Source organism: Salvelinus namaycush, chromosome 35, assembly GCF_016432855.1.
Source record: "Salvelinus namaycush isolate Seneca chromosome 35, SaNama_1.0, whole genome shotgun sequence".
Classification (NCBI taxonomy): domain Eukaryota; kingdom Metazoa; phylum Chordata; class Actinopteri; order Salmoniformes; family Salmonidae; genus Salvelinus; species Salvelinus namaycush.
In genome coordinates, this window is record NC_052341.1 from 9,070,152 (window position 1) to 9,212,803 (window position 142,652).

Consider the following 142,652-nt stretch of genomic DNA (forward strand, 5'->3'; position numbering starts at 1 on the left):
GTTGTTGTAGTTACACTGCTATTTTGGGAGAATTTACACTGCTGTTCTTTGATGTTAATGACTGCTACAGTACATGGTAAGACCATGGCAAGAATTAACTCATTGAACAACGGGAGTCTTTGTTTGGGCCGAACAATAGACTTGTTTTGCATTGCACCATCCATGTAGGAGTCAAACCACAATGGATCATGACAAAAAGAGTATTGTTACACTCCAGCTTCTCATTCTGAAAGGAAGACTCACAAAACAAAAGGTAGATGAAAAATATCTGTTAAGCACTTCCAATTTAGAAAGTTTGTGTTCAGTTGATCAAAGTGTTATTCTTCTAGCTACCTCTACCAATGAACCACTGAGCCACCGGATGGTTTGGCAAGTGGTTATTGGTTTCCCCCCTGGCCACTAGAGTGAGATGCCCTTTTTACTCTCACCAGTAGGAGCTTAGATACAATGCCTGGAGTGACTAAACAGTGGGAGTGACAGTCTCTGCAGAGGCTCAGTCTGAAACCTCACTTCTCCTAACACCTGCAGCCCAACGCTAAATATAGTCTTCTTTTCACCTTGCGGAAATATTTCTTAAGTGTGAAAGGCCAAAGAGTCTAAATAACATAAAACCTAATATCTTAAAGGTTTTTGTAATTAAAATGTCAAAAAAATAAATAAATGCGCAGCCGGCCGCGACCGGGAGGTCCATGGGGCGATGCACAATTGGCCCAGCGTTGTCCGGGCTAGGGAGGGTTTGGCCGGTAGGGATATCCTTGTCTCATCGCACACTAGCGACTCCTGTGGCGGGCCAGGCGCAGTGCGCGCTGACCAGGTCGCTAGGTGTACGGTGTTTCCTATGACACATTGGTGCGGCTGGCTTCCGGGTTGGATGCGCGCTGTGTTAAGACGCAGTGCGGCTTGGTTGGGTTGTGTTTCGAAGAACGCATGGCTCTCGACCTTCGTCTCTCCCGAGCCCGTACGGGAGTTGTAGCGATGAGACAAGACAGTAACTACTAACAATTGGATACCATGAAATTGGGGAGAAAAAAGGGGTAAATAAAAAAATATATATAAAAAAAAAAAGTATTCTTAGAGAGCAATTTCTCAAGCAAGAATTTTGATATGACTGTCAGGGAGTAGTCTGAGTAGCCTCTGCTGAGTCCCCAACAACCAGATTTTCATGGGAAATAGAAAGAGAGCCTGCGACGTGACTCCTGCTTTTGGACGTTAACAAGGTGACACCATCTTAACTCCTCCTCCACATTTACTGGATTGGTTGAACAGTGCAGAAGAGAACTTCACCCTACAGTTTTTTTCTTCTCGTCAAGACCAGTATGTAGGGGATCTAGTTTCAGGCTTTTCTTTTACGCCTGCTACGTTAGGTTAGGTCTGAGTGGGGAAGGGAACACTAAAAATTAGCTGTTATTGGCAGAGAGGTTTGACATTCTCTTTATTTTGGTCTATTAACTCATTTAACGCATGGGGATGTCACCATGGAAGGCCAAACATCCATCCCACCAAGTCAGGCTGACATTTCAGGTGGTGTTTTCAAACAGTTCTTCTAATAACCGCTATTTTTCATGTTACATACATTATCCCTCCCATTAGGCTTGTCCAATAAGGCTCCTCTCGCGGACCACTTCCAGACATTCCTAGCAAAATTCTCACTTGAGAAATAGCTTTTTGCTGAGAAACTATTTTTGTTAGTAAAAAAAATCTATAATAATATTGAAAAAAAACAGTAAGGTGCTTAATTGTTACCCAGAAATGATTTTATGTTAAGATAAAAACGTCTGCATTTGACCTTTAATCTGTTAAGAAAATCCTGCTTCTGTTTTAGAATGTGCAACACTTTAGACCTTACTTGCCCAGTATGATATTTCATTTTGATATTCATTCTTTCACTATTCTTATATTGCCAATTATTACATTTCTCAAGCATTTATCTGACAGCTTTGTTTTGTGAATCTTTTTGATAAGTCAAGGCTCTGTGAAACCTCCTGTATTTGGCAAAATGAGAGGTAATTGCAACTCAAGAGGTGTACAGACCCAAGTACAAGCTGTACAACCACAAATGTATGTTCCAAGTTGGAAAGGGACCCTTTAGTTTAACTATTCTTCACCTGACTAACAAAGTGAGTTCCTGCAGTGCACTTCTCGTATCCCACCTGCCACAACAACTTGTTATTCACAGCTAGTATGCAGGATGCTCAAAACTGCTCTATAGCTGGAGTGTTTGAGGAGCAAGGTCGCATTCTCTGGGTTACTCCCGTTTAAAAAAAATCTTGTCTTCCACCTATGCTTTACACAATTGTTTTCAAGAAATGTGCAAGGGTTGAGCTGGATTTCTGCAAAGCTGTACATTAAATAAACTTGTAAAAGTGGTGCACCTGACTTAAATGTAACATTTACATTTCTTCAAAGAAAGCTGTCATAGGCATGTTTTTCCCCAACATATCTATTGCTATAGATTGTGTGCCTTTGTATAGGATTTAGATGTTATGTAATTACATTTTTTGAAGTGAAATGATCCTAAATCTGGAAATTATACTAAATCAAAATATATGTCAAATGCATTGGAAAATGTATTTAATGCCTTTCAAAATACATTCTGAAATACATTAACGAATGTATTTTAGAATATATTTTCACATGTATTTCTCTAAATATATGGTAAATACACTGCTCAAAAAAATAAAGGGAACACTTAAACAACACAATGTAACTCCAAGTCAATCACACTTCTGTGAAATCAAACTGTCCACTTAGGAAGCAACACTGATTGACAATAAATTTCACATGCTGTTGTGCAAATGGAATAGACAAAAGGTGGAAATTATAGGCAATTAGCAAGACACCCTCAAAAAAGGAGTGATTCTGCAGGTGGTGACCACAGACCACTTCTCAGTTCCTATGCTTCCTGGCTGATGTTTTGGTCACTTTTGAATGCTGGCGGTGCTCTCACTCTAGTGGTAGCATGAGACGGAGTCTACAACCCACACAAGTGGCTCAGGTAGTGCAGCTCATCCAGGATGGCACATCAATGCGAGCTGTGGCAAGAAGGTTTGCTGTGTCTGTCAGCGTAGTGTCCAGAGCATGGAGGCACTACCAGGAGACAGGCCAGTACATCAGGAGACGTGGAGGAGGCCGTAGGAGGGCAACAACCCAGCAGCAGGACCGCTACCTCCGCCTTTGTGCAAGGAGGTGCACTGCCAGCGCCCTGCAAAATGACCTCCAGCAGGCCACAAATGTGCATGTGTCAGCATATGGTCTCACAAGGGGTCTGAGGATCTCATCTCGGTACCTATTGGCAGTCAGGCTACCTCTGGCGAGCACATGGAGGGCTGTGCGGCCCCACAAAGAAATGCCACCCCACACCATGACTGACCCATCGCCAAACCGGTCATGCTGGAGGATGTTGCAGGCAGCAGAACGTTCTCCACGGCGTCTCCAGACTCTGTCACATGTGCTCATGTGCTCAGTGTGAACCTGCTTTCATCTGTGAAGAGCACAGGGCGCCAGTGGCGAATTTGCCAATCTTGGTGTTCTCTGGCAAATGCCAAACGTCCTGCACGGTGTTGGGCTGTAAGCACAACCCCCACCTGTGGACGTCGGGCCCTCATACCACCCTCATGGAGTCTGTTTCTGACCGTTTGAGCAGACACATGCACATTTGTGGCCTGCTGGAGGTCATTTTGTAGGGCGCTGGCAGTGCACCTCCTTGCACAAAGGCGGAGGTAGCGGTCCTGCTGCTGGGTTGTTGCCCTCCTACGGCCTCCTCCACGTCTCCTGATGTACTGGCCTGTCTCCTGGTAGCGCCTCCATGCTCTGGACACTACGCTGACAGACACAGCAAACCTTTTTGCCACAGCTCGCATTGATGTGCCATCCTGGATGAACTGCACTACCTGAGCCACTTGTGTGGGTTGTAGACTCCGTCTCATGCTACCACTAGAGTGAGAGCACCGCCAGCATTCAAAAGTGACCAAAACATCAGCCAGGAAGCATAGGAACTGAGAAGTGGTCTGTGGTCACCACCTGCAGAATCACTCCTTTTTTGGGGGTGTCTTGCTAATTGCCTATAATTTCCACCTTTTGTCTATTCCATTTGCACAACAGCATGTGAAATTTATTGTCAATCAGTGTTGCTTCCTAAGTGGACAGTTTGATTTCACAGAAGTGTGATTGACTTGGAGTTACATTGTGTTGTTTAAGTGTTCCCTTTATTTTTTTGAGCAGTGTATATTATAACATTTATTTGGAAATGTGTTGTATAATATATTCCAACATGCATTTAAATGTACGTCTTTGTAAGATTTTTTTTTTTTTTTTAAATATATGTCCAAAAAAAAAAGCAAAACAATATTGCAACGAAATGGTGACTGTCTTAACAATGACCATTTAGTAGATTCTTTGGTATCACATGCACTAATGTCAGTCTCATTAAGACTGCAGAACTGGAAGTGTACAAGCTTAACCTTTAATGACAGAACACAACATAACACAGTAACTGGCATGACAATCTGTCACACCCCTAACCAACCACGCCTCCAAGTCTTCTAATAGGCTGACGCCGATACAATATAAACTACCGGTCAAAAGTTTTAGAACACCTACTCATTCAAGGGTTTTTCTTTATTTTTACTATTTTCTACATAGTACAATGATAGTGAAGACATTGTACAATGATAGTGTATTTTGTCAAAAGGCATTTAAATTGTACTTGACACACAAAATGCATACCAAAAGCACTAACATGCATTTAAATGACTACAACAATGACTACAAACATGATCCATTATTGGTCATGTAGTGACTCCATGTCGTTGACGCGCATATGACAAATAAAGAGTTGAACTTGACGACAGCATTGCAACCAGCGTCCAACAAGCAGAACTTAACGTAGTGGTTCGTTCCACGAAAATGCATGCCTTTTGCATCCCTTGGATATGTTAAGTAGAAATGATTTACCAATATTGAATGTTAAAAGCCTGTTATATGAAATGAAGTGCCCTTTAATTAATATAGACCACACGGACCACATTCAATAAATCAGATTTTCAATCTAAATAAAGATTTGCTAAAGATTTTAACCCACTAACCCCCAAAATAGTCCAAGTTTTTGTAGTATAGTATTCTACAGTTTGCTACAGAATACTATACTATAAATTAAATAAAATTGTATTTGTCACATTTTTTTATTTAACTAGGCAAGTCAGTTAAGAAGATATTGTTATTTACAACGACCGCCTAACCCGGCCAAACCCTAACCTGGATGACGCTAGGCCAATTGTGCGCCGCTCTATGGGACGGCCGGTTGTGATACAGCCTGGAAACGAACCAGGGTCTATAGTAACGACTCTAGCACTGAGATGCAGTGCCTTAGACCGCTGCACCACTGGGAGGCCACATGCACCGAATTCAACAGGTGTAGACCTTACCGTGAAATGCTTACTTACAAGCCCTTAACCAACAATGCAGTTCAAGAAATAGAGTTAAGAAATGATTTACTAAATAAACTTAACGTCAAAGTTATTCCCTGGTGTTCCTTCTGGCAGAAGTGGGTTGTTGTGCATTCCAGCTATGCCATGGTGCAGAAAACATCCCACAGACACACACACAAGAAGACTTCAAGTCTTAGACAGCAATTACTGCTGCGCTGGGCTAATATTCGCTGACACCAACCTCTTTCTTTCTGATAAAGAGGGACAAAAACGTATCGCAAAAATACATTTTAAAACTAAATAATAGTAGATAACTGGTTCCAAGCCAATACGTTCCAGAAATGTAACCCCCCCCCCAGCTATTACATGCTTTCTATTCCACAAAAAAACCTTCCACGAGGAAATCAGTATATCAACAAATTTTCTGTCCCCTGTTCAATGCACCAATCAAATCCATGCATTCATCTCATTGCAACAATAACTGAGCCTGGTATAGGACCAACCTCAACAGCATTCTACAGATGCGTTTTTGTGAGGATGGCAACTCACTCTGACAGTGGTGCCAGTTCCTTTCCACTATTTCATCGTCTTCAAAGCCTCAACATCTATGATATCAATCAACTTCAAGGTTGTCTATTTGTATTCCAATTCCTTTTCCCTGTTTCTTTTCAATCTCTTTTCAAATTCAATACTCGGGTTCATCATTATTCTACTAGAACTGCCACAGATCTCCACACCAATGCCTCGTGAGCGGGCGCGCAGTAGCTCCTAGACTGCCACGCAGAAGAAATACTGTATCAGCCCACTGAAGAAGCACACGAGATTGATCTTAACTCAACTTTCTAGAGTTTTCCCCGTTAGTTAACACTACCAACATATTCCTTTACTGTGGGAATTGTGATCGAATCAACGCAATATTAGCCACTTTCAATGCAACATACCGAAACAAACAAACTATGTTGGAATGGTGCTGGAGAGGATGGCTGACGTTTTACGTGCTCCTAACCAACTGTGCTATTTTCTTATTTGTTTTTTGTAACTTATTTTTAAACTATTTTGTACATAATGTTGCTACTACTGTCTCTTATGACCGAAAATAACTTCTGGACATCAAAACAGCGATTACTCAACATGAACTGGAGGTCGGGCTGCCTTCTGAGAATTTGTGAGAATGAGAATTTAGAGTACCTTATGATAAGCTGTAGACCACATTATCTACCAAGAGAGTTCTCATCTATATTATTCGTAGCCGTCTATTTACCACCACAAACCAATGCCGGTACTAAGACCGCACTCAACCAACTGTATAAGGCCATAAGCAAACAAGAAAATACTCATCCAGAAGCGGCGCTCCTAGTGGCCGGGGACTTTAATGCAGGCAAACTTAAATTTGTTTTACCTCATTTCTACCAGCATGTCACATGTGCAACCAGAGGGAAAAAAACTCTAGACTATCTTTAATTCACACATATAGATGCATACAAAGCTCTCCCCCGCCCTCCATTTGGCAAGTCTGATCACAATTCTATCCTCCTAATTTCAAGTACCAGTGACTCGCTCAATACGGAATTGGTCAGGTGACGCGGATGCTAGACTGCAGGACTGTTTTGCTAGCACAGACTGGAATTTGTTCTGGGATTCATCCAATGGCATTGAGGACTATACTACCTTAGTCATCGGTTTCATCAATAAATTCATGAACGATGTCATCCCCACAGTGACCGTACGTACATATCCCAACCAGAAGCCATGGATTACAGGCAACATCCGCATCGAGCTAAAGGCTAGATCTGCCGCTTTCAAGGAGCGGAACAGTAATCTGTACGCTTATAAGAAATCCCGCTATGCCCTCCGACGTACAATCAAACAAGCAAAGCATCAATACAGGATTAAGATTGAATCCTACTACACTGGCTCTGACACTCGTCGGATGTGGAAGGGCTTAAAAACTATTACGGACTACAAAGGGAAACCCAGACGCAAGCTGCCCTGCGACGCGAGCATACCAGACAAGCTAAATGCCTTTTATGCTCGCTTCGAGGTAAGCAACACTGAAGCATGCATGAGAGCAGCTGTTCTGGACGACTGTGTGATAACGCTCTTGGTAGCCGATGTAAGCAAGACCTTTAAACAGGTCAACATTCACAAAGCCGTGGGGCCAGATGGATTACCAGGATGTGTACTCCGAGCATGCGCGGACCAACTGGTAAGTGTCTTCACTGACATTTTCAACCTTTCCCTGACCAAGTCTGTAATATCTACATTTTTCAAGCAGACCACCATAGTCCCTGTGCCCAAGGAAGCGAAGGTAACCTGCCTAAATTATTACCGCCCTGCAGCACTCACGTCTGTAGCCATGAAGTCCTTTGAAAGGCTGGTCATGGTTCACATCAACAGCATCCTCCCAAAAACCCTAGCCCACTGCAATTCACATACCGCCCCAACAAATCCACAGATGACGCAATCTCAATTGCACACCACACTGTCCTTTCTCACCTGAACAAAAGGAACACCTATGTGAGAATGCTGTTCATTGACTACAGCTCAGCGTTCAACACCATAGTGCCCACGAAGCTCATCACTAAGCTAAGGACCCTGGGACTAAACACCTCCTTCTGCAACTGGATCCTGGACTTTCTAATGGGCAGCCCCCAGGTGGTAAGGGTAGGCAACAACGTCTGCCAAGCTGATCCTCAACACTGGGGCCCCTCAGGGGTGTGTACTTAGTCCCCTCCTGTACTCCCTGTTCACCCACGACTGCGTGGCCAAACACGACTCCAACACCATCATTAAATTTGCTGACGACACAACAGTGGTAGGCCTGATCACCGACAACGATGAAACAGCCTATAGGGAGGAGGTCAGAGACCTGGCAGTGTGGTGCCAGGACAACAATCTCTCCATCAATGTGAGCAAGACAACGGCGCTGATCGTGGACTACAGGAAAAGGCGGGCCGAACAGGCCCCCATTTACATCGATGGGGCTGTAATAGAGCGGGTCGAGAGTTTAAAGTTCCTTGGTGTCCAAATCACCAACGAACTATCATGGTCTAACACACCAAGACAGTCGTGAAGAGGGCATGACAACACCTTTTCCCCCTCGGGAGACTGAAAAGATTTGGCATGGGTCCCCAGATCCTCAAAATGTTCTACAGCTGCACCATCAAGGGCATCCTGACCGGTTGCATCACCGCCTGGTATGGCAACTGCTCGACATCTGACCATAAGGCAAAACAGAGAGGTAGTGCATACGGCCCAGTATATCACTGGGGCCAAGATTCCTGACAACCAGGACCTACGTATATACTAGGCGGTGTCAGAGGAAAGCCCAAAAAATTGTTAGAGACTCCAGTCACCCAATTCATAGACTGCTTTCTCTGCTACCGCACGGCAAGCGGTATCGGAGCACCAATACTACGACCAAAAGGCTCCTTAACAGCTTCTACCCCCAAATCATAAGACTGCTGAACAATTAATCAAATGGCCACCAGACTATTTACATTGACCCCCCCATTTGTTTTGTACACTGCTGCTACTCACTGTTTATTATCTATGCATAGTCTATGCATAGTCACTCCACTTCACTCCTACCTCCATGTACAAATGACCTTGACTAACCTGTCAATAGTACCAGTACCCCCTGTATATAGCCTCGATATTGTTATTTTATTGTGTTACTTTTTATATATTTTTTTACTTTAGTTTGTTGGTAAATATTTTCCTAACTCTTTCTTGAACTGAACTGTTCGTTTAGGGCTTGTAAGTAAGCATTTCACGGTAAGGTCTGCACCTGTTGTATTCGATGCATGTGACAAAGTTTTATTTGATATGATTTCGTTGGAGGCAGAATGCAGGATTCTATTACATTGACACGAATGACTCAGCCGGTACCTTAAGACCAGTGCGGCATAACCAATCAGAGCTTCAGAATGCCTACAGTATATGCAAATAGACCATTGCCATGTGTCATTTGGTCTGATCTGGACAGTGTTTACAGCTGTGGTTGTGAGTAGATGTGCTTGTTTTGAGAACAAAGCAAGAGCTGCATGTAGCCACGTGTGCACATTTAGTTCATATCCTTTGCTAGTTAGTGAGTTATTAGCCCAGTCAAAGATCATTTGTAGTCAGCAATAGGGAAGGGACTGCTTCCTACAAGAGCACAAAATGTGTACATGTCTAGACATCTTTGAAAAGCGAGTAAGGTAAAGATCTTTTTTTATGTCTTAAAGAGGCAGTGTTGTATTTTGAGCCCGGCTCGAGGTGCTTTGCTGGTAACACTGTGAGTGATTTATTTAGAATTCAAGGCACACTTAACCAGCATTGTTACCACAGCATTCTGCAGCGACACACCATCCCATCTGGTTTGCGCTTAGTGGGACTATCATTTGTTTTTCAACAGGACAATGACCCAACACACCTCCAGGCTGTGTAAGGGCTATTTGACCAAGAAGTAGAGTGATGGAGTGCTGCATCAGATAACCTGGCCTCCACAATCACCTGACCTCAACCCTATTGAGACGGTTTGGGATGAGTTGGACCGCAGAGTGAAGGAAAAGCAGCCAACAAGTGCTCAGCATAATGTGGGAACTTCTTCAAGACTTGGAAAAGCATTCCAGGTGAATCTGGTTGAGAGAATGCCAAGAGTGTGCAAAGCTAACATCAAGGCAAAGGGTGGCTACATTGAAGAATCTAAAAGATAAAATATATTTTGATTTGTTAAACGTTTTTGGTTACTACATGATCTGTTATTTCATAGTTTTGATTACTTCACTATTATTCTACAATTAAGAAAAACCCTTGAATGAGTAGATGTGTCCAAACTTTTGACTGGTACTGTAAGTTTTCAGACCCTTTGCTATGAGACTCAGGTGCATCCTGTTTCCAGTGATCATCCTTGAGATCTTTCTACAACTTGATTGGAGTCCACCTGTGGTTAATTTAATTGATTCGACATGATTTGGAAAAGCACACATCTGTCTATATAAAGTCCCACAGTTGACAGTGCATGTCAGAGCAAAAACCAAGCCATGAGGTCAAAGGAATTGTCCAAGATAGGATTGTGTCAGGTGACTAAAAACCCAATGGTCACTCTGATAGAGCTCTAGAGTTTCTCTGTGGAGATGGGAGAACCTTCCAGAAGGACAACCATCTCTGCAGCACTCCACCAATCAGGCCTTTATGGTAGAGTGAACAGACAGAAGCCGCTCCTCAGTAAAAGGCACATGACAGCCTGCTTGAGGTTTGCCTAAAGGGACCTACAGACTGTCAGACCATGAGAAACAAGATTCTGATGAAACCAAGATTAAACTCTTTGGCCTGAATGCGTCATGTCTGGAGGAAACCTTGCACCATCCCTACGGTGAAGCATTGTTGTGGCAGCATCATGCTGTGGGGATGTTTTTCAGGGGCAGGGACTGGGAGACTATTCAGGATTGAGGCAAAGATGAACAGAGCAAAGTACAGAGAGATCCTTGATGAAAACCTGCTCCAGAGCGCTCAGGACCTCAGACTGGGGCGAAGGTTCACCTTCCCACAGGACAATGATCCTATGCACACAGCCACGACAACGCAGGAGTGGCTTCGGGACAAGTCTCTGAATGTACTTGAGTGGCCTAGCCAGAACCCGGACTTGAACCTGATCTGACATCTCTGGACAGACCTGAAAATAGCTGTGCAGCAATGCTCCCCATCCAACCTGACAGACCTTGAGAAGATCTGCAGAGACGAATGGGAGAAACTCCCCAAATACAGATGTGCCAAGCTTGTAGCGTCATACCCAAGACGACTCTATGCTGTCATCGCTACCAAAGGTGCTTCAACAAAGTACTGAGTGAAAGGTCTGAATAATTATGTAAATGTTATATTTCAGTTTTAATATTTAAGAAATTAGCAAACATTTCTCAAAACCAGTTTTTGCTTTTCATTTTGGGGTATTGTGTGTAGATTGAGGAGAAAAAAATGATTTAATCTATTTTAGAATAAGGCTGTAACGTAGCAAAATGTGGAAAAGGTCAAGGGGTCTGAATACTTTACGAAGGTACTGTACATTATGATAAAATAGCCACAGTAGCCTACTTCCCCACTGTTAAAACTGTAAGTTAAAGTGTTTACAGCCTCAGTGTTCACAGTAAACGCGCGCTGGAAGTTGCACAGAATTTTCACAACGTTCAAGTTTGCGCTCAGTAGACCTGAAATTTGCTCAGTGCCGTGAAAAGTTGGAGGGAACATTGCTCCATACACCACTTTTTCCCTCGTACAAGATTGGGCACATTTTTCATCACTTAGAGAGGTCTGTTTTTTTGGAACGTTCTCCCAGACGTTCTCCCAGACCACCTCAAGAACTGAATCAACGTCAACTCCTTCAAATACAAAATAAAACAAGTATCAACTGGACACTCATACAATGACTCGTCCCAATAATTGTCTGCCTACAGTATCTGTCACTGTTAATTAAGCGTTTGACCTAAATCTTTTATTTTGTATTTTTATTGGTGTAAATCGTGTGTTTTAATAATCAGGATATACATTTTCAGGATATAATTTTTCAATATTTTTTAATGTGCCTTTACAAGATGCTCTGTTTATTTATTTTTTCCTCTCCTGCACTTGTCTTTTAAACTGGCATTGTTTTGTCTTTTCTTGTGTGCAAATAATGAAAAAGAAGATGTCTGCATGTGGCTCAAGAGAAGAAAGCAACCAACAACTGGTTATCTGGAAACATCCTTCCTGGAGAGCGAGAGAGCATGTTTATAATACAGTATAGTTGTTTGTTTGTTCCCACTGGTTTTGTTGAGTACATGCAATTCTTTCTTTTTCCTAGCAGCATACACATGCCATTGTTTTCTAGCAGCATACACATGCCATTGTTTTCTAGCAGCATACACATGCCATTGTTTTCTAGCAGCATACACATGCCATTGTTTTCTTGCAGCATAAACATAAGTGTTTGACTGAATACAGGCAGGGTTTGACCCTGATACACATAGGAATACATTCAGGTAGGATTAGAAATGACCTCTGTCCAGTGAAATACATCAATCATATATCCATAAGCTGTAATATACACAATTATTGCCAAGAAGCCATTGATATATGGTACCTACCTACTCACTAATTAAATCACAAACTAGGAAACCCTTTCTTTTTATAATATGTTGACTACTTTAATTTCAGCAGCTCTTAAAAATAGATTAACTTAAAAAACATTTCCCTGAGCCCACAGGACCTTCAGCCAGACATGACAGTCATGAGGAATATAGGGCTGCAGCATATGTCACCAATTGAGGAATGTGGGCACGTGATATAGGAGAAAGATATGGTTAAGATTCAATGAATAAATCATGTCTAATTCTGCTTAAAGCAAGATATTTAAATCAGACCCTTTTGGCAACACTCAAGAGCAGATACAAGTTACTTAAATTACTTTTAACCAACTTTCTTGGATGAAAATAATTTCGTCTGCCTGTGTGTTATTCTGTCAGCATGTTCCCAAAAATGACCATTCTGTTGGGTTTAGGCAATACATTTGGTTGATCCAGTGCTATCCGGGTTCCTTGGGACATCCCTACCCTAAACCCTAACCTTAACCATAACCCTTACCTAACCCTAAACATTTTACATTTGAACTTCATTGGGGGGTAGGGACGTTCCAAGGATTCTGCGTAGCTAGGACCATTAAAATATGATTTCAAAGTGGCAATCAGCAGTTGAAACAATAACAAAGCATTTTCCCCGCCACTGTTTCGCTAAAAAGCTGAGGGATGGGCCTGGAGAAACCACTCTCAAATTCATAGACAGAGGACTGGCCATCCATGATATCACAATGATAGTTTTAATCATGTTTTGAGGCTATAAAGTGTTTATTTACTTTTATGTTGTTTACAAACATGGGAGTTAACAATCTTATATTTTGGGTTCTGATGGGGTACGACAGTTGAACTAATCTCATGAGGCATTTATAAGTTATATTCTTCAAGAATCAATGGGTACCTATCATTAATTCTATATGTCAGAAAATGGATGTAGCAACTGCAGATTTCCCCTTAAAGTGCTACTAAAAGAGTTCCTGAACATTTGACTCATTAGAGGGAGGCCTGTTCACTAGCTCTCTCGTTAGTCTTGTTTACAAAATCAAAAGGCAAGTTATGTTGTGATTCATTAAGCTTTGCTATGATTCATTAAGAGTTCATGTTGAGTCTCCTGGCTTACACATTGCTCACTTTGATCTTTAGGTGATTGTCTGGTGATTCCCGCCCCCCCCCCCCCTCTGCACCATGTATATTTGATGAAAGATCAAAATCCAACTGAAAGAAAAACACTGTGATTTTGAAGTGAAACACTATGTGTGGCATTAAACAGTGTCTGCAGATATCTGGCATTGCACATACTGTATAAACACAATTATTATGACATAAGTGGCAGGCCACCAGCTTCCTTGCTAGTTGTATTGCAGTCCCAGTCCCATACAGGGGGAGGCAGGGAGATGGTTGAGCAGAGATGGACAGGGACAGCTGTGATAAAGGAGAAATGTGGCACACTTAGGGGATTAGACTGACCTCCCAAGGTCTGCTTTCATTGGCTAGTCAGAAGTCAGACAGGCCGGTTGGGCAGGGGAGACAGGCATACTAGCAGGCAGACAGTAACCCAGACCGACAGGCAGACAAACAGTGAGACAGGCAGACAGACAGACACAGACAGACAGACAGACAGACAGACAGACAGACAGACAGACAGACAGACAGACAGACAGACAGACAGACAGACAGACAGACAGACAGACAGACAGACAGACAGACAGACAGACAGACAGACAGACAGACAGACATAGACAGGCAGGGGAGGACACATAGAGGCCCAACCTACTCCCAAACCGAGAAGGAACTTGCTATAAGAGGTCTAACACAGAGGCCTAACACATTCAGAATACTCAGTCAGGAGCACCAGTCTGCTGCTTCTATCTACTGTCAGGCTTCACGGCGATTTGGCTTACTTCATGGGTAGATAAATAGGCCTGCTATCTGCTTAAATCTGGAAGAGCAGAGTCAGACAGGTATTTTAAAATGGGGGGAAGTGGGACGTAAGGTAAGGCTTCTCCTCATACATACAGTCTGCAGCAATAGACCACAATAAATCACTCCCTTGTGCATGCATTATTTAGTCAATAATGTGTTGAATGAAAACCCCCTTGTTTATTAGTCATCCAACAAATGTACAGTGTGTTCGGAAAATAATTCAGACCCCTTGACTTTTTCCACGTTTTGTTACGTTACAGCCTTATTCTAAAATGGATGAAATTATATGCGCTCAGGACCTCAGAATGAAGCGAAGGTTCACCTACCAACAGGACAACGACCCTTAGCACACAAACAAGACAATGCAGCACTGGCTTTGGGACAAGTCTCTGAATGTCCTTGAGTGGCCCAGCCAGAGCCCAGACTTGAACCTGATCGAACATCTCTGGAGAGACCTGATAATAGCTGTGCAGCGATGCTCCCTCCAACCTGACAGAGCTTGAGAAGATCTGCAGAGAATAATGGGAGAAACTCCCCAAATACAGGTGTGCCAAGCTTGTAGTTTCATAGCCAAGAAGACTCAAGGCTGTAATTGCTGCCAAAGGTGCTTCAACAAAGTACAGGCAGGATGCAACTGGTAGCCAGCCAGCCTGACAAAGATATTACCTCAGCTTTCTAAGGTGCTCGCCTGAAGCACCATCAATCAGATCTGAATTACTAGCATTCCATTCCATTTAACTTGGTTATCTGCATGCTCAGACTATAACACAGTGGAAAGAAATGAATGCACCCTTCAACATACAGGACCAAGTGGATCATATAAGATTTCAGTGTGTGCAAATTGCACTGCAAAAGTGGCTACAGAAAGGTTGCTGTAGTAGCGACACCGCCATATTTGTCCATCAGCTTCAATGGTCCAGCCCTCAAAAGACGGCCAACAGGGGGAGATGTAGAGGAGCGTCAACTTCACACCATAGAAATAGAATGAATAGAATGGACGCCTCTGTTCAAGTCAATGATGGCATAAACGGTAGACTGGCAGCCATTTTGAGTGTACCAATGTCAGGAATGAAAATCAGGAAGTGTACCGTTTGATCTGTACTGTGATTTGTTGAGTCAACTCAACTGACATTACAAAAAATGTGTTTACCAGTCAAATTGCCAGGGTTAGAGATTACAATTCTATTCCTTCTATTTCTATGCTTCACACATCTTCGCCAGACAGATGTCAACCACAAGGAGAATATGCAAGGACCCCTCTTCACTGGCCAGACAACACAGAAAGAGAGGGGCCACTCACAGCAAGTTCCTAGCAGGAGTCGTCTTCCCCCTTATGCCTATTTCACACCTACCAGCATAGGATAATGTCCAGGACAATCAGCCTTATTGAACCAAACGGTAGTCAGACAGGAGACAAACACAGCAGGGTTCTTGATGAAGATGACTTCGGCTCAGCCAAGGAGATTCTCTATTGGAATCAATGGACTGCACACAAAGTGCCTCAAACAAAAAACAAATCCTCAGGCAAACAGTGTAAATGGACTGAAAATGACAGGGTTAAAAGTGTTGAGATATGTGTGTAATAAGACAGTTTTTTGGAATGTGTGTTGTGATGTTTTTCTGCCCTTAAAGAATTTATGAAAGTGTACAAAGTACTCTCGCATTCTTGTGAACATTTATGAACTCATACCCTATAGAATGACACAGAACAATGCAGGCGATGAATGGTAGAGGACTCAGCCCTTGGAACTTTTCCGTCACTTGAACCAATCGCAGCTCTCCTGACCGGAGACCTCACCTCTTCCTGTCCCAGGACTATAAACTGAACGTGTGAACACCAGTCCTTGCATGGAGAGTTCTCTGAAGACCATTGGTATACGCCGTCCAACGAAATACTTACTTGCAGGTTCCTTCTCAACAATGCGACAACAATAAGAAATAATACGATAACAATAAGATAACAATACGAACATAAAATAAATAGCGATTTGACTGCGATGTACCTGTTACTCTATTATTAGGCTATTTTTTATTTTTCTCTTAGAAATACCTGTCTTAGTTTTAGGACTTTCAAATAATCGTCCTGCTTTTATCCTTTTAATCAAAATGCTGTAGAATAGGCAAAACCTTTTAACCTTCATCCTAATCCCTTTCTATTCTGATTCTGTATCGTTTACACTACCATTTTGCCAACAAAATCTTCACTATTTATTCATCCTATAAGATTCATTGCTTTGTCCTGGTTATTTCTTAATAAATCTTTGTTTAATAAAGAATCTACTCTTCTCAGAGACTGCATCACCCTTTCATTTAAATAACTAAATTGCCTTTGAAATGATAATTGTAGTTATAATTGTAACTCTTTATAGTTTTTTGTTGACTAAGAATTAACAAGTAGTGCCCCAAATTAGACTTTATCACATTAAGACCATTCCTCTACACCCCTCAAACTCAACTCTGGACCTCAAAGTCAGTTCCACTGCATTGTTTTCATTGTTCCCCTCTAATCAGCGACTGATTTAGACCAGGGTCACCTGGCGTGTGCCATTAATTATCAGGTAAAACAGAAAACCTCGTAGGGTAAGAGTTGAGTACCCCTGCTCTACACTATTCTTTCTGCAATTGTCTATGACTGTTTTAATGGGAACAGACTTACTGTATATATAACTGTGTGGAAGTGGGTGAAACACTCGTCCTTGGTCATCATTGCACCTTCGGAGACCGCCGCTCCAGGGACCCCCCTCGGACAAATGTGAATTGAGATTAGAGCAAATACAATTGTTGCCATGCATTCCCAGGGGCACAGAGCACAGTTGCTAGCGATGGCATGATCATTATAGTTATTGGTGCCCTGCAGGCTGGATGCCGTCTGCAAGCTATTTGTGGCTTTGTGTGTCTATAAATGGAAGTCAGCGCTGCTTGGCACTTATTGCAGGGTAATACATATTAGGACTCTATATGGAAAAGTTGCCTTATCTGAATTATAGTGTGTAGCAGAATGGACCTCTGTAACCCTGAGAGCATTTCACCTTTACCTGGACATAAACAATGCCTAGATGTGGAGAAGAGTGACAGCTCAAATGAGAGCCAAGGAAAGGTAAGAAGGGAATCAATATTTTACTTCGGTAAAGATCAAAGGAAGTAGCAGCTTAGTCATATTGCAGAGGTTTTACATATTAAGGCTAGTATGTAACACCTAGTAGTGTGTAAGGTGTTTCCCTTACAAAAAAGACTGCAGTTTTGAAACAGCAGTAAAAGTGCAGTAACTGCAATCGACTGTGGTATTTTGGGCGCAGTAATTGCATCATACTGTAGTTATATTGCACTGTGACTGCAATCTTTTTTTCTTAAGGGTTGTGCTGCCAATGACCTTGGTTGAAAAAGCCCCCCCCCCCAAGCACTTTCATTTGCTCTCCCATTTGTGACACACAGCATACTGCTTTGTTTGGGGAAGACTTAAGTTCAAGTTCTATTGTCACATGCGAAGTACAGTGAAAGGCTTACCTTGAAAGCTCTAACCAACAGTGCAGTAATCAATATCAAAACAGTACAACTAATAAAAACAGAGTATGAGTATATATATATATATATATATATATATACACACACACAATACCAGTCAAAAGTTTGGACACACCTAATCATTCCAGTTTTTACATTTAAAAAAAACTATTTTCTACATTGTATAATAGTGAAGACATCAAAACTATGAAATAACACATATGGAATCATGTAGTAACCACAAAAGTGTTAAACAAATCAAATTATATTTTATATTCTTCAAAGTAGCCACCCTTTGCCTTGATGACACTCTTGGCATTCTCTCAACCAGCTTCATGAGGTAGTCACCTGGAATGCATTTCAATTAACAGGTGTTCCTAGTTAAAAGTCAATTTGTGGAATTTCTTAACTTCTTAATGTGTTTGAGTCAATCAGTTGTGTTGTGAAAAGGTAGGGGGGTATACAGAAGATAGCCCTATTTGGTAAAAGACCAAGTCCATATTATGGCAAGAACAGCTCAAATATGCAAAGAGAAACGACAGTCCATCATTACTTTAAGACATGAAGGTCAGTCAATACGGAAAATGTAAAGAACTTTGAACGTTTCTTCAAGTGCTGTCACAAAAACCATCAAGCGCTATGATGAAACCTCTGCTGCAGAGGATACGGTTGTTAGAGTTACCAGTCATAGAAATTGCAGCCCAAATAAATGCGTCATAGAGTTTAAGTAACAGACACATCTCAACATTAACTGTTCAAAGGAGCTTTCATGGTCGAATTGCTGCAAAGTAACCACTACTAAATAACACCAATAAGAAGAAGAGACTTGCTTGAGCCAAGAAACATGAGCAATGGGCATTAGACTGGTGGAAATCTGTCCTTTGGTCTGATAGGTCCAAATTTGAAATTTTTGGTTCCAACCGCTGTGTCTTTGTGAGACGCAGAGTAGGTGAACGGATGATCTCTGCATGTTTGGTTCCCACTGTGAAGCAAGGAGGAAGAGGTGTGATGGTGTGGGGGTGCTTTGCTAGTGACACTGTCTGATTTATTTAGATTTCAAGGCACACTTAACCAGCATGGCTACCACATCAATCTGCAGCGACACACCATCCCATCTGGTTTGCCCTTAGTGGGAATATCATTTGTTTTTCAACAGGACAATAACCCAACACACCTCCAGGCTGTGAAGGGCTATTTGACCAAGAAGTAAAGTGATGGAGTGCTGCATCAGATGACCTGGCCTTCACAATCACCTGACTTCAACCCAATTGAGATAGTTTGACATGAGTTGGACCGCAGAGCGAAGGAAAAGCAGCCAACAAGTGCTCAACATATGTGGGAACTCTTTCAAGACTATTGGAAAAGCATTCCAGGTGAAGCTGGTTGAGAGAATGCCAAGAGTGTGCAAAGCGGTCATCAAGGCAATGGGTGGCTCCTTTGAAGAATCTAAAATATATTTTGATTTGTTTAACACTTTTTTGGTTACTTCCATATGTGTTATTTCATAGTTTGTGTCTACACTATTATTCTACAATGTAGAAAATAGTAAAAAAAAAGAAAAACCCTTGAATGATTAGGTCTGTCCAAACTTGTGACTGGTACTGTATGTATATATATATATATATATATATATATATGTGTATATACAGTATATACACATACAGTTGAAGTCAGAAGTTTACATACACCTTAGCCAAATACATTTAAACTCAGTTTTTCACAATTCCTGACATTTAATCCAAGTACAAATTCCCTGTTTTAGGTCAGTTAGGATCACCACTTCATTTTAGAATGTGCAATGTCCGAATAAAAGCAGAGAGAATTATTTATTTCAGCTTTTCTTTCATCAATTTCTCAGTGGGTCAGAAGTTTACATTCACTCAATTAGTCTTTGGTAGCATTGCCTTTAAAATTGTTTAACTTGGGTCAAACGTTTCAGGTAGCCTTCCACAAGCTTCCCACAATAAGTTGGGTGAATTTTGGCCCATTCCTCCTGACAGAGTTGGTGTAACTGAGTCAGGTTTGTAGGCCTCCTTGCTCGCACACGCTTTTTCAGTTCTGCCTACAAATGTTCTATGGGATTGAGGTCAGGGCATTGTGATGGCCACTCCAATACCTTGACTTTGTTGTCCTTAAGCCATTTTGCCATCACTTTGGAAGTATGCTTTGGGTCATTGTCCATTTGGAAGACCCATTTGCGACCAAGCTTCAACTTCCTGACTGATGTCTTGAGATGTTGCTTCAATAGATCCACATCATTTGCTTTCCTGTTGCCATCTATTTTGTGAAGTGCACCAGTCCCTCCTGCAGCAAAGCACCCCCACAACATGATGCTGCCACCCCCGTGCTTCATGGTTGGGATGGTGTTCTTCGGCTTGCAAGCATCCCCCTTTTTCCTCCAAACATAATGGTCATTATGGCCAAACAGTTCTATTTTTGTGTCATCAGACCAGGGGACATTTCTCCAAAAAGTACCATCTTTGTCCCCATGTGCAGTTGCAAACCGTAGTCTGGCTTTTTTATGGCGGTTTTGGAGCAGTTGCTTCTTCCTTGCTGAGCGGCCTTTCAGGTTATGTCGATATAGGACTCATTGTACTGTGGATATAGATACTTTTGTACCGGTTTCCTCCAGCATCTTCACAAGGTCCTTTGCTATTTTTCTGGGATTGATCTGCACTTTTTGCACCAAAGTACGTTCATCTCTAGGAGACAGAACGCGTCTCCTTCCTGAGCGGTATGACGGCTGCGTGGTCCCATGGTGTTTATACTTGCTTCATATTTTTTGTACAGATGAATGTGGTACCTTAAGGTGTTTGGAAATTGCTCCCAAGGATGAACCAGACTTGTGGAGGTCAACAATTTTTTTTCTGAGGTCTTGGCCGATTTCTTTTGATTTTCCCATGATGTCAAGCAAAGTGATGTGATGTGGACAACGAGGAACTTGACGCTCTTGACCCTCTCCACTGATGTGGAGGGAGAGGTTGTTGTCCTGGCACAACACTGCCAGGTCTCTGATCTCATCCCTGTATTATGTCTCGCAGTTGGTGATCAGGCTTACCACCGTCGTGTTGTCAGCAAACTTGATTGAGTTGGAATCATGCGTGGCCACACAGTCCTGGGTGAACAGGGAGTACAGGCGGTGACTAAACACAGACCCCTGGGGGGCCCCCCGTGTTGAGGATCAGCGTGGCAGATGTGTTGTTACCTACTCTTACCACCTGGGGGCAGCCTGTCAGGAAGTCCAGGATCCAGTTGCAGAGGGAGGTGTTTAACTTGAGCTTTTTAGGGCAATATGGTGATGAACACTGAGTTGTAGTCAATGAACAGCATCATCACATCGGTAATCCTCTTTTCTAGGTGGAAGAGGCCAGAGTGGAGTGTGATTGAGATTGCATCCTCTGTGGATCTGTTGGGGTGGTATACGAATTAGAGTAAGTCTAGGGTGTCTGGAATGAAGATGATATGTGCCATGACCAGCCTTTCAAAGCAGGTCATTATTACAGATGTGAGTATTACAGTGCGGTAGTCATTGTGGCAGGATGCCATAGAGTTTTTGGGGACAGGAATGATGGTAGTCAGTTTGAAACATGTAGGGATTACAGCGGAGAGGTTGAAAATGTCAGTGCATTTGACAGCTCTAACACTGAGTGCACACAGGTTATTGCTGTGCAGTACATTTTATGATACACTTAATCTAGTCTTCACTATCTAGTCGCCGTATCACAACAAAAATAAACATGCTACACATTAGCAACTTCTTCAGTGGTTTACTACTGCTACCGCTAATCTTAACTACAAAACACAGAAACTGTCACGTTGGTATAAGGGATCGGGAGACAGGTGCAGGAATGCGTAAGTTTTTTTTATTTCTTTACCCAAATTACAGCGTGCCGTGTAAAGGCACAGGGACTAAGACCAAACAAACACGTATACAAAACACAGGGTTGAAACCCAAACAAAAGAGCGAGGAGTGCCTTGAGTAAATAACACAAGCGCACAATGATACCACACGGGACAAGACCCATAATCATCTGCGCAATACACACAGCACGAAATCCAAAACTACACAGCACAGGTACTCACACAACCAACGGACATTGGAACAATAATCGACAGGCAATGGGGAACAAAGGGCAGACTTATACAATTACTAATCAAATGGGAATAGGGACCAGGTGTGCGTAATTACAGTTCCGGAGGGATCCGTGACAGAAATGCGCCATTTTCAAATATGTTGATGTTGGGGTGATGCTGGAGATGATGTTAAGAGTGAGCATTTCATTGGGTGTCAGAAATTAAATACATTAATTACTTTTCTTTAATTGAATGGAATTCAATTGCTTGTGAATTTCATTAGCCTAACTGTTGTTCATTACTTTCCTTTAAATTAAAGTAATAGGTTCAGAATTCCTCTCTCAGCTGTGTACATTTGAGGCTACAGATCAGGAAGAATTGGTAGAACAATATTCGTACACCTGTCAGCATGTGTCTACAGTAAGAGATATTGATTCAAACCAGATGGAACAATTTGTGCTGTAAAGAACTATACTTAGTGAAGGCCTGTTCACTAGTAGATGCTGAATTGCGCTTTGAGAGAAACATGTCTCAAAAGTCCAAAAAGGTGATTGCCTTTACTTCTGCCTCACTTGAATATTGAATAGATCTTTATTGAGTTGTGCCTCCCATACCACAGTCTGCATGCCTGGGACAGACAGTTTCTACCTAGCAAAGATGCTGTATAGAAAATAATTTATCTTTATGTTGTGGTCAGCATCACGTGTTGGGAGCTCAGCATTCTAATGTGTTTGGTCCATGTAATGTCTTACTATGTCACATCATAACTTTATGGGACCCTAAATGGAATGTCAACCAACGGTCTCCGTGGCATTGAGAGGTAATCTAAATGTCTAGTGTGCTACCTTACACACCAGATCACAGAGACGTTTTCTCTAAAATAGGAAAGCTTATTCTTGCCGAAGAAAGTGATTGTCTAGAGTGCGTACAAACCCTATATCCACCATGTTATGACAGACAGACTGGTCTCAGCAGCGTATTTACAGAGCAGCTGGCAGATGGTTATATTTGTATATTTACTTTTGAAGGGTGGGCAGTGTTTGGATGTAATTAAACTCTTGACGAAGTGACACACCCACTTGTTTATGTTCTAGCCTCAATGGAGATGCCAAATCCCCTGAAACTAGAAATTGCTTAGCGGTCCATAATGTAGATCTACAATTCTGGGTTAAATAATCTCCAAGCAATTCCATGTAAGTACACTTTTCTCTGTGGTCTTGATCTTGAAATGTTTAGAGTAAAGTGAACATCCAGTCAATAGTGGGTGTATGTGTGACTGTATCTATAACGGGCACCAACAGGGGTGGTCTGTTTCTGGGAATGATCTATTACTGTTTCTTGTTGGTGTTTGGTATTGGTCAGGGTAAGTGCCATGAATTCTCTGGAGAAATACCTGTGTGAGCTCAGGTCCAGTGAAATGACTGGCAGTATTGCCCCATAGTGGGGGAAATATGATCTGCGAGGACGGTATGACCTTGGCAATACTCCCAGCAATTAAACCTTCAAGAGGAGCCCTAACTGGCAAGTAGGAAATGCCTGCCTTAACCTTTAAATCATTTATTTACCCGCTGTTGTGACTACAGAGGAAATACAGAGACAGGGGCTAACATGTGAGAACACACAGTTAAAATAAAATGAAAGGTTCCTAGGATCAAGCATATATGCTTTTTGGCTGAGACTACTGTTTACATATTATTTGATACGATGTGAAAAGACACAAACCCCGGAACATGCATACACACACGATAACATACACACTATAGACATTGATTTTGTGTTGTCGATATTTGGTAGTATAGTAGTGGCCTGAGGGCACACACTTAGTGTCTTGTGAAATCTGTTGTGAATGGTACAACTGCCTTAATTTTGCTGGACCACAGGAAGAGTAGCTGCTGCCTTGCTAATGGCGATCCATAATAAATACAAATACAATTCCACCTTTCTTCTTCTGGTAAAAATCCATATGCGACCTAAATGGTTGTGTTGAATCCAGACAGGAAAACGTATTTAGCCATTCTCCATATGGACCTCAATGATAAAAGTTGAGTGGATTTGATGAATGTGGTGGCAAATGTTATTGTAGTGATTCAAATTGATAAAAATGGTGGGAAATGTAACCGAACATTTAAAATGTACTTTAAATATTCCAAGGTCATGAGACAAAAGGAATCATTGAATGGTTCTTCTTTTATATGATTTACACTGTTTTAATTCATTTGGTGCTGAATTGATCAATTCAGTTGTCAATTAATCCTCCATTATCTATTTGATTCAATAATCATTTACACCCCTCACAGAACAGTTGGCCAACAACATAGGAAGAAACCCTTACCACAGAGCTAGAAATTAGATTAGGGGGCTAGACATTAGATTAGGGGGCTACACATTATATTAGGGGGCCTATACATTAGATTAGGGGGCTAGACATTAGATTAGGGGCCTAGACATTAGATTAAGGGCCTAGACATTAGATTAAGGGCCTAGACATTAGATTAAGGGCCTAGACATTAGATTAGGGGGCTAGATATTAGATTGGGGCAGTTACTAGCCATACAAATGTGTAATTAAAGTTAGCATTCAACGTGTCTTTTTTCAATAAAAGGTCTTTATTAGTATGACTTGCAGGCATTTGGCTGAAATGATAGGTGGCAGGAGTTCTGAGAAGCTTTGTTATTGTTTCTGCTGCTGATTGCTCCTTTAAGGTTTGGGATAGGGTTAAAACCAGTGAGGCTGCTGAAGGGAGGATGGCTCATAATAATGGCTGGACAGAGTGAATGGAATGGCAACAAACACATGGAAACCATATGTTTGATGTATTTGATACCATTCCACTTATTCCCCTCCAACCATTCCCACACACCCGTCCTCCCCAATTAAGGTGCCAACCTCCTGTGGAACAACTCAACGGTTAAATTTAGGCATTAATTCTGATTGGTTAAGTTAAAGGGTAAGGTTTAGGGTAAGGTTAAAATGATCCCTAGCACTGGGGATTAACCCCACGATCCTCGGAGCCTGCAGAGCCTTCTTGATGGTAGCCTACTTAATGGTGACAGCGCTCACCGTTGCCCCTAGTGGCAGGTATTGAAGGCATCTCTCGACGTCCTGGGGACCTGGATGAACGTTAAATATTGCATTGGATCTGGTTGAAATGGCTGATTGTGGCTTTAAACCCCTAATTTTCTCTCCCTTTCTGAAGGTGACTGAAGTGTAATCATCAAGTAATGGCCCCATTTAAGAGATGATAGCAACATGTCTTTTGACATCTGTATTTGCCACTCACACTCAGTTTTAAGTGCATTTGTGGAGCGAAGGCTTTTGATGGAGTAGCTGGCCTCTAGAATCTAGATTGCTGTAAGAAAAGTGAGGTAGAAAACCATGATCGTGAGCGCTACTATCAAGACCACGGCTTCTTTTCACAATCACAACCACTTTATCTTTGTTTTTAAAAGGGGAATGATTAGGCCTCCCGAGTGGCACAGCGGTCTAAGGCACTGCATCGCAGAGCTAGAGGCGTCACTACAGACCCGGGTTTGATCCTGGGCTGTATCACAACTGCCCGTGATCGGGAGTCCCATAGGGCAGCGCACAATTGGCCCAGCGTCATCCGGGCTAGGGGAGGGTTTGGCAGGGGGCTTTAATCAATCAATCAATCAAGTTTATTTTATATAGCCCTTCGTACATCAGCTAATATCTCGAAGTGCTGTACAGAAACCCAGCCTAAAACCCCAAACAGCAAGCAATGCAGGTGTAGAAGCACGGTGGCTAGGAAAAACTCCCTAGAAAGGCCAAAACCTAGGAAGAAACCTAGAGAGGAACCAGGCTATGAGGGGTGGCCAGTCCTCTTCTGGCTGTGCCGGGTGGAGATTATAACAGAACATGCCCAAGATGTTCAAAATGTTCATAAATGACAAGCATGGTCAAATAATAATCAGGAATAAATGTCAGTTGGCTTTTCATAGCCGATAATTAAGAGTTGAAAACAGCAGGTCTGGGACAGGTAGGGGTTCCATAACCGCAGGCAGAACAGTTGAAACTGGGACAGCAGCAAGGCCAGGTGGACTGGGGACAGCAAGGAGTCATCATGCCCGGTAGTCCTGACGTATGGTCCTAGGGCTCAGTTCCTCCGAGAGAGAAAGAAAGAGAGAAGGAGAGAATTAGAGAGAGCCAAGATGTTCAAAATGTTCATAAATGACAAGCATGGTCAAATAATAATCAGGAATAAATGTCAGTTGGATTTTCATAGCCGATCATTAAGAGTTGAAAACAGCAGGTCTGGGACAGGTAGGGGTTCCATAACTGCAGGCAGAACAGTTGAAACTGGAACAGCAGCAAGGCCAGGTGGACTGGGGACAGCAAGGAGTCATCATGCCCAGTAGTCCTGACGTATGGTCCTAGGGCTCAGGTCCTCTGAGAGAGAGAAAGAAGGAGAGAAGGAGAGAATTAGAGAGAGCATACTTAAATTCACACAGGACACTGGATAAGACAGGAGAAGTACTCCAGATATAACCAACTGGCCCTAGCCCCCCGACACAAACTACTGCAGCATAAACACTGGAGGCTGAGACAGGAGGGGTCAGGAGACACTGTGGCCCCATCCGATGATACCCCCAGACAGGGCCAAACAGGAAGGATATAACCCCACCCACTTTGCCAAAGCACAGCCCCTACACCACTAGAGGGATACCTTCAACCACCAACTTACAATCCTGAGACAAGGCCGAGTATAGCCCACAAAGATCTCCACCACAGCACAAACCAAGGGGGGGCGCCAACCCAGACAGGAAGATCACGTCAGTAACTCAACCCACTCAAGTGACGCACCCCTCCTAGGGACGGCATGAAAGAGCACCAGTAAGCCAGTGACTCAGCCCCTGTAATAGGGTTAGAGGTAGAGAATCCCAGTGGAGGGGAACCGGCCAGGCAGAGACAGCAAGGGCGGTTCGTTGCTCCAGAGCCTTTCCGTTCACCTTCACACTCCTGGGCCAGACTACACTCAATCATATGACCTACTGAAGAGATAAGTCTTCAGTAAAGACTTAAAGGTTGAGACCGAGTCTGCGTCTCTCACATGGGTAGGCAGACCATTCCATAAAAATTGAGATCTATAGGAGAAAGCCCTGCCTCCAGCTGTTTGCTTAGAAATTCTAGGGACAATTAGGAGGCCTGCGTCTTGTGACCGTAGCGTACGTATAGGTATGTACGGCAAGACCAACTCTGAAAGATAGGTAGGAGCAAGCCCATGTAACGCTTTATAGGTTAACAGTAAAACCTTGAAATCAGCCCTTGCCTTAACAGGAAGCCAGTGTAGGGAAGCTAGCACTGGAGTAATATGATCAAATTTCTTGGTTCTAGTCAGGATTCTAGCAGCCGTATTTAGCACTAACTGAAGTTTATTTAGTGCTTTATCCGGGTAGCCGGAAAGTAGAGCATTGCAGTAGTCTAACCTAGAAGTAACAAATGCATGGATTAATTTTTCTGCATCATTTTTGGACAGAAAGTTTCTGATTTTTGCAATGTTACGTAGATGGAAAAAAGCTGTCCTTGAAACAGTCTTGATATGTTCGTCAAAAGAGAGATCAGGGTCAAGAGTAACGCCGAGGTCCTTCACAGTTTTATTTGAGACGACTTTACAACCATCAAGATTAATTGTCAGATTTAACAGAAGATCTCTTTGTTTCTTGGGACCTAGAACAAGCATCTCTGTTTTGTCCGAGTTTAAAAGTAGAAAGTTTTCAGCCATCCACTTCCTTATGTCTGAAACACAGGCTTCTAGCGAGGGCAATTTTGGGGCTTCACCATGTTTCATTGAAATGTACAGCTGTGTGTCATCCGCATAGCAGTGAAAGTTAACATTATGTTTTCGAATAACATCCCCAAGAGGTCAAATATATAGTGAAAACAATAGTGGTCCTAAAACGGAACCTTGAGGAACACCGAAATGTACAGTTGATTTGTCAGAGGACAAACCATTCACAGAGACAAACTGATATCTTTCCGACAGATAAGATCTAAACCAGGCCAGAACTTGTCCGTGTAGACCAATTTGGGTTTCCAGTCTCTCCAAAAGAATGTGGTGATCGATGGTGTCAAAGGCAGCACTAAGATCTAGTAGCACGAGGACAGATGCAGAGCCTCGGTCTGACGCCATTAAAAGGTCATTTACCACCTTCACAAGTGCAGTCTCAGTGCTATGATGGGGTCTAAAACCAGACTGAAGCATTTCGTATACATTGTTTGTCTTCAGGAAGGCAGTGAGTTGCTGCGCAACAGCTTTTTCAATTTTTTTTGAGAGGAATGGAAGATTCGATATAGGCCGATAGTTTTTTATATTTTACGGGTCAAGGTTTGGCTTTTTCAAGAGAGGCTTTATTACTGCCACTTTTAGTGAGTTTGGTACACATCCGGTGGATAGAGAGCCGTTTATTATGTTCAACATAGGAGGGCCAAGCACAGGAAGCAGCTCTTTCAGTAGTTTAGTAGGAATAGGATCCAGTATGCAGCTTGAAGGTTTAGAGGCCATGATTATTTTCATCATTGTGTCAAGAGATATAGTACTAAAACACTTAAGTGTCTCTCCCGATCCCAGGCCCTGGCAGAGCTGTGCAGATCCAGGACAGCTAAGCCCTGGAGGAATACGCAGATTTAAAGAGGAGTCCGTAATTTGCTTTCTAATGATCATGATCTTTTCCTCAAAGAAGTTCATGAATTTATTACTGCTGAAGTGAAAGCCATCCTCTCTTGGGGAATGCTGCTTTTTAGTTAGCTTTGCAACAGTATCAAAAATAAATTTTGGATTGTTCTTATTTTCCTCAATTAAGTTGGAAAAGTAGGATGATCGAGCAGCAGTGAGGGCTCTTCGATACTGCACGGTACTGTCTTTCCAAGCTAGTCGGAAGACTTCCAGTTTGGTGTGGCGCCATTTCCGTTCCAATTTTCTGGAAGCTTGCTTCAGAGCTCGGGTATTTTCTGTATACCAGGGAGCTAGTTTCTTATGACAAATGTTTTTCGTTTTTAGGGGTGCAACTGCATCTAGGGTATTGCGCAAGGTTAAATTGAGTTCCTCAGTTAGGTGGTTAACTGATTTTTGTCCTCTGACGTCCTTGGGTAGACAGAAGGAGTCTGGAAGGGCATCAAGGAATTTTTGTGTTGTCTGAGAATTTATAGCACGACTTTTGATGCTCCTTGGTTGGAGTCTGAGCAGATTATTTGTTGCGATTTCAAACGTAATAAAATGGTGGTCCGATAGTCCAGGATTATGAGGAAAAACATTAAGATCTACAACATTTATTCCATGGGACAAAACTAGGTCCAGAGTATGACTGTGGCAGTGAGTAGGTCCAGAGACATGTTGGACAAAACCCACTGAGTCGATGATGGCTCCGAAAGCCTTTTGGAGTGGGTCTGTGGACTTTTCCATATGAATATTAAAATCACCAAAAATTAGAATATTATCTGCTATGACTACAAGGTCCGATAGGAATTCAGGGAACTCAGAGAGGAACGCTGTATATGGCCCAGGAGGCCTGTAAACAGTAGCTATAAAAAGTGATTGAGTAGGCTGCATAGATTTCATGACTAGAAGCTCAAAAGACGAAAACGTCATTTTCTTTTTTGTAAATTGAAATTTGCTATCGTAAATGTTAGCAACACCTCCGCCTTTGCGGGATGCACAGGGGATATGGTCACTAGTGTAACCAGGAGGTGAGGCCTCATTTAACACAGTAAATTCATCAGGCTTAAGCCATGTTTCAGTCAGGCCAATCACATCAAGATTGTGATCAGTGATTAGTTCATTGACTATAACTGCCTTTGAAGTGAGGGATCTAACATTAAGTAACCCTATTTTGAGATGTGAGGTATCACGATCTATTTCAATAATGGCAGGAATGGAGGAGGTCTTTATCCTAATGAGATTGCTAAGGCGAACACCGCCATGTTTAGTTTTGCCCAACCTAGGTCGAGGCACAGACACAGTCTCAATGGGCTGACTACACTGACTATGCTAGTGGCAGACTCCACTAAGCTGGCAGGTTGGCTAACAGCCTGCTGCCTGGCCTGCACCCTATTTCATTGTGGAGTTAGAGCCCTGTCTATGTTGGTAGATAAGATGAGAGCACCCCTCCAGCTAGGATGGAGTCCGTCACTCCTCAGCAGGTCAGGCTTGGTCCTGTTTGTGGGTGAGTCCCAGAAAGAGGGCCAATTATCTACAAATTCTATCTTTTGGGAGGGGCAGAAAACAGTTTTCAACCAGCGATTGAGTTGTGAGACTCTGCTGTAGAGCTCGTCACTCCCCCTAACTGGGAGGGGGCCAGAGACAATTACTCGATGCCGACACATCTTTCTAGCTGATTTACACGCTGAAGCTATGTTGCGCTTGGTGACCTCTGACTGTTTCATCCTAACATCGTTGGTGCCGACATGGATAACAATATCTCTATACTCTCTACACTCGCCAGTTTTAGCTTTAGCCAGCACCATCTTCAGATTAGCCTTAACGTCAGTAGCCCTGCCCCCTGGTAAACAGTGTATGATCGCTGGGTGATTCGTTTTAAGTCTAATACTGCGGGTAATGGAGTCGCCAATGACTAGGGTTTTCAATTTGTCAGAGCTAATGGTGGGAGCCTTCGGCGTCTCAGACCCCGTAACGGGAGGAGTAGAGACAAGAGAAAACTCGGCCTCAGACTCCGACTCGCTACTTAATGGGGAAAACCGGTTGAAAGTTTCTGTCGGCTGAATGAGCGACACCAGTTGAGCATTCCTACAGCATTTCCCTCCAGAAGCCATGAGAAAGTTGTCCGGCTGCGGGGACTGTGCGGGGGGATTTATACTAACGTTAGTATCTGTACTTACTGGTGGCACAGACGCTGTTTCTTCCTTTCCTACACTGAAATTACCCTTGCCTAACGATTGCGTCTGAAGCTGGGCTTGTAGCACAGCTATCCTCGCCGTAAGGCGATCGTTCTCCTGTATATTATGAGTACAGCGACTGCAATTAAAAGACATCATGTTAATGTTACTACTTAGTTTCGGCTGTTGAAAGTACTGACGAACCATGTCCAGATAAAGCGTCCGGAGTGAAAAAGTTGAATGAGGGAAAAAAGTTGTGATGGAAAAACTAAAAATATAAACGGTAATTAAAAAGTAAAAAGAAAAAAAACGTAAAGTTGTCAGCTAGCAAAGTAATGTTGGCAACAAAACGCACAGCAACAAAACGCACAGCAACACGTCTGCAAATTCAAGAGGAAGTGATACAAGATTGCTTTACTTGGCTCATTGCGCTCTTGCAACTCCTTGAGGCGGGCCGGGCGCCTGCAGGCTGACCTCAGTCATCAGTTGAGCAGTGTTTCCTCTGACACATTGGTGCGGGCGGGTGTTAAAAAGCGTGGTTTGGCGGGTCATGTTTTGGAAGATGCATGACTCAACCTTTGCCTCCCGAGCACATTGGGGAGTTGCAGCAATGAGACAAGATTGAAAACGGGGGTAAAATATATAAAAAGGCTAATGATTGAAGTGAGGTTCAATATGTGGTACACAATATATAGTACAGCAAAACGTAAACACAATGCTGAGAACTTTTTCTGGGGGGGTGGACCCTAAGCAAAATGTTGTTTGACGCAGAGAGAAGAAAAATATGAATTTCCAGAAATTCTACACATTTTGCCATGGGGTGCAGAGAAAAGATTGCAGTTTTAAAGCAAGTTTGCTGCAATTCTACACATTTTGCCATGTGGTGGAGAGAAAATTTTGCAATTTTAGAACTAATTTCATGCAATTCTACTCATGTTACCATGGGGTGGACAGAAAAAGTAGCAGTTTTACAGCAAATTTTACTGCTATTCCACACATTTTGTCAAAGGGTGGAGAGATTTTCTTTGCAGTTTTAAAGCGAATTTCCTGCAATTCTACACATTTAACCATGATATACTGTATGCCATGTTAATATGATATCTGAGTGAGAGTGACTAACAAAATCAATGGGGGACCCCTGGAGGTCAGGGCCCCTGGGAACGTGCCCTTCATGCCCGGTCGATAATTCAACCATGATTACTACAAGTTTAGATAGCTGGCTAGACTAACTTATCAATCTAAAAAGATTTAGCTGACATGGGCTAATTGAGTGACTGTCAGGGACTACTAATGCACAACCAAATTTCGAAATTTCACCTTGTGTATTGTTGTGTCTTTGGCATCATTAAAACTGAAGACTTATTTATCAAATAACTCTCTGTAATTATTATTATGCGATTAAACTGATTAATCATGTAACTGTAATTAACTAGGAAGTCGGGGCACCAAGGAAAATATTCAGATTACAAAGTTATAATTTTCCTAATATAACTTTCAGATATTTTAATATCTGATCAATTAGTCTTCGAATTAATGAATTATTATTTACCTCACGTTAGTCTCATTCAAAACGTTGTAAATTGTTGGTTATCTGCACAAACCCAGTCTTCCCTATGAGTCATCCATACATCAATTGTCTTAAAATCATTTATTTACTAACAAAGTAATTCACAGAAATGCATAACACAAACAAACAAAGTAGATATGGTTACAAAGAAATGATAGAGGAATGTGCCCTAGTGGGCTAAACCGGCATAGCGGCTTGTTAGACAAAAGGGGAGTGGGGATCAGCTGAGAAGGCACTACAGAGTTGATAATTATAACAATTGAAATGCTAATCCTTTGCACATGAACGCTCACTCATTCGGGAATAATTGCAATCAATATATATATTTACGCTCAGTGTGTCGTCGGGATCTCTGTGGAAAAGTTTGTTTCTGTTGGAGAGTTTGTCCGCTCTCTCTCTCTCTGTCGTGGTTAGAATGGATAGTTCAGAGTGACATTCATTCATATCGTTATAGAATAGATGTTTCGGCGGTTGTCGGTCTTCACGTTCAATGATACCGAATTCCTAGCTGCAGGCTAGTAATTAATATCAAAGACGTGTTCTTATTCTGTCGGTATCGATAGTCTAAGAGTTTAACCACGTGGGATGGTTAAAAGATTCAGCAATCTACTCAAACCCTTATTTCCCTCTGTGATAGAGGTACTGGTCTGGTCTCAAACCTTGGCCCTCTCGTTATCGAGGTAAGCTGGTCTGCAACCTTTAGCCATCTCGTAATTGAGGTAAGCTCGGTCTGGTCTCAAACCTTAGCTCTCTCGTTATCGAGGTAAGCTGGTCTGGTGATAGAAAACCCGGGTGGGGGTTTTATTCAGAAGAGCAGAAAAGTGCCTGCCCCATGACGCCACACCATAACTGTGCTCATGGGCGGTCCTCTGACTTAGTTAAACTCCAAAGGGAATTGGTTTCCTTCATTAAACAGTCCAAAATCACATTACACAATTTCACAAACAGTTCCATCCTCATTCATTTTATACAACAATTAGATGTAATCCTCATAACTGAGGCTATTTTATAAACAGCGTTATGGTAATGTGGCCATATTGTCTCTCATGAGTTTCACAAAATTGTACCAAACAGACCAGTTCGTAGCTGGATTCTTCACCGATCTTTTATACCTTCTCCAGAACATAAATGTCGTTCGGTTCACCAGTTCTGTGAGGTGGAAGAAATTCCTTTGTTCTCTCTATGAAACTCACTCTCTCTCTATACTGTGGCCATGAGGAGATAATCTCCTCCAGGAATTTACGACCTGAGGTCGCAGCAGCCTGAGTGTAGGAGACAGAGAGAGGGGGATCGTGCTCACTGTACCCAAAGAGGGCAACGTCATGACAGTATTCTACTGTTCTAACTCTCAACAGTAAGTTCAGACCCCAACTGAGTTCCTAAAACTCTGTTTTTTGAGGGGATCAGTGGCCCCCTAGCAACCGTGAGCCCTAAGCGACCACTTATGTTGCTTTATGTGCAGGGCCAGCCCTGATACTATACTATCACATCACAAGAAAACAGACAACAGTTACCACATGTTCCTCACACCCTGTTCACAGCTAAGATCATAGTCACAGAAAGTAGTGGTACTGAGGGTGCTGCAGCACCCCCTGATAAATCACAATTAACAAATAATGAATACAAATAAATTAGTGGACTAGGCCTTTATTATTCCTGTATGAGCGGAGACAAATATTTGTCAGCAGAGCGGGGGAGAAAAACGCCCCCGTAGACAACAACCCCACCCCAAAACATCTTCCTGCGGCCATGGCTAAGATTACTTTCAATGAGCAATAATGCCCACTTGCATTGTCGTATTGTATACAGTGACCTCTCAATGGCTACAAACCTTATGTTGCTGTACCATAATCAATAATAGCAATAGTCAAATACAGTACAGGCTTATACTGTATAGTATTAATCCATTATTTGGCAAGCACAAAAACAACATTCACACTCAATTTGAACCAGTTATAGTTGTTAATTAATGATTTATAAAGTACATGTTAATCATTATTGTCTAAACTATCTATAAACTTGTACTCTGCAGACGTTTCAGATGCAATATCAGACAAAGGATAGTGGCATGGGCAAGGCGGCAATGGGTGATTACTGGGCTGGTCAACACTGATTGAACCCCAGCTACAGTACCCTGATTTATCCTGTACCTCTTCTCCCTTTTGAAGTGGAAGGGCATTCTGAGCTGTCGTGTGATTCACTCAAACAGTCTTACAGCAAACAAGACCTCCCCCTCCCCCAGGTATGAAAAACACAAATTCCCCTCACCTCAATGTTTTGACATGCTGACATGAATTGACCAGGTGGATGAGTTCTTTCAAAGAATTCACACATTTTAACCTTCAAATTGTTACACAGCACCCTCTAGATTGGGAGTAATTAGCACTGTGACTACCAACCCTTGAGACAACCAACCCTTGAGGCAACCAACCCTTGAGACAACCAACCCTTGAGAAAAACAACCCCTGAGACAACCAACCTCTGAGACAACCAACCCTTGAGACAACCAACCCGTCTCCCATACCAATCGACTTCTGTGAAAATGTGTCTCCTCTTATCTCCAAGGGAGCAGATTCATTTTTCTCAGTTATAACATTGCATGAATTATTCAGGGTAGGAATACGATTTTTCCAACTCTCGTATTTTGTGATTATCTCTTTGTTTGTTCATGGTGTCTGGCTAATCCACTTTTGGTGTGGGTATAAAATGTCTTGCTGTGCATAATTAACAAAATTCGTATCTAAAAGGACCTAGAAGCATTTACTGTATGCATCATGATATGAAAGTTATGGTCTGTCAGTCATGATATATTGTGTCACTAATTGCTGTCAGCCTACTCTGTTTTCCACTATTTATAAGGACAGCTGGTGAGAGTGGACATTTCAAAGGCTGCTGATTGCACTCTTGTTTATTTTTTCGGAGTAAATCTCATTCAAATGGATTTATAACGGCATTTTGTTTTGGGGAGTATTTCTTGTTGAACTTATGAAAGCTTGGGAATGGGCAAGCAGTTTAGCACTGTGCCAAGATGTTAACTGAGGTTGTTATTCAATCATTTGCAGTGTATTTTCAGAAAGCATGTTTAATTTCCACAGCTGCTGTACCAATTAGCTACCCTGTGGTGCAGCGGTCTAAGGCACTGCATCTCAGTGCAAGAGGCTTCACCACAGACCCTGGTTTGAATCCAGGCTGTATAACATCTGGCCGTGATTGGGAGTCCCACAATTGGCCCAGCGTCGTCCGGGTTTGGCTGGAGTAGGCCGTCATTGTAAATAAGAATTTGTTATTAACTGACTTGCCTAGTTAAAGGTTAAATACAAAATAATAATAATAATAATGAAAATCAAACACAATTCTGAAAGCACTACAGATGTAGGATCTTCATTTGAGCCAGTGTGCTAAGTAAGGCAGGACAATAGTCCTGCAGCAGCAGTAAATGTTCATTATTATAATTAATGGATATTTTTGTAGGGGTTGATACAATTTTCGTAAGGTAAAATCAAGTCTAAAATTTTAAAGTGGAAACTTCAGATGTGTCAAGTGACATAATAAAAACATCCCCATCAAAATCCCTCAGTTTAAACTTCAAATACACTGCAATTTTTTAATTTCCTGCATTTCAGGGAAGTTATTCTATAACAGGGTGATCAAATTAAGATCTTACATCTGTATCACTTTTTCAAACTATGTTTGATTTTCATCAATCAAACAAAATTCTGAAAACAATAACTGGAAACCAAATCCAGATCCAAATCTAAAACCAAATCCAGATCAACCAATCAACCATTGATTTAATACCTGTAGCCTTGTGTTTTTGTTGCTGTAATTAAACACTCATACTTCAATGTCTTGGAGCAGTAGAGAAGGGAAAACAATGGAACGATCTGAAGTATAAATTCCGTGTTTGTGGGGTTTCCACTAGTTACCACAGCCACAAAGTAAATGTTGGCTATAATATCGTAAAAATGGATGAAGAAAAAATAATGTGCTTTTCGGTCTTAATTTAATGTTAGGGTTAGGAATAACGTTAGCAGTGTGGTTACGGTTATGGTTAGGTTTAAAATCACATTTTAAGAAGAGAAATTGTATGCGTTTATGACTTTGTGGCTGTGGTAACTAGTGACAATATTTGTTGAAGTCTTTTCTCTCAAGTTAGCTCTGGTCTCATGATAAACCCAGCGTCACTACGCAATGGAGAAGATACGAGAGCATGAAATCAACAAGGCTATTTCTGTCTAGCGACATTAAATCGAGGACAAAACCTGAGCTGCCTGCCTACATTTACAGTGACTGTCAGTTCAGCTGTTGGCTCAACAAGAGAACACTCCAGTGATCCCAGGTACATACCTCATGCAGTTAACTGCAAGTTTGCAAAAACGTATTTTGTCAGCAGTTACATGTAGCATAGTAAAATACAAAGTTGTGTAGATTCTGAAAAATTGCTAATTGCAACCAGGCTGCAATTAAAGGGACATTTAACCCTTTTTCAATTTCATATTCATCTCCAGCACCACTCCAACATTGCAAATTGCACGTTAAAAGTAAAAAAGATAGAAGATAAGTGTTTCATCAACCAATTAGTGGGCAATGCCTACTCATAATTGGTTTAAATCACATGATGCACACCGATGATGTCATTTGAAACATTTATCTTTTTACTACAAACAGAAACGCGCCATTTTCACAAATGTTGATGTTGGGTGTTGTGCTGGAGATTTTGAATATGAAGTAGAAAAATGTTGACATTTCTCTTTAAGTGTCACTATATGGCACTCCTAATCTCTGGTGGACAGATCTACCTAAACATAACTGGTACTGTCACGCCCTGACCTTAGAGAGCCTTTTATTTCTCTATTTGGTTAGGTCAGGGTGTGATTTGGGTGGGCATTCTAGTTTGTCTATTTCTTTGTTGGCCGGGTATGGTTCCCAATCAGAGGCAGCTGTCTATCGTTGTCTCTGATTGGGGATCATACTTAGGCAGCCCTTTTTCCCTCCTTCAGTTGTGGGATCTTGTTTGTGTGTAGTTGCTTTCTGCACGGCATATAGCTTCACGGTCGTTTTCTTATTTTGTTGTTTTTCGGTGTCATTTTGAATAAAGAAAAAATGTATGCCTACCACGCTGCACCTTGGTCTCATTCTAACGACGAGCGTAACAGAAGATCCAACCACCAAAGGACCAAGCAGCGTGGCCAGGAGGAGCAGACGTCCTGGACATGGGAGGATATATTAGACGGTAAAGGATCCTGGACGTGGGAGGAGATCCACGCCGGAAAGGATCGCCTTCCATGGGAGCATGTGGAGGCAGCGAGAGAGGAACGGCGACGAAACCAGGAATCAAGGACACGACGCAAGCACGAGAGGCAGCCCCCAAATATTTTTGGTTGGCGGAGCCAGGTTTCAGACCAGAGCCAACTCCCCGCACTCGCTTTAAGGAGCGTGTGACCGTTCAGGCACCATGTTTTGCGGAGATACGCAATGTGTCTCCAGTGCGCATCCACAGCCCAGTGCGTTCTGTGCCAGCTCCTCGCACTTGCCGTGCGAAAGTGAGCATACAGCCAGGACGGGTTGTGCCGGGTCAGCGCTCCTGGTCTCCAGTATGCCTCTTCGGTCCAGGATATCCTGCGCCGGCTCTACGCACTGGGTCGCCAGTGCGCCTTCACAGCCCAGTGCGTCCTGTGCCAGCGCCCCGCACTTGCTGGGCTAAAGTGAGCATCCAGCCAGGATGGGTTGTGCCAGCGCTACACTCCAGACCTCCAGTGCGCCTCCATGGTCCAGTATATCCTGTGCCAGCTCCTTGCACCCGGCCTCCAGTGTGTGTCTCCAGCCTAGTACGTCTTGTGCCTGCTCCACGCACAAAGCCTCCAGTGATGATCCATGGCCCGACGCCTCCAGTAACGATCCATGGCCCGAAGCCTCCAGTGACGATCCATGGCCCGAAGCCTCCAGTGACGATCCACGGCCCGAAGCCTCCAGTGACGATCCACGGCCCGAAGCCTCCAGTGACGATCCACGGCCCGAAGCCTCCAGTGGCGATCCACGTCCCGAAGCCTCCAGTGGCAGTCCACGGCACGAAGCCTGCAGTGACGGTCCACGGCACGGAACCTGCTGAGACGATCCGCGGTCCTGAACCTCCTGAGACGATCCGCGGTCCTGAACCTCCTGAGACGGTCCGCGGTCCGGAACCTCCTGCGACGGTCCGCGGTCCGGAACCTCCAGCGACGGTCCGCGGTCCGGAACCTCCTGCGACGGTCCGCGGTCCGGAACCTCCAGCGACGGTCCGCGGTCCGGAACCTCCAGCGACGGTCCGCGGTCCGGAACCTCCAGCGACGGTCCGCGGTCCGGAACCTCCAGCGACGGTCCGCGGTCCGGAACCTCCAGCGGCGGTCCGGAGTCTCCAGCGGCGGGCGGTCCGCGGTTCGGCGTCTCCAGCGGCGGTCCGCGGTCCAGAGTCTCCAGCGGCGGTCTGCGGTCCAGAGTCTCCAGCGGCGGTCCGCGGTCCAGAGCCTCCAGCGGCGGTCTGCGGTCCAGAGTCTCCAGCGGCGGTCCGCGGTCCAGAGCCTCCAGCGGCGGTCCGCGGTCCGGTTCCATGGAAGCGGAGGGATCAGCGTGCGGAGCGGGGGCTACGTCCCGAACCGGAGCCGCCACCGAGGATAGATGCCCACCCGGATCCTCCCCTATAGAGTCAGGTTTTGCGGCCGGAGTCCACATCTTTGGGGGGGGGGGGGGGGGGGTACTGTCACTCCCTGACCTTAGAGAGCCTTTTATTTCTCTATTTGGTTAGGTCAGGGTGTGATTTGGGTGGGCATTCTAGTTTGTCTATTTCTTTGTTGGCCGGGTATGGTTCCCAATCAGAGGCAGCTGTCTATCGTTGTCTCTGATTGGGGATCATACTTAGGCAGCCCTTTTTCCCACCTTCAGTTGTGGGATCCTGTTTGTGTGTAGTTGCTTTCTGCTTTACGGTCGTTTTCTTATTTTGTTGTTTTTCGGTGTCATTTTGAATAAAGAAAAATGTATGCCTACCACGCTGCACCTTGGTCTCATTCTAACGACGTGCGTAACAGGTACAGTAGAATATGTTGGGAAGGAATGGGACGCATGGGCCAACGAGCAGTATTAGTTCCGGTGTTTGGGTTTTTCGTCACTGTGTTTGGGTTTTTCGTTATTTGGACAATTCACGGTTTCGCAGGTGTTAACATCTTTCGGATTTCAGAAGGGGAGGGGAAATTCGTCCCGGGATCTTGCAAAGAGTGAGGTTCCGCAACTCAATCCGGTTCCGCTCCTTGTTCTAGCATCTCTTCTCTTAACACGTATGGACCCAGAACTTAATCAAGCAGCTGATCAATTACGCAAGGCTTTAGTTCTGGTTTAACCAACATTATGACACTCCCAATAAGCAAGTTAGTGGCATGGCATCACTGTGATAGCTAAAGAAACAACTGTTGATTGCAGTGGCAGTTATTTTTACCGGCATGATCCATCTCTCTAAACTGGTAGTAAGGGATTCTAAACATTTACTTTATGTTCATTTCCTCAGGACTTTTCAATCCTATTTACAAAGTATGGTCCAATACAAGCACGACTCTTCAATATTGAACAGTCATAGTCTTGGTTGTTGTAATAAATACTGTAGTCTACGAGCAGGTTGACGAGGCAGAACTGAACGATTTCCATTAGATGGGCCAGCTGAAAAGTCAAAATTGGCTATTATTGTAAAAATTCATGAAACAAGATTAATGATGAAAAATGCTAACCTGTCACATACTTCCTCATCATTGTGTAAACTTTTGTGGAGTTAAGGTGTAAGTTAACAGATTCATTGGAATATTAATAGGGAGACCCACAGAATGTATATTCATTTATTTCAGTAGTATATACAGAATGTATGTTAATTTATTTCAAGTAGTTAGATAATATTGATAATACAAAACATGTTTTCTTTCCAAATGGAGGAGGGGAAAAACGCACTTGTCTGCCTATATTCTTTGTCTCCTGCTGGGTCAGCCAACAATCATTAACTGTGCGCTCTTAAAATGTGAACAGGGCCGGACTCATTTCTCCCTCCTACGTGGACATATTCATGTAGTCTGAATTGAGCTTCTGTTCTGACACATTCCATTTTGAGTACTACATCCCAAAACGAATTTGGAAAAACACTGCATTATTCTCTTGAGCAGCTTTGGGCTTATTTCATGCAACTCTGACCAGAATAACTAAAGCAAGCAGAAGGTAAACCACATCTCAGGGCTTCTTTACTCTCTTGCAACATCCTTTTAAATGGTAGAAATACATACTTTATAAGTAGAAATATTCACAATATGTGTATCACTAGCGTGCGACAGTTCTTCAGCAATGTAGTTTAATTACAAACTCAGATCATGTGATTTGAATTCTTTTTAATGTGAAGATCACAGACATAAGATGATAAGAATAACATGTGTAACCATCAAACAATTTGTTCCTTATTTACAGGTCTCAGAAGAAGTGTCATCCAAGCTTCTTTTTTATACATTTGTGCCGGTGCTAAAGACATTGCCAATTAAAATCACTCTCACAGAGGCTGCGAAAACAGGACTACTCACAGGCAAACCAAATAAGGTACTTGCCACCAACTTCAATCAGCCACTTTTGTGTGGTCTCAATTCTTACACTGTAAAATAAAAATATGTTGATTCAACATAAAATTGTAAGGGAACCAGCTGCATCAGGATTGTGCATTTTCAACTGGTTGCCTTACAATTGTATGTTGAATAACCATATTTTTTATTGTATTTTTTACAGTGTATGCATGAATACATACATTTTTTTAAATTTCAGATAATATTCCTGTCAAAACATTATTAACAACGCACCAACTGAACAGGATGAGATGATATCTCTTCATCGATACAGCTATTTCAAATGTCATACGCTCATCAGATGAGAAAGAAATAGAAAATATGTTTGACCAATCCATGTTTGCGTCCATTTCCACAGTCTCAAACTTTGACTGTAGCTTTTGTTGTTTTTCAATGCACCTGATTAGGAAATGATAATGTTTATATAACATTCGTTGTCAAATAGTCACTGTTGATATGGGAATCAGTTTTTCATTGAGCGAATATTTCACACAACGCCTATGGGATTTTCAATGCGCTTCAATTCAAGCACTCAGTTAGCGAATCCATTTAGTTAAGGCAACCATGAAGCAAGTCTGTTGACTCTGTAGTGTAGAAAAAGACTGCATTATCACATGGACATAATTGCATCAGGCTTGTAGTACATGAGGTGTGGTTGTGAATAATATCCAGAGAGACTGGCTCAATAGGTTACCATAGATACAAATGTGAAGAGTTCAAACACTCCAGGCCTTTTTTCTTTACCATGGTAACATACAGAACACAGGAGAAACCAAATCTGCAAGTTATTTATTTAAAGTCAATCTTCGGTTTCCTTTCCTGTTGAATATGAAGGTCTGAGTTATGCACATGGATCTCTAAGAGTTTGTTGTTCAGAAAACCAGCAGATGTCACAAGGAGGTTATTTCATAGGTGAATAAAAACTGCAGGTGCACTCTGTGAGCAAACGTTAAGTAGTATACAGTATATACTACAAATCAGGATAGATCAGGATACAAGTCTAGCTCCAATAGGCTCCTTAATAACAGCTTCTACCCCCAAGCCATATGACTGCTGAACAATTAATCAAATGGACACCCGGACTATTTACATTGACCCCCCCCCCCATTTTATTTTTACGCTGCTGCTACTCGGCTGTTTATTATCTATGCATAGTTACTTCACACCTACCTACATGTACAAATTACCTCGACTAACCTGTACCCCCGCACATTGACTCGGTACTGGTACCCCATGTATATAGCCTCGATATTATTATTATTTTATTGTATTACTTTTTATTTTATTTTTTACTTTAGTTTATTTAGTAAATATTTTCTTAACTGTTTCTTGAACTGCATTGTTTGTTAAGTGCTTGTAAGTAAGCATTTCACCTGTTGTGTTCATCACGTGACAAATAAAATTCTATTTGATAAAAAGCTGAGAGACGTAAAGGTGACATGATACTTATCTCAATGTTCTTTGCTATTTTCTCCTTAATATTCTCTCCATACCTAGCATGATTAGGACCAATAATAACATGTATACTGCTTACTTGTGTCAAATGTCATTAGAGTGGTCTTACACCGTATTTCATCAATTCAATTAGAATTTATCGAAGCTTCTAAGCCTTATAGAATGAACTGGCATTGTGGATGAAAGGTTCTTATTATCATGGATTAGTCTCAATCTAGTCAATCATACTGTATGCCAAATGGTTTGGATTATGCAACAAATGTTGTTAAAAGAGCTTCTCTTACTGTAGAAGTCCAGCTTTACCTTTTTGAACATCCATTTGGAGTACAATTGAAAGAAATACAGAATACATGATGCTTTCTCCGCATACTAATTACATTTTAAATGCAGTGTATCACACATCTAGTTAACATCTAGTGAATCTAGTGAATCTCTGAAAGAAAACACACTAACATTTATGAATGTTTTGTTTTATTTAGACAGTGAAGAAAGATTTCTAAATGAAGAGAACATACTGTGTGATTCTGTAGTCAGTCAGTCATCCAGGACGGGTGTCCCTTCTCCCCTAGAGAAATTACTTACTATAATTATGAACAACAAATAGTTCCAGTTAAGCTCTTACTCAACCAGTGGGGCATGTGGTAGTGCATGTGTACAGTTCATGTGGGACATGTGTTCTGGTAAAAGGAAACCCAGGAGAGAGACATAATTACACATCCCGCTCTCGCGGAGTGCTGGAAGGAGCTGGAAGTTATACACAGGGACTTGCCGAGGTTCTCTTCAGGATTGCTCAGGTTACAGTAACTCATCTAAGTGGCTCATCAACGTTTCCTAATTCTCTGTCAGAATTTAGGAGTTCCCAAGCAGAAGGCGACTGAAGACACCATGTCGGACGGAGGGCTTTTCAAGGCAGAGGTGATCTATATCAGGGACTGTGAAAAACGTGGAGCAGGGGACATGGTCCAACAGGAGACATATACTCGGGTAAGTGCATGGGCTTATGTTCTACTCTTACTACCTCAATGTGATACTCACATTTACAGCAGAACCAACAACAACATTAATCACAAAGTGAATCTTAAAGCTTTGTATTCATTTTCTATATGTTGCACCTTCTCTGCTTGAGGCCTAGACATAGTAACTTTAATCGAAGTTGGGCAAAAATATTTTAGAATAACAATGTTTTGTCAAGGCTAACAGCTTGACTCCCTTCCATATGTGACCATTCTAATTACATACTGTAGCTTCTGAGATTAAATCTATACATAGGAATAAAAATGACACACAAATGGCAGATCGGAATTTTTGGTTCCAACCCTACTTGCCATAATCTATACTGTTCCAATTGTTGTGACCTTTGCTTGTACCTTTTAAATGAGAGAACATGCCTTCTGAGATTCCATTTTTAAATTGTATAGCAAAAGACAAACAAATTGGATATATGAAGCTTTGGTTACAATCCTGATTTGAAATTGGGTCTCAGATATGAAATGTATTAGTGATTATGTAAAAATCCAGTTTGGTTTACCCTTTTCTAAATTATATTTGCCTGAGACTGCTTTAATTACTTTGCAAATGAATGGCAAAATGTTTATCTATCATGGTTCAATAATTCAGAATTTGAAATAAAATAAAATAAAAAAAATCTACCTCATTGACAGTCGTCTTCAGTTACCGTTAGTCAACAATGTGTTAATTAATATTCATAGAACCTTTTCACTCCTATCCCATGTTTTTTTTCCTTCTCAGTTGATATCTCCTCCTGATCACACAACCCCACCCCAGACCCCTCCGCCTATAAATACCCAGCCAGAAAATACAGTCCACCATTTTGTATCCGGGCCCGCTACTATGGAAACAGCTGTTAACAAACACCAGGGCATTTCTCAGCAGCAGTGGCACAACACCCCTGTGGGTGCTGAGGTCAGCTTGGATCTCTTTTTAAATAGAGAGTCTGACTCAGACGAGAGACTAAGCCCCGCTAACTCCACAGACCTGTTTCCTGCTTCTTCAAAGAGTCAGAGTCAGGAGTCCATCCTCTCTGAGAGTTGGGACAAAGACAGGAGCTGGTCTGCACTGCAAATGTCCCCTGAGACGTCTCGCGCAGTGTCCCCGTGCTCCTCAGTGAGATCTGGCATGTTCACCCCTTCTGTTGTGCGAGTCAAGAGGCACTCCCTAGAACCTGGCTCCAGTTTAATCCACATGCCGCCAACCTGCCTCTCACCAACTTGTTGTGCAAGTCCCTCCTCGTCCCCCTGTCCCCTGTCCCCCCGCTCCCGCCACAGGCCCCCTCCCACGCGGCTCTCCCTGCTAACAGCTATCCTCCGAAAGGGCCGCCTGCCAGTCCTGTCCCCTACTCTGACTCTACAGAGACCCTACTCCCCCTGCTGGCCCATTCACCATGGGACTTCCTGTAATGCCTGCTCTGCAGCCTCCAGTGTGGCCTCTATTCCGCTGGAGGTGTTCTCATCCAGGGCCCAGTCCTCAGCCTCCATACACAGCCCAGCTCAGAGTTACCATCACAGGGATGGATGTGTGTTAGAGTCCCTTAGATCTGTCAATGCACCCCTGTCCATAGAGTCTAAGGAGCTTTCCACCTCATGGAGAATGGTTGGCCCTCACAGCCCACCATTAAGACACTCAGATGAACTGAAATCAAACAATGGAATTATCTCTGAGAGGGTCACCTCCCCCTCTTATCGAAGCCTTGTGGCGTCACCAGTCCCACCGTTGTCTCAACCGTTTCTTCAGAACCTCCCCAAACCAGTAGACTACATCAAAGTTCCAAGTCCACCTCTGTACTCATCACACTCAAGATTCAGGCGTCTGTTTCCTGAGCCACTCAACGACTCAATTAACTCAAGACTTAACTCACTGTCACCTGAGCCGAAACCAGTTAAGAACCAGGGGGCTTCTGTGCCCCACGATTCAAATCAACCCCTGTATTCGTCACACTCAAGACTTAAATGTCTGTCTCCTAACCCAGCTCACAACCAGGGGACCTCTGCATGTCAACCTCTTTACTCATCCTTCTCAAAGCTCAGCTCACCGTCTCCCGGACTAGTAAACTCCTCATCAAACTCAACACTCGACTCACTGTCTCCCGGACCAGTAAACACCTCATCAAACTCAACACTCGACTCACTGTCTGCTGAACCTAAACCAGTTAGCAAGAACTTTGTACAAGCTCTGAATTCTCACCTACGATCAAAGCTCACCTTTCTGTCTTCTGCACCTGCTAATAACCAGGAGACCTTTAAGGCCCTCGATACGTCTACACCTGAAGTTTCCTCCATGGGAACCTCTAACAATCGGGGGATTTCTATGGGGACCCTTAACACCTGGGGGACCGCAAGACCCCAAGTTTGGAGTCCACTGCCCTACTCATGTCTTTCCAGGTCTCCTAAACCACGCTCTCTCTGTGCCCCAGAGGGCCATCTTTCTGCCTCATCCCACTCACCCAGTGGCACAGTTTCCTCTGCACGGAGGTACACAGATACAATATCACCAACCCCATTACAGAACGGCCTGAAAACACCTCCAAACTCGATGCTGCAACTCGGTGTCTCCCCAGCTCACAGAGCTTTCCACCTCACTCCCACCCTCTACACACCCCCTGGATGTCCATCACCTAAGCCCCTCACTCCCCCCTCTACACCCGACTGCTTCACCCTCTCCCCTTCTCCGGCGCCCCCGACCCGTGACCTTACTCCGTCTCCCTCTCTCTCCCTGCGCTCTACGCCCTCTCCATGCCTATGGAGGGAGATGTCAGACTCCATTGATACAAAAAGAAAGGTAGCTACTCTGCATGCTGGCATGCAGTCCAATCGCACGCCACCCGCATGAGTCAAGTAAACAAAGACAAAGGAAACTATTAATGTCCTGTGACCGACATTGAGTACTGTAAGGATGATTGAGTATCTGGCAAGATGCCGCTCGGCTAAAAATGATCTTGTTAACTTACAACTTCTAACAGCAACTATATTGTCCTTGGTTCCCAACTGTCATATTTGCTTTTCAGAGTTAGACAGTTAGTCAAAGGTTTTTTTCATGAAAATGTTGTAGGGTTCGCGTGCATTATGTCTAAACAGAATTGTGTTGTTACATTGAGAAATGGAATCATTTTGAACATTTATAGCAAAGCCCAGCCTGGGAATAGCACTATAAATAAGATTTGTTTTGTATTTTTCATATCCCTCCGCCCGTCCCTCTCAACTCTAGCCACACAAGATCAAGTTAAGCTATAAAGCCCTCGCTGCAATTCCCACAAACACTGTTCTGTTGGACCAGCAGGTAAGCACAGTCTATTGACGTTTCTGTTGAAAACCCAATATCCCTATCTCATTGCTAATTGACAATCAGCCAGAAACATTACAGTTAAACAGCTGCCAAATTCTGGTTGATACAGACACACCTGACGTGGATCAATCGGCAGTAGAAACAATACACTTTTCCCCCCCACCCCTGTTTTGTTAAAAAGCTGACAGATAGGGCTGGAGAAAATGTAACCATTCAAAATTATAGACAGAGTTAGGGATGCAAGGACAGTCCGATTTTGGGGCCACGAGTTGAGGAATGAAAAATGTAAGTATTTTTAGTGACTGAAATGAGGTGGTTTATTCAGTCAAATGGAGGAATAACATGCTATAATAATAAAATGCTTATTGTAATGAGTCACTACAGTTCTCATTTAGTCAACAGAATTGGAATGAGTTCATTTTGTTAATACAGAAAATGAATTACCTTTGATTGTGCCTGTGACAGGGTTTACATGCTTCAGACTGAGGATAGAAGTGGAAGACAGGAACATTTACTAAATGCCTGACAGCCTCAATCGCTTTACAAATGTTGACTCAATAGAAAATACATTAAAACATGCTCCATTGAATAAAGAAAAAAGTTTGTAAAAGCTTGAGAATTGTCCTCCTCGTTCTGTGTAGATCCCATGACAAAGTAAGAGAACATATACTACAAAGAAAGAATTTCATACAGTATGTGCGGATCAGGAAAATACTCACACAAAAGGGTGATCAAATTAAGATCCTACACCTGTACGTACTGTACTGTACGTTGTGTCCATTGATGTTTCCATCTGAATTTATATTGCTTTCACAGGCAATTGATGATCAAGTGGAAAAAGAAGGAGATTCACAGGACCCAGTGGACAGACGTAAGAAAGAGGACACACATGCAGAGGTACAGTACAGTGGAGTACAGTGCAGATCAGTGTGGCCTCTGATTCCTAAGACACTGTGTACTTGTAGCAATTATTAAATATATTCTATGAACCTTGAAAAATGTAGATGCTTGTTTGCCAGAACTTTGCTTTACACGTTTCCATGTAGATGTACTTGACTTTGTGGCAGCTGAGCATCTGTACTGTAAAAAAGTCAAATACTTTCTCTGAAGTGTTCGGAAACCAATTTAGTCAGTTCAAAAGTAAGGTGCAAATTTCTATTTTAAAACCATATATTGCAGGACTGTTAGCTTGATGCATCCCTTGGATATGTTAAGTAGAAAGGATTTACCAATATTGAATGTTAAAAGCCTGTTATATGAAATGAAGTGACCTTTAATTAATATAGACCACACGGACCACATTCAATAAATCTGATTTTCAATCTAAATAAAGATTTGCTAAAGTTCAAAATTCAGCATTTTGACATCCTCTGTGACTTCTATGAAGATTTTAACCCACTAACCCCCAAAATAGTCCAAGTTTTTGTAGTATAGTATTCTACAGTTTGCTACAGAATACTATACTATTCTATAAATTAAATCAAATATATTGCAGGACTGTTAGCTTGATGATAAAGGTCTTGTTAAGAATATTAAAGTTACTATAGCCTTGCCTATATGCTGCAAGAATGTCTATTTAACGGTTGATTCTCTCTACAGATGTGTTCCCCTGCACAGTTGCGAAAGCAGTCAGAAGATCTGTACGCTGTCATAGACGAAGTGTTAGAGGACCCCATTCCAATGGTGAGTTTTGTATTGACCTGCACTCACTTGAGCCAAAGTGGAAGAGATCAAATGAAGTGTTCTCTTTTATGATTACTTTTGGCATCTTTCAGCGCCAAGCATCTCCTGCCCTCGCATACTCCAGGGAATCAATGGACAAATGTGCACCAAAGGTATGTAAGAAGCTGTTCAGGTGGGCCTTCATGCTTCAGCAAACAAATGAAAGGAGGGCAGCTCAATAGCAATGTCAAAAAATCAGGACAAGGGCTTGAGAAAACTTCCAATGTAAGAAGCACTCACAGCAATATGTAGAATAGAATAGAAAACCTTTTTTCCCAGAAGGAACTTCAGTTGTGTCAAGTCAGATAAGATAAAGATATATATAGTAAACATACAAACAACAACATTCACACATGACAGATACACATGGTTACAAGGTATAATATATACAAGATTAACATACTCCACACAAATACATTTTCATTTAAACGCCGAACTGACGCTGGTAAAAAACTGTTAGTGGTTCTCTTGGTTTTAAGAGTGTATACGCCCTGATTGCGCTATTGCATACAGTGGGGCAAAAAAGTATTTAGTCAGCCACCAATTGTGGAAGTTCTCCCACTTAAAAAGATGAGAGAGGCCTGTAATTGTCATCATAGATACACTTCAACTATGACAGACAAAATGAGAAAAAAAATCCAGAAAATCACATTGTTGGATTTTTAATGAATTTATTTGCAAATTATGGTGGAAAATAAGTATTTGGTCAATAACAAAAGTTTATCTCAATACTTTGTTATATACCATTTGTTGGCAATGACAGAGGTCAAACGTTTTCTGTAAGTCTTCACAAGGTTTTCACACACTGTTGCTGGTATTTTGGCCCATTCCTCCATGCAGATCTCCTCTAGAGCAGTGACGTTTTGGGGCTGTTGCTGGGCAACACGGACTTTCAACTCCCTCCAAAGATTTTCTATGGGGTTGAGATCTGGAGACTGGCTAGGCCACTCCAGGACCTTGAAATGCTTCTTACGAAGCCACTCCTTCGTTTCCCGGGTGGTGTGTTTGCGATCATTGTCATGCTGAAAGACCCAGCCACGTTTCATCTTCAATGCCCTTGCTGATGGAATGAGGTTTTCACTCAAAATCTCACGATACATGGCCCCATTCATTCTTTCCTTTACACGGATCAGTCGTCCTGGTCCCTTTGCAGAATAACAGCCCCAAAGCATGTTTCCACCCCCATGCTTCACAGTAGGTATGGTGTTCTTTGGATGCAACTCAGCATTCTTTGTCCTCCAAACACGACGAGTTGAGTTTTTACCAAAAAGTTCTATTTTGGTTTCATCTGACCATATGACATTCTCCCAATCTTCTTCTGGATCATCCAAATGCTCTCTAGCAAACTTCAGACGGGCCTGGACATGTACTGGCTTAAGCAGGGGGACACATCTGGCACTGCAGGATTTGAGTCCCTGGCGGCGTAGTGTGTTACTGATGGTAGGCTTTGTTACTTTGGTCCCAGCTCTCTGCAGGTCATTCACTAGGTCCCCCGGTGTGGTTCTGGGATTTTTGCTCACCGTTCTTGTGATCATTTTGACCCCACAGGGTGAGATCTTGCGTGGAGCCCCAGATCGAGGGAGATTATCAGTGGTCTTGTATGTCTTCCATTTCCTAATAATTGCTCCCACAGTTGATTTCTTCAAACCAAGCTGCTTACCTATTGCAGATTCAGTCTTCCCAGCCTGGTGCAGGTCTACAATTTTGTTTCTGGTGTCCTTTGACAGCTCTTTGGTCTTGGCCATAGTGGAGTTTGGAGTGTGACTGTTTGAGGTTGTGGACAGGTGTCTTTTATACTGATAACAAGTTCAAACAGGTGCCATTAATACAGGTAACGAGTGGAGGACAGAGGAGCCTCTTAAAAAAGAAGTTACAGGTCTGTGAGAGCCAGAAATCTTGCTTGTTTGTAGGTGACCAAATACTTATTTTCCACCATAATTTGCAAATAAATTCATTAAAAATCCTACAATGTGATTTTCTGGATTTTTTTTTCTCATTTTGTCTGTCATAGTTGAAGTGTACCTATGATGAAATTTACAGACCTCTCTCATCTTTTTAAGTGGGAGAACTTGCACAATTGGTGGCTGACTAAATACTTTTTCCCCCCACTGTATTTACTGTTCAGTGGATGTGTTATCCAAAATTATTTCTTTACCCCTCTTACGTCAGCGGTCTGTTTAAATGTCTCGTAGGTGGCTCGTCTCTTATGTCAGACTTTGTTCAGTTTCTCATAACTTATTAGAAATCAATAATGTGATCCATTCTTATCATATTGGCAATCTAATGCATAACGGAAAATATTGTATCACTATGCATGTCTATAAATCTCAGTGAAAACTCAAATAATCTCATTACATTGCATACAGGTACAGTAATCTCATTACAATGCATACAGGTACAGTAATCTCATTACATTGCATACAGGTACAGTAATCTCATTACATTGCATACAGGTACAGTAATCTCATTACATTGCATACAGGTACAGTAATCTCATTACATTGCATACAGGTACAGTAATCTCATTACATTGCATACAGGTACAGTAGCATAACATCCCTTTCTACATCCATTAGTCCAACTGTCTTTGTATGTTGGAGTGTGCGTGGTCAGATACTGATCATATGAAACGAGATGATCCTCTAACTGGCTGATAATTATGCTGGTAATATCCCCTTCCATAGGGCTACACAATGTGTTACACAAAGTGGATTGAAAAGACAGTCCAGATATATAAAGGTGACATTCAGACTCATAACAGTCTACTTATACAATTACCACCACAAACAGCCCAGCAAGTAGATAAACTGACTTTACCAGGAATAGTCTTCTCATAAAGTTCTCATTATTTGTGTTTCTCTGTTTGCTTTCTCCCACATGTAGCGGTACACCTCATTGCCAAGGTCATTGAGACGTGAAACGAAATATGTGAGTATACATATGTATGTTTGTTTTGTTCCCTAAGCAAGATCCACTATACATTCCAAAATAAATGAGAATGCTTGTTATTGTGCATCTGGAAATGCAAACTTGCTCCCTAAAGGAAAAAAACTAACATTTTCAGGCTCTACAAAAAGATTAATCTGATGTCTATATTGGAAAGCACAATAACCTTGATGACTAATTACTGTGTCTGTAATTAAATGACTACACAATGTGCTATTTGATCAATCCATGAGGTGTTCTTTGTTGTGTTGTTTTCATTTCTCATATGTGTTTGTAAGAAAATAAATGAATAGAATATCCTGAAAAAGATTGTCCTCATGAGATTTAGAGATACCCTGTATATGAAAGCAGGTTACATTGCATAGGGAACATCAACATTTTTTTGTTTAGAGTAGTGGGTATGTTTGAGAAGGGGATTTTCTGAGTGAAAACTTGTGGCGGACTTTGGCTTTCATGATATCATTACGGTGGGGATGTTCTACCCCTCTAAGTCTCAATGGGTCTTCAGATCTCAAGCTGGAAATGTAATATGTTATAGTTAATAGACTATATCTGGAAATATTTACAGTGGGGCAAAAAAGTATTTAGTCAGCCACCAATTGTGCAAGTTCTCCCACTTAAAAAGATGAGAGAGGCCTGTAATTCTCATCATAGGTACACTTCAACTATGACAGACAAAATGAGATTTTTTTTCCCCAGGAAATCACATTGTAGGATTTTTAATGAATTTATTTGCAAATTATGGTGGAAAATAAGTATTTGGTCAATAACAAAAGTTTATCTCAATACTTTGTTATATACCCTTTGTTGGCAATGACAGAGGTCAAACGTTTTCTGTAAGTCTTCACAAGGTTTTCACACACTGTTGCTGGTATTTTGGCCCATTCCTCCATGCAGATCTCCTCTAGAGCAGTGATGTTTTGGGGCTGTTGCTGGGCAACATGGACTTTCAACTCCCTCCAAAGATTTTCTATGGGGTTGAGATCTGGAGACTGGCTAGGCCACTCCAGGACCTTGAAATGCTTCTTACGAAGCCACTCCTTCGTTGCCCGGGCGGTGTGTTTGGGATCATTGTCATGCTGAAAGACCCAGCCACGTTTCATCTTCAATGCCCTTGCTGATGGAAGGAGGTTTTCACTCAAAATCTCACGATACATGGCCCCATTCATTCTTTCCTTTACACGGATCAGTCGTCCTGGTCCCTTTACAGAAAAACAGCCCCAAAGCATGATGTTTCCACCCCCATGCTTCACAGTAGGTATGGTGTTCTTTGGATGCAACTCAGCATTCTTTGTCCTCCAAACACGACGAGTTGAGTTTTTACCAAAAAGTTCTATTTTGGTTTCATCTGACCATATGACATTCTCCCAATCTTCTTCTGGATCATCCAAATGCTCTCTAGCAAACTTCAGACGGGCCTGGACATGTACTGGCTTAAGCAGGGGGACACGTCTGGCACTGCAGGATTTGAGTCCCTGGCGGCGTAGTGTGTTACTGATGGTAGGCTTTGTTACTTTGGTCCCAGCTCTCTGCAGGTCATTCACTAGGTCCCCCCGTGTGGTTCTGGGATTTTTGCTCACCGTTCTTGTGATCATTTTGACCCCACGGGGTGAGATCTTGCGTGGAGCCCCAGATCGAGGGAGATTATCAGTGGTCTTGTATGTCTTCCATTTCCTAATAATTGCTCCCACAGTTGATTTCTTCAAACCAAGCTGCTTACCTATTGCAGATTCAGTCTTCCCAGCCTGGTGCAGGTCTACAATTTTGTGTTTCTGGTGTCCTTTGACAGCTCTTTGGTCTTGGCCATAGTGGAGTTTGGAGTGAGACTGTTTGAGGTTGTGAACAGGTGTCTTTTATACTGATAACAAGTTCAAACAGGTGCCATTAATACAGGTAACGAGTGGAGGACAGAGGAGCCTCTTAAAGAAGAAGTTACAGGTCTGTGAGAGCCAGAAATCTTGCTTGTTTGTAGGTGACCAAATACTTATTTTCCACCATAATTTGTAAATAAATTCATTAAAAATCCTACAATGTGATTTTCTGGATTTTTCTCTCTCATTTTGTCTGTCATAGTTGAAGTGTACCTATGATGAAATTTACAGGCCTCTCTCATCTTTTTAAGTGGGAGAACTTGCACAATTGGTGGCTGACTAAATACTTTTTTGCCCCATTGTAGATAAGTACCGGTACAACAACTTAAAGAACAACTTGAAGTATCTCAGCATGCAAACAACATGACAGCTTTGTCTGGGGAACGAGACTGCATGATAAGACAGGATTCAAAACAAAACCAGTCATGAATGTTTCATTAAGTTGCATTTATATTCACTGAACTTTACGAATCGTACATCAAGAGACACATCGTTCTTTTCAAGATTCTGTCTTCAGTAGTTTACAGACGTCTGAGAGTCCATTGTCATCGAAGCCAAAGAAAGACTCTTTCTAATCAAAGGAAGACTAGTTCTTTGTGCAGCAAGTTGACACTTGGATGATTACATACTGTATGTGGGATCTTAATTTGATCATCCTGTTGCAGGATAACAGGACATGTAAAGCTTGCAGTGTATTTAAGGTTTAAAAAGGCTTCTGATGTTTATTTCCACTTTGAAATTGTAGACTTGATTTTCCCTTTACGAAAAATGTATTAACCCATACTAAAATGTCCATTGAATTATAGTCAATATTATAATTCACCTGTTCTTACAGGATAATTTTTTGGCTGTAGCAAACTGGGTCAAATTAAGATCCTACGTTTGTAGGAAAAATCCAAAATCCATCAACATTATATAGAGTATGTGCTGATATTTTATTTTTTACAGGCAACCTTCAACCTACAACCGTCTGTTGAGAGAAAACTGTCAGACACCTATAAGGTATTTATTCTATTGCAAATATGTCAATTCTGTTTAAACTATGTTATGCCAATGAATGGCCATCACATATGCTTTGCTATTTCTTTATTAAGTGTATATTTACCGTGATCTTATGTTTTCGTTATCTACAAAAGCAAATTAATCGAGATATATTTTCAAACCTTACAGACCAAGCCTGGCGTAATTCGACCTGCCAATATTATCCCAAGATTGACAGAGGAAAATTATGATGAAGCGTTTCATCCAAACCCCTTCAAGCAATATCTGGACGAGTTGACTGTCAATGACCAGAACAAGGTAGCCATAGTTTAACCCACAATACCTTGGTATTAGGTTACCTCAGAACACGTGTGTGTTGAAAACAACTAAGTTTATCTTATGGGATTGCCTGATTCATTCAGAGTATGCATATTAACCAGCACTTAGACATCACTGTTTCCAAATAGCATACTTGACATACACAAATGGGAAAGTGGGTTTAGTGTAGAACTTCTGCTTAAGTCTATGTTTACTTGTAAAGGTTACTTTAGAGGCTTTCCTTTTTTTCTCCTTTTTTAATTTGTAGATTTTCAGACATTGGAACAGAGACATTGAAACAGTACAACACACCCAGTCCTTTAAAACCCCACCCACCCCACCGCTTCCGTCCCTCGTTCCCACCCACCCCTTCCGTCCCTCCCTCCCACCCACCCCGTCCCTTCCTCCCTCCCCACCAAGGCATCATACCAAGACATCATAAAATAAAAATTCAAAATAGACAAATAAAAACAAACATTGAGAAAAACAAAGACAAAAACAATTGCAATAATTTGTAACAATAATAGTAATAATTGGTCATACAACAGCACTACAGTTCTTTATTAGCAGCTCCAACACATCTGGCCCATATCATTGCCTCTTAGTCCTTGTCCCGGGGACCCTGAGGGGCGCCCAACCCCACCCCAGCCTCCAGCACACTGACTCCAATCAAGGGCATGGTAATGAGTTGTTTTGTTGAATCGAGAGAGCTAGCGCCGTGGCAAAAACAAAGATGCAGAGGTTATTGGATTTGCTGTTTAGTCAAATGGAACTAGAATTAGTTAAATTCAAGAGCACTTTAATTATATTCATTAGGTTTTGAGATGTTTTTTAAAACCATAGTTTGTAGATTTCAGTCTGTCAGTTTTCCAAGAACATGAAGGTAGATTGGCTACATTTGCCATGACTGAAAGGCACTGCAGTCGCTTCAATCTTGACCTTGTTGACCTGAAATCATTTCCCCTTTGCTCTAAAACCTGATTTTGTGAAAGATGGGAGAGATCATTCAAGACAATTTTAGGCGATATGTTAGTCGGAATCCTTAATACTGAAACTGCCACGTCCGTTTGGGATAACAAAAAAGTTACTGCAAACAAAAGTTTGGACACACCTACTCATTCAAGGGTTTTTCTAAACTATGAAATAACACATATGCAATCATGTAGTAACCAAAGAAAGTGTTAAACAAATCAAAATATTGGTTACTACATGATTCCATATGTGTTATTTCATAGTTTTGATGTCTCACTATTATTATACAATGTTTAATTATATATATTTTTATTTCACCTTTAGTTAACCAGTTAAGCTAGTTGAGAACAAGTTCTTATTTACAACTGCGACCTAGCCAAGATAAAGCAAAGCAGTGCGACACAAACAACAACACAGAGTTACACATGGAATAAACAAGCATACAGTCAATAACACAATAGAAAAAAAGAAAGTCTATATACAGTGTGTGGAAATGGCATGAGGAGGTAAGGCAATAAATAGGCCATAGTAGCGAAGTAATTACAATTTAGCAGATTAACACTGGAGTGATAGATGAGCAGATGGTGATGTGCAAGTAGAAATACTGGTGTGCAAAAGAGCAGAAAAGTAAATAAAAACAATATGGTGATGAGGTAGGTAGATTGGGTGGGCTATTTACAGATGGGCTATGTATAGCTGCAGGGATCGTTTAGCTGCTCAGATAGCTGATGTTTAAAGTTAGTGAGTGAAATATAAGTCTCCAGTTTCAGCGATTTTTGCAATTCGTTCCAGTCATTGGCAGCAGAGAACAGGAAGGAAAGGAGGCCAAAAGAGGTGTTGGCTTTGGGGATGACCAGTGAGATATACCTGTAGAAAATAGTACAAATAAAGAAATACCCTTGAATGAGTAGGTGTGTCCACATTTTTGACTGGTACTGTATCAATAATTTGACTCAAAAGAAAAGTGAGTTTGTGGGTGATTCTCCAATACAATGTCACATTATGTAAGCTCCTACTGACAAACGTTTTATGTTCCTATTAAGTACATATGAAGAGTTTATTTCCAAAACACTATACAGTGCCAACAGGACAATGACCCTAAGCACACAGCCAAGATAATGCACGAGTGGCTTCGGGACAAGTCTACGAATGTCGTTGAGTGGCCCAGCCAGAGCCCGGATTTTAACCGATTGAATATCTCTGGAGAGACCTCAAAATAGCTGTGTAGCAACGCTCCCCATCCAACCTGACAGAGCTTAAGAGGATCTGCAGTGAAGAATGGGAGAAACTCCCCAAATACAGGTGTGTCAAGTTTGTAGCGTCATACCCAAGAAGACTCAAGGCTGTAATGCTGCCAAAGGCATTTCAACAAAGTACTGAGTAAAGGGTCTGAATACTTATGTAAATTTGATATTTCAGTTGTTTATTTTTAATAAATTAGCAAACATTTATAAAAACCTGTTTTTCCTTTGTCATTATGGGTTATTGTGTGTAGATTGATGGGGGGACGGGACGATTCAATCCATTTTAGAACAAGGATGTAACCTAACAAAATGTGGAAAAAATCAAGGGGTCTGAATACTTTCCAAAAGCACTGTATATCCATTTTCAGAAATGTTGGTAATTGAGCTTTTCTTTAAAGAAAATATGAAAGAGATTGGTTTGTTTTTTCACTATCTAGTTATGGCATGGTGTTCAATGACAGACATGTATTTTTTTTTAATATATCACTTGATGGTTTCATTTCAGATCATATTTTTTTGCAAAACGCCATATATCCACCTTACTCTCAGAGGGATAAATAGCGCTGCTGGGTTTTACAGTCAAATGTAACAAAATAAAACCTTTTTTTATAAAGAACTGTACAAATGATACTTCAACATTTAAAAAATAGTCACACAGAAAATGTAATGCATCAATATGAGATCTGTATGTAAAACATTTACATTTGACATTTTAGTCATTTAGCAGATGGTCTTACTTTCAAGTTTTAATGTCACGTACACAAGTACAGTGAAATGCCTTTCTTGCAAGCTCTAAACCCAACAATGCAGTAATCAATACCAATGTAGCACTAAAAATAACATAAGGTAGAACAAAAACACAAGAAATAAAAGAAATAGGAAGAACACGAGAAGTAAGAAGCTATATACAGGGTCATTTCCAACTCCATATTTATAATCTACAGCGATACTGGAGTAATAGTGATAGATAGGTATAGGGCTAAGGTGACTAGGCAACAGGATATACTGTGTGGTAAACAGAGTAGCAGCAATGTACAGTTGAAGTCGGAAGTTTACATACACCTTAGCCAAACACATTTAAACTCAGTTTTTCACAATTCCTGACATTTAATCCTAGGAAAAATTCCATGTCTTAGGTCAGTTAGGATCACCACTTTATTTTAAGAATGTGAAATGTCAGAATAATAGTAGAGAGAATGTTTTATTTCAGCTTTCATTTCTTTCATCACATTCCCAGTGGGTCAGAAGTTTACATACACTCAATTAGTATTTGGTAGCATTGCCTTTAAATTGCTTAACTTGGGTCAAACGTTTCGGGTAGCCTCCCACAAACTTTCCACAATAAGTTGGTTGAATTTTGGCCCATTCCTCCTGACAGAGCTGGTGTAACTGAGTCAGGTTTGTAGGCCTCCATGCTCGCACACGCCTTTTCAGTTCTGCCCACAAATTGTCTACAGGATTGAGGTCAGGGCTTTGTGATGGCCACTCCAACACCTTGACTTTGTTGTCCTTAAGCAATTTTGCCACAATTTTGGAAGTATGCTTGGGGTCATTGTCCATTTGGAGGACAGATTTGCGACCAAGCTTTAATTTCCTGACTGATGTCCACATCATTTTCCATCCTCATGATGGTATCTATTTTGTGAAGTGCACCAGTGCCTCCTGTAGAAAAGCACCCCCACAACATGCTGCCACCCCTGTGCTTCACGGTTGGGATGGTGTTCTTCGGCTTGCAAGAATCCCCCTTTTTCCTCCAAACATAACAATGGTCATTATGGCCAAACAGTTCTATTTTTGTTTCATCAGACCAGAGGACATTTCTCCAAAAAGTATGATCTTTATCCCCATGTGCAGTTGCAAACTGCAGTCTGGATTTTTTATGCGGGTTTTGGAGCAGTGGCTTCTTCCTTGCTGATCGGCCTTTCAGGTTATGTTGATATTGGACTCGTTTTACTGTGGATATAGATACTTTTGTACCTGTTTCCCTCAGCATCTTCACAAGGTCCTTTGCTGTTGATCTGGGATTGATTTGCACTTTTCGCACCAAAGTACGTTCATCTCTAGGAGACAGAACGCATCTCCTTCCTGAGCGGTATGACGGCTGCGTGGTCCCATGGTGTTTATACTTGCGTACTATTGTTTGTACAGATGAACGTGGTACCTCAGGCATTTGGAAATTGCTCCCAAGGATGAACCAGACTTGTGGAGGTCTACAATTTATTTTCTGAGGAGGCACTGAGTTTGAAGGTAGGCCTTGAAATACATCCACAGGTACACCTCCAATTCACTCAAATGATGTGAATTAGCCTATCAGAAGCCTCTAAAGCCATGACATCATTTTCTGGAATTTTCCAAGCTGTTTAAAGGCACAGTAAACTTAGTGTATGTAAACATCTGACCCACTGGAATTGTGATACAGTGAATTACAAGTAAAATAATTTGTCTGTTAACAATTGTTGGGAAAATTACTTGTGTCATGCACAAAGTAGATGTCCTAACCTACTTGCCAAAACTATAGTTTGTTAACAAGAAATTTGTGGAGTGTTTGAAAAACGAGTTTTAATGACTCCAACCGAAGTGCATGTAAACTTCCAACTTCAACAGTATATGGCTGTATGTGTGCTTGTGTAAGGGGGAGGGGGGTGGAAATTACTGCCCGCCGGGCACTGCAATCCGGCCTACGAGACATTTTTGACTTTTTACCACATTTTTCTCTCCAATTTCGTGGTATCCAATTGGTAGTTACAATCTTGTCCCATCGCTGCAACTCCCGTACGGACTCGGGAGAGGCGAAGTTCGAGAGCCGTACATCCTCCGAAACACGACCCAGCCAAGCTGCACTGCTTCTTGACACAATGCCTGCTTAACCCAGAGGCCAGCCTCACCAATGTGTCAGAGGAAACACTGAACACCTGGCGACAGTGTCAGCGCATGCCCCTGGCCCGCCACAGGAGTTGCTAGAGCACGATGGGACAAGGAAATCTCGGCCTGCCAAACTCTCTCCTAACCCAGACAACGCTGGGCCAATTGTGCGCCGCCTCATGGGTCTCCCATTCACGGCCAGTTGTGACACAGCCTGGGATAAAACCCGGGTCTGTAGTGACACCTCAGGCACTGCGATGCAGGGCCTTAGACCGCTGCGCCACTCGGGAGGCCCTCGCAAATTGATTTTAACAAACAATTTGTCCCCTAAAATATGCGGCCCTCCGTTGAATTTCAAAATCCCGATGTGGCCCTCAAGACAGGGGTTTTCCCACCCCTGTCAGTATAAATGTTTGTGCATGTTATGTGTGTGGATGCAAATTAAGTGTGTGTGTGTGTGTGCGTGCGTGTGTTGGAGTATCAGTGTGCGTGAGTGTGTAGAGTCTTGTGAGTGTACATAAAGATAAATACAAGGGTCAACCCAGAGCGATTCATCTTAAGATAGCTAGGTGAGAACCACATATCACAGTCAAATATACGGAGTACCAACATTCCATTCCAGCTAAACAATGGATACTTGGTGTTTTGCAACAACAACAAAAAAGTTCTTACACATCCAGAATCTATGAATAAAAAATCAGAGGATAGTCATATTTAACACACCCATAACCCATAATCAACCATTTCTGATGAAAAAACACAAATGTGAAAAATGTAGGGATATAGCGTTTTGGATATAAACTCTTCATATGTGTATATTTACTGTAAGTGATAATGCTCTCGAAGCCGGTGTTTGAAGGATATTGGCACGGAGGTTGTTAGGCCCGAGACAAAGTCCAAACACTGGCTTTGAGGTCCAAACACCGGCTTCGAGGGCATTATCACTTTTATACAATGGGTTACCAACATATTCAAATAATGATTTACATATTTTCATTAAAAACGTTATTTTGATGAATTTATTCATACTATTTCATCCTTCCACAAGATATAGTCCCAACACAAATCTCGGGTTGCTACCCAAGCCGGCTGGTCGTTTGTTCTATCGGTTCCATTGCCATATTGGCTGGCAATATTCTTATCTCTTGCTTGCTAGCTAGCCAACTATGGCTAACTTACAGTCACATCAAACAGTGCAGCCAGAATAAAAACGAAGTAGCTGCATTTGCTTAATTTGTATTCTAGCGACATTTATTTGTATACATCCATAACAATGAGCTAATGATGCAGATTTCACCTGGCATAGAACATGTCCTCTCTCATCAGGACACTGTTGTTCAAGAGCTAGCCAACAACACAGCTAACAAAATCACTTCAAAACTGAAGCTGGAAAACTAGCTGCGCTTTGTTTCATTTGACTTCTTTTCTATCGACAGTTCTTTGTATATATATATATATACATAAACATGATGGAGAAAAGCTGCCTATCTGTCTGTCTCATCCCGACCTCCGACACGTTCATTACTATGGGACAACTGGAGATCGAATTTGAATATTGAAACAATGTGGAAAATGTCGGAGAGACAGACAGTAATATTTATATAAATCTCCGCTGTTGAAAACTTAATGTTAGTCTACAAGAACTTTGACATAATGTCTAGATGCTTTTTATAATGGAGATCAAATTCATAAATTGCCTGGCTGGGCTAATGAGATATTGGATTGCGCAGTCAGACGGAACAGAGTAAATAGGCATTTTAATGTCGTGGATTTAGCCGGTGGTAACTTGTGTAATTGACACCGGCTAGAATGCATTCAGGATTAGACCCACACGTTGTGTAAATATATATATATATCGATAGTAATGCCAATCAAAGATGGATGGATTTAAGTCCTTTATTCACAACCTTTAATCCAGTCAAGACTTACTGACAACAAAGTCAGGAAACGTTCTGTTTCATGTCTAATTATGTAGAGCACTCCCATTGGGTGACACTTTGTAGATCTGCTGTGAGACGATAGGTGTCTGCTTGGGGAAATTATAGAATCTCAAACTTTCTTGGCTCAACTCCCAACACAAACAGCAGGTATTCACATCACAACAGGCATCATTATGGTGCAACGTTTGAGCTTCATCCAGCTTCAAATCAAACCATATCCAGTCAAACCATCCTCTTGTAATGGAGAGCTTGTCATTCAGTCATCAGGACAACTTGGTTGGTGTCGGTCTATTAAAAAGCTTGTATAAGAGGGATAAAACCAAACGATTGGGATAGAGATTTATCACCGGAGAAGTGAGTGGAAGGAGATGGGGACCGAACGCTATCCGTCTCTTGTCATTGGGAAAACCTCACCTACAGATGTAGGATCTTAATTTGATCACTCTTTTTTTTGCTAAGAAATCCAAACTTTTAGTGCAGTCCAGCATTAAAAAGGCTTCTAAAGTTTGTAATTTCCACTTTAAAATTGCAGACTTGATTTGCCCTAACGGAAAAGGTATCAACCCCGACACTTTTTTACAATTAGCTATAATCCACATAACAATTCATATTTCCTGTTGCTGCAGGAGTATTTTCCTGCTGTAGCGAACTGGCTCAAATTAAGATCTTACATCTGTAATGTACTCAATCGTAGGCAGCTGGCAGACAAAACTAACCACTTGAAACAGGGGCAGTGCCATAATTACAGATGATTGCTTCAGAAACCGGACCTTAAGTGGATGCAGTAGCTAGGCAAAAGCAATTTCACACTCGCCTCACGGCTTTCCTTCATGCACACGCATGGGGACAACCACACGTATATGTTTGGGCGGTATACTTCCGGTGGACTATGAATGATTGCCAACTGAACAATACAAAGAAAACCAACTACTGGTATGACATAACCAAATGTATACATCATCTCTTCTTCAGTCATTTTGGCACATATATGAAGAAGGTTTTGTAACACTTGTCAGCTGTTAACCAGACCTAATAAAGTGACCGGAGTCTGCATCAGTCCATCTTAATAACTTTGCATTCCTTCATTTTGATCTCCCACTGTTGTTACCTTGAGAATTCCTGTCAGAGGCACTCTCTCACATTCAGTTTCTAATCCCCACTGTGTCCAATCTCTTCTCCCATCCCATCTCCATCTAATTCAAAGCACTAAAAGCTTTCAAACACTCAACTCGTAGTTAAGGTTAACATATAACATGGTCTTATTTTACACTTTTTTTCACATTAAATGGTAGCGTAGCAACAATATGGAAGTCAGAACACAAGGTTAGAGTGTATAAATCCAGGAAGGAAGGACCATACTTTATAGTTATTAGCAATTAAGAGTAATTATTTAATTTCTTATTTATGAGCTGTGAATATATGTATAGGAAGCCACAAGTATAACTAGGTCTTCCTACCATGTATATCTAAAATGATCATGTTAAAACTAATAGAACCAACTATTTTATAAAGCTGACTAAAATGTCTGAAGCAGATATTTGTTTCGATCTGAGCAATGTTGTATCAAAGTCAGCATGAAAACCCACAAAATCAAATCAAATCAAATCAAATGTTATTACAACAGGTGTAGACCTTACAGTGAAATGCTTACTTACAAGCCCTAAACCAACAATGCAGTTTTAAGAAAATCGCTAAAAAGGTTTGAGAGAAGAATAACAAATAATTAAAGAACAGCAGTAAATAACAATAATGGGGCTATATACAGGGTGTACTGGTTCAGTGTCAACGTGTTAATGTGCGGGGGGCACCGGTGTCGAGGTAATTGAGGTAATTATGCACATGTAGGTAGAGTTATTAAAGTGGCTATGCATAGATAATAACAGAGAGTAAGGGCAGCGTGGGGGGGCAATGCAAATAGTCTGGGTAGCCATTTGATTAGCTGTTCAGGAGTCTTATGGCTTAGGGGTAGAATCTGTTTAGAAGTCTCTTGGACCTAGACTTGGCGCTCCGGTACCGCTTGCCGTGCGGTAGCAAAGAGAACAGTCTATGACTAGTGTGGCTGGAGTCTTTGACAATTTTTAGGGCCTTCCTGTGACACCACCTGGTATAGAGGTCCTGTATGGCAGGAAGCTTGGCCCCGGTGATGTACTGGGCTGTACGAACTACCCTCTGTAGTGCCTTGCGGTCGGAGGCCGAGCAGTTGCCATACCAGGCAGTGATGCAACCCGTCAGGATGCTCTCAATGGTGCCGCTGTAAAACCTTTTGAGGATCTGGGGACCCATGCCAAATCTTTTCAGCCTCCAGACAGTGAGAAAACAATCACAATATCAGAGGGAGATGTCATGACAGTGAGCACTTCCAAGTATATTTTGTCTCTCTGAAAACATCAGGGATGGTTTTGAAATGTCAATGACTGACACAATAAATACTGTTTTCAATCTGGGAGGCTTGGACACAAAGCAAGACTGTCATCAAGAAATGCCAACTGCAAACAAAGTCTAAACAGACTGGATCATTTCAGAGAATGCAGTCTAACACAAAACATGAAACGTAGTATGGAGTTTATATATAGTGCCTTCGGAAAGTATTCAGACCCCTTGACTTTTTCCACATTTTGTTAGGTTACAGCCTTATTCTAAAATTTATTAAATTGTTATCAATCTACACAAAATAACCAATAATGACAAAGCAAAAATAAAAACACTGAAATATCACATTTACATAAGTATTGAGACCCTTTACTCAGTACTTTGTTGAAGCACAGTCTTCTTGGGTATGACGCTACAAGCAAATTACAGTACACCTGTAATTGGGGAGTTTCTCCCAGGTTTCAAATCAAATCAAATTGTATATGTCACATACACATGGTCAGCAGATGTTAATGCAAGTGTAGCGAAATGCTTGTGCTTCTGGTTCCCGACAGTGCAGTAGCATCTAACAAGTAATCAAACAGTTCCCCAACAACTACCGAATACACACAAATCTAAAAGCCTAATATTCTCTTCAGATCCTCTCTAGCTCTGTTAGGTTGGATGGGGTGCTTTGCTGCACAGCTATTTTCAGGTCACTCCAGAGATGTTAGACCAGGTTCAAATCCGAGCTGGCTGGCCTACTCAAGGACATTAAGAGAATTGTTCTGAAGCCACTCCGGCATTGTCTTGGCTGTGATCTTAGGGTCGTTGTGCTGTTGGAAGGTGAACCTTCGCCCCCAGTCTGAGGACCTGAGCGCTCTGGAGCAGGTTTTCATAAAGGATCTCTCTGTACTTTGCTCCATTCATCTTTGCCTCGATCCTCACTAGTCTCCCAGTCCCTGCCTCTGAAAAAAATCCCCACATCATAATGTTGCCACCACCATGCTTCACTGTAGGGATGGTGCCAGGTTTCCTCCAGACGTGACACTTGGCTTTTTTTTTTACCTTCATTTTACTAGGCAAGTCAGTTAAGAACAAATTCTTATTTTCAATGGTAGCCTAGGAACAGTGGGTTAACTGCCTTGTTCAGGGTCAGAACAACAGATTTGTACCTTTGTACCTACCAGCTCGAGGATTCAATCTTGCAACCTTTCGGTTACTAGTCCAACGCTCTAACCACTAGGCTACGTTGCCGCCCAGGCATTCAGGTCCCATCAGACCAGATAATCTTGTTTTTCATCATCTGAGAGACTTTAGGTGCCTTTTGACAAACTCAAAGCAGGCTGTCGTGTGCCTTTTACTGATGATTGTCTTCCATCTGGCCACTACCATAAAGGCCTGTGCTGTGGAGGTGGAGTGCTGCAGAGATGGTTGTCTTTCTGGAAAGTTCTCCCATCTCCACAGATGAAGTCTTGAGCTCTGTCAGAGTGACCATCGGGTTCTTCGTCACCTCCCTGACCATGGCCCTTCACCCCCAGTTGCTCAGTTTGGCCTGGAGGACAGCTCTAGAATGAGTCTTGGTCGTTCCAAACTTCTTCCATTTAAGAATGATGGAGGCCAACGTGTTCTTGGGGACCTTCAATGTTGCAGAAATGTTTTGCTACCCTTCCCCAGATCTGTGCCTCGACACAATCCTGTCTTGTAACTCTACGGACAATTCTTTCGACCTCATGGCTTGGTTTTTGCTCTGACATGCACTGTCAACTGTGGGACCTTATATAGACAGGTGTGTGCCTTTCCAAATCATGTCCAATCAATTGAATTTACCACAGGTAGTTGTAGAAACATCTGAAGGATGATCAATGGAAACAGGATGCACCTGACTTCAATGTTGAGTCTCATAGCAAAGGGTCTGAATTCTTATGTAAAAAGTTTTTTATTTTTAATAAAACCTGTTTTCACTTTGTCATTATGGGGTATTGTGGGTAGATTGGCTGTAATGTAACAAAATTAGGAAAAAGTTAAGGGGTCTGAATACTTTCCGAATGTACTGTATATAGACATTGAGAGGATTCTGTCACAAAAGTTTCTCCTCTGATTTGACATTTCAAGGTAGTCACTACAATTTTTTCTCCCCTTTGTTTCGTTTGGGTTTGAGTATTCCATGGCACACACACAGTTTTCCCATTTGTCACAAAATACAATTTGTGAGTCTCTTTGGATCAAGCAGCAGGCAGAGTGATGCAAATACAAAGAGTTGGTTTTTCATGTTTGATATCAATTCAAGTATTGTTTTCCACATTTTGCCCACTGGGTCTGGCAATATTTTTGGTCTTTATTATAGACCAGTCACACTGAGATCCTTTTTGTCATGGGTTGTGTTCATTGTTATTTGTGGCATGCTTTTGTTTTAATTTATTGAATAAATGTCAGATTCTCCCTAGGAGAGGTGGGTGTGGAGTCAGGCGCAGGAGAGTAAGAATTTCAAGAAGGGTGTTTTATTACAAGTCCATCAACAGAACAGGCACAGGACCACAACAGCAGCCACTAAGAAACAGGAAGGCAGTCCAGTCGAACACGGAGGAAACCGCTCCTCTGACTAAACTAACGTGCGGGAAAACAGTCCCGTGAAAACACCTGTTTAACAGAACAAACAAAACGCAACCCAAACCAACGACAGATACACAAACAATCCCGCACAAAACCTAGCGTGTAGGGCGAGATAAATACCCCACTGATTAGCCTAAACTAGACACAGGTGAACACAAGACAGACAAAACCAAACGAAAAAGAAAAGGGATCGGTGGCAGCTAGTAGACAGGCGACGACGACCGCCGAGCGCCGCCCGAACAGGGAGAGGAGCCACCTTCGTTGGAAGTCATGACAATAAATCTTGTTTTATACATCATGCAGCAAAATTGCCACGTATTCATTACACTAGCGAGCACTAAACCGTTACAGTCAATCTGCAGGTACATTAACTATTCTTAAAGTAATTATCCACTCTAAGTACAGGCACAGGTAAACAGAATAGTCAACTGGAGGCCAATGTTTTGATACGGCGAACGTCTCTTGAAGGGTATTTGTGCTCTTAAGAATTCCCCAATTCGTAGTGGTGTTCTAGTTTGCGTAGTTTCCACTGTCCTAGTCACCCCAAGGCAGAAACATCAGCAGTGACAATACAAGTATGACTCAAGCTGTAAACAAGGGTATGGATCCAATTTCTAGGTCCCAGACAGGTGTTTCCAATATACTCATGGAGCATGTATTTCATATTTGAGAGTACTTTGTTACTTTTTCTTTGTAACCATTATAATTATTTCTGTTGGGTAACAATGACGAGAGTACTGTGTTTGAATATTTCGAGATTCAATTTGAATGAACCCCTTATTCATTATTTGTTCTTTATCTTGTTGTTCTGTTCTTGGTCCGTGGTTCTACTCTGGATGCCAAAACTGAAAGTCTACTCACCCGTTTGTGACAATCCATGAGAATGAGGCGCTGATGTCCAAAAAGGTAACATATAACATCTATTGAGACTATGTTGAGACGCTGCATTAAATAACCCATTCTGCAATCATAGTGGGGAGTCTGACATTTTTGAATGCTTTGTATTATTATGACATAATAGCCTTGTATTTAGAATGCACTACTGAATATATTAAAATCATTATACAAATTCAACGCTAATGGCATTGCTAATGTCAGTGCTTTGTCCAGTAATTGCTCCTTTATCCAGCTGTATGCTCAGGACCAAAGTATTAAATAAGGTGTCTGTTTGGGTTACTTTTCTTGCACCTCAATTAATAGACTATTTCACAGAGACAGACTTGAACAGACACTTAACAGACAACTTATTTAATACTTTAACAAAGGGCCTTCAGCCTTGTCCCCATTGACTTTGCATTGCCATTACTTCCTTTTTTCATCTGATGTTTGCTTCCTGAAGTTGTCACCTACTGTTTCTAGGATATAGCATCATGAAAGTTGGAAGTGCTTCTTCCCTCACTTAAAGATGCATTACAGATGTTTTTCTTTACTTTTACGGAGTGGCTGCTCTTCCCCATAGCTAAACAACCGAACCTTCTGCACATGTGAGGGATTCTCTACTTGATGCAAAAAAATGTAGGTTGTTGCTGCTCCCTCTTTCCTGTTCTCACTTCCCCTCAGTGGCGGATTGGCCACCTGGCAAATATTTTTACGCAATTTCTCTATTATACAAATCAATAATTTTTTGGGATTCGATTTTTATTTAGTCATATGCATAGGGTCGCAGATGTAGTTGCAGTGTACAGTGAAATTCTGAAGCTCTGTGCTCCAACAGTGCGCAGGGGGGTTGGGAGCTATTCAGCAGCCTGATGTTTCTGGGGGTAGAAGCTATTGGCCAGTCTGTTAGTTTTAGCCATGATGCTCCTGTGTGATTGAAGTGGGGAGAACAGGCCATGGTTCAGGTAGCTGAGGTCCTTGATGATCTTATTGGCCTTCCTGCGACACCTGGTGTTTTAGGTGTCCTGTAGGGCGGGCAGTGTGCACCCAATGGTGCGTTCGGCTGAGTGTACCACCCTCTGTAGTGCCTGGTACAGCCTGGAGTTGCTGTACCAGGCTGTGATGCAGCCCGACAGTATGCTCTCGATGGTGCTCCTGTAGAACACTGTGAGGGCCCTCGGGGACATGCCCAATTTCTATAGCCTCCTGAGGTTAAAGAGTTGCTGTTGTACATTCTTCACCATGATGTCCGTTTGGTTTGACCATTTCAGCTCCTCAGAGATGTGTACGCCGAGGAACTTTAACTTTTTGACCGTCTCCACGGCGATCCCGTTGATTGAGATGGGGCGTGCTCAGCCTGGTTCCTCCTGAAGTCCATAATCAGCTTCTTTGTTTTGCTAACATTGAGGGAGAGGTTGTTTACTTGGCACCACACCGTCAGAGTGCCTACCTCCTCCCTGGAGTCTGTCTCGTCGTTGTTGGTAATCGGGCCTACTACTGTCGTGTCATCAGTGAACTTGATAATGGAGTTGGACCTGTGTGAGGCCACGCAGACGTGGTATACAGGGAGTAGAGGAGGTGACTGAGAACGCACCCTAATGGGGTCCCCATATTGAGGATCAGTGTCGAGGAGGTGATGTTGCCTAACTTCACCACCTGGGGCGGTGTGTCAGGAAATCTTTTGGCTGATCAGAAGGCAACGGCCCTACCAAGATGGGCCTACCAAGATGGGCCGGCCCGGTTTTCTGATAGGCTGAGCTGAGGTCATGCATGCTCAAATTCAAAGTAAATCGCAGCATCAGTAAAGAGACCTGCTCTGACTGTCATCAGGTAGACAGCCAAGGTAATGGATCTTAAAAAACGGAAAGGTTGCCTATGAACGTAGAAAGAGCTCATTCTATATTGTCACCTCACTTAAAACATAACATTTTGGGGCGCTGAAACCATGATTTGGTCACAGTGAGTTGGTGGCGTGCGCAGTGCTGTGGGTTGGTGTGGATAAAATGCCAGGGCCGAATTCTTATCCCAGTCCACCCATGCTCCCCCTGCACATGACCAGATGTCTTTGTCTGTTGTACAAACTGTTGTAACTATAAACAACCTTTCTCTGTTGTACCTTTAATGAAATCACATTTACGGCCCACAAACATTGTAACCTATGTGTGGCAGACTGATCACTTCAATTGACAGGCATGTTGTTTTAGTCAAACTCTGGCTCATAGCCTACCGCCTACACGGCGTGGGAACGTTTGGCTCTGAATTTGCTCACAAAACGACACTGTACATAATTCAAGAAGATCTTAATGCATATTCCAATGAAACTGATTGAGATCAAATGGTTGGCATGCAGATGCTGAATGGATGTATCACCGGCAAAATGTGAAGAATTATCATTCACGATGGATAAAGTGAGAAACGTAAAGTGAGGGTAGGGTGATCAGCAGCTATGCAAAACAATGTGTGCATAAAGTAAAGTTTAAGTAACACATGCGCAGAACGTGATCCGGCTGTTTAGCTCTGGGGAAAGAGCCTTCCAGGGGTGCGGGACAGGGAGGGAACGGGGGCGGGATGGGGCGTACTTTTTAGCCAGTAGTTTCGAAAATAGCAAGCCAAGAGGGGTCCCAAAAAATGTTTTACAACATCACATATGTATATCATGTCAATCTTATAAGAATTCAATAAAATGCCCATATGGAGCATACATTGACACGTCAAGTTCAAAACATGAGGTTAAAAAAATACTATTAGTATTTTTCAGTCCTCTGTAACAAGTGTTTCAGTAGCTCTCACACCAGATTGGAGTTAATAGATTAAATGGTTATATAACGTCTCAACATAATTTTGTTAACAAAACTGCAATTCTGGAAGTCCTTGCTTATTTTCTGTCGATGCTTTTCCATTTGCAATGGATTTGGGTCTGTGAGAGCAGGTGAATTGGTGCTCTGTCCAATCAATGACTATAATTGTCAATTACCGTAGGTCTGTGACAGTAAATACCACCACACATTGCAGTGTCCTAAGATGCTGGTTGTGAGGATAAAAATTCTGAACAAATTCAACTGCAGACTTAAACTGTAACAAGAATGTTACTAATCAATTATAACATCTTCAGTAGTTTTGCAGAGTTACTGAATTCACAGCTCATAATTATTTTCTCATTGGCACAGACACTGACGTCTCTTTTTCAACAGTAACATCATATTTTTTGTCTGTAGCTTGAAAACACACTTTTGGGAAAGCTGGGGGCAGATGGCATCATAAGCTCTGGCAACCTGGCCTTGAACACAGAGAAGAACAGTGAGAATAACTTAACAACAGAAGAGGAAGACAACATCTCAATCTCCTCACTGCTGATTACTGAATCTGAGGAGCCGAACGCTAACCCTGCAAAAGATGGATCCTGGCAAGGTGGTGCGACCTCTTTCAACCTTACCAAGGTGAAGATGGAAGCCTTTGAGACGCACATTTAATTTTTTGTGACATAAATGGATGACAAAACAGAACGGGGTAGAAATTAAGGCAACACTTTATTTTAAGTGTCCGTAATAAACCATTTATAAGGCATTAATGAAGTGTGTTAACCATTTATTAATCTTTACTCCCACATTTATAAACCTTTTACTAATCATTAGTTATTAAGTCTTTTTGCAGCCCCTAATCTAAAGTGAGTGCTATATAAGCTTTACAAATACCTTATCAATGTTTTGAGTGACCAGTGTAATTTCTCACAAAAAGATGGGCATGCCATTGGTAGACATTCCAGCAGTACCAGGTAAAATAATAAGCACACAACACAGGATATTTGCTAACATTTATGAATGTGGGAGTAATGATTAATAAATGTTGAGTACTGTTTGTAATCGCATTATAAATAGTTTATAAATGCCTTATTAATGGTTTATTACGGACGTTTCAAATAAAGTGTTACAGAGAGTCATTCCCTATAGTATTGACAAAGAGGACTTCTGATCATTATTAGCAGATGTGACAGCATGCAATAAATTCAACTGCTTTTGCTATTGTATAAACATTTATGGAATGCAACATTTTTCCGGAGATTGTGAAACTACATGCTCCACTGGGATGAAAGAGAATCCTTTTTGAAGTGATTGATATAATTACTTAATCATTCTGACTTGTATTTTGGGATAAATTAGTTTGTTCCAACATTGAATAAAATATTTCGTCATCTTTTCAAAAATTACTGATTACTGACCTTAATACATGCGAATAAACATTTTATTATACATAATGCAAGTACATCTATGTGGTGTTGGTGTTGTACCTGTGTGTCCCTGTGATTTCTTTGTACTGACTCAGAACATAACTAATTGAAACATTTCTCATTTTGACAAATTGTATATGTTATTCTACTTTACAGCATCTCTCTACCCATTTCCACTTCAGAGTTGTCAATACTTTGCACTACATACAATTAACTAAATTATAGTTAATTACAGTTTTAATTACATAACAGTGGACACATTTCTCCAGACAAGAAGCCTAGATCAAGTTAATTACAGTGGCGACCATAGTTGCTACTATATTTAGTTCTGATTGCACCATGCATATTAAATAGACTTTTTCCTCTTGTATTTTTTCCGTCAATCCTCGATATTCCCGAACGAAACTGCGCACATCCACAGAGAATTTTAATCTCTAAAGCAGGGATCATCAACTAGATTCAGCCACAGGCCATTTTGTTTCTTGAGTGGATGGTCGGGGGGCCAAAAATTATAACCAATAATTTGTAGACTGCAAATTCACTGCAAGAAGCCCAAACAGATATAATATTTGACAAAAATATAATCATTTAAAACCTTGCTTATATTTATATGCTATTACATCTACACTACATGACCAAAAGTATGTGGACACCTGCTCGGCGAACATCTCATTCCAAAATCATGGGCATTAACAGCATCCACTCTTCTGGGAAGGCTTTCCACTAGATGTTGGAACATTGCTGTGGGGACCTGCTTCCATTCAGCCACAAGGGCATTAGTGAGGTCGGGCACTGATTTTGGGCGATTAGGCCTGGCTCGCAGTCGGCGTTCCAATTCATCCGATCTCGACAAACCATTTCTGTATGGACCTCACCTTGTGCACGGGGGAATTGTCATGCTGAAACAGGAAAGGGCCTTCCCTATCAGGTATCAAGGTAAGACCCAGATGCAGAACATGTCGAAGTAACAATGTTCATTACAGCAACAGGGGCAAAGGTACAGGACGGCAGGCAGGGTCAGGGGCAGGCAGAGTGGTCAGGTGGGTACAGGGTCAGAACAGGCAAGGGTCAAAAACCAGGAGAACGAGAAAAGAGAGACTGGGGAAAAGCAGGAGCTGACACAAAAATATTGGTTGACTTGACAAACAAGACGAACTGGCAACGGACAAACAGAGAACACAGGTATAAATACACAGGGGATAATGTGGAAGATGGGCGACACTTGGAGGGGGGTGGAGACAATCACAAAGACAGGTGAAACAGATCAGGGTGTGACACTTCCCCAAACTGTTGCCACAAAGTTGGAAGCACAGAATCGTCTAGAATGTCATTGCATGCTGTAGCGTTAAGATTTCCCTTCACTGGAACTAAGGGACTTAGCCCAAACCATGAATAACAGCCCCAGACCATTGTTCCTGTTCCACCAAACTTTACAGTTGGCATACATTGGGGCAGGTAGTATTTTCCTGGCATCTGCCAAATCCAGATTTGTCTGTTGGACGACCAGATGATGAAGCATGATTCATCACTCCAGAGAACGCGTTTCCACTTCTCCTGAGTCCCATGGCAGCGAGTTTTACACCACCACTCCACGCCGACGCTTGGCATTGCGCATAGTGATCTTAAGCTTGTGTGCTGTTGCTCGGCCATTGAAACCGATTTGATGAAGGTCCCAACTAGCAGTTCATGATCTGACGTTGCTTCCAGAGGCAGCTTGGAACTCGGTAGTGAGTGTTGCAATCGGGGACAGATTTTTACGCGCTACGCGCTTCAACACTCTGTGAGCTTGTGTGGCCTACCACTTCGCGGCTGAGCCGTTGTTGCTCCTAGACATTTCCAATTCACAATAACAGCACTTACAGTTGACTAGGGTAGCTCTAACAGGGAAGAAATTTGAAGAACTGACTTGTTGAAAAGGTAGCATCCTATGACGGTGCCACATTGAAAGTCACAGCTCTTCAGTAAGTCCCATTCTATTGCCAATGTTTGTCTATGGAGATTGCATGGCTGTGTGCTCAATTTTATACACCCTTCAGCAACGGGTGTGGCTGAAATAGCCGATTCCACTACTTTTGCATATATAGTGTATCTCTCTATTATACGTGGGAATACTTTGGATTTCCAAAATTAAAATCACCTGGAGATGATTTGCTGGTGTTTTAACAGTCATATGTCCAACAATAAAACACTTTTTTGGGGGGGGTCAAATAAAATCACCTGTTCAGTTGGGGAACCCTGCTCTAAAGGCTTATCAAGCGGCTCTCCGATCCATTCAGCGGTTTTCTTTAACGACGATAGGCCTCAAAAATTAGCATTCTAATATAGAGAACCACTGAACAGACATTGAAGAAATCCAACAGAGTTGTCAACATCCATTTGAATATTTAAAAAAATGTGTTGTTGATATGATTAAAAACAATCTTTAAGTTTGGACTGCTATATTCAAAATGATGGACAGCTACAATTGCACATGTTAAAGGTAGACTCAGCGAAATGACGTTGCCACAAACAGCACCTCAGATATTGAGATGACCGAGATGCAAGACTTCACACGCAGTATCTGTGCTTGTGCAGGGGTTCACTGTTCCCAGCGTGGTAGCCTTGGCATCAAAACAGAGGAGGGGTTGAGCCTCGCGCTTCAACACTCTTAGTTGTTACGGAAATTGACCCACTATGCTGTTTACTTTCTGAATCTACTGGGTATCGCTAGTTCTAATACTGTATGTCAAATGCTAATTCAGCTAATTCATATTTGTTGAAGGAGAAAAATATTATTTATAGAAATGGTATCACATACATCCTCACTCAAGTCAACCAGCGTATGTTGATTGTATATCTATTGTACATCGAGTATACAAAACATTAAGAACAACTGCGCTTTCCATTGACATAGATCAGGTAAATCCAGGTGAAAGCTATGATCCCTTATTGATGTCACTTGTTAAAGCCACTCCAATAAGTGTAGATGAAGGGGAGGAGACAGGTTAAAGAAGGATTTTTAGGCCTTGAGACAGTTGAGACATGGGATTGTGTATGTATGTCATTCAGAGGGTGAATAGGCTAGACAAAAAATTAAGTGCTTTTGAACGGGGTATGGTAGTAGGTGCCAGGCGCACTGGTTTGTGTCAAGAACTGCAACGCTGTTGGGTTTTTCACACTCAACAGTTTCAAGAATGTACATGTGTATCAAGAATGGTCCACCACCCAAAGGACATCCAGCCAACTTGACACAACTGTGGGAAGCATTGGAGTCAATATGGGCAACCATCCCTGTGGAACACTTTTGACACATTGTAGAGTCATGCCCCGACGAATTAAGGCTGTTGACGAATTGAGGTATTTGTGCTTTAGGCTAGAAACAGCCCAACAAATTCTAAAGAAAGATACAACTCTGATGCACATTTTTGTTTTGTGTCTATGGCTTTGACTGTCAATGAGTCATAAATATGTTTAAATGTTTTTACTTTGCTTTGAATGGGAATTAAAAGTCATCCTGTAACATGTGTGAGTCAGTTGCCATCAGTTGAGCTATTTAGTCTCTGAAAACTGCACAAAGTAAAGGCCTTAAGCATTACATTTTGGTTGTGTAATTAAAACATCTGAATAAAGGAATTTCTACCTCCAACTTGGCACGTACGAAAATGTCCAATTTTGAAATGTGCACCAAAGTTTTACAGCAAACTCAGCTTATTACACCTGCTACAGCTATTGATGTTCATAGGTCAAATTTGGAATATCCTGTCTTTTTGGGGTATTGTCAACACTAAATATGTTAAACAGTTAAAATGTAGTTTTTGTGTTTAATTGTACATATAAAACTAAAAACATATACATTGTATCAATCCAGAGCATCCTGGACGAGCCCTCATATATTACGAAACCATCTAGCTAGCCTAATGATATTGCTGCTCACGCTAAGTCTAGGGGTCCTAGGCCTAGCTAAATGGTCTGTAACCAAGTTTTCCGTGAAAAGTCAGAGAATGTGGACTCGTTGAGAGCGTCGATTGGCTAATGGCGAACAAGTTGCATCATCCATTAAAGAAAAGTACAGCTATCATGCTCGGAAATGAGTTACAGTATAGTATTCAAAAACCATAGGAATAGATTGGTTTTTATGAATGCTATTTTTGTATATTTTCTTTGAATATTTGTATTTTGTATGTAACATCTAACATATTTTCTGCTGAAAATGCTGTTATCAAGTTAATTCCCTTAGTATGTGATGTCGGAGTTCACAATGTGGGAGAAGTCGGAGCACAGGTATGATAGACAAGTTTCCCACTAGTAATTACAAGATGGAGGGGGGTTTAAGTGGATTTTTTCCATATGCTCGTATTTATGAATTTATGAGATGTCATGAACACAGCATAATTGTGCTCAAAATAACTAAATTACCTTAACTCAAAACATCCCTCTGGAGAAGAGCTATAGGTCACTAAAAATTCATTAACCTCGTCTGATGCAGAACGATAGAAACTGAAATTATTAGACTGTGTATGGGAACCCTGAGCACATCTCCTCTGAATTAATTGTTTTAAGTCTGGACTCTTTAGTCAATGTAATGCTCGTCGACGTCACTTCTTTCAGCCTCGAATTCATCCTTTTACTTCTCTTCAACATCCAATCAGATACACACTGATTATACAGTGCATTCGGAAAGTATTCAGACCCCTTGACTTTTTCCACATTTTGTTACGTTACAGCCTTATTCTAAAATGTATCAATCTACACACAATAACACATAATGACAAAGCAAAAACAGGTTTTTAGACAATTTTGTGAATGTGTTTCAAATTTAAAAAATGAAATATCACAGTTACATAAGTATTCAGACCGTTTACTCTGTACTTTGTTAAAGCTCCTTTGGCAACTATTACAGCCTCAAGTATTCTTGGGTATGATGCTACAAGCTTGGCACACCTGTATTTGGGGAGTTTCTCCCATTCTTCTCTGCAGATCCTCTCAAGCTCTATCAGGTTGGATGGGGAGCATTTCTGCACAGCTATTTATAGAGATGTTCGATCGGGTTCAAGTCCGGTCTCTGGCTGGGCCACTCAAGGACATTCAGAGACTTGTCCCGAAGCCACTCCTGCATTGTCTTGGCTGTGTGCTTTGGGTTGTTGTCCTGTTGGAAGGTGAACCTTCGCCTCAGTCTGAGGTCCTGAGCGCTCTAGAGCAGGTTTTCATAAAGGATCTCTCTGTACTTTCCTCCGTTCATCTTTCCCTCGATCATGACTAGTCCCCCAGTCCCTGTCGCTGAAAAACATCCCCACAGCATGATGCAACCGCCACCATGCTTCAATTCAAATAAAATAAAATTGTATTTGTCACATGCGTCGAATACAACAGGTGTAGACCATTCAGTGAAATGCTTACTTTCAAGCCCTTCACCAACAATGCAGTTTTAATAAAATGCCTAAAAAATGTAAGAGAGAAGAATAACACATAATTAAATAGCAGCAGTAAATAACAATAGCGGGGCTATATACAGGGGGTACCGAGTCAATGTGCAGCGGCACCGGTGTCAATGTAATTGAGGTAATATGTACATGTAGGTAGAGTTATTAAAGTGACTATGCATAGATAATAACAGAGAGTAGCAGCAGCGTAGAAGAGGGGGGCGGGGGGGCAATGCAAATAGTCTGGGTATTCATTTGATTAGATGTTCAGGAGTCTTATGGTTTAGCAGGTAGAAGCTGTTTATAAGCCTCTTGGACCTAGACTTGGCGCTCCGGTACCGCTTGCCGTACGGTATCAGAGAGAACAGTCTATGACTAGGGTGGCTGAAGTCTTTAACCATTTTTAGGGCCTTCCTCTGACATCGCCTGGTATAGAGGTCCTGGATGGCAGGGAGCTTGGCCCCGGTGATGTACTGGACCATACGCACTATCCTCTGTAGTGCCTTGCGGTTGGAGGCCGAGCAGTTACCATATCAGGCTGTGACGCACTCCGTCAGGATGCTCTCGATAGTGCCGCTGTAAAACCTTTTGAGGATCTGAGGACCCATGCCAAATCTTTTCAATCTCCTGAGGGGGAATAGGTTTTGTCGTGCCCTCCCCATGATGGTCTTGGTGTGCTTGAACCATGCTAGTTTGTTGGTGATGTGGACGCCAAGGAACTTGAAGCTCTCAACCTGCTTCACTTCAGCCCCATCGATGAGAATAGGGGCGTACTCCTTTTCCTGTAGTACACAATCATCTCCTTTGTCTTGATCACGTTGAGGGAGAGGTTGTTGTCCTTGCACCACACAGTCAGGTCACTGACCTCCTCCCTATAGGCTGTCTCATCGTTGTCGGTGATCAGGCCTACCACTGTTGTGTCATCGGCAAACTTAATAATGGTGTTGGAGTCTGGCCTGGCCGTGCAGTCATGAGTTGTTACGTTCCCCAGTTTCTGTGTTGTGGTTTGTTAGGTGTGTGTTTCAGGATGGCTTCCTGAAATCCCCCCCAAGCAGCTGATTGGTCGACTCCATGGCTAATTGGAGAGCTGACCCCGCCCCCTCGTCAGGACGCAGCTGTCTCCAATTACCAATGCCTTCTGAAGCTATGTAAAAACCAGTGTTCTGTTGCTCAAAAAGAAAGATCATTGCAGACAAATCATTGCTGAGAGATCATTGCTTAGAGAGGAGGTTGATGGCTGAGGGTCATTATGTTGGTGGTTGCTAAGAAAGATCATTGCAGACAGATCATTGCTGAGAGATCATTGCTGAGAGAGGAGGTTGATGGCTGAGGGTCATTATGTTGGTGGTTGCTAAGAAAGATCATTGCAGACAGATCATTGCTGAGAGATCATTGCTGAGAGAGGAGGTTGATGGCTGAGGGTCATTATGTTGGTGGTTGCTAAGAAAGATCATTGCAGACAGATCATTGCTGAGAGAGGAGGTTGATGGCTGAGGGTCATTATGTTGGTTGTTGCTAACAGAGATGGTTATGTTCTGTGGTTGTTGCTGAGAGAGAGAGCTGATTTGATGTCCTGTCTTGGTTGTGGCTCAGAGACAGGTTTTGTTAAGTATTTTTGGTATGTGTGTGCTAATGGAACTGTGTTTTTGATTCTTGAAATTGTTTAATTACATTTGGATAATTCTGATTCAGTTGTTCCCAGGGGGGAAGGGGAAGGCACCTAGGGAGTGCTTAGGCAAGAGGCCCGCGGGCATACATATACCCGTAGTATATTCACTGTCTAGGCACACTAGGAAAGACCTGGGCGGACCACCCCCTGTATTTTGGTTAGCGCACCAGGTGGTGCTAAGTTAGGTAAGTAGTGGGTAGGCAGGTAAGGTAGGAGAGGGGGCTTTGATATTTACTTTCTGTGCTTTGGTTCCGTCCAGCCCCTTTTCCCCCAAATTCCCGTGTGACGGAATAAATTCCTTGTAAACGGTACAATTCTCTGCCTTTTGTCATCCTTACTCACACCTACAGTCCATACCTCCTTCACTTCATTGAGAGTTGAGTTGTAGCAGGGTGTTGCATTCCCTCTTCATAGAGGCTTGCGTAACACAGGGAGTACAGGAGGGGACTGAGCATACACCCCTGAGGGGTCCCCGTGTTGAGGATCAGCGCGGCGGATGTGTTGTTACCTACCCTTACCACCTGAGGGTGGCCCGTCAGGATGTCCAGGATCCAGTTGCAGAGAGAGGTGTTTAGTCCCAGGGTCCTTAGCTTAGTGATGAGCTTTGAGGGCACTATGGTGTTGAACACTGAGATGTAGTCAATGAAAAGCATTCTCACATAGGTGTTCCTTTTGTCCAGGTGTGAAAGGGCAGTGTCCAGTGCAATAGAGATTGCATCATCTGTGGATCTGTTGGGGCGGTATGCAAATTGGAGTGGGCCTAGGGTTTTTGGGATAATGGTGTTAATGTGAGCCATGACCAGCCTTTCAAAGCATTTCATGGCTACAGATGTGAGTGCTACGGGTCGGTAGTCATTTTGGCAGGTTACCTTAGTGTTCTTGGGCACAGGGACTATGGTGGTCTGCTTGAAACATGTTGGTATTACAGACTCAGACAGGGAGAGGTTGAAAATGTCAGTGAAGACACTTGCCAGTTGGTCAGCACGTGCTTGGAGTACACGTCCTGGTAATCAGTCTGGCCCTGCGGCCTTGTGAATATTGACCTGTTTAAAGGTCTTACTCACATCGGCTGCGGAGAGCGTGATCACACATTCGTCCAGAACAGCTGATGCTCTCATGCATGTTTCAGTGTTGCTTGCCTCAAAGTGAGCATAGAAGTTATTTAGCATAACATGTATTTAGCTCGTCTGGTTGGCTCGTGTCACTGGGCAGCTCTCGGCTGTGATTCCCTTTGTAGTCTGTAATAGTTTGCAAGCCCTGCCACATCCGACGAGCGTCGGAGCCGGTGTAGTACGATTCGATCTTATTCCTGTATTGACATTTTGCCTGTATGATGGTTCGTCGGAGGGCATAGCGAGATTACTTATAAGCTTCCGGGTTAGAATCCCGTATGAATATTGCCTGTAATCCATGGCTTCTGGTTGGGGTATGCACGTATAGTCACTGTGGGGATGACGTCATCGACACACTTATTGATGAAGCCAGTGACTGATGTGGTGTACTCCTCAATACCATCGGAAGAATCTCGGAACATGTTCCAGTCTGTGCTAACACAACAGTCCTGTAGTTTAGCATCTGCTTCATCTGACCACTTTTTTATAGACCGAGTCACTGGTGCTTCCTGCTTTAATTTTTGCTTGTAAGCAGGAATCAGGAGGATAGAATTATGGTCAGATTTGCCAAATGGAGGGTGAGGGAGAGCTTTGTACGCATCTCTGTGTGTGGAGTAAAGGTAGCCTAGACACCCCGTGTCTTACAAGAGGCTGCTGTTCCATCCTACAGATAGAGTGTATAACCTGCCAACTGTATGTTATTAATGTCGTCGTTCAGCCACGACTCGGTGAAACATAAGATATTACAGTTTTTAATGTCCCGTTGGTAGGATATACGTGCTTTCAGTACATCCCATTTATTTTCCAGCGATTGAACGTTAGCCAACAGTACGAATGGCAAAGGCAGATTAGCCACTCTTCGCCTGATTCTCATAAAAGACCCCGATCTCTATCCGCAACATCTCAGTTTCTTTCTCCAGCGAATGATGAGGGCCTGTTTGGGTGTTTGGAGTATATCCCGTCCAACTCATTAAAGAAAAATTATTTGTCCAATTCGAGGTGAGCAATCGCTGTTCTGATGTCCAGAAGCTATTTTCAGTCATAAGAGACGGTAGCAGCAACATATGTACAAAATAATTTACAAACAATGCGAAAAAACAAACAAAATAGCATGGTTGGTTAAGAGCTAATAAAACAGCAGCCATCCTCTCCGGCGCCATCTTTCTCGCCACCTTCACCGTAGGGATGGTGAAAGAGTTTCCTCCAGATGTGACGCTTGGCATTCAGTCCAAAGAGTTCAATCTTTGTTTCATCAGACCAGAGAACTTTGTCTCATGGTCTAATAGCCCCTTAGGTGCCTTTTGGCAAACTCCAAGCAGACTGTTATGTGCCTTTTACTGAGGGGTAGGTTCCGTCTGGCTACTCTACCATAAAGGCCTGATTGGTGGAGAACTGCAGAGATGGTTGTCCTTCTGGAAGGTTCTCCCATCTCCACAGAGGAACTCTGGAGCTCTGTCAGAGTGACCATCGTCACCTCCCTGACCTATGCCCTTCACCCCCGATTGCTCAGTTTGGCCAGGTGGCCAGCTTAAGGAAGAGTCTTGGTGGTTCCCAACTTCTTTCATTTAAGAATGATGGAGGCAACTGTGTTCTTGGGGACCTTCAATGCTGCAGAAATGTTTTGGCACCCTTCCCCAGATCTGTGCCACTACACAATCCTGTCTCGGAGCTTTACGGACAATTCCTTCGACCTCATGGCTTGGTTTTTGCTCTGACATGCACTGTCAACTATGGGACCTTATATAGACAGGTGTGCACCTTTCCAAATCATGTCCAATCAATTGAATTTACGACAGGTGGACTCTAATGAAGTTTGTGGAAACATCTCAAAGATGATCAGTGGAAACAGGATGCACCTGAGCTAAATTTTGAGCCTAATAGCAAAGAGCCTGAATACTTACAGTATGTAAATAAGGTATTTCTGTATTTAGGTTTAATACATTTGCAAAAAAATCTAAAACCTGTTTTTGCTTTGTCATTATGGGGTGCTGTGTGGAGATTGATGAGAAACATTTTTTATTTGATCTATTTTAGAATAAGGCTGTAACGTAACAAAATGTGGAAAAAGTCAAGGGGTCTGAATGCTTTCCAAATGCGCTGTATATGATGTACGATCTGTTCTAGTAACTTTATCAAATCCTGATACATCCAACGAATCATTCATGTAAAAACCAGCACACGGGTATAATTGTTCCTCATAATCCTTTTGTCCCACAGCTTCCCGACAGATGTAACGTTTTCATAATAAAATCAGGTCAAATTTTTTTGTCACATGCGTCGTAGAGAACAGTTGTAGGCTAACAGTGAAATGCTTACTTACGAGTCCTTTTCCAACAATGCAGAGGTAAAGATACAAATTTAAAGAAAAATGTTTAATGGTGACCCGAGGTATAAATACAGTGAATAATGAATCGAAATAATGACAAAATATTATGGCTATATATAGGGAGGAGAAATAACATGGCTATATACAGGGAGTACCAGTACCGAGTCGATGTGCAGGGGTATGAAGTAGTTGACGTAGCTACTATATGTACTGTACATATAGGTAATGTCGGGGTAAAGTGACTAGGCAACCGGTTACATAATAGACAGTGTTAGCAGCGTATGTGGTGAGTGTGAAAGTGTGTGTGTGTGTATGTGAGTATGTGTGGTGTCATTATGCATGTGTGTGCATGTTATAATTGTGTGGGCGTATGTAGTGTGTGTGTATGTGTGTGTTGGGGTGTCAGTGTAAGTATGTGTGAGCGTGTGGGTAGAGTCCAGTGTGTGTGCATAGAGCCAGTGCAAGAAAGTTAGTTTAGAGTCAATGCAGGTAGCATTGTGAAGCCATTTGATTAGCTATTTAGCCGTCTTGTTTAGAAGTCTTATGGCTTGGGGGTAGAAGCTGTTCCAGACTTGGTGCATTTTGTTATGAACGTAAGGAGAGACTATTAGTATATTTTAATTTTATTTAAAAAGGGCCTTGTCGGTCGTCCTTACCACATCCTTCATTATTTCCAGATAATGTACAGACCGTCTGCGTTCATCCCTTACCTAAATATGACAGTAGGGCTACACACATTGTTTCTTAAGCATAACCACACACAGTTTGTTAGAAGGAGTGGCATCCCAGAGCTTCATTGTGCTTACATCAGAGTTGGGAATGACAAGACACATGTCTGGGCATGAGTCAGACCCAGACAGCCTGCCAGTCACAGATAAGGACAACATCACAGCAGGGCTTGAATTTCCCAGGGAGACTTACCAGTGATGCAGCTTCAGGTGAAGTAATGCACAGTTAATGACAAAAGACATACCTTACATGGACTAAATGACTACTACACCCACTTCCAGATTATAGCTGGAAAATGCAAGATCATATTTTGTCCTACCTGATTCCTTTCAGGTTCAGAATTGGGGAACTAACTACCAGAGGCATTTCATTCATATTATGATATATTCAGGTATACAGTAGCTGTTGTAACATGGGACAGTTGTAACACTTGCAATTCCTCCAATCAGGAGAGAGGTAGAATTACGGGATTCACTGTGCACATGCTCAGTTTAGTCCTGAACCCTCATGTTTAAAAGCAAGTCCCTGTGATAAACATTTTTTGAAGTAAGAAAGTAATTATTTTGACCAATTGTGTTTCTGTGATGGCATCAACTGCTTTGTAGTTCCATTCACCAAACGTATGTCATGTTTCTAACCAGTCTGTGTAGGGATATTTGATTCAAGTTAGCAATGCTAAAGTTTTAACATTTATCTAAAATGGAAGCTAGCTAAGGGCTACAAGGGTCAGGGGTAGTGGTAACAACTTGTGAGAAAATGTTTAAACCTACCCTGAGTAAAACTGGATGTTTTTGGTACATGTTTTCTTTTCATATCAGCATGCCTAGATAGTGGAAAAGAAAGACAGACAGGGAGTACCTCTTCACACTTTGAAAAGAGCATCAAATTATGTAGCAAAGCAGGGGAAGTCAATCAGATCGGTTGCAAAGTTGTATGGCATATGTCATGTAATGCTGTACAGATTCTGCAAAGCGAGAAAGAAGCTACTGGAGAAGGGGTTGAGAGAGCTTCCTCATGTAGGCTACAGTAGTAGAAACAGGGTCTTCATGGAAAAGCAGGAGCAGAAGCTGTCAGAGTATCTCTTGAGGGCAGCTGATTTATGCCCACTGTGCCCACTGCTATCCAGCCCACCTCTCCAGTTGCTATCCAGGCCACTTCTCCAACCACTTCACAGGGCACCTCTCCAGCTGCCTTCCAGGCCGTCTCTCCAACCACTTCACAGGGCACCTCTCCAGCTGCCTTCCAGGCCGTCTCTCCAGCCACTTCACAGGGCACCTCTCCAGACATTTCACAGGGCACCTCCCCACATGTATCAGGCTGTGGCTGGGAAACACCTGATTACTCTTCTGATTTCAACCCAGTTGATGTACGCCCCTTCCCAAAAGCAGGGCCCAGGAAAATTACAACAAGGGGTAGGAAAAGAAGAAAAACTGTGATTTTGATGGATTCACCCAAGCATGTACTGGAAGAAGAGCATAACAAGTCAAGCACTCAGCCCTGCCTAACAAAACTGCTGGAAAGAAGCAAGCCAAGCCAAATCTTACTGAATAACAACTAAAAACAATCCTGCCTGAGAGAAAAGCCAAGACAAATCACACTGAAGCAGAAGATTCAGATTCCTCTATACGAGGAAAACTTCTGCATTGTGTGCATGGAGCCCTTTAACACTTTCAAGTCCAAGGAGGTCTCGGTGCAGAGTTCTGGGAATGCAAATGATGGGCCCACCAAGCCTGTACCCCAGTACAGCCATACCACTGTCACAACTGTGACTCTGATTAAGTGAACATGTCCAACATTCAGTCACACACACACACACACACACACACACACACACACACACACACACACACACACACACACACACACACACACACACACACACACACACACACACACACACACACACACACACACACACACACACACACACCACAAACGTTCAGGTGTTTAGTTTAGCCTAGTTGTTGTTTGGTTGAGAAATACCATTTAGTGGAGGGTAAAATAATAAACATTTTATTATTTATATTTATTATTATTTCTGCCAAACAAAAGGTTCAACATGGCAATGTTGCTCTCATGGTCTCAATAATTAGTTGCATGTCATGATTTATGCACTTTTTCAATCTGTTACAATTCACCCCAAGCACTTACAGCTAACCCAGACCATGGGGTAGATTGTAACACTTCACTCCTTGTATTTAAGACAACACCGTGCATTTGCAGTTTGATTTACATGTATAATAACCTCACCAATTGGTAAAGGATAGATGTAGGTTGTTTGTATCATGTTTTGAATACACTACCATAAACGATCTCTGAGACGCGGATGAAAAGGTGAGAAGTGTTACAACCATCCCCGGTCTCCCCTACTATATCTCAGGACACAAAGACACAGGGGCTTTGTGGACAAAAATGCAAATCTTGTCTGATTCACTGGCCTAGGTTTGAACATTAAATTCTGAAGAAGTCAAGATAACATGCTTTGAATTTTACACATGCATTCTAAGATAATATTTGTATTCATAGGAGCCGTTGGACTGACAAGACACACGATGATGGTAATAATTATGTCTTTGTCATGTACACTGGTATCTTTTTATTTTATCAAAAAACAATTTCTGGCTTTATCTCAATCAGTGTATTAGTATCATAGATTTTTTTTTTTAACAACACCATATACCATCATTCAACATTCATGTTTCTGTTTAACCAAGTTTTTTGTTGTTGTAAATGATAAGCATACTATTGTTTTAGTCCAAACAAAAGATCCAACTGCGGCAGAAAGTAAATACTTCAGAAAATCCACTACAACCAATGCCACAGGCACCAACACAAACCTAATTTCCTGTCTCTATCTCATAATAGATGAGATAAAATAGAATAGATGTGTGTTGGCCTAGTAGTGTGATGATTCATTAGAAATAGATGTTTGAAAGTACAAACAAGCAGCATCATTGTTCATAGGCAGACAGTCCAAACACAAAGCAAGCTGCTCTTCAGGAAATAAACATGTTAGCTTAGTAACATGGAAATAAGGCGAGCCACTGATTTGCAGATGAGGGTGATTTAACTGAAACAGCAGTCCGAGTGTCCTTGTCAGTCGATGTGTTGAACTAAATTGAATATAAAAAATAACAAAAAACCACACACAAAATACATTTGTTCTCCCCAGGCTGATAAAAAACAACATTTGGCCTCCCCAGATGAGAGTTAATTTAGTCAACTCTGTATGACTCCAAGGCCCCCTCTCTGCAAAACTTTGATTGAATAAGGGAATAGTGGTCTATTGCCCATTGACCTACTACTGCAATTACACACCCCACGTAGGCATTTAGCCCTGGAGCTCACACTGTCTGACTGAGTCTAGACTGGTAAAGAAACTAAGTGCTCGGAGATATCTGATCATTTTATTCTTTGACATACATGTCAGATAAGTGTAAGTACTCTTCTTTATGTTTGAAATGACCCCAGGAAATGTTTTTAGTTTTAGGCACGATTTCAAATACATCGTTTTCATATTTCTCAAATATTAGTATAAATTCAATGCAGCGTTAATACTTCAAACCAATTTGCCCCAGTTATTTCTAAATGACTCTATTAGCTAGGTTAATAGAATGAATGGAATAAAGGCCCTGCTCAGATTCTTTCAGTTATTTCTAAATGACTCTATTAGCTAGGTTAATAGAATGAATGGAATAAAGGCCCTGATCAGATTCTTTCAGTTATTTCTAATTTACTAAATTACTCTATTAGCTAGGTTAATAGAATGAATGGAATAAAGGCCCTGCTCAGATTCGTTCTATTTCTCACCAGGCATGGGTGATGAAAGACTGTGGCTGCTTGCGGTATTCAAAGGCACCAGGGGAGATTTATTTTTTAAATATACAGTATATATGCTATATTGTCACACACCAGTTAGGTACAGTGAAATGTGTTGTTTTACAGGGTCAGCCATAGTAATACAGCACCCTTGGAGCAAATTAGGGTTAAGTGGCTTTGCTCAAGGGTACATCAACAGATTTTTCATCTTGTTGGCTCGGGTATTCAAACCAGAAAGCTTTTGGTTACTGGCCTAACGTTCTAACCGCTAGGCTACCTTCTGCCCTAAAGACTGTGGCTGATTGCTGTATTCCAAATCTTTTCAGTTAGCTCCAGCTACACTTATGTACATGGTATAAGAGATGTCCTCACTCAGGGATTCTCTGTGACTCTGATTGGCTCACTGATTTGGAGTGCAATGTTTAAACCTCATTTAGTATTCCACACTTCCCTTGCTGAATCTGAAGAGGCAGCTTCTCACCATGATGAGATCATTTCAATACATTGCCTGATCAAAGTGTTTCTGGCTACACAAGAATGACTGTCATGTTGACTGGATGTAGTCTGTTTGGGATGGATTGTGGTAGGTTTGGGTCAAGAGAAACCCAATCCCTTAAAACAATTAAATACACTGCAGGAAGACTGCATGTGGAGCTTCTTAGTACAAAATAATTCACTCTTACAAATAGCATAGATAACAAATAGATAACAATAATCAATAAATAGATAACAATAACAATACATAGAGAACAATAATCTTGTGTTTTCATGAGGTCACGGCATACACTTGTCAAATAAACAACAGGTGAAAAACCTGAGCCGTGCGCATTCGGAGGGTAATAATAGTTCATATGGTAAGGAACAAAGTAAGTGTTTGACATGGTTGTCATGTAAGAGCTGTTCAGTGGATAATTGCAGTGATTATTAGTCAACTAGAATAATCCCTGATACACAGAGAATTATAAATAGCCTCAGAGATATATGGAATTGTATGCCTAATTGATCAATATTGCAAAATAGCAAAAATCTCTGAAGCTGGAGTCTTATATCTCCCTCTCTAACTTTAAGCATCAGCTGTGAGAGCAGCTTACCGATCACTGTACCTGTACACAGCCCATCTGTAAATAGCACACCCGACTACCTCATCCCCATATTATTACTTACCCTCTTGCTGTTTTGCACCCCAGTATCTCTACTTGCACATCATCATCTGCACATCTATCACTCCAGTATTAATGCTACATTGTAATTATTTTCACCTCTATGGCCTATTTATTTCCTACCTCCCTACTCTTCTACATTTACACACACTGTACATATATCTTTCTATTTTTCTTTTATTTTGTGTTTGTTACGTTCCCCAGTTTCTGTGTTGTATTTGAGTGTGTGTGTTTCAGGAGATGGCTTCCTGGAAGCCTCCCCAACCAGCTGATTGGTCGACTCAATGGCTAATGGATGATTAGAGAGCTGACCCCGCCCCCTCGTCAAGATGCAGCTGTATCCAATTAGACTCCTGAAGCTATATAAAAGCCAGTGGTCTGTTCAGGAGGAGAGAAGATTGAATATTTTGGAGAAATGATTAGAGAGAGAGAGATTGAATATTTTGGAGAAATCATTAGAGAGAGAGGGAGAGATGATAGGCAGGCTGAGATCCTTGCTGGAGAATTAGATTGTGATAGTGTTGGTTGTTTAACAGAAAGTGTGGCATGTAATGTGTTAGTTGTTGTTGGTAGCAGCTTTGATATGTTCTGTGTTTGTTGCTTTGTCAAAGCTTCTTTAGTGGCCTGAGTTAGTTTACTCAGTTTTGTTGTAAAGTGTTTGTGAAATTGTTAATAATTATTCTGTTTCATTTGTTCCCAGGGGGGAAGGGGAAGGCACTTAGGGAGTGCTTAGGCAAGAGGCCCGTGGGCATACATATACCCGTAGTATATTCAATGTCTAGGCACACTAGGTAAGACCTGGGCGGACCACCCCCTGTATTTTGGTTAGGGCACCAGGTGGTGCTAAGATAGGTAAGTAGTGGGTAGGCAGGTTAGATAGGAGAGGGGGAAGCTTTGATATTTACTTTCTTTGCTTTGGTTCCGTCCAGCCCCTTTTCCCCATATTACCGTTTAAGGAAATAAATCCTAGTAAACGGTAAATTCTGACTTTTGTCATCCTTACTCGCACCTACAGTCCATACCTCTTTCACTTCACGGGGAGTTGAGTTGTAGCAGGGTGTTGCGTTCCCTCTTCTCAGAGGCGTGCGTAACAGTGTTATTGACTGTACGTTTGTTTATGTGTAACTCTGTGTTGTTGTTTTTGTCACACTGCTTTGCTTTATCTTGACCAGGTCGCAATTGTAAATGAGAACTTGTTCTCAACTGGCCTACCTGGTTAAATAAAGGTGAATTCAAAATAAAAATATTCATTGAAATTTGAGGGAGCATTGTAAAATCACCCTCTGTTGAATTAATAAAGAATGCCCAGGCCCTGTTGGCTTGTTGACAACCACACAGAAATAAGTAATTGGTTCACAATCTGTTGGATTGCTCCAGACTCCACATGCATCACAGGGTACCACTGCTACAGTATAAACCTGATAATAGTAGCCTACTGGTATATCATTGTTGAATGGTGGGAAATTGACAGGTACTTTTGGATCTGGTTTGAGCAGGCAGAGTGATGTAGAGGCAAACACAAATGGCAATCAAATTTGCATTTTAAGGCATGGTTTTTATCAACAACATTGCAGTGACTCCACAATAATGACCTTAATGACACCATGGTTTTTATCATTAACATTGCAGTGACTCCACAATAATGACCTTAATGACACCATGGTTTTTATCAACAACATTGCAGTGACTCCACAATAATGACCTTAATGACACCATGGTTTTTATCAACAACATTGCAGTGACTCCACAATAATGACCTTAATGACACCATGGTTTTTATCAACAACATTGCAGTGACTCCACAATAATGACCTTAATGACACCATGGTTTTTATCAACAACATTGCAGTGACTCCACAATAATGACCTTAATGACAGATTGAAAAGAAGAATACAAAAACATGCATCCTGCATGCAACAAGGCAACAAGAAAAACACATGGTACATTGACCTAAATGCAAAGCCTTATGTTTGGGACACATCACTGAGTAACTGCGTCCTTATTTTCAAGCATGGTGGTGGCTGCATCATGGTATGGGTATTGTTGACATCAGCAAAGACTGGGGAGTTTTTCAGGATAAAAAGAAACAGGATGGAGCTAAGCACAGACAAAATCCGAGAGGAAAACTTGCTTTCAAGGCCAAATGTACACTGGAGTTGTTTACCAAGAAGACAGTGAATGTTCTTTAGTGGCCAAGTTATAGTTTTGACTTAAATCTACTTGAAAATCTATGGCAAGACTTTAAAATGGCTGTCTAGCCATTGTCACCAACACCTTGACAGAGCTTGAAGAATTTTGAAAAGAATAATGGACAAATGTTGCACAATCCAGGTGTGCAAAGCTCTTAGAGACTTACCCAAGATGACTCACAACTGTAATAGCTGCCAAAGTTGTTTCGAACATAATATTGACTCGGGGAGGGGGCAGGGGTTAAATCAAGGTAAATTGGTATTTTATTTGCCATTAATCTTTTTTTTTATTACAAAAATCTTTCATTTAGACATTACAGAATATTTTGTATAGATCATTTTCAAAAAATGACAATTATATACATTTTAATCCCACTTTGTCACAATGAAATGTGAAGAAATCCAAGGGGCGTGAATACTTATGATAGGTAAGTGTCATCAAATAAGTTAACAAGTACAGTTAAAGCTTAATTACATATTACCATATTACATGTAAAAAGTGCAAAGCCTTTAAATTTGCTTGAAAAGATAACTGACTATCAAAACCTCCATTGTCTACACACCATAATTGAACTTTGAACGCTTGAAGAAGGAAGGGGTGTGGCTCCTATCTGAAACAGGTTTATGGCAGCTCTTGGCCTGTGAGCAAGTTTGAAGCCGGTGCTATTTGCATGAGAAAACTGGAATCCACACCCTCCATCCACAGAGTGCTTCTCATGTTGAGACACCTCCTTGTCTTTGTTACTTCAGTTGGCAGATATCAGCTTTTGCTCCAATACATCTAAACAGTCGGAAGAATACATTGAAAAATGCAGTACTGGAATTTATTGGGAAACTACAAGAGGATTTTTCTATAACTCATACTTTTAATGTAAGTAACTACTATAGAGTTTAACATTAGACTGTTGTGATACGGAATGTACAGTATGCTTTAAAATAATTAAATAGACTAATGAATGAATAACAATAGACATATGGACTAATAAGCGTAACAATAAGCATAGCAATACGCATAACAATATACATAACAATACACATAACAATATGCATAACAATATGCATAACAATATACATACCAATATGCATAACACTATGCATAACAATAGCATAACAATACGTATCATCCCTATTCATCTAAATATTTTCTCATAACAATTAAGAGATTCTTGCAAAAATCAATGAAACACTTGTCTTTTGTTACTAGCACTGTCTTTGCTGATGGCTACTTTATGGAGGAGAAATTGTACTTGTACGTCATTTAGCAGACGCTCTTATCTTAGGGTTAAGTGCCTTGCTCTTTTCAACCTAGTCGGCTCTGGGATTCAAACCAGCACCCTTTTGGTTACTGGCCCAAAGCTCTTAACTGCTAGGCTACCTACCACCCTTAAAATGACTGTGATATGTGGTTGTGCCATCTAGCTACCTAACGACGAATGCACTAACTGTAAGTCGCCTATGTATTAACCTTAAAGTCTCCATTAGGCAGGTTGACATTTATTGTCATGGTGAGTCTTGTCCTGGAGTTAGGACTGAACGATTTCCACTAGATAGGCCAGCTGCAAAGTCAAAATTGGCTATATTGTAAAAATTCCTGAAAACAAAAATGTGCTTTTTGGTCTTAATTTAAGGTTAGGGTTAGGCATTAGGGTTAGCAGTGTGGTTAAGGTTAGGGTTAGGTTTAGTGGCTCATTAGTATGCTGATTTGGTACAGCTGTTTCATTTATGGTCTCTAGCTAATGGTGGTTATAGGTGTCAGGTTTAGTGTTTATTATGTTTAACTACTTGATAAGCCTGAATGACATGTCATATTATGCTTCCTGCATTTTGTTTTCAACGCTCGTTCAAGGTTAAATAAATTCACCAGACAATTTGGGTGTAAACAGGGCAGCACCCAAGTAACCGAAGTATCTTAAATGTAATTTGATAGCTCGAGGTAAGGTGAAAATCAGAGGATGTTAAATAAACACCTTTAATAATATCATTACCCCCCACCCTTTGATGTCTATATAGAGGCTGGAGCCAAGTTCGAATGTTTGTATTTCTCAGCTCTCAATTACAGAACGCTGCCATGCTCTATATCAATTAAGTGATGATGCCCGAGAACCCGGTGTTTGGAGGATATGTTGGCACGGTTGTTGTGCCAATATATCCTCCAAACACCGCCTTTGAGAGCATTATCACTTCTATACAACAGCTTACCAACATATTCAAATAATGATTGACATATTTTCATTAAAAACATTATATTGATGATTTATTCATACTATTTCATCCTTCTACAAGATATAGTCCCGAAACAAATCTAGGGTTGCTACCCAAGCCGGCTGGTTGTTCGGATCTATTGATTCGGTTGTCAGAGACTCAACCCAGTCGTTCAGTCTTTTTGTTCTGTATCTATGGATGTTCGTTCTACATTTACCATTGCCATACTGGCTGGCAACGTTCTTATCCTTTGCTTGCTAGCTAGCCAACTATGGCTAACTTACAGTCACATCAAACAGTGCAGACAGAATAACAACAGTAGCTGCATTTGTTTAAGCTGTTTTGTAGTGACATTTATTTGGATACATCCATAACAATGAGCTAATGAGGCACGATTTCATCTGGCATAGAACATGTGCTCTCTCGTCAGGACACTGTTGTTCAGAGGAGCTAGCCAACAACACAGCTAACACAATCCCTTCAAACTGAAGCTGTATAGACTGCAAACTAGCTGCAATTGTTTCGTATGACCTTTTTTTCAATTGACATTTCTGTGTATATATCTATAACAATGATGCCAGCTGATTCATGACTTTGACTGGCTGAAAAACGCTGCCTGCCTCTCTCTCTCGTTCAGACTGCCGACCCCTACACGTTCATTACTATGGGACAGTTGGAGATCGAATTTGAATATTGAAACAATGTCGGCGAGACAGACAGTAAGGTTAATACAAATCTCCGCTGTTGAAAACTAAATGTTTAAAAGAAATGTGAGATCATGTCTAGATGCTTTTTATAGAGGAGATGAAGTCCATAACTTCCTTGCCTGGGCTGATGAGACAGTGGTCAGATGGAACAGAGTAAATAGGCATTTTAACGGCATAGATTTAGCCGCTGTTAATAGACACCGACTAGAATGCGCTTTTAACCAATCAGCATTCAGGATTAGACCCACCTGTTGTATAATGCTTAATGACATCTGGGTTTAAATGATATCTTAATAAAGGAATAGTTCTGGATTTTGGCAATGAAGCCCTTTATTTACTTCTCCAGAGAGATGAACTCGTGAATACCATTCGAGGGATGTAATTTCATGATAACTAGTTAGTACAAATACTATCTGTACCCGAAGACTTCCAGTCTTTGCGCTAAGCTAGTTAGCACTAGCTCTCAAAATTTCCTCGAACTTCCTGCATACTGAGCACAGAGACATAAAAATGGTATCCATTGTCAAAATTGCGAACTATCCCTTTAAGATCTCCTTTAAACCCGGCTGTTATTAAGCATTGATGTAGAGCATGGCAGGGCTCCCTAATTGACTGCAGAGAAATACAAACATTCCAACTCGGCTCCAGCCTGTATATAGACATCAAAGGGTGGGGGGTAATGACATTATTAAAGGCGTTTATTTGACAACATCTGATTTTCACCTTACCTCGAGCTATCAAATTACATTTAAGATACTTCTGTTAGATGGGGGCTGCCCTGATTTACACCCCAATTGGCTGGTGGATTTATTTAACTTTGAACAAGAGTAGAAAACAAACGTGCAAAATGCAGGATGCATAATATAATATGTTAGCCCATTATTAAAACGTCATCCTGTCACGTTTTTGCAAAAAGTTAGTCATCAACAAATTGATGCTTATGTATACTGGCCATGCTCCCACCAAGATTTGCGGTGCCAATGGGAAAAGATAAGGATCAACCAATTGATCCTTATGTAAATACATTGCACTCAATGGGAAAAGATGAGTGCCAAAGGCTTGACGCTTATGTCAACACATTGCAGTCAATGGAAAAGAGAAACTTCAACCAATTGATGCTTCTGTCAATACATTGTATTCAATGGAAAAAAAGATGAGTGTCAACCTATTGACGTTTATGTCAATACATTGCATTCAATGGGAAAAGAGAAACTTCAACCAATTGATGCTTCTGTCAATACATTGCATTCAATGGGAAACGATGAGTGTCAACCTATTGAGTTTATGTCGATACATTGCATTCAATGGGAAAAGATGAGTGTCAACCTATTGAGTTTATGTCAATACATTGCATTCAATGGGAAAAGATGAGTGTCACAGGGTTGATGCCCCAAAGCTTTACAATGATGGTGAAAACTTGGGGAAGTCCTGGGGTTAAGTGGATTAAAATCTTCCTAGAAGTTGGACAAACATGACCTGGGAAATGCCAAAATGTATTTTCAGTGAAAACATATAATTTATTTAAAGGAAGACACACTCTCTATCAGATTGTTTTTCTAATGCCTTGCTTCTTGTCTCTTTGACTTCAAGCATCCACCATCTGTAACAGAACGCACTAAGCCACTCTTATGATGGATTCCCAACAACTCTCCCTGCTGTCCTCCTTGAAGGAAGAGTTGAAGCCTGAAGATTACATTCAGCCCCACTATAAGGAGGCATATCGCCTTGCCATTGATTCCCTGGTGAATGACGGCAGAGAGAGCTACCAGGAGTTCCTCAAGTCCGAGCGGATAGGGAGCTTCCTCTCAGAAGATGAACTCCACTTCATCACTACAAACGCCTCACAGCCATTGCCTAGCAACCACACAGAAGAAATTGATGGCCCAGCTCCGGACGTTGCGGCCAGCAAGTCTTCAACTGGAACGTACTGGCCTGTGGACTCTGACATAGCAACACCTGACTTGGAGTTAGGGTGGCCGGAGGTCATGCCTGATAGACTGCAAACCAATATAAATCTGTTCTTCCATCCACCCAGACTAAACAGACCCACCATCAAAGAGGTGATCCGGAAACACATTCAGGATGCCAGACAGGTAATCCTGCAATGTTTTGTGTCAACAACAATGGCAATGCTTATGGAGCTAATGGAGTTTATGGAATGCAAATCTTTTTTAAAAGCTGCTGCTCCTTTTTTTAAATGTATTATTATTATTGTTATTATAGTAAAATAGTATAGCATATACTATATAGTTTATAGAATAATGTCTGTTCTTCAACTGTGACTGTCTCTTTGTGTGAACGTGATCGCTCCTGAATCACAAATTGAAACTATTCCAGGACAAAATGATTTACAGCACAACTCCCTTTTCTCCCAGGGCAGAATTATACCCACATAGTTCCTTTTCACTAGACAGGTGTGTCTGAGGTGGTATCACGGTGGGTCTATAAAATATATATATTTTTTACAATTTACCTTCATGAGTAGGTGCCGCTGCAACGAAAACTCACCCGGTATCCTTGAATGTGAGGTAACTCTCGTAGTTGTGGGTCAAATCCTGAGATTAAACCATGTACAGATTATCCTGCTTCTAACCTTGTTCTCTGTGTGATTCACAAGACATTTTTAGACTACCATTACCAGAAATAGAAATGTAAAGATCAATAGACTTTTACCTTATGTTGCACAGCAGGACAGTACACAGATCATGGATTGCCTGCAGCTGTCATGCAAGAAATCTGTCAATGCTGTGTTCAAAGAAAGAACCGGTTGTACAGGAACTGGAATCATCAAAGGATGTTCCTGAAAACCTATCATCGTAGCAGTCATAACTACACTCTCAGAAAAAAAAGTTACCGAATTGTACTTAAAGGGATACAAATTATTGTCAATGTAGTGCTACCCTGTAAGGTACATCCATTGTCCCATTAGTTATAAGTACATAATTGTACCCTTGCATAATTGTATCCTTACATAATTGTACCCTTACCTCAAAAGAGCCAAAAGGTACAAATGTGCCTTTTTAGGGTACCACCACAGTGACAAAGCCATTTGATAATTTTAAGTGGCAAAAATGTACCTATTCTCTATGCCAAGTCCCTCACGTGTACATGCCTCTCCGCCATAAAACTTCTGACACCAATGTAGCAAATTCAGAGGATTTTGATCTACTGTACTTTGCCCTAACTGTACCCTTTATTCTGAGAGTGTACTTTGAATCCTATCATGCAGTCATATAATCTGTTGGCTATGCAATGCCAAACCCCTGATAATTATATTTGCTGCTTCATCCGCTTCGGTCAAGGATGGGTTATTTTGAACATTTACAAATCTCCTATCAGAACACTCAAACTATAGTTTTACTGTAGTTTCTCATGTGATTTAGTCTACATTGTCTAGCTAGTATTAGCTACAAGTATTCCAAATACATGAACATCTCATTCCAAAATCATGGGCATTAATATGGAGTTGGCTCCCCCTTTGCTGCTATAACAGCCTCCACTCTTCTGGGAAGGCTTTCCTCTAGATGTTGGAACATTGCTGCAGGGACTTGCTTCCATTCAGCCACATGCATTAGTGAGGTCTGGCATTGATGTTGGGTGATTAGGCCGGGCTCGCAGTCGGCGTTCCAATTCATCCCCAAGGTGTTAGATGGGGTTGAGGTCAGGGCTCTGTGCAGGCCAGTCAAATTCTTCCACAACGATCTCGACAAACCATTATTCTTGCTTCAACAAACTTTACAGTTGGTACTATGCATTCGGCCAGGTAACGTTCTCCTGGCATCTGCCAAACCCAGATTCCTCTGTCGGACTGCCAGATGGTGAAACGTGATTGATCATTCTGGAGAAAGCGTTTCCACTGCTCCAGTCCAATTGCGGCGAGCTTTACACAACTCCAGCCAACGCTTGGCATTGTGCATTGTGATCTTAGGCATGTGTGTGGCTGCTCTGCCATGGCAACCCATTTCATGAAGCTCCCGACGAACAGTTATTGTGCTGACGTTGCTTCCAGAGGCAGTTTAGAACTCGGTAGTGAGTGTTGCAGCCTGTCTGCAATAGGCTGAGAGAGGCTGGACGGAGGGCTTGTAGGCCTGCTGTAAGGCAGGTCCTCACCAGACATCACCGGCAACAACGTCGCCTATGGGCACAAACCCACCGTCGCTGGACCAGACAGGACTGGCAAAAAGTGTTCTTCACTGACGAGTCGCAGTTTTGTCTCACCAGGGTTGATGGTCGGATTTGCGTTTATCGTTGAAGGAATGAGCGTTACACCGAGTCCTGTACTCTGAAGCGGGATCGATTTGTAGGTGGAGGGTCCGTCATGGTCTGGGGCGATGTGTCACAACATCATCGGACTGAGCTTGTTGTCATTGCAGGCAATCTCAACGCTGTGCGTTACAGGGAAGACATCCTCCTCCCTCATGTGGTACCCTTCCAAAATGATAATGACACCAGCCATACTGCTCGTTCTGTGCGTGATTTCCTGCAAGACAGGAATGCCAGTGTTCTGCCATGGCCAGCAAAGAGCCCGGATCTCAATCCCATTGAGCACATCTGGGACCTGTTGGATTGGAGGGTGAGGGCTAGGGCCATTCCCCCCAGAAATGTCCAGGAACTTGCAGGTGCCTTGGTGGAAGAGTGGAGTAACATCTCACAGCAAGAACGGGCAAATCTGGTGCAGTCCATGAGGAGGAGATGCACTGTAGTACTTAATGCAGCTGGTGGCCACACCAGATACTGACTGTTAATTTTGATTTTGACCCCCCCTGTAAGGACCGACGCTGGACAGGAGAAGCAGGTACGGGCAGTCAGACATTTATTCGGGAACAGACATAGAACAAGACAGGAACAGCGCCGGCACACGGGTAACACGGACATATGACAAACAATGCAGCAGCGGGGAACAGAGCTGGGGAACTGACAAATATAGGGGAGGTAATAAATAGGTGATTGAGTGAGTCCAATATCGCTGATGCGCGTGACGAGGGAAGGCAGGTGTGCGTAAATGATGGTGGCAGGAGTGCGTAATGCAGGACAGCCTGGCGCCCTCGAGCGCCAGGGGGAAGAGCGGGAGCAGGCGTGACACCCCCCTTTGTTCAGGGCCAATAAACTGAAAATAAACGCAGTTGACAGTGAGAGGTTGTTTTTTTGTTGTTGCTGAGTTTAGTATGTAATGGTATACAAATTATTTTCATAAATCATCATGTTTTTCTGTACTTCTGGCTCTAATTTGTGTTGTTATTGTCCCTTCTTTCCCTACAGGTTATTGCAATTGTAATGGACATTTTTACAGATGTGGATATATTCAAAGAGGTGGTTGATGCCTCCACCAGAGGAATTCCAGTTTATGTGCTTCTGGATGAATTTCATCTGCAAAGCTTTCTCTTAATGGTTGAGAATCAAGACATCCAAATCCCAAAACTTAGGGTAAGTTCAGATCCTCTGCTACAATGGTAACGTATGCAGGTAGAGATCTACATGCATCGACTGATCATCCTCTCATCGTATAAACAGTATTGATTCAACCACTGACAGTAGGCCCTCAAAATGACAGACTGAAGAAGTCAAAGTCTCACTCCTCCTGTTTTTGCAGGGTGAGGCAGTTTAAAGGGCGAGGTAGTTATTACCAGAGGGATGAATCTATGCAAAGGTGCAATGAAGCTGTTCTGGCTCGCAGTGGCCCAACGCCCTATTAAGACACTTTATGTTGGTGTTTCCTTTATTTTGACAGTTAACTGTATTTATTACCAGAGGGATGAGGTATTTAGCACACAGCAACCACACCCTTTAAGTATATTCACAAAAGGGCGACAGTTAGTCTAGCATTTAGAGTGTTGGGCCAGTAACCGAAAGGTTGCTTGTTTGAATACCCGAGCAGACAAAGTGAAAAATCTGTCAATGTGCCCTTGAGCAAGGCACTTAATCCTAATTTGCTCCAGGGGTGCTGTACTACTATGGCTGACCCTATAAAACAACCCATTACACTGCCCCTATCTGGTGTATGTGACAATAAACCTTTTCTTTTTTTTAATATATATATATATATATATATATATATATATATATATATATATATATATATATATATATATATATATATATATTCAAGCTTTGCATAAAGCGATGTGTTACCATGGAATGGTCTTAGTAACATTCCACTGACTCTCTTGGTCTACAGAACATGAGAGTACGGACAGTGAAGGGTCAGGATTACCTCTGTCGTTCAGGAGCTACATTTCATGGAGCAATGGAGCAGAAGTTTCTGTTGGTGGACTGCCAAACAGTGGTGTATGGATCATACAGGTAAATGGAGCTAGGAGCTCAGGGAGAAGAAATGTCCAATAACCTGACCCTATTGTTACTCTTAATGCAATCCAGTTTCCTTGGGACGTCCCTACCCTAAACCCTAACCTTAACCCCTACTCTTACCCTAACCTTAACCATATCAACTTCAATGGGGGTGACGTCAGAGCTGGGACGTCCCAAGGAATCCAGATAGCAAGTACACTATCGTTACTGTATGATAATCTAGCAGGTCAGAAAAGGCTTTTCCAATATTGATTAAAATGTTCTTTAGATATAAATGAAAGGCACTTTATTGAGTCATTATCATGTTCTTTCTTTGTATTATAACAGTGACTATTTGATCACGATAAGGGTAAGGCTTAAAGGGATGGTTTTCTGAATATTTACCCCAATCATAATTGTTTTCTGTAAACAATGAATGGAAAATGAGAATGAAATCTTGGACAAAGTTTTTAGGAAAAAGTTCTGTTCCAAAATGTTACATGACAGGGCTGTCTGTAGAGCCTGTATTTCAATTCTATATGGAATAAGAAAACATTTAAGATTGGGCAAAAAAATCAAAAAGGGTTCACTTTTCAAAAACATAATTTTTATGAGGTAGGGGCTGATATATTCCTAGAATACCTATGGGTAACAGATAAGGCAATATTACTTTTTTATTAATGTTTTACTTTAGACAGCCTGAAGGCTTATCTTCAATACATCTTCAACAATTTACTGATATTGTGAAACTGTCTACCTCAGTTGACCGTGTGCAGTTGACTGAGATAAAAATGGCTGTTATTTCATTTTCACTGAAGTAATTGCTGCTCTCTGTTTATTCTTCTCTGCCTAGCTTCATGTGGTCCTATGAGAAAATCAACCTGAGTATGGTGCAGGTCATAACAGGCCAGCTGGTGGAGTCCTATGACGAGGAGTTTAGAACGCTCTTCGCCCGTTCCTTCGTGCCAGCAGTTCTCACCCCTCCCGAGACCGTGCTACTAGAACGGAATGGAAGACATGCTCGGGCAAAGTATGCTTCTGAATCCAGACAAGCCTTTGAGAGGAAGGACCAGTTGAGACATACCCTGGACACAGTGTACAGGAAAGCCTGTGAGAGACAGATGGGCATGACGAGTCATATCGGAGAGATGGAGGAGAGACTTTATGACAAGGAGCCATTTGAACACAGACCCATGATAAATCACGGCGAGAGTGTTCAAAACCGCATCCATCAGTTCCAGTCTGCAGAGACTGTGAACTTCCTGAAAAGGCACAGTTATGCTGGGGAGAGACAAGAAGTCCCATATGTTCCACACAACACAAGGTATGGGACAAGCAACTGGAACGTGGCTGGAGATGGAGGTAATCACTGTGCTCCTGGAAGAAGCCACTTTTCCAATGCTTTGGAAGACCATTCTCAGGGGGCACAGATAATCAGAGGTCGCAATTTTCGCCAGTCCTACCACGGGAATGACAAACAAGTCCGCTCTATGCAGCAGAACATGCCAACTTTGAAGAACACAGCTAAGTCCTTCTTGCGCACATATAGGATTGAGTCTTACCTCAATAACACTGATGATCCTATTGGGGAATCCTGTGACTATCTGGACCAGTATGAAGCACAGGAAAACAAAACTAGCTCATTGATTCCTTCCAGACTTAGGTCATCCCTTGTTTTCAAGTCCACTATTCCAGAGAAACCGGAGACAAACAGTCACTCAAACAACTCTTCCTCTTCCATACGTCAGGTCGACCCCTCTGCAAAGCCAAATAATGCACCGTATTACTCTTCAATGCAATTGCAATGGAATCCAGCAACATCGATGGAAAACAGAATGAGACAAGATGAATACATAATGAAAAGGCGGAGTCTGCAGATTTTGGATGATCCTAGGAATAACATTGGCTATGGCCCAGGAAGAGACCCATATCAGTCGGTCTATGCCTGCCTGGGAAGAACCAAAGAGGGACTGGTAATGAAAGCCCCTGAGCTCCTTCAAGATAACTGGCACAAAAGACACAGTGTGGCAGACTCAAAGACCAACAGTGACTACAGAGTCAATAAAGAGTCCTCCAGTCACATGTACGGTAGGGCCTTTGGGAGGAGTCAGCCAGATGGTGGTGGAATAAGATTGGGTGCACAGAATGGAGGATATTCTTCAAATTTGAACAAGGATCAGAGATCTGTCTCTCATTATGACGTAAAAAACGTTGTGGACACAAAGCCTCCCTACAGAACTGTGTCTGCAGCAGCCATTGATATGAACAGCAAAGAGCCTACCTCCAGAACTGTGTCTGCAGCAGCCCTTGATATGAACAGCAAAGAGCCTACCTCCAGAACTGTGTCTGCAGCAGCCCTTGATATGAACAGCAAAGAGCCTACCTCCAGAACTGTGTCTGCAGCAGCCCTTGATATGAACAGCAAAGAGCCCACTTACAAGTCCACCAGCACGACATTGGGTTCACCACATTTCCTCAAGAAGAGCACCAAGCAAATCAGATCATTGCTCAAAATACCGGAGAAAAAAGGGGGTTCCCCTAAAAGGGGTGGTAGCTCAGACACCATAGTCACTGACGAAGAGGTACAAAGACCAGAGAGAGAGAGGAAGGTTGCATCACAGAGTAGCATGCTCCAGATGGACAAGAACCACTGTGCAGATGATATAGGGTTATCCTCAACCCCTCGTTTTAGCACTGAAGAGCTGCACCAAAATCTTCCTGATAGAACTAAATCCATGGGGACACAGGGGCAGCATACTTCCATTGATAAAACGCATGAAAGAGCAAGGCTTGCGTCAGGAAATTGGCGTAGCGATCGGGGTGGCGATAGTCGTTTGTATAGCAGATTTGAGCCTTTCTGTTCATTGGAGAAGGAGCGACCCCATTCCTCACAATCTGCAACAGGCCCTGCCCCCATACACTCCCCAGAGAGGACCAAGAGCATGTACTCTGCTAAAAGTAGCTTCACCAATGAACAACACAACCACACTGGCCAGCAGACATATAGCCACCATGAAAACAAACTGGGCAAATTCATGCAAAGAGTGGGGCATTTCATTCAAAAAAATAAGTAGTAGAAAAGAAAGTTAGCATAATACAACATGGATTACTGGTCAAATTTACAAAAGCTTTCAAGGGCCCAATCAAATGGTAGGCAGAGTGGAAACAGTGTACTGCACTATTTAACTTGAAAACTGGTTACATGAAGAGATTACATCCTTTTAGGACTCTTTAAGGCAATTACAAACAGATTTTTACTTGAATTAAAGGGGGGTGGGGGGGGGGGGGGGGTCAGCATGGTCCAGGACAAGGTATCACGGACTGTGAAATCAAGTCAGGGGCCCACAGTGTCAGTCGGAACAGCAGAACTGGATCAGCAGCACGGCCAAGTGAACAGGGACCACATGAGGTTGGTGGCAGCTTAATTGGGGAGGCAGGGCTCATGGTAATGGCTGGAGCGGATTTAGTGGAATGGTATAAAATACATCAAACACATGTTTGATGCCATTCCATTTGCTCCATTCCAGCCATTATTATGAGCCGTCCTCCCTTCAGCAGCCTCCAATGACAGGGACAGCCAGGAATTGGCAGGCCAGGTTGTTCTGAGGCACAGTCCAAGGTCCTTGTGGTAGGGGAGACAGAACTAGAAGGGAATTAGTGGTCAGCGGCAGGGAATCCGAGTGGGGAGCCGGCCAAGCAGAGACAGAAAGGGTGGCTCGTCACTCCAGTACCTTGACGTTGATAAGTCTTCAGTCCAAGACTAAAAGAGGTAAGATAAAAGTGTGTGTGTGTGTGTGTGTGAGTGTGTTTGTACACTTCAGTGTGGGGAAACACTGAACACAAATTTGTTACATCTTATTTGCTCTTCGAGTCTAAGAGTGCTTTAATATGTTATGCTTTTTGGTCTTTAATACATCAAAGATCTATATTCTTCATAATATATCAAAGCCATTGGCATTTTTTTTTTAACCCAGAACCAATCAGCTGCTCGATGGCTGTGATGAGAGACTAAAAGTTCGTAATGCAGTAGCTTCATTTCCATATAAAACACATGAAATATTTTCATTTTAAAGATGTCTTCACAATAGCAACTCTGATCAAAAGAGTGAAAACAATCTATTTGTTAGCCACAATATCAGAAAAACATATCCAGAGTACAGGATTTACAGTGTGTACATGTGAATTGCATGATTGGGTGAATTAGTTAGTCTGTCAAAACCTAATGCCGCTTTTGTCATCATTGCAGTGTCTGGAGTGTTTTGGAGTGTTTTTTTTCTTGGAAAAATGTCTTGGCAAAATATGCTTGGATTTTACAGGTGTTGTGGGAAATGCAGTGGTATTATGAGGGACTAATTTAGGGAAATGTACATTGTGTGTCAAATATTTGACCTGTACAAACACTGACAAAGTTGGTTGAAAAATATAGTTGCTTTTTCCAAACAAATGTGACATTGTGTTTGTGTTAGTGCATCCTACAGTACCACCATGAGGTGAAGTATTTATTTCAGTCTGTTTAAGCTATGGAATAGTTTTTTGGCCAGGTTGTATGTGTTCGTATTCAACCCATTCCTCTGACAAGCTAAAGACAATTTCACAGTCAACATGATATATAAGCATGACTTGAATAGAGCACAGCATTATTTTTGCGTTTTGCATTCCACTGATTCTGGACTATTTGAACTATGCTTTTTTGAACCATGCTTTTTCATTAGACGGGGTTCCTACTGTCACTAAGTACTTCAAGACCTCAATGTTTCACATCACATAGAAAGTGTATCATTCAATGTGAAGTTCACAGAGTGTATGCATGCAGGCATTCAGCTGCTTGTAATTGATATGGGAATAATTGTCATTGCATCAGGTATACAAGAAATCACATTCATAATAAAATGGTGGGGGGGAGGGGGGACATATGATGGATGGAAGGTTGGGAATTGTTCTATTGAAACCTTTTTTAATCTGTGTTTGATAATATGATGTTGGTATTTGCTCTCGAGAAGCATAAGTGAACACTTAGCCCTTTTATAATTTGAATTGAATTACCTGTTGTTGCGTTGTGTTTTCCATCTTTAGTAATGATGAGAATAGATATTGTCCAATAGATCTGTTATAATTTAGAGCTATGAGGTCGGAATTATGAGATTGTAGTTTACAAGAGGCTTCTATGGAGGTCAGCATTATGACCATCAAGTCAGAAACATAATTTTGTAATGTCGCTAGGAAGATGTGTCATTGCAACCAGTTTTTCCCACTGGGTTTCTAATTTGTGCAATATGTAATATATATGCAATGGAATAAACTGCTTCCAAAAGCCTCTCATAAGTATACATTTATATTGTTATGTTCCACTAAGACCATTATGCGCCATTACGTGCCATTACGTGCCATTAAGCTCAGAACAAATAGGAGTTACTGTACAAATACATGTGGTCACTAGTCTGATCAAAATAATTATTTATAAATCAGTAGATTAGAGTGTTTATGGGAATTACAAAAGTATAGAGTCTCTTGACTATATTTTATATGTAATAATAATAATATATGCTATTTAGCAGCCACTTTTATCCAAAGCGACCAGGGCCGGCTCTAGTCTTTAGGGGGCCCTAAGCGAGAATTGGTTGGGGGGCCCCCACCAAGCGGGCAAAATAAATGTGACCCCCCTTGACAGAGGAGAATTTTTTTGTTTGTTTAAAGTGAATTTCCTGCAATTCTAAACATTTTGCCATAGGGTGCAGAGAAAATGTTAAAGTTTTAAAGCAAGTTTTCTGCATTTCTATATATTTTGCCATGGGGAGTAGAGAACAAAAGATCACAACTGCTGATGCACAACCAAATTTCGAACTTGCACCTTTTTTATTCTACTATTCTAACTCTCTAGCGGCTGGGGGCCCTAAGTGACAGCTTATGGGGGCCCTAAGTGACAGCTTATGGCGCTTATGCCTGGAGCCAGCTCTGAAAGCAACTTACAGTCAAGCATGCAAGGACAGCTACGCCACCCCACCCCATGAGACCTGTGTTTGCTGATCTATTTATTGTAAATATTTCATTAACCTTGGAGCTCGCATAGCTAATGATGAGGGAAGAACATTTTTCTCTTCCACTTAATGTCAAACTAGTTGCTGCAGGACAGTGGGACAGGGTTGGGAACAATTCAGGAAGTACACTGAAATTCCAATTCTCTTCAAAGCTTTTCAATGAGGAAAACGTGTAATTGGAATTTGGTTTACTTTCTGAATTGACTGGAATTTAAATGGAATGGACCTGTAGTGGGATAAAGCAACATAGTGTCCAATAATATGAAAAACAGACATGACTATTCTTAAAGACCCAGTTGAAAACTTGTTATTTAATGAGGACACTGCCACAACTGGAGGTCTGCTTGTTGGATTTTTATTTGCCCTGCGCATGAAGAGACAACCCACAATATGTTAGCCCTTGGCGCAGTCACAGCTCTCAGGCATCTCGCTAGCTGAAGGTCAGGCAAGAGAGCAATCAAAAGGAAATAACTGGTGCTGCGTGCACACATTCAGTGCACAACAGCACACAATACAATACAAGTAAAATGATATACAACATAGTTTGGTTGTATTCATCAACCTGCCCATCTAAAATAAGCACTGGGACCACATAACTGAACCCATAAAGCTGATTTTTTAAGTCACACATGCCCACTGGGCTAGTTTGCGTCCCACCACAACCCACCAGAATGATGTCTGAAGGAGCTAGAAAGTTCCCCTCTACCACTCCCGCCTCCCTCAACCGAGGTATAATATCTGCACGCAGAGTAGTAGCCATGGACCCACTATCTAACATCCCCTTCAGGTCAACTTTATCCTGTACTAGCACGGTGGTGTAAAACAAACGGTCATTCTGAGTATTTGTCATTGTGTTCTGAAAAATGACTGTTGTTGGGTACTGACAAAAATAAGAATAAACAGATTGGATATCATCATCAGTGGAGGAAAAATTAGACTGCCCCACATTGCCCTCCTCAGAATGGAGGCTTTCTAGTTTTCCTGATACCTGCCGGTCTGTCCACATCCAGGGCTCTGTTGCTGCCCAGTCTCACTAAAGTCAAAGCTCATGTGGCCAGGAGAGAAGCACTTGAAACACAGCTGGTGCATCTGACAGTGAGCTTTGGTCCTGTGATTAGTGCTTCCACAGACAGCACACTTACGCTGACGTTTGGGGAACTGTTTAAGGGGCCATCTGTTCACAGACTGAGTATTGCTGACAAGTGCCTTCTCTTACATACTCAACACTTTCTCTAATATCCCACTCTTAGATACAGGTGGGGCCTGTTCTGGTTCAAGGCCACATCGAGAAAAAGATGACACATTAGGTCTGCTCACAGGATCCACATCCTCCTGGGGGGAGTCAAAGACGGCAGCCACCTGCTGTGAAAGTTGTGTTCTACATGCTTTACGCTCCCTTAACAGTTCATCCAAACGATCCTGTACCTCACTGGCTGTCCAGTCATGAAGGGGTTTGCTTTTGAACACTTGGGCCAACTCTTTATCAGGACAGTTGCGTACAAACATGACTGCCAACTCTGAGCACTGTTCAGCTGCCTCTGCAGCTTTGTTAAGCCTAATCCAGAAATCTAGTGGATCCTCATTAGCATATGGTTTGATTGAATAGAAATCAGCTAATGGCATACCTGAGCAGACAGTATCCCCAAAGTGTTGCTTGAGAACACTGAACACTGCCTTAACATCTGTGACAACAGGGCTGTTACGCATCCAGGCTTTGGTCACATCCTGTGCCCTCCGCATGAGCCTAGACATCACCTCCCCAACATGCTCAGACCCAGTGTAACAGCTCTTCTCTAGGTAGACTCCCATTAGCTCCTCCCACTCCAGGACAGAGTACTTATCTGAGTCATCACCCCTAAAGAAAGGTGGAGCACTAACATCTGACTTCACAACCAGATTCAGCTTGGACGCATCAATAAAAGTTGACCCACATTGATCAGACAGGGGAAACTGCTGGGGTTGGTGAGGGGGATGGGCAGGAGAAAGACTTGAAGCCCCAGGCTGCAGTTAACTTGCTCTGATTGGTTCAGAGATAGGAGAATCTATATGCTTAAGGTCACTAAGCTGACTCGGACGTGTCCCATTATTACTGAGGACTGGTGATGATGGTACATCAAAAGATAGAGGTGGGATACCCTGCTCAGGTGGAGTAAACAGCCTACCCCTCTCAGTGCAAGAAAGATCTTGTACAACGCTTTGTACTACTCCCTTCACAGAACAGCGCAAACTGGCTCTAACCAGAACAGAAAGAGGAGTGGGAGGCCCCGGTGCACAACTGAGCAAGAGGACAAGTACATTAGAGTGTCTAGTTTGAGAAAGAGACGCCTCACAAGTCCTCAACTGGCAGCTTCATTAAATTGTACCCGCAAAACACCAGTCTCAACGTCAACAGTGAAGAGGCGACTCCGGAATGCTGGCCTTCTAATGTTTTACTCACGCCAGCCACGGAGAAGGAGAGGGGGGTGTGCAGTCCTTGTTAGCGGGTCGCGATGATGGCACTGTATTTTCCTCAAAGCGGGCAAAGAAGGTGTTTAGTTTGTCTGGAAGCATGACGTCGGTGTCCATGACGTGGCTGGTTTTCTTTTTGTAGTCCGTGATTTCCTGTAGACCCTGCCACATACGTCGCGTGTCTGAGCCGTTGAATTGTGACTCCACCTTGTCCCTGTACTGGCATTTAATTTGTTTGATTGCCTTGCTGAGGGAATAACTACACTGTTTATATTCAGTCATATTCCCAGACCTCTTTCCATTGTTAAATGCTGTGGATCGCGCTTTCAGTTTTACTCGAATGCCGTCATCCCATCCACGGTTTCTGGTTAGGGTAGGTATTAATAGTCACAGTGGTAGTTTAATAGTCACAGTGGGTACAATCGGAATATATTCCAGTCCGCCTGATCAAGACAATCTTGAAGCGTGGCTTCCGATTGGTCGGACCAGCTTTGAATGGTTCTCGTCACTGGTACATCCTGTTTGAGTTTCTGCCTATAAGACGGTAGTTAGCACGATGACCTCGTGGACGGATTTGCCGAATGGAGGTCGGGTTAGGGCTTCGTATGCATTGCGTAAGTTAGAGTAGCAGTGGTCGAGGATATTTCCCATGCACGTAGCACAATCATTATGCTGGTAGAATTTAGGTAGCCTTGTTCTCAAATTTGCTTTGTTAAAATCCCCAGCTACAATAAATGCAGCCTCAGGATATATGGTTTCCAGTTTGCATATAGTCCAGTGAAGTTCCTTGATGGCCATCTTGATGTCTGCTTGAGGGGGAATGTACGCAGCTGTGACTATAACTGACGAGAATTCTCTTGGTAGGTAAAATGGCCGGCATTTGATTTGAAGGAATTCTAGGTCAGGTGAGCAGAAGGACTTGAGTAGTTGTATGTTGTTATGATTACACCATGAGTCGTTAATCATGAAGCAAACACCCCAGCTGTCACGGCCGTTGAAAGAAGAGGACCAAGGCGCAGCGTTGTAAGCGTACATTTTCTTTTTATTTGAAAAGACGCCGAACAAATCAATAAACACTACAAAACAAACCGTGAAGCTAAAGGCTATGTGCCATAAACAAAGTCAACTTCCCATAAAGACAGGTGGGAAATCAGAGACAATGATAGACAGCTGTCCCTGATTGAGAACCCTACCCGGCCAAAACATAGAAATACAAATAATAGAACATAGAATACCCACCCCAACTCACACCCTGACCAAACCAAAATAGAGACATAAAAAGGATCTCTAAGGTTAGGGCGTGACACCCGCCCTTCCTCTTCCCAGAGAGGTGTTTATCTCTGTTGGCGAGATGCATGGAGATGCCCGGTGGCTGAACCGATTCCGACAACATATCCCGAGAGAGCCATGTTTCCGTGAAACAGAGAATGTTACAATCTCTGATGCCTCTCTGGAAGGCAACCCTTGCTCGAATTTTGTCTACCTTGTTGTCAAGAGACTGGACATTGGCTGGTAGTATACTCGGGAGCGGTGGGCGATGTGCACGTCTACGGAGCCTGACCAGAAGGCCACTTCTGTGGCGCCCTTGTTTTGGGTCGACTACTGGAATTAGATCCATTGTCCTGGGTGGTGTTCCGAACAGAGGATCTGTTTCGGGAAAGTCGTATTCCTGGTCGTAATGTTGGTAAGTTGACATTGCTCTTATAGCCAATCGTTCTTCCCGGCTGTATGTAATAAAACTTAATTTAAAAAACTTTTAAAACTTTCATGGGGTAACAATGTAAGAAATAATACAGAAAAAACGAAATACTGCATAGTTTCCTAAGAACTCGAAGCGAGGCGACCATCTCTGTAGGCGGCATCTCCCCGATTCTCTACTGCGTAACTCTGTCTCTCTTCCAGGTGGGCCTAGATCACTATTCACTTTAATAATGCCAGTTTAATAATGTTTACATATCTTGCATTACTCATCCGATATGTATATACTATATTTTTATACCATCTATTGCATCTTGCCTATACCGCTCGGTCATCGCTCATCCATATATTTTATATGTATATATTCTTATTCCATCCCTTTACTTAGATTTGTGTGTAATTAGGTAGTTGTTGTGGAATTGTTAGATTACTTGTTAGATATTACTACACTGTCGGAACTAGAAGCACAAGCATTTCGCTACTCTCGTAATGACATCTGCTAACCATGTGTATGTGACCAATAACATTTGAGTTGATCTGTATCTGCAAAAGTTATTTCTGGGAAGATGATAGGTTTCCCTCAGCAAATCAAAGGAGGCAAAGGCTATACATTTTAAACTGTAAGCATTTAAAGGTTGGTTTTACTGAAAGATATCTGAAAGATATAGGCCTAACTATTTCACTGTGTAAACTTCTTCCACTACCATTAATCATTTTACTTTCAGGCAGCTAAGCAAGCACACAAAGTTTCTACTGAAACTTCCTTTTCTAGTTGTCATTGTTGTCAAGCACCCCTCCTTTTCTTTTGTTTGCTGAAGCGCGAAGACCCACCAGAACTCACCAAAACTATCACAGCTTATTGTGAAATAAACATTAATTACTTATTCGAAATTCGTGACAGGCACAAGAAAAAGTACACTTTTCTTGTGTATAAGTTTTCTTTCTTTCTTCATTATGCAGCCGTGTCTATTTTACAATAATCTGTGATACTGGGTTGAACTCACACACAAACTATACTTGTCTGTATGAAAACAGGAAGATACAGTTTTCAGCACAGGATGCTCTTCCTTTAGAGCACCTCAGCATCAAATTGAAGTGCTCAGAGGCTTCTAAGAGGGAGTGCCAGTCCCTCACCGCCAGTAAACATGCAGGAGTGCATGAGGCTATGGCCAAGTTTAATGATAGGTGCCAAACCAATTTCAAACCGCTGGGGTATGTGATCCCAATCAACCGCTGTAGACAATTTTGGGGATTAATGAACAGCTAGCTCAGGGTTTCCCAAACTCGGTCCTGGCCCATTATCTTTCAATATAATGGAAAACCCCCAACCTGGAAACAACATGCTGTCAGACAATGCCGTCAATATGCTGTTGCGTACCAGTGATTTATATGTGTAGGGAACCACTTGTCCAAGGCTAGGCAACCCTGCTCCTGAATTCAGGTTTTTGTTTTAACCAACATGGAAGACCAGGTGTGTTGAATTTAAAATGTTGATCACTGAACTGATTAGCTCAGTTGGTCTGGTGTGGTGCCGAGTTGGGACATAATCCTCCATTATCTGTGGCACTTTGGGAACAGGGTGGTCTACCCCTGCACTATATTTATATTGGTTTATAAACAAATGTGATGGACATCCCTCTCCTGTCAGAGTGGTTAATTGTCCACTTCTGCTTCCTGGTGACTTTTTCAAACTTTTTCCCAAGACAAAGATCTGACTTCAACTCTGGTCTTACTTTGCTTCAATAAGGTAACGATCAGGACCCTCCACTGAGACCTTTTTCAGTTGATTGTTACACATTTGTATATCACATCTTTCTATTAAAAATAATGTTATTTGATGAAGTCATCAAATCTGGTCTCCTCAATTCCTCATGCAATCACTTGTGTTTTATGACAGGGCTTCTGATATTTGTGGAATTAACCCCCCCCCCCTCTTTTTTGTCAACAAGGAATTTTCTGATTGGTTTCTTCCCTTGCATGATCCCTGCTTTGGAGAGATGGTCACATTGACGATGCCAAAGCGATTCAGATCTGGTGCATAGCCATTCTATTAGCAGACGTTAAACCCGATAGTCTGTTGCTCGTTCCAGGCGCGCTGAATGGACACTAAAAAGACCGTAAACACTTCCAACTATTGAAGGATGTCGGGGATCACAGTGAATTCGGATTGTGGAGAATGTTCACCCCCTTCGCATGAGCCTTGCACCACGGAATTACACCCATACTCTAGCATCGATGACGACGATGAACTGCTGAAGTATATCTGGAGGGAATATTTGCATCCCAAGCAATATGAGTGGGTTCTTATTGTAGGATACATACTTGTTTTTTTTGTTTCTCTCCTTGGAAACACACTAGGTAAGTTTTGGTAAAGGTTTTGGCGCAGGTTGGATTAATTGAGCCAGTATAATTTCTAAAATGTCATCCTCATTTTAAAGTGCATAGCATTAGAGTGCATAGCAAGTCCTCAAAGTTATCTGTGCTTCATTGAACATGATGGTAGTTTTATAGAAGTTAGGCTACTGGTGAGTCGAATGTAGGCTATGTATTACATATATTATTATTAATATTATTATTATATTCATTTGGTGTTCACTAATTTAGTATCAGTAGACTACCTTCTAAACAAGAGGTGACTGACAAACGAATGTATTTGGGAAGCGCAAAATAAAGACATTATCCCGAGTGCGGACATGCATGGGCATCTGTCTTATTTGGATGTGCATGCGACACTCGACAGGGAAAATGATAAGCCATGCGACCTGTAAAGTGATAAACCGCAATCAAAGTGCTGTAGCACTTCTCTGTAGCATTCTCTTTAAACGGTCGTTTTCCGTTTTAGCTGTTAATAATACTTGACAAATATAGTTGAGGGCATATTAGAAATTGTCAATAAAATATTTTTGGAACATCCTTATTAGGCCTATGCTTCTAGTTCAGAATAAGATGCCTGTGGAATAAATCAAGTCTACTGCATTAACATAGTCCCTTTACAAGTAGATGCTTCCAGTTTTCAGAACACGATTCTCGGGCAGTATCTTATCAAGACACTTAAGATACTGCTTAAACATGGCATATTTAAATACAATTTAATCTAGCCCTTAATAACTGCTATTATGAAACTATATGCTCATTAAATTATTGTTAATAGTCTTAATTAAATGTCTTAATTGATTCTAAACAATGTTTTCGGTGCTGACAATACTGGCATAATTTGACAATGTTTTCAAGTAGCCTACAATCCGTCTCATTTTCTCAGCGTGCAGTTTCTCTTGTTACTATGGCAGTGCTGTTCGCTTGTGTTGATCGGGCTCCCGATTGGCGCAGCGGTCTAAGGCACTGCGTCTCAGTGCAGTCCCTGGTTTGAATCCAGGCTCTATCACATGTGATTGGGAGTCACATAGGGTGGTGCACAATTGGCACAGTGTTGTCTGGGTTTGGCCGGTGTAGGCTGTCATTGTAGTTAAGAATTTGTTCTTATCTAACTTGCCTAGTTAAATACAAAATAGTGCAAGACATTTTGCTGTGGACTGAAAGGCAGTGTTCAACAGCCATCAGCGAAGACGCTTTACCCAAAGTTTAGGGCACAATTTTACTCATTCTTCATGAGCTGTTTGTGAATGAGACTGGTTTATTTGCCAATTATAATACATGTGTCTGTAGTGAGGGTGCATTGTGTATATAAGGCAGGAGGAGCGTTCTGTGCTTTTTGAAGAGCAGCGTTGGAGAATGGAATGATTCACTGCAGACTGGGGAACCTTTGAAAACGAGAAACCTGTTCAATATGTTTAACTCTCCTGAGTTTTTTTTAAACCTGTCCACATACTCTGTGGATACTGAGAGTAGGCTATGTTTACTGTGTTCATATCCCTTATTTTTACCTTCCACATTATTTTGGAGTAAATAAGAAATTTGTTTATGACAGTCTTGTTACAGATGTAGGCTTATTGTAGATTAAATGAGTCACTATTATACGATGTTGTTTGACTGCCCTTTTCATAATCACCAACTGACATTTAAGTGACATAACAGGACAACAGGTTAATTTGTAATACCTTCATATTGATTATGCAATTGATAGTTGTTATTCAGGTGCTGCTATTCAGGTGTTATTCAGGTTCTGTTATTCAGGTGTTATTCAGGTTCTGTTACTCAGGTGTGTGCTGTGTGTTGTATTGCATTTGATTTAAACTAATTAAAGTCATTGATGTCTCCCTCTATTCCTAACAGCAGCAGTCCTTGGTTGTGTCTTGTTGTCAGTTTGTTTTGCAGTGTGGAAAAACCATCACATGCGCACAGTGACCAACTGTTTCATTGTGAATCTCTCCTTTGCTGATGTCCTGGTCACCATCACCTGTCTCCCGGCAAGTCTTGTGGTAGACATTACAGAAACATGGTTCTTTGGAAACACTCTTTGTAAAATACTGCCTTACTTACAGGTAAGAGGATGTCTCAAGGTTTTTATTTTCACATTTCCCAACTTTCACTTTATATTAAAATCAAATAATATTTCATTTGTCACATGTGCTAAATACATTTACATTTTAAAATATGCTCTTATCCAGATGACTGCATACATTTTTGTACTCGTCCACTGCAGGAATCAAACCCACAACCCTGGCGTTGTAAGCACAATGCTCTACTAATTGAGTTACACAGAACTGCAAAAGGTGTAGACTTTACCGTGAAAAGCTTAGGTACAAGCCCTTTACCAACAACACAGAGTTAAAAAGTAAGAAAAGATGAGCAAAAAATAAATAAGGAAATGGTAACACAATATAATAACAATAACGAGACTATATACAAGGAGTACTGGTACCGAGTCATTGTGCAGGGGTACGAGGTAGTTGAGGTTATTGAGGTAATATGTAGGTAGGTAGGGGTAAAAGTGACTAGGCAATCAGGATACATTAATGAACAGAGTAGCAGCAGCGTATGTGAAGAGTGTGAATGTGTGCCAATGTGCGAGTGTGTGGCGTCAATATGCATGTGTGTGTGTGTTTTGTGTGTGTGAGCGTATGTACTGTAGGACAACAAAAAATAAAAGTGTGTACTGTATGAGAATATCATAGACCCTTTCATCAACATGAAAGAGAGGAGGATGGCATTGGCGTTTCTCTGCAAGAAGGGTGAGTCAACATGTTTTTTCTACTTGCAGGAGCGCACACATACACACAAATCAGAACCATGGCATGGACAGAGACATCATATTTAGCTTAAGTTGATTGGACTAAATTGTTTTTGGTATCTTTTAGTTATCACTGTATTAGACTAAGCATAGGTGATTTGATGATGTTGAAATGTTGAAAATGTGTGTGAGTGTGTGTGTGTGTGTGTGTGTGTGTGTGTGTGTGTGTGTGTGTGTGTGTGTGTGTGTGCGTGCGTGCGTGCGTGCGTGCGTGCGTGCGTGCGTGTGTGTGTGTGTGTGTGTGTGCGTGTGTGTGGGGTAGAAGCTGTCTAGGAGCCTTTTGGTCCCAGACTTGGCGCTCCGGTACTGGTACCGCTTGCAACTTCAAGCTTGATAGTTGGTACGGAACTCCAGGGTACTGAACAGTATTCTTTGAAGGGACCCCATGGTGATCCTTGTGCCATGGGAAAGTATTTTGCTTTCCCAGCTCAACTGCCATGGGCTTAGTCTTCAATGGATCAACATCATAATTCTCTTTTGATCCAGTGTGATGGAACATCCACTCAGCCATATGGGGCAGAATCCTATGCCAATCTGTGTGTCAGAGGATTAGCCTAAAGATTCAGACCTTACAGCCACTGTAATTACATCTTCCCTGTATGGTCTGAACGGCAGGCTGCCATGATAAGGACACCGCGGAGCCGACGTGAGATATGGCACAGAAAACGTACCTCAATCCTGAGATGGGATAAGGTGCTGTACACCTAATTATCCCATTACCAAAAATGATACAGTAAGATTGAAATACTGCTATTCTACTCTATGGGATAGGTGTCCCTACACCGGGACAGTTGAGCTATGTGATTAGCGTGACGTTTGTAAGTAACAGCAAACCTTCCAGGACACAGACATGTCTTATATGGGCAGAATGCTTAAATTCTTGTTAATCTAACTGCACTGTCCAATTTACAGTAGCTATTACAGTGAAAAAATACTATGCTGTTGTTTGAAGAGAGTGCACAACAACAAAAAACTTACCACAGTAACTGATCTGATACATTCACCTCTGAAGGTAAATCATGTACTTACATTCAGTAGTCTTGCTCTGATTTGTCATCCTGAGGGTCTCAGAGATAAAATGTAGCATAGTTTTGTTTGATAAAATCCATTTTATATTCAAATGTAGGAACTGGGTTCTACAGTTTTGAACCCCTGCTGTCTCTGGCTCCACACCCACCCTGCCCGGCCATCTAGATGTGTGAAAGTTAGTGTAGAAGCTAATGATCCGTCATGTATGATATTCCTGGGAGTGTGTAAACTTAAATGTTGTATTACCATATAATTTTTGTATTTTCTCTATAGTTATGTACTTTGACCAATTAGTTATGTATCAATTGACCAATTCGGCACATTTGGGCAGACTTGATACAAAATATTGTCCAGTATGGCTATGCTTCACTGGATCAATCTGAAACTTTGCACACACACTGCTGCCATCTAGTGGCCAAAATCTAAATTGCGGCTAAACTGCAATATTGTGTTATGGCCTTTCAAAGATGATGGATCAAAAACAATAATAGAAAACACATGTTTTTTTGTTTGTGTTATCTGTTACCAGATCTAATGTGTTATATTCTCCTACATTAATTTCACATTTCCAAAAACCTGAAAGTGTTTCCTTTCAAATGGTATCAAGAATATGCATATCCTTGCATCAGGTCCTGAGCTACAGGCAGTTAGATTTGGGTATGTCATTAGCTACAGGCAGTTAGATTTGAGCTTCAGGCAGTTAGATTTGGGTATGTCAGATTATTATATGATTTAATAATTTATATCAGTCTGCTAATACAGGACTAGTTAAGGCCCAGTGCACTACTTTTGTGAATACATTTTTGTAATTTAAAAAATATAGATTATTATTTTGTTTTGTATAGATTCTTTTCAGGGGTACTGCAGCACCCTCAGCACCCCTACTTTCCATGGCTATGAAAGCAACCCATTGGATTCCACAACACTTATGTTAACTACTCACCCCAATGCATTTTCAAGGAATCCAATTGGCTGCTATAGCATTAGCTAGCCCAGCATGCAGTTTAATAAAAAAACTAGCAGTTTTCCAATCTTCTCAATTCACCATTCATAATTTCAGGAGAATTAGGAGCACATTGACATATTCCATCACTGGACTGAGGTATGTTTTCCCAGCCATACACTGCACTGGGCTCTGACTGTCCACATTCTGGCATAGCACCGTTCCGAATACAGAGAAGAAATTAATGAATGTTGGATTCTGGCTAGTCCAAGGATATGAGAATATTGTCTAAAATGTTAGCCTTTTTTAAAAGTTTTATGAAAAGCTCTAAAGTCTAAACAAAATGACCTTTCTTCAGTCTCAGTTTATTTTCATGTTAAATGGGGGCATACTTTATCAATCAAACATACTTTATCAATCAAACATCTGATTGCCTAACCGTTGAGAAAATAACATTGAAATGATCTAAAGACAGCCTCTCATCCATTTGTGACTCATATTATTTTGCATTCATGCTGGGGACAAATATAGTGGATAGTGCCCTTACATATTTGCAATGCTGCCTGTTGACAAATATAATAAGTGGTCAGGAGATTGAGAAAGGGTTTATCAGGGTAGCTGATCTTTGGATTTCCTTAACACTGGACTGCATCCAAAACCCACAGACAAACGCCGGGAGTCCTATCAGTAAGGTCCTGGACTGAATTACTGTCTTATCATTCATGTCTGCCTGAAAGACCGTGTTGAGAGGACTACAATTACCAACAGAGGAGAGGCAGCTGGTGGTCTACCTCACCCCATCAAGAGATCAATTAAAACCATTTATAAAACCTTTACCTGATGAGCTGAAGAAGCAGAATATTAAACTGGGTTTCTCCCCTGGCCTACTTGCAGTGTGTCAAAAGTGCTTTCCCAAGGAAGGTCATCTGTAAATGCTGCACAAACTTCGTTGACATTTCATTAGTTACTCCAATATTTACTACAACACTGTGTGTACATCGTGCCTCTCCTAATGGCTGTGTGAAGCATGTCTGAGGTAAATTGGAATAGCTGTAACAGCTGTAGGGCCAATTTGATGTGTCCATTGGCTATAGGATGTTAATGAGAGAGCGCTGAAAATATCCCCCATCGTCAATCAGATGGCCTCAATTGTAATTCTCACAGCTCCTCCACTGTCTACGCAGGGGTGTCAAACTCATTCCACGGAGGGCCTAGTGTCTGCAGGTTTTTGTTTTTTCCTTTCAATAAAGCCCTAGACAACCAGGTGTGGGGAGTTCCTAACTAATTAGTGATGTTAATTCATCAATCAAGTACAAGGGAGGAGCGAAAACCCGCAGACACTCGGCCCCCCGTGGAATGAGTTTGACACCTGTAGACTCTACAGGCTCTTATTGATATTTGAGTAATGGCTGCAGATATGAAAAGAACATAACACTCTAAGATCAAAGTGTGTCAGCTGTTTTAAACCATCAAAAGTAGTCTAATGTCAAAAACAGTCCCGTGTAGCTCATTTGGTAGAGCATAGTGCTCGCAGTGCCAGGGTTGTGGGTTTGATTCACACAGAGGACCAGTATGAAAGAAGGATTAAGCTGTATGCACTTACTACTTCTGTAAGTCGCTCTGGATAAGCTAGTCTGAAATGTAAAAGGCCCAGGCTGTCTGTTTTGCAGATCCAGCTATATGACACAATCTAAAACGACTGTAAAGAATACACAAGCCCCATATCATTTCCAGATTTGTGATGTCTTTCTTTTTATTAATATGAAGTTGCCAAATTATCTCTTGAAAGTGTTATGGTTAATATAACCATAAATCCCGCCACTCTAAACCGACAGAGGAAACAAGGATAATAGAAAATGGCTGGTAGATTCATATCACTGTGATGAGTAAAAATCAAAATTTTGGGCTGTGAGGGTCATGGAATTTCAGATGACGGTTATTCGTCAGCCGAATGACCAGAGTCACGTCATAACCGTTTGAATAGCAAAAAATAACAACCAAAACACATAATTTTTTAAAGATGCACATTTTCTCCTCTCCTCCGCTCCTGTCTGCATGTGCTGCCATAGAAATAGAATGAATATAACGGGCTTCCCCATTCAAGTCAAGGATCGCATAATGGGTGGACTGTTGGCCGTTGGGTTGGTCTTATTTTAAGGTTAGGGATAGGCATAAGGTTAACAGTGAGACGGTTAGGTTAACAGGTTAACAGGTTAACAGGAGACGGTTAGGTTTTGTGTGGCTGGCTCCGTTGGTAGAGCATTGCGCTTCCATACTCAGGGTTGTAGGTTTAATTCCCATGGGGGAGTAGTACAAAAATGTATGCACTCACTACTGTAGGTTGCTCTGGATAAGTGCATCTGCTAAAATGCAACATACATTTTAAGAAGATAAATTGAAGAAATAGGCAGGGTTTATGACTTTGTGGCTGTGATAACTAGTGACGACCGCTGTGATTTGTTGGTTCAACTCAACTGACATTACAAACAAATTAATTTGATTGCATGAGCCACATCAGTTAACATCATTTGAATGAACATTCTAAATTACCATGGAAATTATTGCATCAATACCGTAGAAACAAACTCAACCGCACGAATGCCCGGTCGTCACGTCTAAAGTTAGCTGTTCGCTCCACAAAAACAAAATGGTTGTGACGGTTATTTTATTTTCATTGTAAATAAGAATTTGTTCTTACCTGACTTGCCTAGTAAAATAAAATAAAAATGCTGAGAATGTTGAATGTTAAGGGAGTATAGACCTGTTGAATATAGACCAGGGCCCCCATACTTTGATAGTATTTCGCCATATCAACAGTAATGCCGTTTTTTTTTGTGTGTCTATTGTGTAAACTCAGATTCATCATCAAATCAAATCAAATCAAATTTATTCATATAGCCCTTCGTACATCAGCTGATATCTCAAAGTGCTATACAGAAACCCGGCCTAAAACCCCAAACAGCAAGCAATGCAGGTGTAGAAGTACGGTGGCTAGGAAAAACTCCCTAGAAAGGCCAAAACCTAGGAAGAAACCTAGAAAGGAACCAGGCTATGAGGGGTGGCCATTCCTCTTCTGGCTGTGCCGGGTGGAGATTATAACAGAACATGGCCAAGATGTTCAAATGTTCATAAATGACCAGCATGGTCAAATAATAATAATCACAGTAGTTGTCGAGGGTGCAGCAAGTCAGCACCTCAGGAGTAAATGTCAGTTGGCTTTTCATAGCCGATCATTAAGAGTATATCTACCGCTCCTGCGGTCTCTAGAGAGTTGAAAACAGCAGGTCTGGGACAGGTAGCACGTCCGGTGAACAGGTCAGGGTTCCATAGCCGCAGGCAGAACAGTTGAAACTGGAGCAGCAGCACGGCCAGGTGGACTGGGGACAGCAAGGAGTCATCATGCCAGGTCGTCCTGAGGCATGGTCCTAGGGCTCAGGTCCTCCGAGAGAGAGAAAGAAAGAGAGAAAGAGAGAATTAGAGAGAGCATACTTAAATTCACACAGGACACCGGATAAGACAGGAGAAGTACTCCAGATATAACAAACTGACCCTAGGCCCCCGACACATAAACTACTGCAGCATAAATACTGGAGGCTGAGACAGGAGGGGTCAGGAGACACTGTGGCCCCATCCGATGATACCCCCAGACAGGGCCAAACAGGAAGGATATAACCCCACCCACTTTGCCAAAGCACAGCCCCTACACCACTAGAGGGGTATCTTCAACCACCAACTTACCATCCTGAGACAAGGCCGAGTATAGCCCACAAAGATCTCCGCCACGGCACAACCCAAGGGGGGGCGTCAGTGACTCAACCCACTCAAAGATCACGTCAGTGACTCAACCCACTCAAGTGACGCACCTCTCCTAGGGATGGCATGAAAGAGCACCAGTAAGCCAGTGACTCAGCCCCTGTAATAGGGTTAGAGGTAGAGAATCCCAGTGGAGAGAGGGGAACCGGCCAGGCAGAGACAGCAAGGGCGATTCGTTGCTCCAGAGCCTTTCCGTTCACCTTCACACTCCTGGGCCAGACTACACTCAATCATATGACCCACTGAAGAGATGAGTCTTCAATAAAGACTTAAAGGTTGAGACCGAGTCTGCGTCTCTCACATGGGTAGGCAGACCATTCCATAAAAATGGAGATCTATAGGAGAAAGCCCTGCCTCCAGCTGTTTGCTTAGAAATTCTAGGGACAATTAGGAGGCCTGCGTCTTGTGACCGTAGCGTACGTATGTACGGCAGGACCAACTCGGAAAGATAGGTAGGATCAAGCCCATGTAACGCTTTGTAGGTTAACAGTAAAACCTTGACATCAGCCCTTACCTTAACAGGAAGCCCGTGTAGGGAGGCTAGCACTGGAGTAATATGATCACATTTTTTGGTTCTAGTCAGGATTCTAGCAGCCGTATTTAGCACTAACTGAAGTTTATTTAGTGCTTTATCCGGGTAGCCGGAAAGTAGAGCATTGCAGTAGTCTAACCTAGAAGTAACAAAAGCATGGATACATTTTTCTGCATCATTTTTGGACAGAAAATGTCTGATTTTTGCAATGTTACGTAGATGGAAAAAAGCTGTCCTTGAAACAGTCTTGATATGTTCGTCAAAAGAGAGATCAGGGTCCAGAGTAACGCCGAGGTCCTTCACAGTTTTATTTGAGACGACTTTACAACCATCAAGATGAATTGTCAGATTCAACAGAAGATCTCTTTGTTTCTTGGGACCTAGAACAAGCATCTCTGTTTTGTCCGAGTTTAAAAGTAGAAAGTTTTCAGCCATCCACTTCCTTATGTCTGAAACACAGGCTTCTAGCGAGGGCAATTTTGGGGCTTCACCATGTTTCATTGAAATGTACAGCTGTGTGTCATCCGCATAGCAGTGAAAGTTAACATTATGTTTTCGAATGACATCCCCAAGAGGTAAAATATATAGTGAAAACAATAGTGGTCCTAAAACGGAACCTTGAGGAACACCGAAATGTACAGTTGATTTGTCAGAGGACAAACCATTCACAGAGACAAACTGATATCTTTCCGACAGATAAGATCTAAACCAGGCCAGAACTTGTCCGTGTAGACCAATTTGGGTTTCCAGTCTCTCCAAAAGAATGTGGTGATCGATGGTATCAAAGGCAGCACTAAGGTCTAGTAGCACGATACATATAAATGTTTATATTGTAATCATCCTTTGGTTATGGTAGTTAGTCAGACTTCATCATATATACTATACATATATATAATATATAATTCTAATACCTGACAGTCAATTATCTCTGCGCTTCTAACAAAAGCTAAGAGTACTTAGCACCTCTGAACAGAGTGCCGGCCGTCATTTTCAAACCAAGTGCAAGTCGATTCTACATTCTACAGAATCGTGCAAAAATGTCAGCAGTCAGATGTCCACCCGTAGGTGGTCCCTAAAGAAATACTGCGCTTAACGAATGGCAGATCAACATTCGGTGCGGTGTGTGTGGTCTCTAAGGGTTGCCTTACCATTCTGCTTTACATCATACCAATTCTAATTAGTCCATATAAATAGTTGATGCCTTGGGGGAGGTTGGGTGTAATCGTCCTGGGGGAAAACGGTTGCCCCTGCCAACATCTAGATCAGCCAATTGTCCCTGTCCATCAATGTTTTTCTGCTGGCAGTGACAGAATATTCATATTGAGAAGTCTTTTAAATTAGAAAATAGATAAAAAGAACAGTCATTTTCTTCTTCTCAATAATGAAGAGAAAGTATTATTTTGTTTGCCCAAAGGAAATCCCAGATTTTCTCTCAGCAGGTATATATTAAGTGTAGTACTTTTTGTACTGCTTCACTTTGTGCTTTAATTAACTGGACATCCTCTTTTTCAATCTCCCAGACAATCTCCGTATCTGTGTCAGTCTTGACTCTGAGCTGCATTGCTCTCGACCGCTGGTACGCAATCTGCCACCCGCTGATGTTCAAAAGCACGGCCAGGCGCGCCCGCAAGAGTATCCTCCTCATCTGGGGGGTTTCCTGTGTCATCATGATCCCCCAGGCCATCGTGATGGAGTGCAGCAGCCTGCTCCCTGAGCTCACCAACAAAACCAGCCTTTTCACTGTGTGTGAAGAGCGCTGGGGAGGTAGGCGGGCATCCACAAAATCCCTCCTCTCAATGCCATAGGAACTCGCCAAGACACTGTAACCCCAGACCAGACCAATTTCTAATACTCTAACTCTGCTGGATTAAGCTTGATTGAGAATGCCTGAAACAATTGAGTACTCCACTGGAGTAGTCCCAAAAGTATTAAGCCTGCCCATTTAGCATTCCAGACAGCCTCTAGTAAACAGTCACTGTTTGAACCAAGGTCTGGACCAAAGGCGACAGGCATATTTCAGTTCTTGTGACTAAACCTCCCGGAGCTGTTGTCAGATGGGGAATAATTAAGCAATAAATTCAGAGAGGGTGTGGTATATGGACAATATACCACGGCTAAGGGCTGTTCTTTCGTATGACGGAACGCAGAGTGCCTGGATACAGCCCTTAGCCGTGGTATATTGGCCATACACCACAAACACCCGAGGTGCCTTATTGCTATTATAAACTGGTTATCAATGTAATTAGAACAATGATAATATTTTTTTTGTCATACCCGTGATATACCACGGCTTTCAGCCAATCAGCATTCAGGGCTCGAACCACCCGGTTTATAATTTGTGTTACACTACAACATCTACACAAATGTGCTCGTTCTTTTCTGGTGGAATCAATATTTCATAGGAGCATTAGAAAAAAACATCTGTAATGTTATATACTGTAGTGTCTGCTGTGTTGACATCACTCTTAAAGGAAAATTCCACCGAAAGACTATCTATTGGTATTTGTTTCATTAATCCAATGTTCATATAGTCTCAAAATGTTTTTCATGTCAGCAATCAAGTTTTCAAGATATATAACTTTCAAAATACAGAAAAGTGCAGCATCATATGATGCAAAATGCATCATACCAGCTGTATTTCTGAATTTTGAAAGTTATATACTGTATCTTGAAAACTTGATTGCTGACATGAAAAACATTTTGGGACTAAATCAATAATGGACTAATGAAACAAATACCTAAAGATCGTGGGGTTTTCCTTGAAGGGATTCTGAAGCTGTGTGAGACCAGTATCCAAATGTCATTAATCCGCTGCTGTATAGTATTCTAATCATATACTAAGTGTGGGGATAACTAGGGAATAACTAAGTAGAATTCAAAAGGTACTCACACTCAAACCATGCAGAAAAAAACATGCAGGAGGCAGAGATAAAATGCTATTGGTGTTTAATTACATACTTGACAGTGAACACAAAAAGGTGCAGATCTAAGATGCAAACAGAAAGCATAGGTTTCAGCTTCATACTGTACCGTCATCTACTGTCAGCATGTAATTACATAGCAACAATATGTTTTTTATTTGGGCCTCTTGCAAGTTCTTTCTACATGGTTGAGTGTTCTATCCCAGCCTCCTACATGTTTTCTACATTGTTGAGTGTTCTATCCCAGCCTCCTACATGTTTTCTACATGGGCGGGTACCTTTTGAATTCTACTCAATGAGTTATACAAATGTAACATTCATGTTGACACAATATTGAAAACAAGTCACTGTCTTCCTTTGATAGGAAAAACGACTATCTAACCAGACTGTATGTTTAAGGCAGTGGTGGATGGTAGCACTTTAAATGGGGAGGACAGGCTCATAGTAATGGCTGGAATGGAATAAATGAAAAAATATCGAACACATCAAAGACCTGGTTTTCCATTCCATTCATTATTATGAGCTGTCCTCCCATCACCAGTCTCCCATTTATCTGTTCTACTGAATGATTCAGGGTCAGACAGTTGAAAAATACTTGGAATGCATTGAGGGATGACTTTGCAGGTTATCCGATAAAAGAGGCTTGGATGCCTCTTGATTGCTACAGACAAATACTCTTTCACAGAAAACCATACAACTATTGGCAGCACAATTGTTTAGATAGAAAATAAATGAATGTGTCAAGGCTATCGATTAAATGAGCGAGATGAAAGTTCTCCATCTCTCAAATTCGTTTTTGGGTGGAAAACCTTTGCAGGAATGTGTCCTCATGCAAACTCTCAACTTTAAAGGTTGATATCTACAGACGTAGGATCTTAATTTGCTGTAGGATCTTAATTTGATGCATGACATTTAAAACTTGTAGTGTATTTGAAGTGTAAAATGTCCATGCATTATGTAAGGGATAATCAGCGAGCGGCATATGCATTCTATGGAAAATAATGGACGACGTGGAAGGCATTTTTTTCCAGAGAACGCATAGAGCCCCGGTTGATTGTCCCTTTTACCATGGCATTATACCATGGCTATAATTTAACACATTTGCCACTAGAAATGTTTTCATTTGCCTTGGTAACCAAACAAATAGACTTGCTAGTTTAGCTAATCAAACCATCACTCCTAGCTTGCTGTTATGAAAATGAAATTCACCGATGTCAATAATGTTTTCAATTCGACTTTTGCTTTCAAAAGCAGGTCAAACATAAAACATGTAAGAAGGAACTATTGCCATTAAATTCAACCATGCGGATATTCCGTGCTTTACAGGGAAATAATGTATGCTCTAGAATGCCCTTCAAGCCAATCAGAAACGAGTATTCAACAATGCCATTGTATAAAATCCCTTTAATAGTTTACATTTCCTGTGGCTGCAGGATTATTTTCGTGCTGTAGCAAACTGGCTCAAATTAAGATCCTACATGGCAAAAGTATTAGTGGATTCGGCTATTTCAGCGACATCGATTGAAGAAAGGTGTATAAAATCGAGCACGCAGCCATGCAATCTCCATAGACACACATTGGCAGTAGAATGGCCTTACTGAAGAGCTCAGTGACTTTCAACGTGGCACAGTCATAGGATGTCACCTTTCCAACGAGTCAGTTTGTCAAATTTCTCCCCTGCTAGAGCTGCCCTGGTCAACTGAAGGGTTGTTATTGTGAAGTGAAAACATCTAGGAGCAACAACAGCTCAGCCGCGAAGTGGTAGGCCACACAAGCTCACAGAATGGGACTGCCGAATGCTGAACCGCGTAGCATGTAAAAATCGTCTGTGAAACACTCACTACCGAGTTCCAAACTGCCTCTGGAAGCAACGTCAGCACAATAACTGTTCATCAGGAGCTTCATGAAATGGGTTTCCATGGCTGAGCAGCCACACACAAGCCTAAGATCACCATGCGCAATGCCAAGCGTCGGCTGGAGTGGTGTAAAGCTCACTGCCATTGGACTCTGGAGCAGTGGAAACGCGTTCTCTGAAGTGATTAATCATGCTTCACCATCTGGCAGTCTGATGGAGGAATCTGGGTTTGGCGGATACCAGGAGAAAACTACCTGCCCGAAGGCATAGTGCCAACTGTAATGTTTGGTGGAGGAGGAATAATGGTTTGGGGTAGGCCCCTTAGTTCCAGTGAAGGGAAATGTTAACGCTACAGCATACAATGACATTCTAGACAATTCTAGTGCCAACTGTAATGTTTGGTGGAGGAGGAATAATGGTTTGGGGTAGGCCCCTTAGTTCCAGTGAAGGGAAATGTTAACGCTACAGCATACAATGACATTCTAGACAATTCTGTACTTCCAACTTTGTGGAAACAGTTTGGGGAAGGCACTTTCTTTTTTCAGCATGATAATACCCCCATGCACAAAGCAAGGGCTGAATGGAAGCAAGTCCCCGCAGCAATGATCCAGCATCTAGTGGAAAGTCTTCCCAGAAGAGTGGAGGCTGTTATATCTAAAAGGGGGGACCAACTCCGTATTACCGCCCATGATATTGAAATGAGATGTTCAACGAGCAGGTGTCCACATGTAGTATATGTACAGTACCTGCATCTCAGACTTATGCCACGTTCGCATGCTATTCAGAACTCGGAAATGTTAGACTTTCTAACTTGTTGAACACATCACGTATATAACTACAACCCGTTAGCAAGTCGGACATTTCTACTTTTTTTTAGTTCTGACTAGCACGTGAACGCGGTATTACTCATGACTCACATCTCTGAAATGCAAAAGTTATCATTTAAGTTGTATGGGGACAGTTACATTGCCAGGATGCAATTTTTGCTCAGCAGTTTGTCTAAAGCAGGGATGTCAAACTCTTTCCATGTATGGCAGAGTGCATTAGTAAATTGGTATGCCCGCTCCCACCTATCTTTTTCATGTCTTAGGTTATCCGCAAAAGTTAACATGGATAGAATGCAAGAATTTAGTAATATTTGCAATATTCTAATAATTCTCATGTGCCAGTGTATCGCCCAACCGTGCCATGGTGAAACTTGCAGTCCTGTAGACCTGAAATAATTGGATCTTGGAACTTGCATCCAGCCAACCAGAAAAGCAAAGTTAAGCAATTCATTAATTCTTGATAGACAGGACAAGTCTTGTCCTGCAAAAAACCCATAATTTTTATAGTTGAAAAAATTGATTTAGCAAGCACTAGGCATTTAGAGTTAGGCTAAATGTGGAGTGGAGCTTTATAGTAAGGGAAATGACATCACATGCCCAACGTACCTTCAAAAATATTTGGCAATCATTATTTATTTGAAAAATACCGTTTCCATAATCGTTTGTCACAATAAAGAAAGCTTGACAAAAGAAAAATCCGCCTCTGTTGAATATATATAAATGTAGTAGATGTTTAGAACATTTCTCCTATAACTGCCTTTTACATTACACATGTCGCAATGTTTTCTTTTGTGACATAGATTTTGTTGAATAAACTTGGGTCAATGGAAACTTGCCTACTTATTCAATTGTTATTTCTTAAAGTGTAGAATGTTTTATTTGTTCCGCTGAACCTTTCTGTGATAGGAACCATATTCAGCACAATCTGATGATTCCCTTTAAAAAATGTCTCTTTTTGATGGAGAGTTCTGTCTTGCCACTCAATTTAAATTCCTGCACAGTAACTACAAGCTCATGCATGTTACTGATAAATATGTATATAAATGTAGACATGTTTGTTTCCCCTTTGGATTTGACCAATTACCACCACAATTCCTACAGTACCCTTATGATAAAGTACATAATCTCACATGTGATCAAGTGAAGTATTCCAAAAACACTTGTTTTCATGTGATCTCTGATCTTATGTGAAGTTAATGTGATAACATGTGACAACATGTAAAGCAACATGTGATAACATGAAACTACACATGTGAAAACCTGTGAAACAATGTGAAGGGTTGCAAAAACATTTTTTCACATGAAGTAACATGTAACATTTCATGTAAAATCATGTGATTTTCCACATGTGAAATCATGTGATTTTCCACATGTGAAATCATGTGGTTTTTCTGTAAGGGTAGCGCCTCTAATTTACATCTATGTCACAATCATTTAGTTAAGTCACATTTCATTCTCTCAACAGCTGATGTCTACCCCAAGGTGTATCACACCTGCTTCTTCATCGTCACATACTTCGCTCCCCTCTGTCTGATGGTTCTGGCATACATCCAGATATGTCATAAACTGTGGTGTCAACAGGTATCTATGTAAATTTATGTTTGTGAAAGATAACAGACAACATTTGCACTGTTTCTTAGCAATCTGTCTCTTTGTTGATTCTCCACATTTATTTCTAGATCATGCATTCACCAATTTATCAGTGTCCATTATCCTTGCAATTATTTGACAATGCACTCTCAGATTATGCACTCCACTGTTCAGATCCTTTCCATTGAGCTTTTTGAATGTTTTGAGTTTTAATAAGCTTGTCAAGCAAACGCTGTTCAAAGACCACAGTGTGATCGGCTGTGGGTTGTGGGTTCTGTTAACAGATTCCTGGGACGTCATCTGTGCTACAGAGGAAGCGGACGTCCCTCCAGGGTTCCACTTATCCTCCAGGACCTGGAGAGTCAGCCAGGGTCCGGACCAGCACAGTGTCCGCTGAGATCAAACAGGTCCGGGCCCGCAGGAAGACAGCCCGCATGCTGATGGTGGTCCTCTTTGTCTTTGCCCTCTGCTACCTGCCCATCAGCGTACTCAACATCATGAAAAGGTAGCAGCCTCTTTGGCTGCTCTGTCTCTCTGTCTTCAGGATCAATAGCCATTACACTCTAGGATTCAACATAGAGATGTTTCAATGAGTCAGAAGTTTCGATTTGGAAATGAGTCATTTGACTCAAATAACGGTTGTCATTCACAGTAGTCCCTGGTAAACATTGTGTTTACAGAAAAATGTGATCACATACTGAGAATTTAGTAATCTGTAAGCATTAATTTAGCATACCTAGATCACACATGTTCTGATCTATATCAATGCGGTAAGCAAACATATTTGTGATGTCTGTCTCTCAGGGTGCATATCGTTGCTGTCTGATGAAAACCTATTTTCTCCAAAACAGAAGCTTTTCAGGAATTTGAAAGAATGACCGTAATTTCCCATTAATATACAATGATGAAACTTCAGAAGCTATGTTGAATATATTTTCTTGGTCCTAGAGTCATGAAATGTTCAGAGTACATTGAGGGTAGTTACTGCTTTCAATAAATGTAAAATAATTATGAAAATTGGCAAAACATTTAGTTACGAGGTTTTCATCAGACAGCGACGATATATCACTTGCTATTTATTCATAGAATGAGGTAAAATAGAAATTAGGCTAAACTATCTCTTTAATACCCCCCACCCCTGCAAACACCTGTCAATAAGCTATAGCTCCATTTACAGCTTCAACACACTTGGTGTCATTACTGATGAGGTCTCACTGATGTTACCTTGTCATTGCAGAGTGTTTGGGACGTTTAAGTACACAAACAGCAGAGAGACTGTATACGCCTGGTTCACGTTCTCACATTGGCTGATATATGCCAACAGTGCTGCAAATCCAATCATCTATAACTTTTTAAGTGGTGAGTTTGTCTCAAAATACTTTGTTCATGATTTTATTGCCCCATCTGCTGGACAGTATAGTATATCACAACACACTTAGAGTGGAGCTTTGGAAGAGGGATTTGATGTGCCGGGGTAACTTGTTCAATCAATTTTAATGGTAAAGAAATGTAATACTTAAGTGGTAGAATTTCAACAGAATACCACTTTCATATGAGGTTTGATTAGTGGTGAAGAGTGTTGGGCCAGTAACCGAAAGGTTGGTGGTTCAAAAAACTAGATCTGTCTATGTGCCCTCGAGCAAGGCCCTTAACCCGAATTGCTCCTGTAAGTATAACAGCGTCTGCTAAATTACTAAAATGTTATGTGTTTAACAAAGTTTAGCTTTTTTCCACAGGGAAGTTTCGAGCGGAATTCAAAGCAGCATTTTCCTGTCGCTCTTTTGGCCGATGTCAGAACCAAACAGAGGGCATACGGACAAGAATAAACACTGACAGCCGTAAATCCTTGTCCACTCAAGTCAACAACATGGACAATGTCTCACGGATATCTGACCATGTGGTTTAATCCTATACTGGGGCATGCTGGGAGATCTTATAATTGCACCATGCCACCCAGGACACACTGGCATCCACTGTCTCCATGATACAAAGATCACAAATAGAACACATTGTAACGTCAAGCTTTTAATAACAGACATCTTGAATGAGACCACATACTCTGAATGGACTGAAAGCACTCAATATCCACCAACCTGTGTGAAAGCAAATCCCTCCCCTGCTGGAACTTCTACCCAGGGGAAGAGAAGTGATTTGAATGAGTCGTGTCTGTTACAGATGGATAACCGTTCTATTGGCTCCAGTCTTTGATTCTCATCCCACCAGAGGCAGGAAGTAGCACCCCATGGTGTTGTACACCTCACCAGAAAGAACAGACTGAAGGATGAATCACAATACAAAGATTAAACCCTATCAACGTTTATTATCAAAGCTTCTTAAATCTGAAGATGGATTACAAAATAACAATTTGCTCGTTATTAATTAGCCACAATAGTGTACTACATGTGTATTTGTGGTGATGTTTACTTATGTCTTATGATGACTACTTATCATAATAATAATAATACTTTTTATTATTATTGTTATTATTAATATTTGTATTATTGTTGTTGTTGATGCTGTTGTTTATTATATTTTATTGTTATTGTTATTACCTTCCTATTCTATGTGTAATATCTGGTTATATGTTTACAGATATGGTATTGTACATTGACAATCCAGCCAAAGTTCGAAAATCTCCACGGATTAATACATCTACAGTGGTTTTCATGACAAGGTGGAAGGTTAAATTCTCACAACCTTACATCATAAAGACGGCTTTGTTTCTAATTCACTGCTGGATCAATCAACAAGCAATCAGAATTAAATAACCCTACAAGACATTGAATTCTGATATTTTTTAAAAACGTCTTATTTGATGTGAACCCTTGAAAAGCAGTTTCTACAATCGCTTTTGTTTGTTTTGATTTCTTCTCAGGTGTTTGTTGTGATGATTTCTTATTGGTGTTTTTTATTATTTCATGTACTTTTTAAAAAGTATGTTAAGCAGTTTCCCCTAAAAATGTATCTGTTCATGTAAGTGATTGTTGTTTTTGATCTGTTTGAAGGTAAACATTTTAAACATTTATCATTGTTTGCTGTGCTTCTTGTAAAACAACATATTATGTATCAACATTGATCTTGTATTCATCAGACCTGGGTTCAAATACTATTTAGGGTATTTCAGTTACTTCATTAACACCAGTCATTAACCAGTCATAAACACGAGCCCGTTTTCCACAATTAAGGTGCCGCCAACCTCCTGTGGTTAAGTATGAACTTTACCATGATTGACTAACCAGGTTGTATAGGCTATTATTTAAATGGATGAATATACCCACCTCTTACTGACCATCACTGTCCTTAACCACTAATCATAACATTGATGAAAGCAACCTGGAGACAATGCTATGTGTTTTGTTATACAACTCATTTATTAGTGGTGTATGTATTCCACCCTGTCCTAAACATCTTTCATTGACTGTCAGTCACCATGAGTTTGACAACTTTTAACATATTTCATTAGAATGAATTTGCATTACTCCCTGAAGATTCAAGATAAAAGTTACCAAGTTATTTTATTTGATAACCCAGTGCTGCATGCATAACAAGGGCATAAAATGTTTACTTTATGAGCATGAAGTATGATGTGTGCAATCAGCCGCACCTCAAACTTGCATTCACTTATCTGTTTAACTAATCGTAGTCTCAGAGGTGTAAGTACTTAGCCTAGATCCCACCTGCAAGTCTGGTTACCTTTCAACTGACGTCATAGCGATTGATACGCACCGGGGCAATCGCAGCTGCAAAGATCGGAGCTGTCCACTTGAAGAGGTACCAACCGAAAGGGAAGGTGTTACCATGCAGCGAACGACAGGTGTGAAAACCGCGACGGTAATTGGTGAGTATATAAAGTCTACCGGTAATTTGGTGTATATTTAGCTTCTTTTTATCGAGCCTCAAGCATGTGAATAAAGGACAGGCTTTCCTTTACTATTACTTCTGTGATACCTGACCTATAAAGATAGAATGTAGCTCCCCAATGTAGAGTAAGTAGCAAAAGTGGTCAAGTTAAATAGAGTTATGATAATATCCATATGTTTAGTATTTTCATTTGCAAAATAAATTTGTGAATTGGCAGCCTAAATTAACTTGGTTGAAATAATGCTACACAATCTACTGGTTTAATCAACGCTGTTTCCACGTCATTTCAACCAAAAACATCTATGTGACGATGCTGAATGATCGTGGAAAACTGATTGAATTTGCAAAAAGTCATTTAAAAAATGTTTTTACCCAACTTTTAACCTAAATCCAATGAACTTGTGATTTTGTTTGTTTGTTGATTTTGCATTGAATTAACAACTCAACAAAATGTAAATCAAAACTGGACCTTGAACTGAGGTCTGTGCCCAGTGGGTAGTTTAAAGGGGAACATAAGGACTAAAGTTTTGTATTCAATTTCAAGCAGTAGCCTACTTTGCAGCTTACTCAGTGTGAAATCCACTCATAAGAGAAGGATGGGGAAGGTGTTCTATCTACCAAAACATTGGAGAAGAGTTCAATTACTTTAAAGTTGTTGTATTCAAACTTTTTTTGTAAATATCTTCCAGTAGTTCTTGTTTACCAGATGACCAGCATCAAGATTTCATCCAGATCCACAGGCTGTTTGGGCTTTATGGAGACATGCATATCAGAGTCGGCTTTCTGTGAGAAATCATCTCTCAGAAACACATGTAATCCTAAAGGTAATTTTTTTTGCTGTAAGAGGTGTAATCTGCTTTATTTGATTACTGGGACTTAACCATATTGCCATTCTTTGAGTGAATAAAATACTATCAAAAGCCATGGAACATAAATTCAATTACAGTAGAGATAATGTTCGATTCCACGCCTGTGTGATATTGAGGAAACCTAATACTACTAAAGCAATAGCCTCAAGCCTATAGTCTTGTGTGGAAAATGGATTTCACACCTGCTATTGCCTAGAGCAGATGATATTGTTGTCTCAACGAGAGGATAAATAGAACCTCAATGACTGTAATTCTGGGAGCTGTAGGCTACATTATTGTGGGAAATGGATTTGATATTTACATGTCCATTTTTGTAGTCCCACAAAGCTACATCAAACCTGCTCAGAAATGCTTTGTGTTTATTCTGAGATAATCAAACAATTCATTTGGCCAATTACACGGTGGGGGGTAGCCCAGCCTTGAAAAAAAAACACCTGTTGCACAGAATACATATCAGTGCCAATGTGCATCTATTTAACTGCCTTTGAAAATCCTGTTTTTCTACCTCTTCTCCTTTGTGCTCGAATCCAGATGGAAGTTGCCAAATAAAAGTCTCAAAGGTCTGTAACATGACCATCCACTCCATTCTTGACCAATATCCTACAGTGAGAGGGTGTCTGTGTGCATGGGAGGAGCCCTGTACCTCTCTGGAACTACTCACTTCACAATGCCTCCCTGAAACAGGTGCACCCATTCTCTCATACATAGTACAGATGTAGGATCTTAATTTGTTCACCCTGTTGCAGAAGAACTATCCTGCAATGCAGGAAATTAAAGACTTCTAGTCTATTTGAGGTTTAAATAGGCTTCTTAAGTTGATTATTTCCACTTTAAAATTCCAGACTTAATTTCCCATAAGATACATTTATCAACCCCAACAAAAAACTCCCCTAATTATAATTCACATAATATTTCACATTTCCTGTTGCGGCAGGATTATTTTCCTGTTTTAGCAAACTGGCTCAAATTAACATCCTACATCTGTACATGTTGTTTTTAGTTGTCCTATCAACATTAGTATTCTTCGTAAGGAAACAATTAAGAACAAAATGACGCAAACCTAGTATGGTAAATGTAACCCTCCTTTGGTGATACATACAGTTGAAGTTGGAAGTTTACATACACCTTAGCCAAATACATTTAAACTCAGTTTTTCACAATTTCTGACATTTAATCCTAGTAAAAAATTCCCTGTCGTAGGTCAGTTAGGATCACCACTTTATTTTAAGAATGTGAAATGTCAGAATAATAGCAGAGACAATGATTTATTTCAGCTTTAATTTCTTTTATCAATTTCTCAGTGGGTCAGAAGTTTACATACACTCAATTAGTATTTGGTAGCATTGCCTTTACATTGTTTAACTTGGGTCAAACGTTTCGGGTAGCCTTCCACAAGCTTCCCACAATAAATTGGGTGAATTTTGTCCCATTCCTCCTGACAGCTGGTGTAACTGAGTCAAGTTTGTAGGCCTCCTTACTCGCACACGCTTTTTAAGTTCTGCCCACAAATGTTCTATGGGATTGAGGTCAGGGTTTTGTGATGGCCACTCCAATACCTTGACTTTGTTGTCCTTAAGCCATTTCGACACAACTTTGGAAGTATGCTTGGGGTCATTGCCCATTTGGAAGACCAATTTGCGACCAAGCTTTAACTTCCTGACTGATGTCTTGAGATGTTGCTTCAATAGATCCACATAATTTTCCTACCTCATGATGCCATCTATTTTGTGAAGTGCACCAGTCCCTCCTGCAGCAAAGCACCCCCACAACATGATGCTGCCACCCCCTTGCTTCATGGTTGGGATGGTGTTCTTCGGCTTGCAAGCCTCCCCCTTTTTACCCCGAACAGAATGATGGTTGTTATGGCCAAACAGTTCTATTTTTGTTTCATCAGACCAGAGGACATTTCTTCAAAAAGTACAATCTTTGTCCCCATGTGCAATTGCAAACCGTAGTCTGGCTTTTTTATGACGGGTTTGGAGCAGTGACTTCTTCCTTGCTGAGCGGCCTTTCAGGTTATGTCGATATTAGACTCGTTTTACTGTGGATATAGATACTTTTGTACCGGTTTCCTCCAGCATCTTCACAAGGTCCTTTGCTGTTGTTCTGGTATTGATTCACACTTTTCGCACCAAAGTACGTTCATCTCTAGGAGACGTGTTTATACTTGCGTACTATTGTTTGTACAGATGAACGTGGTACCTTCAGGTGTTTGGAAATTGCTCCCAAGGATGAACCAGAATTGTGGAGGTCTACAATTTTTTCCTGAGGTCTTGGCTGATTTCTTTTGATTTTCCCATGATGTCAAGCAAAGAGGCACTGAGTTTGAAGGTAGGCCTTGAAATACATCCACAGGTACACCTCCAATTGACTAAAATTATGTCAATTAGCCTATCAGAAGCTTCTAAAGCCATGACATAATTTTCTGGAATTTTCCAAGCTGTTTAAAGGCACAGTCAACTTAGTGTATGTAAACTTCTGACCCACTGGAATTGTGATACAGTGAATTATAAGTGAAATAATCTGTGTGTAAACAATGGTTGGAAAAATTACTTGTGTCATGCACAAAGTAGATGTCCTAACTGACTTGTGGTTGAAAAACGAGTTTTAATGACTCCAACCTAAGTGTATGTAAACTTCCGACTTCAACTGTACATTACATGTCCTTTTTACATTGCAATGCACCTGTATTTGTAGATGGTCAAGCCCTGAGCAGCTCTGTTAGACCCCGCTGGAATCCTATGAAGGAACAACCAATAACCACCAGAGATAGCTGTCTCTCTGCTCTTCATAGTTGCCAGAAGTCCCACCACTGTGCATTAGTGTTTAAGAAGTTGAAGGACTCATGCCAGAAAGGAAAAAAACAGTGCAACTCTCCAAGCTCTCAGCGCCACTGTCTGTCATTGTGGATGGAACTCCAGAGCACCTCTCTGTCTAATTGTACATGCGCCCTGAGCAGAAGAAAGTGCCAAGGAATATGGAGTGTCGTGAACAACAACTCCTGCATTCAGAATGCACTGGAGGCATTGGCTTCAACGGGTCTACATGATTTAAAGGACAGGTCAAATACAAGAAAGACGTTAACTGGTAAGACTAATTTTATCTCCTGTAATATACAGGGTATTGATCAACTTTTATTTACTCCTAAAATGGACATAGGTACAGTACCAGTGAAAAGTTTGACATATCTACTCATTCAAGGGGTTTTCTTTACTATTTTCTACATTGTAGAATAATAGTGAAGACACAAAAATATAACATAACACATAGAATCATGTAGTAACCAAAAAAGTGCTAAACAAAATATATTTTGTATTTGAGATTCTTCAAAGTAGCCACCCTTTGCCTTGATGTTAGCTTTGCACACTCTTGGCATTCTCTCAACCAGCTTCATGTTTAATGCTTTTCCAACAGTCTTGAAGAAGTTCCCACATATGCTGAGCACTTGTTGGCTGCTTTTCCTTCACTCTGTAGTCCAACTCATCCCAAACCATCTCAATTGGGTTGAGATCAGGTGATTGTGGAAGCCAGGTCATCTTATGCAGCACTCCATCACTCTCCTTCTTGGTCAAGTAGCCCTTACACAGCCTGGAGGTGTGTTGGGTCATTGTCCTGTTGAAAACAAATGATTGTCACAATAAGCGCAAACCAGATGGGATGGCGTATCGCTGCAGAATGAAGTGATTGCCATGCTGGTTAAGTGTGCCTTGAATTCTAAATAAATCACTGACAGTGTCACCAGCAAAGTACTCCCACACTATCACATCTCCTCCTCCATGCTTCATGGCGGGAACTACACATGCGGAGATCATCCGTTCACTCACTGAGGTTGGAATCAAAATCTCAAATTTGGACTCATCAGACCAAAGGACAGATTTCCACCGGTCTAATCATTTTCTTGGCCCAAGCATGTCTCTTATTCTTATTGGTGACCTTTAGTAGTGGTTTCTTTGCAGCAATTTGACCATGAAGGCTTGATTCACGCAGTCTCCTCTGAACAGTTGATGTTGACATGTGTCTGTGAAGCATTTATTTGGGCTGCAATCTGAGGTGCAGTTACCTCTAATGAACTTATCCTCTGCAGCAGAGGTAACTCTGGGTCTTCCTTTCCTGTGGCGGTCTTCACGAGAGCCAGTTTCATCATAGCGCTTGATGGTTTTTGCAACTGCACTTGAAGAAACTTTCAAAGTTCTTGAAAGTTGACTGACCTTCATGTCTTAAAGTAATGATGGACTGTCGTTTCTCTTTGCTTATTTGAGCTGTTCTTGCCATAATATGGACTTGGTATTTTACCAAATAGAGCTATCTTCTGTATACCAACCCTACCTTGTCACAACACAACTGATGTTTTCACTATTAACTGATGTCTTCACTATTATTCTATAATGTAGAAAATAGTAAAAATAAAGAAAAACCCTGGAATGAGTAGGTGAGTCCAAACTTTTGACTGGTACTGTATAAGTGGCTGGATTTATATTGTTTTTGAATCTTTGTCCCACCCATATAGCACAATATAAAACATGTGCTGGCGCCCACCCGGAAAAATGTGTTTGTATGGAGGTGCTGACTAACGGCGAATAAACTATAAACTATCAAAATAGAGTCGCACACTCCATATATAAACTCCCAGTAATTTATTGAGTATTTACCAACGTTTCAGCATCACTGTGCCTTCTTCAGGGTAATGTCATGAATACTTGAACCAGGTTATGTAGACAAACAGTGCAATTAGTGCAACCAATGACAATAGTGAGGGGTGTGTCAAAGTGATTAAGTTAATTAGAATGAATTACTGAAACTGTTAAAAAACAATAGATTATGACATATTCAATATATTAGGCTATTGTTCTCATATAGAAACATAATTCAATATTTTACATAATGTTAGCATCAACATACATTATTGTTTAATTCAATTTCACATATTTAATTGTTTCATATTTCATTTCATATTTGTTACATGTAATCTTTTGGTTCAACCATAATGCATAATAAGCATCATCAACAGGGGGAACATATTAGGTGTATGCTAATAAGCCGTAGAAAAATATATACATTTATAAGACTTGTTCATACAAGAGAGAATTGTTCATAAGAAGGGCCTGAGATCAAAGTCAATATTCAGACCACTAGGGGTCAATGTTTTTAGACAGGATATCCGGTAAGCCTCCCTTTGTAGGCTTTTCCACATGAACAGGTGATGAGATAGATTACTCCCTTGGTCTTGCATGAGATGATACCCCTAACAGGGATTTTTCGACCTGTATGTGGGTGTCTGAAGAAGGATGTTTTTATAGTGCTATTACACTGTGCGCATGAGCCACATTTGTAGTTCCCATTTGGAAAGGGTGTCAAGAGTATCTGAGTGGGCTCAGGGGGTATGTCAGATCTCAAAAAACTATCTCCAATATTGCGACCACACTTATAGACCACCATTGGGGGTTCCTTGAAGAGGTGTGCGATTTTTTTGTCTAATTGCAGAATATGCCAGTGCTTTTTCAGGATTGCGTTCATTTTCTCCGAACTCTTGGTGTTCTTAGTGCAAAAGACGGTTGCGTTGTTTTTCTTCTTTGGTTGAGTTTTTAGTAATTCCTCTCTTGGTTTTTGAGATATTTTCATCATTGCAGCATCAAGAGTTTTGTCCTTGTAGTCTCTCATTTTGAATGTATCTGTCATTTCTTTTAGCATTGCTGTCAAAATCTGTCTGGTGGCCACAGATTAATTTAACCCTGCATAACAGGCTGTATGGTAGACCATTCTTGAGGGGAAAGGGATGCATACTATCCGCACATAGCAAGGTATTGTGGTCTGTGGGCGTTGTGTATAAGTCTGTGTGTAATGCATTATTCTCTTTGATGATCTAAGTCCATATAGCACAACAGAAGAAGAGTTCAACTGTGGATTGGAAAAGTAGCAGTCTGAAAGAATACGGTAATGAATTTGTTGTCTTCGTGTTCATACATTTAGAACACAGTTAGACGATTATAACTATTTATGTTACTGGAAATATTGTAGTTTGGGCTATAAACAGTATAATTGACTCCGGACCCTTATTTTTCAGTTCATGACATTGATGGGTCCTGTTTGCAACAGATGACAATCTGCCTCCATGATGATGTCTGCAACAGGCAGATAGTTCCTCTTGTGCAGACGTGTTTGGCAAAGCAATGCAACAGCACTCACTGTCGACAGGTCACTCAACAGCTCTACGCTGGTCTGCCATACAACATCGCAGAGATGTTCGTCCTCTGTGAATGTGACCCAGGTGATCCGGACTGTCTGCATATGAAGGAGGGTCTGCACAGTGGCACATGTGGAGAACATTTGGAGGAGGCCAGGACCCAAATCTGTCTGGAAATCTTTGACAACTGCCTGGGGGAGGCGCTCTGCAGGTTTGTATTGGACAATCGTGATGCAACATTTCTATAAGTCTACAGGGGATTTTGCTGATGTTTTCATGTAGACATTGTAGTGCCTGCCTGGGTCTTTTTGCTGTATGATTTATTATATAAATATAAATGAACAGGAACCGTTTAGAAGCTCTCCTATCAAACTGCTGGGATACTGAAGACACACCATGCAGTGATTTTTCTATGGATGAATGCACTAGTCTTCTGGATCCTGCTCTTATTCTGGGAGGAGATGCAAAGTGCAGAATGTCTTTGATTGCTACCATGGGAACAACACTTCAGCATCCCTGTACATGTGGTGGACTTCACAACAAAGACCTATTCAAGTGCAACATGATGCGTGAAGTACTTCACAACCGAACGCATTTTAGTGAGTGACGTCCACACAGTCATTAACTACAACGCTACTTATTGGATTATTTATACGGTGAAGTTTTTTCCCCAATGGATGTGTTTATTACATTTACATTTTACATTTGAGTCATTTAGCAGACACTCTTATTAGTGTATTCATCTTAAGATAACTAAGTACATTTTCTCTCAACAATGAAGTTATCAGCAATGTCAGTGGGGGAAGTGGGGCAAATAGTTTGTGTTTCAGATTTCTTTTGAAGTGGCTGAAAACCTGTTTTTAAAATGTATTTCAGTGTCACCAGTGAAGAAAGAAAGTACTCCTTATGTGCCACCTCCAATGAGTGAATCAGAATCAGGATACGAATGGTTGAGTGGTAATATTTGAAGTTATCCTTCAACTGTAATGCTAAATGTCAGCACTGTAATGGTTGTTGTGTCTATTCAAAATGGTTTTGAGACAGTCAAATCAATAGACATCCACCATGAGAGCTTCAAATGAAAGTGTATTTTGTTTTTTCAGATCAGCTGGTGAATGTTTTTGCATACATACTGCTTGTTGCAGTAGTACTGTTGGGAGTCATGATTGTTTTTCACATACGGTAAGTAAGTATACATTAATACTAGATGCAGGGTAGAATGCTTAAACAATACAATTGTTTGATACATTGCTTTTTTCCTCATAGGACGCACAGAGGGAACGAAAAGCCTCCATTTCACCCTCCTGATAAAAATTGTGTTGTAATTTTCTGACCTTGACACTCAAACACGCATGTATCTGTGTATATATTATGCATATGATTATGGTACAGTATGCAATGGTATATGTCTGATAATGCAGAACCTGCATTTTCTGATCTAATTTAGATTTATTGGGATCTAACAGCTTTTTGAAAATACTATTTTATCAACATTTACTTAGCTACTTATACTAATATGTCAAAACATGACTCTGTTTTAAGATCATTTTGTGCAATTAAAACAAATGTACGGCCATAAGCCATTTCTGCTATCCTTGCTTGCTTGAGTGTCAGAACACAGTGGCGTGGTTTATGTGATAACTCCTGGAAAAAGCTGATAGCGCTCTAGTAACTGGTACACAACACAGTCAGTAAGGGACATTATACAACTGGTAATGTCAACAAGGCAATGATGGTCAAATATTGACTCATCCCTTTTAAGTGAATTGTTTTTCTTCCCTCTATTGTCACTCCAATGCTGTCGAGCTGATTCAAACTTCTTATAAGAAAAACATATATATATATATATATATATATTTACAGCCTTGTAACCATCCTGTTTCCCCAAGGGAGCAAAGACAACAAGATCTTTGTTGTATTTTAACATGTGCATTGTATTACCAGTAACCAACATGAGTTAACTATATTAGCAATATGCTAGCTGGCTATACAGAACGTGTTAGAGAATTGCATAATTAGGTTGATATATGATGGCTAACGTTGCTATGTAGCAGATGTTCATGTTTAAGGTCACGTCTATGACCTGTCTCAAGTCTGATAAGATGCATTGCTTTGTCATGTCCCCCTTTTCATGGAACCTCAACACCTTAATCCAGATGTCTACAAAATGTATGATGTGTTTACTTAAGCCCTCCAAAAGCAATGGGAATTTTGTATTTTTTAACATTCATAAAATATATTGGTAATGTGTGTCAAAAAGATTATTGTGTGTTTAATCCTGTGATACTCTCCCAGTAAGATATTTAAAGGTTAACAACTGTTTGGATTTATCTCAAGTAAAATAATAATTTAAGTAATACAATATTGTCACAAGATAATAACAAAGCTAGGTCTTGATTTTTGGGAAAGGTTGGGCTGAAGGGGCTGGTAGATGATTAGATAAATATTAGATATGCAGGCAGCACTGTAGGCAAACATTGAAAGCTTAGAATGTGATGTGTAATCTGAAACCGACAGTAATCTAGCTCTTTAACTGTAAACAATTTTGTTTAATCAACCTTTATTATCTTTATGTAGTAAACATGTTGGATTCACAGTGGTTTGCCAGAACTCTTTTCAGTTGTTTTCTGTTTATATTTCCTCCAATCCAACTACAATATAAAAGGGATACTATTATTTATATTATCTTGGTTTCCTAACAGATCAGACTTACTCAACCACCCTTCTTTAAATAACTATTAATTTAATGTATAATATAAATGTCGCTTCCTATTGCAAGATGAACCCATAGAATAACGTCACTACATACATTGAATATATTTCTTCTTATTATGGGACTTTGTCACATAATACTTCACATTGAACTGCATTCATTACTATTGAAATGCTACTTGAAATGCTAATTTTTACTATTGAAAATTAATAAAATCATTTAATTGTGTATATTGACATTTTCTAAGGCGTTTAAAAAGGAGTCCAGTCTAGTGGAAGGGAGGTTAAATACTTTGTTATACAACAAAGTTCATGATATTGTTCGGTGTTCTTAGATATGCTGTATGTTCAGAAGGCCTACTTCAACTAAAATAAACGGTTAAGAGGCTTCTCCAGGTAAAATACATTTGGCCCCTCTGACTATTGCACATACAACAGGTCAACATAAAGCTGCCGCCTACTGTGCTTTTAACTCTACAGAATAAAATAAATAGTCGCAACCATCTATATGGTTTCGAACGGGGTCATGCACTGGTGAGGATGAATTGTGTTACTATTATTTGTTTTAGTCTGCATCGTTGTGACGGGCTCGTAAGCAAGCATTTCACTGTAAAGTCTATACCAGTTGTATATGGCACATGACAAATAACATTTGCTTTGAAGAGAGAAAAAACGAATCAATATTTTACATGTGGAGACAGGCAGACTTCCACGTTAATAAAGCAACGGACTTGAAAATACATTTTGAGGGAGAAAACATTTTTTTGAGGGAGAAAATGATCGACGCTCACTGGTTTAAAACCCAGCAGGACTTCTGCTGAGCTGGAAATGAATGGGA

General features: G+C 41.4%; 3 protein-coding genes across 3 annotated transcripts; all 3 read left to right on the forward strand.

Moving 5' to 3' along the window:
• Positions 1-43,349: 43,349 nt before the first annotated feature.
• On the forward strand, positions 43,350-70,959 carry LOC120029389 (muscular LMNA-interacting protein). The gene is made up of 9 exons (XM_038974612.1): positions 43,350-43,480; positions 44,246-45,106; positions 45,927-45,984; positions 46,071-46,291; positions 46,718-46,789; positions 47,612-47,692; positions 48,395-48,478; positions 54,505-54,633; positions 70,705-70,959. Exons 1-9 carry the CDS (start codon positions 43,382-43,384, stop codon positions 70,957-70,959), a joined length of 1,860 nt encoding a protein of 619 aa, XP_038830540.1. The 5' UTR covers positions 43,350-43,381.
• Positions 70,960-94,658: 23,699 nt separating this feature from the next.
• On the forward strand, positions 94,659-102,386 carry fam83b (family with sequence similarity 83 member B). Its single transcript, XM_038974613.1, has 5 exons — positions 94,659-95,120; positions 98,287-98,451; positions 99,203-99,327; positions 100,166-101,894; positions 102,186-102,386. Exons 1-5 carry the CDS (start codon positions 94,659-94,661, stop codon positions 102,384-102,386), a joined length of 2,682 nt encoding a protein of 893 aa, XP_038830541.1.
• A 9,248-nt stretch (positions 102,387-111,634) lies between these two features.
• Positions 111,635-130,097, forward strand: hcrtr2 (hypocretin (orexin) receptor 2). The gene is made up of 7 exons (XM_038974614.1): positions 111,635-111,851; positions 113,754-113,932; positions 122,519-122,762; positions 128,067-128,182; positions 128,476-128,696; positions 129,429-129,550; positions 129,928-130,097. Exons 1-7 carry the CDS (start codon positions 111,635-111,637, stop codon positions 130,095-130,097), a joined length of 1,269 nt encoding a protein of 422 aa, XP_038830542.1.
• The last annotated feature ends 12,555 nt before the right edge of the window (positions 130,098-142,652 follow it).

What these genes read in the sequence shown, in the direction of transcription:
- LOC120029389 (XM_038974612.1), top strand. Translation starts at nt 43,382, where the DNA reads ATGTCGGACGGAGGGCTTTTCAAGGCAGAGGTGATCTATATCAGGGAC. An exon ending in ACAGTTTCCTCTGCACGGAG is followed by an intron (nt 45,985 to 46,070) that starts GTACACAGATAC and finishes GTGTCTCCCCAG; the next exon opens with CTCACAGAGCTTTCCACCTC. An exon ending in CTGTTCTGTTGGACCAGCAG is followed by an intron (nt 46,790 to 47,611) that starts GTAAGCACAGTC and finishes TTGCTTTCACAG; the next exon opens with GCAATTGATGATCAAGTGGA.
- fam83b (XM_038974613.1), top strand. Translation starts at nt 94,659, where the DNA reads ATGGATTCCCAACAACTCTCCCTGCTGTCCTCCTTGAAGGAAGAGTTG. An exon ending in TCCAAATCCCAAAACTTAGG is followed by an intron (nt 98,452 to 99,202) that starts GTAAGTTCAGAT and finishes CTTGGTCTACAG; the next exon opens with AACATGAGAGTACGGACAGT. An exon ending in GTGGTGTATGGATCATACAG is followed by an intron (nt 99,328 to 100,165) that starts GTAAATGGAGCT and finishes TTCTCTGCCTAG; the next exon opens with CTTCATGTGGTCCTATGAGA.
- hcrtr2 (XM_038974614.1), top strand. Translation starts at nt 111,635, where the DNA reads ATGTCGGGGATCACAGTGAATTCGGATTGTGGAGAATGTTCACCCCCT. An exon ending in TCTCCTTGGAAACACACTAG is followed by an intron (nt 111,852 to 113,753) that starts GTAAGTTTTGGT and finishes TCTTGTTGTCAG; the next exon opens with TTTGTTTTGCAGTGTGGAAA. An exon ending in GTACTCAACATCATGAAAAG is followed by an intron (nt 128,697 to 129,428) that starts GTAGCAGCCTCT and finishes TTGTCATTGCAG; the next exon opens with AGTGTTTGGGACGTTTAAGT.